Below are 144,179 nucleotides of genomic sequence, written 5' to 3'. Positions count from 1 at the left end.
ATGTTTTTTTTTTTTTTAAAGGCAGTTCAGTTTATTTGATCCATGTATATGTTAAAAAGACTACATCCACTCATCGATCAAACTGCCTATTACTTCACGGAGGCAAGAGGCGATTGCCTCCAATGTTCCTGGTCATTGCCTTGGCAGCCTCGGTTCACTTGCAATGCTCCAATACAAATTTGAAAATTCCTTACAGGTTGCCTTTTTCAAGGAGAAAATGCCTTGGTGCCCTTTCAAACATACGTATATACATTCCTATGTTGTTAAAGGTACTAGACACTATTGGTAAGTACTCAAATAAAAACTTACTTGCTAACGAGCAATGGAGAGCTACTGATAGTGTAAAACATTGTGACAAACGGCTTTCCCTGAAATTACGTAAATTTTGAGAAAGAGGTAAATTCTCACTAAAAATAAAAAAATAATATTAAAGTACATCAGACATGAAGCCCTTATTAGGCATTTGACACACAGTGCAATAAGTTGTTTTTTTTTTTTGTTTTTTTTTTTTGGGGGGGGGCATTATTCTCTTTTTTGTTCGATGACCAGTTGAGTAAAAATGTGTAATTTGTGCAATATTGAAATACGCCAAGTAAAAATACTGGTCTTTGACAAATTAATACCAACGGTGTCCCGTGCCTTTATAAGCAATTTCTTGTTTTCCATATAGAGCATTAATACATGTACTAACACTGTGTTCACAAGTCCAGGTGGAATGCAGATACTGCCGCTGGCCATGATCCGTACACGAAACTGAAAATCATTGTTCATCAACGTCTTGATATGTTTTGCAGGTTTTCACTTATTTTGTGTCTTTGCGTGACAAAAATTTCCGGCATCAGAGAGAAATAAAAAGTGCATTTTGTAGTCACTTGTAATGCGACACCGGTTCGTATTGCTAGCCATTGGCTTTAGAAGAGATCTATGCCACAGTTCAAGTTGACATGGAAAAATCATTTGTCCCCTTTCTTTTCACAATGCGCTGAATATCGCCTTGCTCCAGTCTCTTAAATTTAAAGGGGTTGTTGATTTGTCATTCTTCCTAATACGTTTGCTGTTCACTCTCAAAGGCACTGGACACATTTGGTAATTGTCAAAGACCAGGGCCCAATTTCATGGCTCTGCTTACCGCCGAATTTTGCGCTTACGATCACGATTCCCCGCTTACGTGCAAGCGCCGAATTTCTGCGCTAGTCTTGTAAGCTTATAGAATGCGTATAACGGGGAGTACGCACGCGAAGAAGCAAAAATTCGCCGCTAACCTGTGAAACACGCTTGCCGTAAGCACAGAATTCCCTGCTTCCGTAAGCGCCGATTCTGTGCTTACGGTAAGCAGAGCCATGAAATTGGGCGCTGTATTCTCACTTTGTGTATCCCAACATAATGCATAAAATAACACATCTGTGAAAATTTGAACTCAATAAATGGTCATCGAAGTTACAAAAGAATAGTGACAGAAAAAAAAACTTACACAAATTGATGTGCATTCAGATGCGTAATAAAATGCGTCGGGCCTGAAGGTTTTTATTTTTTATGTGAAAAATTCACTGTTTCTCAAAAACTCCATTACTTCATTCAGGGGGAGCCGTTTCTCACCATGTTTGTTACTATCAACAGCTCTTCACTGCTCGTTACCATGGTTTGAGTAATTACCAATAGTGTCCATTTTCGCCTTTCACATTAATGGCATTAAAACTGGTTAGATGTACGGCAGATTTAGGCAGTTTGAAAATCATTGTAGTGAGTATAGAAAAATAGTGAGTATGGAAAAATATATAAGTTTTTAAAAACGTTTGAATGATAGGAGAAACGTGACTGTCAGATACGTTTCTTTCAATTACGGTTTATTCTTCCCTCGTGAACGTAACCCGTTCCGGATTTCTGGCATTATCTCAAAAACGCTATACCACCTTCTGAAATAAAATCTTCACAGGCTTGATTGTATTTTTACGTTTTACTGGATTAAAACAATCAAACGGTTCCATTAACTAAGGTTTTACGTTTCCTATAATATGAATGGTAAATTTATTATTATTCTTCATATTAATTTGGCAATTATTATTATTATTATTTTTTTTTTTAAATCTGCTGACGAAGTGGAATTCAATTGCCCAGATTCGTTGCCGAGATTTTTTCTTTTAATAAAATCAGACACTCTGAACAGCAAACTTGTGGATTTTTTTTAAAATAATTTCCATTATTATCCCATAGTAGAATTGGGTTAACTAATAGTCTTCACTTTCTGTTGGAGACTGCGGGATTTAATATTGTTCTTCCTTTATATGAAAGTGGTTTTAATATTATTTGGACAAAATGGAATTACCCTGAATCTATGAATTAGGTGTTCCCAATAAAATGGTTTTAATAGTTTAATGCGGTAAAAACATTAATCAAATTGGTTTAGAAAATTCCTGCGCTCAACAACAAGTTTGGGAACCGAGGAGAACTGCTTTGTATATTCTATCCACGAATCTTTACTTTAGAGTTTACTCTCTGACTTAAATTAATAAATGAATTGTCCCTTTAAATATACATTGTATGACGGGCTGTGCTGTTATAATCTGACCTTTGACCCCACTTTATACTAAACTGTGTCATGAATACACAAACTCCAGAGGGATCACCTTGGAACTCACTCAACATGCTCAAGATTGACGTCATCTTAAGGCAAATTTGAGTGAAAGATTTGTGAAGCGTGAATCTGTCGATGAAAGAAGGTATCGAGAGTGCACCTTTAAGGACGCTTAACAATCGCATCCAAGCTGGGAAGGGGAAACTGTGTACTGGAGGAGTGTTTTTTAAGAGCAGTGATATTAAATTACAGCGTTTATTTTTGTTCCCTTCCCCCTGGGCCAGAACAACAAAGTCCGGATTTTTGGTCAACTTCCTTCGAATGACCTGGGGTCACTTTCGCAGTTTATTTGTCGTTAATTGATGACTCTAATGGGCTATTTCTGCTGAAGTGGTCACGTTAAGGTATTTGCTAAAATTGACAAAACTGCGAAAGCAATCATTGATCACGTTTCCCGTCCTCGATCCCACGAGCAGAATATCAGGTTTTTTTAAAAGTATTATTTTCACATACATTGATGTGAGAATCATTTTGACTGATGCAAGGTCTCACCGTGGTTTTGATCAATCGAGTTGATAAACCTGTCAGTGGGTGTCGTGAATTTAAAAGGGAAGGAATATGTTTGGTAAAAATACTCGTCAAACTATTGGCACTTCAAACTCACGTGGTTAGAGCTTCAGCAGGTTTCAATAGTATAACACGTTTGGGAATCACTTCACTTTGAAGAAGTGTGGTTGTGGAAAACATATCAGTTGAAAAATATGAGAAACGTTTCTATCAGAAACGTTTTTCAGACTGTGTATTCCCAGTTGGTTTTGAAAAGCATACTGATTGAAAACTTGAGAACCAACACTACTCAAAATGATGTATTCACTCTTAAATATTTTATATTTTTAATAATAATTAATATATTTTCTGCAGATTCAATATTTTAGAGTCAACACAATTACTTTCGTATTTGCTTATACAATCTTCACGGTTCACTTCCCAATCGTGGACAAACTCGCGTGACGCACAAACACCGCGCCAGATATTTGGAGAGGGAAGTCGACTTCTTCGCCCCGTCTCACTAAATAATCATCAGTCCACAACGCGCTCCGGGTATCATTTCTATTCCTTTTTGTTGAAATATTTTTTCCTTTTTTTTGTCTTACCTCCCTTTCTCCCTTCAACTTCACAATCTCTTGAAATCAATGAGCTGCGTGCGTTGATCTTTATCTGAAGGCTCTATGCAAACATGAACAAAAAGCAATTATAGTTTGGAGAGCGGGGTTTTATTTGATTTTCTAATAACTCCATTTTAAAATAGAAACACCCCCATCATGTTGAATCTATAGAGATAGTGCAGCGACTGGTGGAACCTGGGAAAAAGAATATACTCCTTTTTTAACAACCTTGAATTTAGTTTCGCTTTAGTTTCGTCTATATTTGGAAGAAGAAAATAGAAGGTCATCTATGACAGAAACATTTCAGCCGGAACTACTGAACAGATTTTCATTTTCATTTCCCCTTTTGTACGACACCTTAGATTTGTTCTTTGCTTTAGTTTCGTCCATTTGTAGGACGAAAATACAATGTAATTTATGAAAGAAACATTTCAGTCAGAAGTGCTGAACGGATTTTTAAGAAGTCGGAGAGGAACTGTTAGCATGATGTTGCATGCCTCCTCTAGATTCTTAAACGGAAAATATACATTTGGTATTCAAAACCGTTTTTAAACGGTTTTGAATAAAGTGTTTTCATCACATACAAATATAGCTGTTACACAATTAAAAAACAACCTGTATGTGAAAGTTGTTAAGATGTCAAAAAGCAAGTTTTGTCACGACAACCAGTGTCTTGACTTTCAGCAATATTTAATCACCAGCAATCTTTCATTTATTAATTCTGATTGTGAAGCCAAGGACTCTCAGAAATGTGATCTTTATCACATAGAAAAGTGATCTTAATCACATCAAATGCCAAGAAGCCCATGGAGCGAAGACAAAGAAGGGAGTTTCAGTTTTAGATGTGGGAGGAAAACCCCAGAGAGTTATTGAAAGGAAACCCACGCAGTCGGGTAGGGACTGAAAACCCAATCCATATAGTGCCCTAGTGGGATTTGAACCAGGGTCCTAGAGGTTGAAGGCGAGGAAAGAAACCAACCACTGCGGCAGTTATGTACATTTTCTCCGGTCAAAGAGAGTTGTCCGCAGTGGATAGAAATAAATCCCCCGTACATTATAAACTGTTCAAGGTCAGAAACCGAATGCCTTTTCTGTCCCAAGTGACACTTTAATCTTGTCTGGTTAAAATTGACCGAAACAGCGTCACGTAAAGTGGAAACCTCGCCACATTTTATTTGGATTGGCAGGAGATGTTGTCTTTCCATCGCAGCGCGTTTGACGTCACACCGATGCGTCTTCGCGTATAGCCATAACTCCTTTTCACGTACCGTAACCTTGGACGAATCGAATGAAGCGAGAAATTGCTACTTTTCTTCGATCTTAGAAGATGACTTATAATCACTGAACTTTAAACAGCCCTCCTCTCGACTAACAATACAAAGGACTACCAAATTAGTATTTGGTTTGCGGTAACACCATGTGTGTATATACTTGCCAGGTAGAGTTTGTTCTTTAAAGAACTGTCTTGATTTATATTCTGCTATCGCTGAGTAGTTTTTCGGAATTCGGGAGTACTGAAAAAATTGCACTGCTTTTAACTACGTACTACGGGACTACTACTGAGCTTTTAGTGGATCGTTATTAACTCCAATACTGCGGTGTGTGTTCTCTTAATATTTTGTATCAACGTTTCGACTAGCTTGCTCGTTCGTCAGGAGAAAGCAAGATAAAGAACAAAGGCTATCTGTCAAGTAGATACACACATGATTTTATACTGCGAACCAAATTAAATTATTTTGATGCCTCACAATGCAATCCCTCAAAGCCAATAGACTACTCAATTAAATACTACACAAACGACTGGCGCGTTTTACTGTCAAATTACAAGTCGTTGGTTGTTTTTCAGCATGAAGTCTTTTGTTCCTCTCTGAAAGCACACAAATTCGTCGAAACAAGGGTGTTTTTTCCCTCATCATTTTCTCCAACTATGATGACCAACTTAGCTCAAATTTTCACAAGCTTTTTATTTTATGCTTATGTTGGTATACACCAAGTGAGAAGACTGGTCTTTGACAACTACATACCAAACGTAAACATTCCCTTTAAAGACAGTGTACACTATTGGTATTAAATTGTCAAATATCAGTCTTCTCACTTGGTGTATCTCAACATATGCGTAAAATAACAAAGATGTGAAAATTTGAGCTCGATCGGTCGTCGGAGTTGCAAGATAACTATGAAAGAAAAAAACACCCTTGTCACACAAAGTTGTGTGCGTTTATGGTTGATTTCGAGACCTTAAGTTCTAAACTTGAGGTCTCGAAATCAAATTTGTGGAGAATTACTTCTTTCTCCAAAAACTAGGCCACTTCAGAGGGAGCTGTTTCTCACAATGTTTTATACCATCATCCTCTCCCCATTACTAAGGTTTTATGCCAATAATTATTTTGAGTAATTACCAATAGTGTTCACTGCCTGTAAGTGTTGGAAAATAGCCTCGCTGGAACCACGCAATTGGCGCTGCGTATTTCATAGATTGCAACAATAATCAAAATATTGCACGCAAGAATCCCTGCGAAGCACAGACACAAATATGGCGTTGTCTTCACCCGAACGTATATAATCATCGAATTTAATGGTATCTTCACAGGTTGGTTATTTTGTTATTTTCATTGAAAAAAGTGGGTCAAAATGATTGGTTTTTGTTATCATAAACAATGATGTAGTTCCCCTATACGAAGAAATTATCTGCCCCATTATCTCTCATCAAAAGGCATGAAACCACAATTACATACGCTCCAATATCCGGTTTGTTTGGGTTGCTATGGATACATGCCTAAGCCCCCCCCCCCTCTCGCTCTCTCTCTCTCTCTCTTTGACAGTTGTCGACTATTGATTATGAAGATCTGCCCCCTCTTTTCGTCTCATCACCGCCTTCTGTTTCGATCACATTTATTTTTATTAACATGAGTATGATAGATGGCCTTTCGATCCAAACCAGACCTTCAGAGGCAATACATTTTATTTATTATTTGTATATTGTTTTGCAACTATCTGTTAACACCTTTCTAATTATCCCAATCATGTTCACACTGTTCCCGATATTTGGCAGATGATACCCTCCATACGTAATCTTAACACACTCCTTTCCTCTTGCACAGAACCCATGAAATCTTTTAAAGACACTGGACACTATTGGTAATTGTCACAGACCGTCTTCTCACTTGGTGTGTCTCAACATATGCATGCAAAAACAAGCCTGTTAATATTTGAGCTCAATTAGTCGTCGAACTTGCGAGATAATAATGACAGAAAACAAAACACTTTGTCACACGAAGTTGTGTGCTTGCAGATGCTTGATTTCGAGAACTCAAATTCTTAATCTGAGGTCTCGAAATCAAATTCGTGGGAAAAAAAATACATGAAACCGAGGCCTGAACGAAAAATTGTTCAGTGCCCTCTTGTGTTGGAGGTGAATCAGTAGTCATTCTCGCTATAATTTGTTATTGTAAAACAATTATTTTACTGTTTACCATGAATTTTAGTCAGAAAAAGTGCTTAAAAAACATGACAGAGTCAAAAAGACCATTATTTAATTTTGCACCCCACTTTCTTAAAATGTAGCCCGCCCCTAAAAGGGACAATGTCCGAGATGGGTCCACGTCTGAAAAATTCCATTTAGTGTATATATAACAGTTCTAGGGCCTACGAAGTTTCATGAGTTACTACAAAGCGCACAATATTTCCAGATTATGAACCTTACCAGCTTGCATGCAGGGAGCTGACAAACATGGGGTCTCTAAAGATCAAGACCTTTTTTGCCTATAAGCAAGACTTCTACAATGTTTGAACTCTCCCAATTACATGTAATCAGATTCCACTACACACAGTTCAAGAACACTAGACCCATCTCACTGATAAGCAAAACTCTTTAGACCGTCAACGTTTCTTGATACACCATTCTTAAGAGGTTCACTCGAGATGAAAAGTGGCTTCTCTAGAGACTTGTGACCCATCTTGACAAAAGAAGACCCAAGATACATGCACCATCATCAAGAGCAAAACACTCTACCCAGCGTCTATAAAGAAGACCAGATCTGCTTTAAAGGCACTGGACACTATTGGCAATTACTCAAATAATTGCTAGTACCAACTTTCTTGGTAACGAGCTATGTAGAGCTAATGAAAGTTAACAACATTGTGAGAAACGGCTCCCTCTGAAGTAACGCAGTTTTTGAGAAATAAATAATATCTCTCTCGAATATTATATTTACTTCTGGCCTTAAGCCTTTTATGGTGCACAACTTTGTGCAACAAAAGTGTTGTTACAAGATTTGTTATACTATGCATTATGTTGGATACACCTAGTGAGAAAACTGGTCTTTGACAATTATTACCAAAAGCGTCCAGTGCCTTTAAGTTTCTGCCACAAAAAGAAGACACTTTCCATACCAGACGCAAATCCACGAAATAGTTCACCTGCTTTTAAAAAATACGAAATGAGTTGTATATGAAGTTGTCGACGCTTATTGTATTGTTGTTTCCAAGTCACTGGGGAAATTATGGAGCCACACTGATTAATGATTGTATACTTATTTTTATTTTATTTTCTTGAGATTTTTCATCACTAGGTTTGTATGGCTACGTTTAGTTTGTTTTGTCGTTGCCGCTGTCGTTGTCGCTATTGATATCGTTGTTGTTGACATTGCCTTTGTCATTGTCGTTGTTGATATCGTTGTTGTCGACGTTGCCGTTGTCATTGTCGCTGTTTGATGTCGTTGCCGTTGTCATTGTCGTTGTTGATATCGTTGCCGTTGACGTTGCCGTTGTCATTGCCGTTGTTGATACTTTTGCCGTTGACGTTGCCGTTGTCATTGTCGCTGTTGATGTCGTTGCCGTTGACGTTGCCGTTGTCATTGTCGTTGTTGATGTCGTTGTTGTTGTCGGTGCCGTTGTCGTTGTAGGTGTCTTTGTCGTCGTTGTTGTTGTTGTTGTTGTTGTTGCTGTTGTTGTTGTTCGAATATCTTTTTGCCAGTTCGATGGGAATGACTATTGCTCTTTCCTCAACAAACAGCAATAAACAATAACTATTGTCCAGTTCGTATATATACGACAAAAAGAACACTTTCTCCGTACATTATTCACCGTGTAATATGTGACATCACTTTTGACCAAAGAGTCACAGAGCCTGAACTTCCTGCGGCACAAGTTATACACAGCCTAACACTTAGACAAGAAGGAGGAAGAAAACTTTACAAAATAAATAAAAGTTATTTCCTAATAAAAAAGTATATAAATTTAGAACAAAACCACGTATTAAAGCATACACGAGTGCCGCCCCCTCCCCTACCCTCCCGAATGTCGATGGTCAGTAATAAGTTACAAGCCAATACATTATTTGAAAGTTTTTGAAGCCTTACGCATCTTCAGCAAATGCCGAGATAAAGAGTATGAAAGGAACACAGAAACTACGGTTCTTTTTCCACCGTAGTTGTTTCAAAAGTCGTCCGGCCTTCGAACGAACGAACCAATCGATTCTGAAATTAAGAAACCCTTTTGTAAAGATCCATCGAAGACAAACGCTTTCGCCAAAACATTATATTTTTGGGGAGACAAAATACGTAAATTGATTCAATTTCAACCCCGTAACAAGCCATCAGTGGTGTATACAAGAATTTGGTTTGCTAAAAATGCAATTATATAACTCTGGATCGTTATGGTTATTCCTTAATTGAATCAAACCCGTTCAGGCCGATGGCTGATGAAGTACTGAAGTCAGACCCAACCATGAAAACAAAACAATTTTTGATCGATGATTTAAAAAAAAAAAAATAATAATAATGCATAGAGTGATTTTTTTGTTTCTCTTTCTTTAACAGAAAATCGATGCTTGCTGCTAGATGTTTTCTTTTCGTTTCCTTTCTGTTTCCAATGCAGACAAATATTGTAGACATGTTGTAATCTTGTCGTTGGAATGTCAGTAAGTTGATCTGTGAAAAGGGGTATTTTTTATTTAATTTGATTTACGTCCCCGGTTCATGTGGAAAATCGAGTCAATACTAATAGTCTCATGGGTTGTTAAGTTTTAAACTTATACTCGTAACAAACTTTGACGCGTTTCACGCGTAATATTGATTTGATATGTGTTTTATGTGACGTTTTGCTAGCAGGGGAGGTATTTATGAAAGTATAATGTTACTTATTATCTACGGATTTACTTCCGTCCTGTTAAAACGTCTCGACGTATGTCAGTCATGCTTTCCATACATTTAGCATGTTGGTCTTGAGACGTCTCGGAAAGATAATGCTTTAAAAACATTACCAGCTACAGAACATAGCATTCATTGCTGACCTTTAACAACTGAACCCGTCAAAACACGTCAAATGTTGATGTTGTCGTGAATCAATTGTTAGTAATTCCTAAAAAGATCTTTTCAATCGGACCAAACTCACTTAGTAGAGACTCCCTGCGATTCCACGAGAATGGATCGTGTATTGAGCTTGTATGGAACTCTTTAATCAAACCTCCAGATAAGATTGGCAAACCTGGTCCCATGTAATAGCTGTGTGCTACCGCCACAATTAGGCAAAACTGTCAGCGATGGATTTTGAAGGATAATAGGAAGCAACTTATTTTGGCCTCGGCTTTATTGGTGCTTTATTTATTTGTTTGCTTAGGGTGTGCATTAGAATTGTATTTTAAAATGGATAGTTCTAACCCCATGTTTTTGTCTTTTTAACTGCTAGTTGTTATAACCCAATCAGTGGGTGCGTTCGTTTAGCTTCCCTGGATCGACCCCGGTGTGTGGCGTTTTTTTTTCCAGGACGAACGTGGGTAATTATCTGCACACGTTCGTCCTGGGAAAAAAATACGCCACACAACGGGGTCGACCCAGGGAAGCTAAACGAACGCACACAGTATCATCATTTAACTTGAATCGAGTAAATGTGTTATTTTGCACCCGCAGTTCTTACGACAGAAACTGAACGAACTCAATGGCTATTTTAGTATTATCAGATCCTTTCCAATTCAATAACGATATAGCTTTAACAGAAATATAATAATAATATATCAACACTCTACGCTTATCCCATAAGAGTCAGCGATTACCAGCCAAAATTGTTTGTGATGGGTATCAATTGTAACTGGTTCCCCCGCAATGTAAACGTTGGCGAGCGCTCTTATTCTGCCGATACACGTTTGGTAATTGTCAAAGACCAGTCTTCTCACTTGGTGTATCCCAACAAAAGCATAAAATAACAAACATGTGAAAATTTGAGCTAAATTGGTCACCGAAGTTGCGAGAAAATGATGCGAGAAAAAAACACCATTGTTGGACGAATTTGTGTGCCTTCATCCAGATGGAATAAAATACTTCTAGAAGTCTTTTATTATTTAAATGAGAAATTACCTCTTTCTCAAAATCTATGCTTACTACTTCAGAGGGAGCCGTTTCTTACAATGTTTTATACTATGAACAGCTCTCTAATGCTCGTTACCAAGTCAGTTTTTAAGTTAATGTTTGTTTTGAGTAATTACCAAATGTGTACCTTCCCTTTAAGAAAAAAAACAGAGTCGTTCAATGACCTGGGGTGGATTTCACAAAGGTAGTCCCAACTTAGGACTAGTCCTAAGCAATGCTAAGAGATAGGACTGGTCCTTAGTTAGGACCAGTAACTCATCCTAACTTAGGACTGGTCCTATCTCTTAGCATTGCCTGTGACTAGTCCTAAGTTACGACTACCTTTGTGAAATACACCCCTGGGGCCAATTTCATAGAGCTGCTTAAGCAAAAAAATTGCTTAAGCACGAAAATAGCTCACTTATTTTAAACATGTTACTGGCCAAAATTTCATGCCATATACATTGCATATGACTAGTATTTAGCTGTTGTTTACTTAGCATAACAATTTAGTGGAGTCTTGGCCGGTAATCTGATTTTACTAAGCAATGAATTTTTTGCTTAAGCAAAAGTTTTTGCTTAAGCAGCTCTATGAAAATGGGCCATGTACACAAAACAACTAAGAAATTGCACCATGCAGAATACTACTCAGTCATATCTAAAAGGAGATCTGGGGTCGATTTCACTAACGCGTTTTGGTCTTCGCAAACGCCGAAATCGATCGCTAAATCTAAAATCCATCGCAACTTAGCGATGGATTTTTAGCCGACGATTTCACTCAAACTTAACGATGAATATACTCGTCGCAAAGTTGTATTTAGCGATGACAATCTTGCGATGACATGTTAGTGGTCGCAAAATAAAAGTTCATCGCAAACTTATGATACATTGCGCCATTATGTGCTTATAGTTATAGCGGTGTACGTTTTGACGTATAAATTGCCCGTGATTTAGAGTAAAATGAGTGGCGCTACATTATTTTAGTCGTGTGGTCTTTTACCTGGTAGACTCAGATTGCCGATGACAACTATCAGCGACGCAACTGCAGCAAAGAGCCCCTTAATATCGGTAAAAAGGAGATACTACATGGATTCGATTATTTTAACCATCATTTTTAGAAAAAAATGTGTAATGTATTGGCAAATTGACAGTGTGAAGCTTAGTATTATTAGACAGATATGTCAGAATTTTCATCAATCCCACCGGTACAACAGACTTACGAAAACTGTTTAGTAAAATCTAAAATTATAATAGAGGCCATAGGCCTATAAATGCTTTAACCCTTTGTAAATGAATGCCTAAACATCGTCCACAATAGTTCGTACGTGTGCACCAACATGACAACGATTTACATATAAACTGCACAATGCCATTTCATTTCGAGCGACGACCGACGATTTTGTTGCGGAATGTCAAAGGTCACTACTTTTAGCCTCGTACAAAAACTTTATTTCCCTTTTAACGTCATCGCAATTGCGATGACTTTAGTGAAACGCAGAGTTAGCGACATCGCAATTGCGATGGGTTTTAGGTTAGCGATCTTATCGCAAGTGTGTTCGATGATCGCAAACATAGACGTTAGTGAAATCGACCCCAGGCATAAAGAAGCGCTATTTACATAAAGTTCCCGTGTGTAAACTGTTTGGGTTAGTTTGTTGTATATTGATATTATAGCTCTCTCATCGGAACGACATCGGAGCTGCGCCCCCTTCATCTCGTAACGGCGTATTGACGGTCCAGACAACAGTGCGGTAACTCGAGATACCATAGAGTTCCTTGTGTAGTCTCCTTCTCAAACCGTCGGTCAATATTCAAACCGGGGACTTCAGGGGGCCACAATTCGCATCGAATAACTCCTCATGTTGTCTTAATTCTTTCAAGTGACTGAAATTTTGTACACAAAAATAAGCTTTTTTTTACTCGAATGTTGACTTGTTTACTTAGGGGATTGTAAAGTGACAGGGATATCGGTTTAGCCCAGGGGGGTTAAGGTTTCAGTAAGTGTTTGGGAGAATATTTTTTGCAGAAATGAAGAATAGCCACTCGACATTAAAAATCCATTCTATAGCAAAGCGGCAATCGAAGATGCTGAAGTCGTATATTTTTGGCAGCAGGGATTTATAGTATCACCACTACACTGATTAGTGTGAAACACTGTATACTCTGTATTTTCCCGAGTCGTGTGAGCACAAATTTGAATTAACTTAAAGGAAACATAAACACCTTAGGATTTTGGACCCGTCGATTGTTATGATCCTGTACAAATTTAGACATAAACCTTTTGAACTTGTATTTCAAAAGGTACTGTTTTTAAGATATCGACCAAAATCCTGAACGATTATGTCCGTACAGGAATAATAATCCGTAATTGACATTTACTACACACACTGAGAAACGTTTCCTGACAGCAATGTTACCCATACAATATTTGTGGGATGAATATCGTTTCCATAACCAAATTACCCGGAAGACACTATTTTTTAAACAATTATTATCATAAAACCTTGCTTGAATACAAGTAATGGGGAGAGGTTGGTAGTATAAAACATTGTGAGAAACAGCTCCCTCGGAAGTGACGTAGTTTTCGAGAAAGGAGTCATTTTCAACGAATTCGATTTCGAGACCTCAGATTTAGAATTTGAGGTCTCAAAATCGAGCATCTGAAAGCACACAACTTCGTGTGACCATGGTGCGACAAGGGATCTCGCAACTTCGACGACCGATTGAGCTCAAACTTGCACAGGTTTGTTAATGTATGCATATGTTGAGATACACCAAGTAAGAAGACTGGTCTTTGACAATTACCAATAGTGTCCAAGGTCTTTAAAAAAAGTGTTATACTATCGAATAATGTTGTTCTTCCTCTAACCACGTAAGAGTTGTTGCCATTGGTTCGTAAAGCCAGTGGACACTATTGGTAATTGTCAAAGACCACTCGTCTCACTTGCTGTATCTCAACATGTTATGCATAAAATAACAAACCTGTGAAAATTTGAGCTCGATTGGTCGTCGGAGTTGCGAGATAACTATGAAAGAAAACAACACCCTTGTCAAACGAAGTTGTGTGCTTTCATGCAGATGCTTGATTTCGAGACCTCAAATTCTAAACTTGAAGTCTCGAAATCAAATTCGTTGAACATTACCTAAACTACCCCACATCAGAGGGAGCCGTTTCTCACAATGTTTTATACTATCAACCTCTCCCCATTACTCGTCACCAAGAAAGGTTATATGCTGATAATTATTTTGAGTAATTACCAATAGTGTCCACTGCCTTTAAGAGAGATTTTCTAACGCAGACAAGTCCCTTTAACAGAAAAGGGTGAATATATCAGATATATTGATACAATAATTATTTTTTGCACAAAAGTTGGCGTCCCTTTCATCCAAGTCGTTGTTATTCATTGACGGAACTATAATATAGGGTCCGGAGGGTCGGTGAATTGAAAAGTAATGCTATTTGAAGTCATCGACATTAATGAAACACTCGCCGTGTTTTTTTGACTTGTCTTCGGCCTGGGGTTTTATCCCTTCTTGCCCCCGTGACTTGGTTATGTTGATTTCCGTCGACGAGTAAAGATACTAATAACGTCCGATAAAAAATAATGGCTTGGGCGAAGTCTAGCGATCATGTTTCCATTTATATTTGTCCTTATTTATTGTAAGCCTTAAGTTACATACCTTTTTTTCTCTTCGGGGTATATGAAGACGGTGGAATGTGTTTTATTTTCTCGTTCGTGAAAGGAAAGCGGATGAAAATGAGTGGTATAGTTGCAGCGTGGCATGTGGGGAATTTTGTATCGATTCCCGGTCTCTAATGACACTGGAGAAAAAAAAACAGTTTTAAAGGCACTGGAGACTATTGGTAATTATTCGAAATAATTTGTAGCAGAAATACTTAAAGACAGTGTACACTATTGGTAATTGTCAAAGACCAGTCTTCGCACTTGGTGTATCTCAACATATGCATAAAATAACAAACCTGTGAAAATTTGAGCTCGATCGGTCGTCGGAGTTGCGAGATAACTCTGAAAGAAAAAACACCCTTGTCACACGATGTTGTGTGCTTTCAGATGCTTGATTTCGAGACCTCAAGTTTTAAACTTGAGGTCTCAAAATCTAATTCGTGGAAAATTACTTCTTTCTCCAAAACTACGTCACTTCGGAGGGAGCCGTTTCTCACAATGCTTTATACTATCAACCTCTCCCCATTACTCGTCACCAAGTAAGGTTTTGTGCCAATAATTATTTTGAGTAATAACCAATAGTGTCTATACTGTCTTTAAGCAAAGGAGGGCTGTTAATAGTGTAAACCATTTTGGGAAACGGCTCACTCTGAATTGTAACGTGGTTTTTGAGATTCACTCCATTCAATAAAATACTTCAGCTGAAGCCTTTTCTTGTGCATCTGAAATCACAAAGTAATGCTACAAGGGTGGTTTTTTGTTTCATTTGTCTCTTGCAAATTCGGTGACCCATTTAGTCAAATGTTCACCAATTGTTATTTTATGCATAAGGTTGGGATACACCAAGTGAAAATGCCGGTCTTTGGCAGTTACCAAACTTGTATACAGTGCATTAAAACAATGTGACCGATCCGTGAACGTAAATGATGATTACTACGGCAATAAGTGGAGAGAGGAACGTCGACTGAAATGTCTCTGTGCCAAAGCACGACAAATAATCGAAGCTGTCATCAATTAAATAGCTGCAAAGCTATTAAAGCCATTGGACACTTTCGGTACAGAAAAATAACTAAAAATTCACAGATTTACAAATAACTTACAGGGTTTACAGAAGGTAATGGTGAAAGACTTCTCTTGAAATGTTACTCGATGAAATGTTTTACTTTTTGAGAAAACATTAAAACAATATCAATTCTCGATATCGAGAATTATGGATTTATTTTAAACGCATGTCATTACACGGCGAAACGTGCGGAAACAAGGGTGGGGTTTCCCGTTATTTTCTCCCGACTCCGATGACCGATTTAGCCTAAACTTTCACAGGTTCGTTATTTTATATTTAAGTTGTGATACACGAAGTGTGGGCCTTTGGACAATACTGTTTACCGAAAGTGTCAAATGGCTTTAAAGGGTTTATTTTTATTTTTAAGAATACATTTATTCCAATTTCTATTAACATACACGAGTCCCATTTCCATTTTTTTCCTTGAGCGGGATGCTTCTACCATAATCGATTTGTTTTTTTTGATTGAACATGAAGACGATAGGGCCATGTGCTAGGCTTGGTAGCGCACGTATAAAAGAACATTTTTTCGTGGAAGTAACATAAGGGTTATTCCTGGTGTTTCTGGTTCCCACAGCAAACCACTTTGACACGTTTCCCCAGGCTGGCGAGCTACAGTGACAAAGTTCACTTATGAGGCATGTTTGTTTCACTACACCAGAAATGTCATATATTATAATGACCATTCAATGTTTTCATTGTTAGATTTGGTCGCGGTTTTTTTTTTAATCAGGCAGATCGAAGTGAGAGCCTTTGTCAATTTTCAATCACCTTGTGTTTCTTCAGACATAATTATTTCAAGCAGACTTTCGGGCAACTGGTTTGAAATTTAAAGGCACTGGATACATTCGGCAATGTTGTCAAAGACCGGTATTCTCACTTAGTGCATCCCAACATGTGCATAAAATATCAAATCTGTGCAAGTTTGGGCTAAATTGGTCATCGAATTTGCAAGAGAATAATGAAAGAAGTCTTTTAATATTTTGAGTGAGAAATTACCTCTGTCTCGAAAAAATAAAAAATAAAAAATACTTTACTTAAAGAGGGAGCTGTTTCTCCCAATGATTTGTACTATCAATAGCTTTCCAATGCTCGTTATACCAAGTAATTTGTTATGCTCACAATTAGTTAGACTAATAACGTCCAGGGCCTTTAAGACAAAACATGTATTCATCATTCTGATAACGATCGTTTCACAAAAACCTGATGATAAATCACATTAGTTGTTCACCAGACCGTGTCCCGTAAAATTGATGATAATTTTCATACATGAAGACTTAACAAAGGGAGTTAATTATCTCTCTTCCAATATACAATGAGTCATTGTCTCTTTAATTTGAAGGTATTGAGAGGGGATTTAGCGTTATCACTTGGGTTGAATTCTGCATGTGTTTCTGATGGCCACGGTTTGTAAAGTACAGTGTTAGCTCAAACCTTGGAATATTGGACCAATAATACCCCACGTATGATTGAAGATTTGTGGCTTCGTTTGGGTGGATTATTAATATTTAGTCTTGATATCGGGTTCGTGGGGTGTGTGGTGGGAGCGCGGAACTGACTTTGTGTCACCTAAAACCCGACTGAAGTCGGAGACTAATTCAGAGTGGTTTGTAGGCTATTGAACGCGTCTGCCAGAAGGCTGTGGCGTTAATTGGCGGCTAGGGGTAATGGCTACGGCTAGGTCATTGCGGGTTGAAGTATAGAAAGTATAGAACCTCTTTAGCAGCCGTAACATAACATAACATAACAATTAAAATCTAAAAGGCGCAATTCCATCAAGATCATAGCGCACTAGAAAGAAATTAACTTGGACTTTACGAAAAGCAGAAAGAGTAGTAGATTCCCTAATGTCAGTTGGGAGATTGTTCCAAATCATTGGCCTAGCCACACTGAAAACCTTTTGACCTAGAATTTTGTTTGCTCGGGGAACATTCAAGCGAGTGATGTCAAGTGTGGACCGAAGAAATAGTGGAGGAGTGTAATGTGACAGTAAAGTGGTAATATAATGAGGTGTAGTTTTGTTAAAGCATTTATAAACGAGAAGAGTAATCTTAAAATGGATTCGTTCTCGTATTGGTAGCCAATGAAGTAATCGTAGCCGTAGATGTAGCCTCCAACTCGAATAGGCCTACGCAGGTAAACTTGGGGCAAATGTCAAAGACCAGTGTTTTCACTTTGTGTTTTCACATCATGCATAAACAACAATGCTGTGACAGGTTGTGCCCAATTGGCAATCGACGTGATGCAAGAAAACAATGGAATAAGAACACTCTTGTTGAGATGAATTTGGTGTGTTCAGATTCATGAGAAAGACTTTCTCAGAGTAAAGTCGGAGTATAAGGGCCTTGTCACACGAGGCAACTTTTGCTGCCAACTTGGAGGCAACCAACTGCAGTGCATACTACATGACCACTTTGGTAGCACACGGGTCAATTTTCAAACATTGTCTTACGATCCACAAGAGAAATAGGTGAACATTCAAATGTGAATGCCATTTCTTCATGGAGATTGCCTGGAACTGGTTGCCCGTAAATTGCCTCATGCGACATGGCCCTTAGGTTTAATTTCTCTAAATCTGTATTACTTCAAAGGGGGTCGTTTCAAACAGGTTTTTTTGCAGCTCTCCGGTGCTCTTTACCAAAGTTGTCATATCCTTTGGGGGTAATTACAAAAAGTACACAAAGTACACATTGTTTTTAAAGTGTTTTGGGTTTTTTCACCGTCCATACCCTTTTCAGTCAAAGCCTGAAGTGACCGACTTCGGCTCTGGCTGATTGCTACAGTAATTGAATAGCCACAGCCGGGTGTTTTGGAAATGCCCCCAAGTTCACCAGGAAACAAGACGATGGTGCTCTCCGGACGCCCCATTGTTCGTTTATGATGATCAGTCAGGGTGCTAAACAAGACACCATCGCTACTTACGTATTTTCCGGTTCCTGGCGCTCCATGGGATACGCCAGTAGCGTTTTTCGTTAAACATCGCAAAGAATTGCTCCTTCTGCGTGACATTTCGAGATGTTTATCCTCCACCGTAGTCGGATATGTTTAATTATTTCGATGCAATTCACATCAAAATTCCCCCAAGAAAACTTTGTTCTCACCAGCCAGAGTTTCCTCCATATTAATGACACAAGAACTTGGTGATGTAAGCTTGCACTTTGTTATCATATGATGTGTATCCAAGCAACATCAATATTACCGAAGAAAGAGACACCATTCCTCGTTGCACCTGTATTGCTCCTAACACCTCTTGATTCTTGTTTTATTAATCAAACCAGTGCACCTTCCTGCGAGGTGTTGGAATCGATTCTTGTGCTCATCGATTCCTGATGTTGTTCCGTGGTGTCGAACAATATTGTTGATATCGAAGGGATTGTTAGACGCTAATTGTAAAGAAACAAGGTGACAGAGCTCTATTGTTATCATTGTTTATGAGAGATTGGCATTGGGCACCCCTCCTCCTCTATTACGACGGTGAACGCCCACCCCATCTTGTGTTGGTTGTACAGTAACTATAATTGGACACTGTCTGGTTCACCATGTATTTAGCCATGTGTTGTTAGTATACACCCTTATTTAGGCACCAGACTGTTTGTCATCCAAATGAACGGCTTCTGCAGTGGTCTTAGCCGTGAGCCGAAGTCGCTTGATACTGGTGCGCAGGGACGATAGCCAGAAGGTCAAGTTTTATTCTTCCACTCAGCCAACAGCCGTAGCGATTACAGCCAACAGCCGTAGCGATTACAGCCAACAGCCGTAGCCAAAGTGGCTTGATTCCGCACGTGATCTGATATCAGCTAAGGGAAACAAGATGGCCGCACATGTCTTAAAAACAGAAATATTATTTGATTGTATACATTCTTTTAACCGTGTTTTTTTCTTTATCTGTTCTCTCCAATAGCTCAATGGAGGTGGCATATGCGGCCCGTGGGTCCCGCCGGACGGGGACATCTTTACCCACACGGAATCGCAAGTTGACAGTCTGAACCACACAGAATGGTCTACAGTGGTGGCACTCGTTCCGGCCGGATGGACATCCATCATTGCGCATATCCGGATCGGGAACCTTCAGGCTGCTCTGCACCACAAGCTTAATGTCAAACCGAAGAGTGGTAAGTAGAACACGTAGTAATAGTTTGTAGGTGCCGTTTGGGCTATATACTTGTACCCCGTTTGGAACCCTCATCTTCCAATTGAGGATATTAATGGTTCCCAAATCAGAAAATTGCCATAGTGGCATGATGACATGCCACCCCATGCTACACCGTAGAGCCCAATTGATTACAGTTTTACCTGTGGTACCAGGCATGTGGTGATACCCAAATTGGGGAACCATAGGGCGACACCAACGCTGAGTCTCAACAAGCATCCTTATTGGTTTCCGCTCAGTGTAGTTTAAAATGGCTTTGGAGGCTTCAGATAATGATAGCAATCATAAACTGTAAATATGAAATTTTTGTGTGAATTACCAAACGGTGATTTTAAACGTTGGAACCGATCTCAGCGACAAAGGGGCTCACCCCTGCCTCCTTGTACTATATTTAGAGCCAGTAGGCTTCCCCTTGTAGACTGGCGAACCCCACGTATAAATCATGAACTGAATTCCCAGGTTACTTTTCAGCTCTGGTCTAAACTCGATTCGAGCCTGGAAGGTCAACAGAGAAGTACATCCGAGGGGGGAAAAGTACGACTACGCCAATTGGATCCCTTGGTGGTTTGATTAACGGCGATTTGTGTTTGTCCAACACCAACCCATGTAGACTTGAGGTGCTTTAAGTGACGGAGGCGACGCACTCTGCCCAAATCACTGTCATTGGTAGTGTGCTCTTGGTAGTTGGTTGTCGCGCCAAGCTGGCAATTTGTTTCATTCATCACCAGGCGGGATGGGCGTTGTATTATTGATACCGTCTGCAACGCCTTGCAGCTTGTTCTTATTTTGTTATGTTTAATTAGGGAGCCCTGAAGCTCCTGGCTAAGTTTTCGATGTTGAAGGTGGGAGACTTAACCTGATCTTCGCTTTTACACCAGGCCCTTGCTTGTACTTCACGTGTACATACGAAAGTGCAGTTATTTACAGCATGCCCTTTAAACACCTCGACAACGCTAAAGGAAGAAACCACTCAATCGCATTCGAGCCAAGTGTGAACTGCTTCTTCTGTGTCCAACAAGCTGTGAACTCATCTCGCGGATATCAAACTTCCCTCGAATCTTATTGCCTCGAAAATTGGTAACTTCTTTAGAAACCATTGCCTTGCTGTAAAGGTGATGCTTTGTGATTGGCAGATCATATTTGAGATTGGGTGTTTTGCGCAGACTCTATCGGTCATACCCGTAAACTTGACTCAAGTCCCAATCCCGTGCCATCCCCAGAAAACTACTGTTTTGTGATGCTCTGCATTCCAAAACCTGTTCCGCATCGGGACCACATTTTTGACGGCGAGCGCGCACTGTATACTGTATGCTACGGGGTTGTTTCATAGTAGTAAGTTGAGGTAATAGCTAGGGACCTCTCACACGAGAATGGGACTTGAATCAAGTCTATCCTACCCGTGGCTCTGGTTAAAACTGGTACCCCGTCTTTATCCGCAAGGATAAAGACGGTTTGTTTTTCAGAGCAACCAGTGTTTTAATCACAACCAGTGATTTCATTGGATATAATTATATTTAATTACATAAATGGCAGTGACGTAAGCTTTCTGTAAAATGTGTTTGATTGCTCGAAAGTGACGTTTTGGCAGCAGCAACTTCGGTCTTCTGTATGTGAATGAAGGTGAAAGGTGATGTTTGATGTTCAGGCATAGCTCTGGTTTAACTCTCTCCATCCACATACCAACTGCGCCATAAGCTGGTTTAACCTTTCGAACTTGAAGCACTGCGATGCTTCCACAGCTTGTTTTTTCCTTATGCAAACTTATGAGCCATTTATGTCATGGTTTGTTCCTATATAATTTTTAATCTCATGTTCAATCAACTGCTTTATGGACCTCACTTTGTTTTGTCAACTTTCTTGGTGTTTTCTTAGTTTGTAATGTTGTCTTTTATTAATGTATAACTAGCATAACATACAATCTGATACACTGAGTCCTGGCTAGTTTTGTGTGTCTCTAACATTTTCCATTATTGGAATCCCCCCTGGCAAGAATATGGCTGAAAGTGGGATTTTTGATTAATACTTGCCCGCCTCATTATCGGAAAAGATTTGCCCTTAATCTTCAAACCCAGAGGGCGCTTTCAGAAGCTTATGTGAATCGTAAACCCAGGAGAGAAGGAGCTATTGATATCGAATATCTGAGAAGTTGAATATCGCTCAAACGCATCTTAAAGGCGTTGGACACCTTTTGGTAATTGTCAAAGACCAGTATTCTCACTTGGTGTATCCCAACATGCGCATACAAGAAAAAAATCGGTGAAAATTTTTCTCAATTGGTTATCGAAGTTGCAAGAGAATATTATGAAAGAAAAAAACACCCTTGAAGCAAATTACTTTGTGTGCTTTCAGATGCACAGTCAAAGACTTCAGCCGAAGTCTTTAATTATTTTAGAGAGAAATTGCCTCTTTCTCTAAAACTACGTTACTTCAGAGAGAGCCGTTTCTCACAATATTATTTTATACTATCAACAGCTCTCCATTGGTCGTTACCAAATAAGTGTGTATGCAACAATTATCTGGAGTAATAACCAAAAGTGACCAGTGCCTTTAAAAGTAGCCTCAATGGTGGTTTATTTTTAACTAATGTGCAACAAAAGAAACAACTGCGAGGACAAGCTGAGTCGCAAACTCATTCGCTGTCGTCTTTGCCTAGCCGAGGGCGAGTGGGAACATTCCGACACATTCAGCCGCGTCTCTCTTTACGCGTGCAGCCAAACCGAGGGGGAAACAGTTAAAACTAATAAACTCCAATAACAAAAACAAGAACTGTTTTCAATGACAGGGTTTGGACCTGTGTGTAGCTAGAAACCAAGTTAAGATCGATCGCGTTCAAAACAGCCACACGTAAAGGGTGTGAATTAACTGTCAGCGAGGGTACCAGTTTCCCCTCAAAGGTGTCCCTCATTCCTGTATTGTGACAAGGGAAGATAATAAAAAACGTGCACCCCTTAGGCGCTCCATATCGACTGGTTGGCGTTTAACATGGCTGTACCCTGTGATATTACATTAAGACATCTGCACTCCATCCTTTTTTTTTTTTTTTTTTTTCTTTTTACTTTTTGCAAATTGTCTGGCTGGGGCTTAAGAAGATGCCACAGGCAACGGTGGGGGAGAAGAAGAAGGGAAAAAACGCGAACAAAAGATGTTGCAGGAGTCAGTTTGGGCATGGCCGGCAGGTAGGGTAGCGATTTGAGTGAGATGGTTGAGGGTGACTGGCGGGGACAGGATTGGTGATGGCTAGGGTGACGGGGTTAGCGGCTGCAATTTGAGATTTGCCCCGGGTAGGACATCGCTTGAACCGCCGGGTGTCCTCTCCTCGCACACACGCGGGAGGTGTGTTTTGCTAAACTGCAACGAGGAGACAAAACGGCAGCTTGCGGTACTTTTATTCTCATCAAGTTCTTGTGTTTTCTTTTGCTAAGGAACTATCATCTTTAATTCTGATTGGCATATCTAGTTGTCGACAAGCAGAAGTTGGGACTTTAACCTTTAGAAGCTGCATACTCTAAGAGAGTCAGGGTGTACTGCGTTGTATTTTTAGCACTTGAAAACATTTGTTTATCGTGGCTTCCTAATGGGCGTGTTTTTCTTTTTCGAAAAAAATGATGAACACAAGTGCCCTTTGAACAGCATTCAATATACGATCTAATCAGAGATTTGATCAGTTGTCGGTTTCGTTTGAATTGTGTTACTGTCACCTCAAAAGAAATGGCCGAAACTAAACACAAGAAAGGATTGTATCTACGTTTAATATTAATAAGATTTAGAAGAACAATCAATTCACATTGGTGGATATGGCGAATTATGTAAAGCAATCGGATACGTCATGAAGTCGGGGTCTTAGATTAATTATTTTTGTCAACATAATGTCAATTTGTAGGCCAATTTGTCAAAAATACACAATCTATTAAATTCACATGTGAAAGTTTCATCTTGATGCATTGTCCTTCTTTCACATTGAAAATACCCAAAGTTTCTACAAAAAAAAGATTTTATATTCACTTTTCCTTTAATGACCTGTATCATATATTTTTTTGATCGGCTCATTTATCATTACTTACTTCTGAAATTAATTTAAGTTTCTTACAAAAGAAAGAAACTATGCAACAAGTCTTCATGTTAGTTTGCGATGATAAATCTATGCAATCGTCGACATTTAATCACAACAAGACCCCACCTCTCTAATTACATGACTGTGGCTCTTTAATTCCTGGGTTAACTTTGGGCCGTAGCCGGCCGCCGCTAGAGCCGGCCGCAGACCAACCTTTTGAAATCATAGTAAGCGATCTCCCCCGTGATTGTTTAAGAAGCAATTTGTCGGGATAAGCTCCTCAGGAACTACTACACGAGTTGTCCCTTTTTTTTTTTTTTTTTTTTTGGCTTGTCATAATCTGAGCCAATATCTGTCCGAAACTGACTCGTCCGGTTGTGTTACTGAATACCCGACCCACAAACTAAACTACGGTGTCGAGAATTGTCTAAACAATGGGCAGTATCAGATGTATAAACATCCAGGCAGCTTATGACTGCCAACTAAACATTTCTTTTTGTAGTCTCTCCAGACTCGTGTAAAAAAATATCCACCCCTTTCTCCGCTCTTTAAAAGGTTATTTATATACAAACTGGAAACTTGATCTTCTGGAGGTATTTATATCAATAGTATCCGAATCCAAAGCGCTATAAAAACTCCGGGTCACAAATTAGGTTTTTGTTTTCTTTCTCTCTCTCGTTTTTTTTTTCCACGCGGACCCGAATTCGAGATAAGATCCTAAATGCAAATGGCGGCGCCAATGGGATTTTTAACGGGGTGGAACCGTTTCGGATGTGGGTCGCTTGGTTGCGTTTTTTTTTTAGAGTAGACCTTGTCCATCTTCGGTTTCGACTTCTTGTTTTTTCCTGCCTCGAGCAACTTCCCCCCCCCCCAAAAAAAAAAAAAAAAATAGCCGTATAATTACCCAAGATTGGATATAAGGGCGGTACATGGATTGAGTTAGAACCAATACTGTCTGCGGTGTTGTCTGTGTGTTACGGCAGACGGCTGTTGCAGTTAGTGTTGTTTTAAAGCGCGTTGTTGGTGTGCTTATTTTTAAAGAGCGCCATGCGATGACGACGTATATAACAGTCATCGGTAAGATGTGTCGTTAGTCATTTCCCAATGTACCCTGTACCGAGTTGAACATAAGTTAAAGGGGCGGGGTAGGTAATGTCAGATTTATTGTCAGGTGCGAAACTTACGAATAGTTAACAATGACACCAATTGTTTTTTTTTTCAGGCCATGGTCATTATTGCTGAAAGAAACGGGATTTTGAATAGTCAGAAACGCTTGTGACAGTACCGCTAATAAAAAATGTACGTGCATTTATAAACAATGGAATAAAACCGTCAAAATTACCGCTTTTTTGTTTGAGGTCTCAAAATGAAACTTACACTGTGCTTTAAATTAACTTTTCCTATGTTGTCAAACATTATTTTAATTGTAACATTTAAAACGATTGGTCGTGAACTCTAATAAATTCAGAATGAAAACCAAATTGGCTGAAACCCTTAAAAAGAATTTATGGTCGTGTGAGGGCGCTACAATTATTCGATTCGTCACTAGAGGTACCAATTTCATGCACAAAATGTAGCTATTAAACAAAAAAGCACAATGATATAACGTACCTTTACCAGAATAAGGTTACCAACATAAGTACCGTTTCCCATGTACAATTTGTGACTCGTTTCCTGCTCAGAAAAGTGTTAAGCAATAATTTCTATTTAAGCAGCTCGATGAAATCGAGCCCTGTTATAAACAAGTCCTGTGTCTCGCACATTCATCTCCAATTATACGTGCCTTTAGTTTTGTTTTACGGCGTGTTATGGAATATTGAATTACTAAAAAGGGAAATTGAAGACTGGCAGAAATGTTAGGTCACGGAGAAAGTTTGGAAATAAGATTAAAAACCGCACGGTAGTGTAATGATTGCTGAATGTACTGGTATGATTCAATCATAAAGTAGTTTTACAGTGATTAGAGCAATAAAAAAAGGACCAAAACTGTTTCATTATGTATTAATGTTTAAGTGTTGTTCAACTGATTCTTCTTAATAAGCCATACTTGAGCTTAAAAAACTTACATGATTGATGACGTAACAGGGCTTTTTGCTAATCTTTCTGAAAAGTAACAGAAAGGGGTAATTAAAATTATTGTTTTTCACCCAATTAAATTCTGTTACATCTCATGTGAACTAAATTTCAGTATTCACCTGTTGCCGTTTTCGTTCACTTGCTGTTGTATACACCGATGCCGTGCAATGTTGGGTTCCCTGTACATAAATCACACAATGCTTATCGACATTCCTATAGAGGGATCAGATTGGTTTGTCAACCGCCTGTTTGGGTGCAGTCTTAAAGTGGTTACGTCACTTAAATTGTGAAAACAAGCTGGCGTCACGTTGATAGTGCTCAATTGTGTCGCCGACAGTTACCATTTTCAAACATTTTGACATTTTTATGCTTCCCCTGACAAAGAAGTTACTGGTACATGTAAAAAAGGGTTCGATACTAACTGAATTTGAACCCTTGCTACAGCGAACAAGAAGATGTAAGCAATCTCATACGTATCATTTTACGAGCCTCTGATTGGATTGTCTTTGACCAAATCACGTTGTTTGGTAGTTGGATCCCCTGCACCTGTTAACGCGTCTCAGCCATAAGGCGCGTCAGGGGGGAATCGAACCACTCAGTCCCGAACCATGAAACATCACTCAATTTCTACAAATAAGCTCCATGTGACATACAATGTGCAGTTTTCATAGATTTTGTTCCTGTCCGTGTCATAAAGCGGGAACCGGAACTCAGGGAACTCTTTTTCCCCTCTCCCCGACCATTTACATCATTTCTTGAAGAAATTGATCCTGCCTGGGAGACAGGTGGGCGAAGACAGGACTTGACAAGCGTTTCGAGTTTAACGTCACGTTTTTCTCCCCGTGCTCTGTTGAGCGCAAAATTATCAATTTTTTCAGGCTTGTACGTTTGCACTTTACACAAAAAAAATGAACATTATATACACATATATATTTCCTAGCATCCTGCATGGACCAGTGTTTAGCTGGAGATATTTTTGCAATGGGCTGCTAGAGTTACGTTTTTACACTATACGTGTGTATCCGAAGCTATAGTAGATATCGGTTATCACTTTGACGAGAAGACGGAGTTTTTGTTGAGCGGTAAAGAGGAAAACAATTTCTGAAAATAGGGCAAGACAACAACGCTCTAGCCGCGCAGCTTTTAAAACGACAATGAAAAGAGGGGTCTAGGTATCTGAGGATTTTTTTCTTCTTCTCGATATTTAAGAAAAGTGACACCCTTAATAGCTCTTCATTTTGTATGACGTTGGAGTTTTGATGAAAAATGTAGGCCAAGGTATGTTTTTAATGAAGTTTGTGACAAAGAGGATACAATTCCAAGTACGGTGCGGAATTTGATATTATGCGAGATCAAAATGCAATTTTTCAGAAGATTTTGGAACCTTGAATATGAACAATTTCGATCCAATATGTATTGGTTCCATATTGCTGGTTCTATATGGGTAGAACCCTATACACTTATTTATTCACAGCTCTGAATTCATTTGAATCCAGTAATAATTAATCAATCAGTCAATCATGGTTATTATTGAGATCGATATTCATTGATCGTTAATATACTAAATCGATCACCAGAATAAGGTTACCTGCCAAAGATGTATGTTCTGTAACTGGTGTCCTGCCTATTGCTCAGCGACAATGTGTATAGCTCAGCTCTCTCTTTAATGGCAGTGGACACCATTGGTAATTACTCGACATAACTATAAGCATAAAACCTTACTTGTTAATGAGTAATGGGGAGCTGTTGATTGTATACTACATTGTGACAAACGGCTCCATCTGAAGTGACGTACATTTGGAGAAAGGAGTAAATTTCCACGAATTTTATCTCGAGACCTCAGAATTAGATTTTGAGGTTCCGAAATTAAGCACCTGAAAGCACACACCTTCGTGGTTTTTTTTTTTTTTTTTCATTATTATCTCGCAATTTTAACAACCAATTGTGCTCAAATTTTCACAGATTTGTTATTCGGTGCATAATGTTGAGATAAACCAAGTGAGACGACTGGTCTTTGACAATTACCCAAAAAGAGTGTCCAGTGTCTTTAAGCAGCTCTTTGTCACTTGTACATGTACAATCTTTGACTGGTATCATGCTATTTTTGCACAGCGAAACTTTGTAGTCATGATTCTCTGCTTTAGCAGTTATATTGTACAATTCGTGATTGGTATCCTGCTTTAATACATGTTTTGCTCAGCAGAAATCGGGTAGGCCTACACTGCTTAAACAGCCCTGTGAAATTGGATCCCTGATATGTTACATATAATTTCTGCTCGGCCTGTACAAGTAGCAGGGAGATACTATACACATAGACTCAGTGTGTTTATTATACCGACCAGCATAATGGTGTGTCCACTAATAAATTGAGTGATTAGCATGGACGGGAATTGACGGTGAATACAATTATGCTAATTAGAGATGCAATTAATGCCAAGGCAGGGAATGCAAATTGTTTGTCTTAGGGTTTTTGTTTTGATAAATATTGCGATGAGAGAGAGACGACTTAAGTGATGCGATGAGAAGTGGAAACGACCACCATTGTTTAGCCAGGGCACACTGTGGTCATTTGCGACAATTAAAATGTTAATGAACGTAGTCTATATTCAGATTGAATGCAATTATACATGATCACAATGTAGCTGATGTGTTCTTAATGTGTTAAGCCAAAATATACATTATGCCGAGTCCGTATTGTATCGTCCTGTCCTGCTGGTCCGTTTGTTGTTATCATGCCCTTAAAACGGCAGCTTAAACTCTACCCTCGCGGACAGTCAACATGGTCACACCGTTACAACCATTAGGGGAAGTGTATGGAAGGCATGCCTCTCCAATTGTTGTCTTCGCACACATTGCTTCCTGTGGCTCTTAGAACAGGCGATGATGGAAACGAAAGGGGGAAAGTACCATCGAAGTGTTTTCCGGGAACATTTGTGTGAACATTCATCTTGTTCCAACAAAGATTGTGTTGACATTCAACCTACTGGGGTTTACATGTTCCTTTAGCGTTAATGTTCGTGACATGTAATGAGTATGGGGCATGTATCCGTCATAAAATATATGGGTCGGGGTCCTTCGGTTTGGCTTAAACTTAAAGGCACCGGACGCTATATTGTTAATTACTCAAAACAATTGCCAGCATAAAAACGCATACTTGATAACGAGCAATGGGGAGCTGTTGACTAAATAAAACGTTGTGAGAATCGGCTCCGTCTGAAGTAAAGTAGTTTTTGAGAAAGAGGTAAAAATTAAAATTAACAAAATACTTCATGCATAAGCATTTTGTTTGAAAGCACACGAAATTGTGCCACCGTTTTTTTCTTTTTCTTCTTTCTGTCATTATTTGCCCAATGACCAATTGAGCTCGAATTTTCCATGGTGTGTTATTTTATGCATAATTATGTTGTGATACACCAAGTGAGAAACCTGGTCTTTGACAATTACCAAAAACGTCCAAATCCTTTAACATTAATGTTCGTGACATATTAAAAAGTGGCAACTGAATTATAAATATCAATAAATATTAAATATCCTTCATAACAAAAACAGGGGTCAGGGTAACTGGTTATAAGGCCGAACAACAGAGAGCCAAGTCAACCAATAATGTAATTAATTGTGTCATTATTCATACCTTTGCAATTATAACTGTTACCATTAATCATTATTTTGACTTGCCTCTTGTGTAATGAAGGCCGACTTGATTACAAGGCTTCTCCTTTGGGATCATTTTAAGATATGAGAGGTTTTTTTAATTTCCCAAACAGTCATAATTACACAATCCGGAACCACTTAATGTCCAACCGCGCTATTATTAGCATGTCGTGTCTAGGGGTGCACCGCACTAAAATAAACTCCTTTATTTTATATAATATATTTATTGGTTTATTTCATCAAACAAACAACGTTAAATGCACAGGGGTGGATTTCACAAAGGTATTCCTAACTTTGGACTAGTCCCAGGCAATGCTAAGAGATAGGACTAGTCCTAAGTTATGACCAGTAACTCATCCTAATTTAGGACTGGTCCTATCTCTCATTGCCTAGGACTAGGTAATTGTCAAAGACCAGTATTCTCACTTGGTGTATCTCAACATGTGCATAAAGTAACAAACCTGTACAGAACAAGAAGTCTTTAATTATTTGAGTGAGCAATTACCTCTTTTTAAAAATCTACGTCACTTCAGAGGGAGCCGCTTCTCACAATGTTTAATATTATCAACAGTTCCCCATAACTCGTTACCATGTAAGTTTACGCTAACCAATATTTTCAGTAAATTAGTGTCCAGAATAAATAGGTGCCCAGTGCCCTTAACTGCGGTTATATACGTCAATGATAAAAGTCAGACATCCCATCATTTTTTTTTTTTTTTTTTTTTTTTTTTTTTTTTGGGGGGGGGGGTATATTGAGCTTCCACTGATAATTTCCAACCCATACTTTGTCTATTTACCCACGTCCCCATGCCCTTTGACTAGCTGTCTAAGTACGACCGTCCCATCTCGTATATTTGAACCTCCCCCAATCCATGTGCGAAATGAAGTCCACTCTTCAGATGACAAGTTGACACATTTTTCCTCTCGCTCGGTGGGTTTCTGGCCAGCTCTACAAACAGAGTCGGTGGTAACTTCATCTTGCTCGCCCCCTTATTACAAACGTGTCATCCAATTTCTACGACTCTGGTTAAAGCAGACCAGGGTCATATTGGCCTAAGTCTTATGTGTGTGATTTCTTCTTTAAGCTTTTTTTTCAAATTTCAGGATTTATTTTGCTCGAACTTTCTTTGAACCATGAAGTATTCTTAAAGGCAGTGGACACTATTGGTATTTGTCAAAGACTAGCCTTTACAGTTGGTGTATCTCAACATATGCATAAAATTACAAACCTGTGAAAAATTGAGTTCAATCGGTCATCGAAGTTGCGAGATAATAATGAAAGGAAAAAATACCCTTGTCAAACGAAGTTGTGTGCGTTTAGATGGTTGATTTAGAGACCTCAAGCTCTAAACTTGAGGTCCCGAAATCAAATTCGTGGAAAATTACTTCTTTCTCGAAAACTATGCCACTTCAGAGGGAGATGTTTCTCACAATATTTTATACCATCAACATCTCCCCATTACTCGTCACCAAGAAAGGTTTTAATATGCTAATAATTATTTTGTGTAATTACCAACAGTGTCCACTGCCTTTAACAGAAGTAAAGCAGACTCACCACATGGAGAAATAATCCACGGACATGTATTCTTCGTTTTTGAAAGGGCAAGGGCACCAAGGCATTTTCTCCTTGCTAATACTATAGGAAACTTGTGCTTGCGCATTTCAATGGTACCGAGGCAATGACTAGGGGGCATGGAGGCAATCGCTGCCATTGCCTCCGTGAAGTATCAGGTTGTAATCCATATCGTATATTCAAACATTTGTTGTTTTTCTTGTGATGCACTGAGCCTGTAAACCTCCTGAATTCTAACATCTACGAGGTCCCGGGTCTTGAATTAGAGGAAACCCATGCCCTAAGTCATGATTATAATTTTGTTTCCAGAAATTTCCACATTCGTAAAATCTCATCCCCGGTATCTGTTGCAGGCGTAATTATTTTACTACTTCACGGGCAATGTAGATACTTTAGAATTCCGGGTCTAGAATTAGAGGAAACCCAGGCCCAAAGACATTTTGTTTTCTTCAGAAAATTCCATATTTTGTAAAATCTCATACCTGGCATTTTGTTGACGTGGCAATATAGATAATGTATATGCTTACAAAAGCATGAAATATTTCAGGCTTTAATTTGTATGATGAAGATATTCTTGGTTAATTGACTTTAATTCCATCATTAGATTAATCTCCTTCACAGAAATGAAATATTGAGGTCGGCTTATTCCTAAGGTTTATTTAACCAAAGTCGGAAAAATAATTAAATTATAAGAACATAATTATTACGCAAATACAGAGGGGACCCCCCCCCCTCTCTCACTTGACCCTGCGGTAATAAATAATAATGGAAACTTCCTTAAAGGATCATCCATAATTTACAAGTTCAAGATTAAAGACTATTTAAGTGTCACTTTGACAGCTTGTAAATTTATACTGGTAGCACTCCTCAAGAACAATGGACCTAATTCTTAGGCCTTAAATGGCATTTCAAGAAATCTATAATCAACTATTGCTTAAAATTGCCGCAACTTTAGCCCGGTTTGAAAGTGCACCAATTGTCACCGGGCAAAATATCAACCATTTTCTTTAGTCTTTTTAAAAAGTATCACGGTTAACGGAATCTTCGTGTATGATACGTTAATGAAAACCGCATGATGGACTTAAAAACTCTTTAAAACACCGACTTCACGATAGTATCTTTAATTTATAAATTGCTGATGACAAACTCGGCATTGTTTGCCTTAATTAAACGTAGGCCATTTTAGGCTGAGCAAAATTGCTGATCCACTAATTGCATTCTAGACTGAGGTATGTGCCCTCCTGTGATCTTGTTTCTCTGCGTCTCGTTTTCTATATCTGCTTCCATGCATGGTGTGTCCTCTACCGTTGTCGTCACTTAGCGGCAGTGGACACTATTGGTAGTACCTATAAATAATTATAAGCATAAAATCTTATGAGTAATGGGGAGAGGTTGATAGTAACAAACATTGTGAGAAACGGCTCCCTCTAAAGTGCCATAGTTTTCGAGAAAGAAGTAATTTTCCACGGATTTGATTTCGAGACCTCAGATTTAGAATTTGAGGTCTCGTAATCAAGCATGTGATAGCATACAACTCCGTTTGACAAGGGTGTTTTCTTTCATTATTATCTTGCAACTTCGATGACCGATTGGGCTCAAATTTTCACAGGTTTGTTATTTCATGCATATGTTGAGATACACCAAGTGAAAAGACTGGTCTTTGACAATTACCAATATTGTCCACTGCCTGTAACAGTGCACATTTCAAGCATAAGGCACTGGACACTAATGGTATAATTACTCAAAATAATTGTTCGCATAAAAACGTACTTGATAACAAGCGATGGGTAGCTGTTGATAGTATAAAACACTGTGAGAAAGGGCTCCCTATATGAAGTATGCGTAACGTAGTTTATGAGAAAGAGGTAATTTCTCACTAAAATATTAAAAGACTTCAGGCCTTCGTCTCGTGTTCTCTCTAGTCTTGCTCCCATCCAACCTATAGAGTATGTCTGCCCGATTATACACTCTTCCCTTTAAGATGTGCGTGATGTTTACCTATACGAACTTCCCTCATGATATCTATATTTGTGTACTCTTTGACGGTAAAAGACCTTAGTTGACAGCTTTTCCCCCGGCACTGATTCTCAGTTACCGTCCTGCCCCCGATCGAGTATATCATCTGGGATTATGCAGATGACATACACCGACCTATTTTTAATATCAGACCTTAGTGACATTCCCCGACCTCCACGACAGATAGCGAGCCAAACAGCCAACCCATGTCACTTTCCTCGTTCCCAGAGGGTATAAACATATCTAACAAGTATATTTTTGGAGATCAAAAAACAAACGTCATAAAATGCTCAAGACTTGTAGTCTCAAACCACGAAGAGGGGCCATCTGGAATAGCATGTCTTCGCCGTGTTGCTTTTTTTCTTTATATCTGTATATATTTGTACAAGGCTGGAATTTACTTTAAATAGTAGTGCCACGGTTTTTTGTTGAGTACCGGCTGAGCTGACATGTTGATTGTCGAGATGTTTTGATGTCAATTTTGTTCAAAGCTTTACTTCCGCAGTTGGGAGCCTTCCGTTTGTCGAACTCCGAGTTCAACGTTTGTTGTAGTTTGGACTGGTTCATTATTGTTGATGTTGTCAAAGCACTGTTTTATAACAAACACACTTTGCAACTGCGTTCACTCGAAGACAGGCCTGTGTTAACATTGACTTTTGTCTATATATCCACTAGTTATCGCTCATGTCGAATGACAGTTTTTGTCTTCAGTTATTGGAGCGAGTATATCAACCGAATTGAAGCGGTTTTAACTTTCACGGTGTGTGCGTTGACCTCAGGATGGGTCTTGAATCTTTAAAGGCACTGATGGACACTAATGGTAATTACTCAAAATAATTGTGAGCATAAGAACTGACTTGGCAAAAGAGCGATGGAGAGCTGATGATAGTATAAAACAGTGAAAGAAACGGCTCCCTCTGAAGTAACGTAGTTTTTTAGAAAGAGATCATAATTTCTCACACTTTTATTTGGCGTCTGAAAGCGCACAAATTTGTGCAATAAGGGCGTTTTATTTTCTTTCATTATTCTCTTGCAACTTCGATGAACATTTCACAGCTTTGTTATGTTATACATGTTGAGATACACCAAAGGACTCTGGTCTTTGACACTTACCGAAGGTGTCCGGTGCCTTTAAACCACCAAGACCTGCCAACAATACATTCCGACTTCAGTACCAAACCCTCCACAACTGCATACGTTCTGCGATTTAATTAATCTGCCGCAGATCATATTTCGCGGCTTCCCCTCTTTTTAAATCGCATGGGAATTCGAAGGGTGAAAAAAAAAATGGTTAGAAGGAAGTCTATTTATTTCATTGATTGTCGCTCCGGACGTAGGTGGCTAGCCGTGGTCCTTTTCCGAACCGAACGCCGCGTGACGTGTGAGATTTGACGGTCAGTCAAGGCGCTCGGCCCGCCAGTAGAAAATGACACTGCCCGACGTACACAATCATGTTCTTCTCCCTTGGGAACATTCAACCGAGAAAGCCGTGGATTTGAGAAAGCGATAAGTCACTTGTCGACTTGAATATTAAAAAAAAGGGGAAGAAAAAGGTGGCAATAAAATTCTCGTTCTTGAAGCCGGGTGTAGCTGTCAGATGCGTCTTAAATTTCACACTAAACCGGCGCCATTCCTGGATATACATTGAGGTCGACTATGAGTGCTAGCGTGGATACCATTATTTACCAGTGACACATTGAAATAAGGTAGTGATTTTTCTTCGCCCACTAAATATTTACCAGCAACTGGTAGCCGTTACTTTCAATGTGTGGTGCCCGAATGAGGAGTCAATCCATTGGCTGCAATGACGTGAGAAACTGGCATTCGATTCTTAAGCTCGTTGCTCGTGATTCCGATGCTCGGGGTCCACCTCCGCCCCCAGCCCACTCTTTTGATAATTACTAGCTCTAAATAAATGTTAGCACAAAAGCTTTACTTGTAACGAGCAATGGGGAGTTGTTTATAATAGTATAAAACATTGTGAGAAACGGCTCCCTCTAAAATGTTTGACTTGAATCCTTTTTTTTTTTTTACTACGCACAATATTGTGCATTAAGGGTGTTTTTTCTTTCATTATTCTCTTGCATCTTCGATGACCAATTGAGTAAAGAAAATTCACATCAAAAAAAAGGTTTTGGATACACAAAGTTGGGATACTGTTCTTTGACATTTTAAAAAGGTGTCCATGGCTTTAAAATAGAGCAAAACAGCCGAACAAGGTGGGCTACCTTCCCCCTAATCTGCAAAATAATAGATTGCCTGGATGGGGCACTTGCGTTTCACGCGTACCCGTCCAGGGAAGTAGTGGCTGACGTTCAAGTATGTTTACCCGGCGATATAAAGGGTGGCAGCTGCCCACTTTCCAGTACAGCTAAGATGTTGAGCTTGGGTCTGGAAGGTCCACTCGGTGGCTATTGTGGGTCGCTCGGAGCATGTTCTCATCTACTCCAAACCTGTTGCTCTAATTTTCTCAAGCATTGGAAGGCCAACCCGAAGAAGAAGACATTGGAAAGACCCGACGCAAAAGACCTGGGCCTAGTTTCATATAGCTGCTTCAGCAGAAAATAATGATTGACACTTCTGCTATTAAAGCAGAAATTAACAGGATACTAGTCACAAATTGTACATGTGACATGGTAGTTTGGCTGGTAACCTTATTCTGGTAAGCATGATTTTGTTGTGTGTTGCTGTTTTTTAAGAGAGACCTGTAAAAAGGTGGTTCCGCCATTATTCGTCTTTGATAGGGCAAGGGCACCAATTTATTTTTTTCCTTGGAAAAGGGCACCCTTTGAGGAAACTAAATTTCTACTGGGGCATTTCAATGATACCTAGGCAATGCCCATGGGGCATGGAGGCAATCGCCTTCGTTGCCTCCTTGATTGAAGTATCAGGTCTGGTCTTGTACCCCAAATCCCAAAGCAAAAACAAAGAACCAGACTACTTTGTTTCCCTTCCGGCCTCGGTTGGAGTTTATTTTCTTTATCTTTACAACCAAAATCATGTTGCGTGTTTTTTGGGGATTTCAGAGTTGTCTTGAATATTATTACTTCATTTTAGAGGGAAAATGTTTCACTGAAAAAATTAAAAAGTAAACTTCATAATAAGTAAGCTTTCAGGCTAAAATTAAATACTGTTTTCCCCCATCCCAATCATGTATAATAGATTTAACTTTTGCATCAGCAATTCGTTCAAGTTCTAAGTGAGTGGCAGTTGGTTTCACCCAGTTTCAAAGGTTGCAAAACTCTTTTCTCGTTTCTGAATTTATCAAAAATTGTATTTTTCCCCCTGATGAGTTCCAAAGTCATTTGTCCGGTCATTCGTCCCGACTCGTCAGAGGCGTCCAGAATTCCTGTACCACCAAAGCAACGGCATTTTGCTACGAGCAGCAATGTCAAAATGGTCGGTACTTGAATTAAAAGACACTCTAGAATTGTTTGAAGAGTGACATTACAGGTTGCACCCCGTAAAATGTTTTGTTTATTCAATTTAGAAATGTATAAACATCATGTTTCGCCGTTGAAGAGATGACGCAATTTGGTGGGCATTCAGCTTTTTCCTTTCTTGTCTTGTATTGAGGAAAATGTATTGGTTTTCTGTGTCAGGCCTTCGGTATTTTGGGGGTAGAAATATTTATGTCCGAGCAAATTCTGTAGACGTAACAATTGAACATTAATGTAAACACCGTTGAAACAGTGTTGATGTTAAAGTATATGTACTTGTCCATTTTCAATACATTAGTATAGCAATAATTTATTGGTTTTAACTTTAAGTCTTAAAAAAAATTTGAAGAGGTGAACAACTTCTAATCCTCTTGAGAAATATTTCTTCGGTTAAGTTCAGTTTATTTTCCACACACGCAACACACATGCCAAAGTGTCCCTTAATTCCGGCTTTAAAGCTTACCATAAACGGCTATCTAACATTTTTAGCTCATAAAACACCCAATCCTTCATTCAAATGCATTTTCTTGTGACAAAAACTTGAAAAACTTGACTCTTTGGAAAACGAGAAGTGTCGTGGCTGAGCAGTCTGGTTCACCGGACCCAATCTCTGGTTTTGTCAGCAACCATGGGTTCGAATCCCGGTCATGACACTTGTGCTCTGCGGCGAGGAACTTATTAACCATTATTGATTCATCCTTAGGATTGGACGTAAAACCGTAGGTCCCGTGTGTTGTGTAATGCACTCAAACCAAGTGACTTATCGTACCAAGCAAAAGGGTTCGCCCGGTTTACCTGGTGTGATTGACAGCATATTGTGTCACAGCACCTTGTAAACCATTACATTGTGCTATAAACATGTTTCATACTTCAAAAGCGCAGCCCTGCCTACCTTGCTGGAAAAAATAGTGATTGGATATAAGCGTTACCACCCCCACCCCCTCCCCCCCCCCCCCCCTTCCCCGGTTTGTGATCGCTTTATAAGAAGCCACCACTAGTATTAAGGGTAGCTTTAATGAATATTTCCTTTGATCAGATTTTTTAATTTTTTTTTTTTTTTTTTTTTATATAGGTAACAATGGTGTGAGTTTATTCTTTGCAATTAAATTTTTGCAATCGTCAATGTCAGTCATCTTTTTGAAATCAAAATGGGTTGAATTATTTCTTTTCGTTTTGTATTTCATTGGCCCGTCCCCGTACGGAGGAGGTGCCGATTTTGGGGATACCAAAACAAATGAGATATTAATGAAGGGGGGGGGGGAATGTAATATTGTATTGATATTACTTTAATGTAAACCGAACTCCAAACGAAAACTTCCTCGGAATGCGCAACAACCGAAGGTTATACTTTCCGCCAAAATGTCCTCTTTTCAACCCGACCGTGTGATATTCAATAGGAACGGTTGAATAAGTTACTGTAGCTACGCAACCAACTTCATGCATCTACCACCGAGCTGTCAACTTGAGTCAATCCTCGTATATTATTCACAAATTTATCGCCAGCACATCTTCAAAATAGACTCCTGTTCATAATTGTTCAGCTTTAATATGCTCCCCGCCAGGGCCTTGTGCGACCCGCAAGCAGGAGACTCCGGGTACCCTAATTGGCGCGGATGGGGCGCGACACGGGAGGAATGCGAAAGGCGTGTAACCTCCGTACGGGGAGAACTTCGGCCCGGCTAAATTAATTACGACTTCACGCTTGCTTCCACAAGTGATGGTCTTTTGGTCTTTTGAATAGCTATAAACTCCTCCATTGTGGAGGCTAGCGCCTTGAAATGAGGCTACGCTATCAGGTTTGGGGATACCTGAGCCGGGCTGACTGCGCTTTTCGATCAAATCATGGCAGGGTTGATTAAATTAGACTTGTTGGTAAGGATATGCTCTTTACGTATATGGGGGAAACCAAAAAGGGGGAAGTCGATGAAATTTCACCTGTGGGAGTGACGGTTATTTTAACTAGTTTGAAATACAAGAATTTCAATTACAGGTGATCAAAATAAACCGCAGGGGTTTTTATTACTTAAAGTCGTAAACCCGTACCTCTACAGATGAGATGCCATGATCTGTGTATGGAAAGGCAATCTGAATTATCGTCAGTACCAGACTATCCCTTCCTGTCTCCGTTTTGGGGGTTTGGGTAGCATTTAGGCAGAGTGGGTGTGAACTTGCATAGTCACGTGTTGACTTAGTGATAAGCCCATTTATCTTAATCATGCAGTTATTCTGAGTGTCATGTCTAATACCTGTTAGCAACATTGCTAATAAGCTAACAATACAATGTAGAACCTGACTATTTGTCACTCCTAGCCTCGTTTTTGTCACGTTGATTAACACAGGAGAACAATTAAATAACTTTTTGTGTGCAATACTAGTTTTAATAATTATATCTGTACCATTGGCAGTGGTCTAGGGCTTACTTGTATTTAATATTGACAGCCCCTGTTAAACTTGTAAACCCAATTGTGTAAATGACAAAAGATTTAGAGTAACAATGGAGATAAATAGCAAGGAAACAAATAATTTCAATTTACTGATTGAAGTTTCATCGAATAATTTAATAGTGTGTTATGACTCGAAAACTTTATAAACATACTTGTGATTGTAATATACAGCATGATCATAAAACTAGCAAAACCGTATAGATCAATTCGATTTATGATGGTGTTGGTTTAGGAGGCGGGACCGAATGTAAATAGACTTGTGTTAAGTCTAGTGGGGGAATGGAAAGTAGGACAAATCTGACGTTTCGTCGTGATGGATTCGTCGATATGATTTGAATCCGTAAAGCGGAATGCTATGGGTTCCCACTGGACCCCAGAGGGTGATTGGTAAAATTTCGCACATTCCTCATTGCGCATACCGTGCACTGATAAACGCTTCGTAGGGTTAAAGGCACTGGACACTAGTGGTAATTACTCAAAATGCGTGTTGGCATATAAACCTACTTTGTAAACGAGCATTGGAGAGCTGTTGATAGTATTAAATATCGTGAAAAACGGCTCCTCTGAAGTACCATGTTTTTTAAGAAAGAGGTAAATTATCACTTAAATTATTATTTAAATACTTAAGCCATGAAGCTTTTTTATGCATCTAAAAGCACACACAGTTTTGTAACAAGATTTTCATGCAGGTTTGTTATTTTATGCATTTTATTTTTTTGGGGGGATACACCAAGTGCGAATACTGCAGTATACCGGTCTTCGACAATAACCAAACATGTCCAGTGCCTTTAAGCCAGCCGTGTGTCAAAATAGCCACTTAGGGTCTGATTAATGGGCACGAGGTGGACGGGAGATGACCGATCACGTATTGTGACATCACTGACAGACACGTAGCGGCCATTTTGAATTATAAAGAGAGACTGTGCTACTACTTATTTCAGTTTTAAAGCCATTGGACACTTTCGGTAAACAGTGTTGTCCAAAGGCCCACACTTCGTGTATCACAACTTATATATAAAATAACGACCCTGTTAAAATTTTGGCTCAATCGGTCATCGGAGTCGGGAGAAAAAAACGGGAAAACCCACACTGGTTTCCGCACGTTTCATCGTGTTATGACATGTGTTTAAAATAAATCCGTAATTCTCGACAACGAGAATTGATAATTGTTTTAATGTTTTCTCAAAAAGTAAAGCATTTCATGGAATAATATTTCAAGAGAAGTCTTTCACCATGAACTTATGTAAACCCTGTAAGTTATTTGTAAAATCTGTGATTTTGTTTTGTTTTGTTCCGAAAGTGTATAATGGCTTTAAAGATGTAAATGTATAACAACAAGAAGCATGTTATGAACAACTCGTACAGCACTTCCATGGGGGGAGGGGGGTGATGCAATGGCGTCCGATACTCAAAACGTGTGTTGTTTTACACATTTTGCTTTACAGTGTGTTTGGCACTGGTGGATATTTTTGGAATTGTGCCTTTTTTGTGATACCAGCATGGATTGTTGAAAATTGAGCTCGATTGGTCGTTGGAGTTGCGAGATAACTATGAAAGAAAAAGACACCCTTGTCACACGAAGTTGTGTGCTTTCAGATGCTTGATTTCGAGACCTCAAATTCACAAGTTGAGGTCTTGAAATCAAATTCGTGAAAAATTACTTCGTGATAAATGACGCACTAGCTTTGTAGGTGTCTGATTATTCACCAGAATGCAACCAAGCTTCCTCATTAGATTGATAGATCTTTATTCGACTAAAATTTGTAAAGAGTTGATGAGTCCGACCTTAGCTTTTTATTAATGAGGAATGTTTTAATGAATCTATACTAATTGTTTCAGGCCTTTGCAACAGGCAATATTTGTCAACACGTAATGAGATAGGTATGGGGAATTGTGTTTTAATCTGGTGTTATGTAAGGCCATGTGTTGGGACGGACGTGGTGTGAGGGAAAGTTATCAAGGTGTGGTTTCCAGTATACACAAGTACAATTCGCCTCTTTCAATAGACCTTATGCATTGACGTCATCCAGCCGCCATCTTTGAGGTCAAACGGTGACGAAACAATCGAAATGCACTCAGATTGGCCAATGAACAACCTCCTTTTGACCTCAAGGCGAGGGCGCCGTACTGAAATGACGTCATGTGCATAAGGTCTATAAGCGACCACCAGCCGATTCCACGAAACGCTAGTATTAATCGACAAAACGATGTAAAACAAAGAATGACAACCAAAAATAACCTGGAATGTACAAAAGCAATCTGATTTTTAGGGGTCGGTGTGAAACCTCGAGTCCTATGTATTTGAGGGATTTCTTATGGTCGCATTATTAATGCGTAATTCATAAACTAAAGTTCATACATCCTCAAAATAAATTGTATTTGGCTGACAAACTGGAACAGATTTTGAAGATATTTTTAGTTGAGTCTTAAATATTGTGTAATAAGCTTCCATCAGATAATATTGTACAAAGCTCTTTGCCTTAATTGGTGTCATTTCTTAATGCAACAAACACTAACCGCGTGACATTTTAACGAGTCTTGTTTGGAAAACAGTTTCTCGCACTTTTTTAGTAATTCAGATGGATTACTATACGCAAAACAAAATAAATGGTAAGAGTAGGGATGAATAAAACAAACTCTTTGTTTATCTCCCTTTCGAGACCTGAATGCTTGGTTTTTTTTAACCAGTTATGATATTATACCATAAACATAGCATAACTGGTTAATACGATTATACATGCTAAAACTGAGACCTAAATTATTTATTTCATTTCTCAAAAACTGCAGCACCCCAGCAGGTAAAATTTCAAGGGAAGCTTTTTACTATCTTTATTTTCAAACTGTGTAAGTGTAATGTTAGTCTGTGGACATTATGTTTTGTGTTGGGAAAAGGTACATATAGATCCTTTAAAGGGCATGAGTACCAAGGCATTTTCTCTGCAATCGTCTTCGTTTTCTTCCCTGAAGTATCAGGCCTGCCTATCATTAACAACCTTGTAACCATACCTTTAAGTTCATTATTCCTAATTGAAAATAAATGCACAACCTCGACCACTCACTCAAGTCAAACGAGACCCAGCTACGGTTCTCTGCTGTGTGTCTCTGCAATGCTCAAAGTCAGATTGAAATGAGAGGGTTTAGTGTCAGTGAGGTAACTGCCTTCACGATTGGACGGGGGGATGATGGGGGTAGACGACGGGACAAGGCCGCCTAGTCAATCACAACCCGAGGGGGTGGGGGAATACAGCATATGTATACGGTATAGACGTACATGAATAACAACACCACCCACAGTGCCACTCACCGGAGTGTAATTCGTACCAATGAATTCGATAATTATTTGCAAATTAATGACATATAACTACTTATTGTCAAGGTGTGATACCATTGGGCGCAATGACCGCTGCAGTACGGCTAGGGCAATCCGAGCAGTCTAAATGGCAGAATGATTAGAATCAAATTGATGTGTATTTATTTTTGTCCGCTGTGTAGTTTCGCTTGTATCCATTTGTGAGGTTCAATTGAGGTCGGTGGTATGTTCGGATTATCTTCAAACAAACGGTGGTCGACCAATGATATCAACAAAAGAAACTAACTTCTGATTTATAAATTATATAGATTCGTAACAGTCACTATAAAATGGTGTGGTTTAGAGGTATTACACAGAAATGGTTAGGATAAAAAAAACAGTGTTTAATTTACTCTGAAAACTCACTGATTATGAAGTTAATAATCTAGAAGAAAACTTTTTGTCTTAATACTCGTATTTCATTGTCAGAGTTTTTCAGCTCGTGCTCTAGGTTTTCTCCGATCCCCATATTGCCTCTTATGTTTATTATGCAATCTTCACACGACATTCTAGGTTTTCCCATCATACAGAATGACTTTGTTTATTCTGTATTGTTCTGTCTTCATTCCAGGCTTTCTCGCCAGAATTTCTGTAATCTTCAAAATGTCACTTGATAGGCACTCCAGAATCTCTACACTCTGTATGTTATATTTCGTCAATGCAGACTTAATCCCCAACAGTATATGATACGGTATAACTCTCGAAAAACTCAGATCGGCATTTCGTGCGTCTGTGGAGATTGACTCCTATTCATTTTGGCACGTGGCGTCTTTAATTACCCGATTGTCAAATTGAACATGACGATCTCAAACCCTAAGGGAACTCTTGCTCTGACTCGAGAGAGAAAAAAACTAGAATAAAATAAGAAGAAAATAATAATAACTACATGGTTCTAGGCACTCGTCACTATAAATGCTTACATTTTTAGAAAAATAACCGCGTAAGTTTGTCCTTAATGCAGTCACTCCATGGAAAGATAACAATCATCGTAGATCAAGTATAGCGTCATTTCTCTTTAAGTTCCGTTAGCCTGTTGAAGATCACGACCCCTGCCCCAGAAGCAAAGTTTAAACCTCTTGGTGTGTTTTGAGTTGAATCGGTTGGCTGTTTCTAGAGTGGGAAAAAATGAGATGTGTGTGAAGCTTGGACGAATCTAAAGTGGATGATAAACTGTGGCTTCAACTAGATTCGAAGACCCTAGATCAACTTAAGAACATTGCGAAGTTGCGTGTTAGTTAAAACATTGCGGATTGGTGTGTTGGTTTAAAATATTGCAGAGTTGGTGTGTTAGTTTAAAACATTGCGGATTGGTGTGTTGGTTTAAGACATTGCGGATTGGTGTGTTAGTTTAAAACATTGCGGATTGGTGTGTTGGTTTAAAACATTGCGGATTGGTGTGTGTTAGTTTAAAACATTGCAGAGTTGGTGTGTTGGTTTAAAACATTGCGGATTGGTGTGTTAGTTTAAAACATTGCGGATTGGTGTGTTGGTTTAAAACATTGCGGATTGGTGTGTTGGTTTAAAACATTGCGGATTGGTGTGTTGGTTTAAAACATTGCAGAGTTGGTGTGCTAAGTATAAAACATTGCGGATTGGTGTGTTGGTTTAAAACATTGCAGAGTTGGTTTTAGTTTAGACGTTGAGCCATTGGTGTGAATGTTCAGCACAAAGCACAGTAGGGAACATTTTAGGAGAGTTGTGGTAATGGTGGGTTAGTTCTTTGTCTTTATATAACGTTTGAAAATAATGTTTCTTAGTAGCAGTATAAACTATGACCTTGCTGAGTTTACCTTGTAATTAAGTGATTTAAAGGCAGGTATTTTGGGCATTGCTACTATTAACACAACGAAAGTTCGTTAGTGAGTTTCAACTGAAGTGTTGATAACGGCAATCAAAGACTATAGAAGCTCCAAATATAGCTGCGGATTTAGGAATAATGTCAACAGAGGGCGCTATGTGCAAACGTCCTCGGTCCCCTGTGACCTTCTCGACATCGAATGCACTTGAATGAGTTTGTACTTTACTTGGGGTTTGCTAACTCATGTATTGTTACTAAAGTAAATGCATTCGGAAATTTGGTGCGTTCCCCCTCCCCAAAGAAAAAGGGAAAGAGCAAAATTAAGTGATGGAGAAAAGCTGGCTGCAGAAGTCTTCAAGTCTCTAGAGATCAACGGATCATAATGACAACCGAACTGCAGAGGGGGTCACCCTCAAGCCCTAGCCCCTTCATAGGCGAAAACAAAAGAAGATCCTTTGAATATAGATTTCAAAACCCCGGAAATGTTTCCTTTTTTGATGGGGTTTGTCGAAGTCCGTGTGTAACATGCGCATTAAAACAACCGTTAATAACGTTCCGGACGCTACATTACAGCTACAAATTGCATTTTCTGCACCCCCTGGGGACTCGAGACGCGGTTTTTTTTTCTCCTTCTTTTTGTGGAGGGTCCTCTCTGGAGATTTGACCCTGGGGTAGCAGGGGTAATGTGTCTTAACATCGAGACCATTGCTCGCACCCATTGTGAAAGAACTCCGTCAGTTAAAAATGTTTCCTATTTAAAGTGGCAGCTTTCCTTAAACACAAAATCAAGAATAGGAGAGTTTAGCGTAGCTTGTGAATGACTTAAAAGCTTACAATCGAATCGACTTTTCAAGCGTTGTGGAAAAGTGTGGTTATACAATTTGTACGAGAACATTATTTTGAATACGATTTTGTGGATTGCGATTTTATCAACCCTTCGTCTCAAGATAGGGTGACATTTTCTCAACAAGGGATGCGTTATATCGTAGGTGACTCAAGGTTATCTTAAAACTGTGCTTAGCTGAAATGGTCGACGTATACACACTAAACCAAACTGTTTTTCAGAACCACCCCGACTCAACTAGAGATAATAATTACATAGTGTTACCAAAAATCTTGCTATTTCGTTTGAAATCCTTCAAACTGTTATTTGCTTGTCCGGACTCATTGGTGTCAACTGAATAAGTAGGTTGCGGGGTTCTAACCCTACCAGGCTAACCGCTGATTTCACAATGACTATAGAAAAAGTAGTGTCGTCTAATTACCGAATCACAATTTCTTGGTTTTTGCTAAAATCATAGACGGGGTAAACCAATGTTGGTATGAAAGAAATTGGCTGTTGCCTTCAGTTTGGTGTTTATATCCCCTCGTGAGAGCTTGCCCGAGTTCTTTTGACGGGAAGATCAGACATTTTAAGTTGAGAGACATCGTGGTTTTTCGCCAGGTGTTTTTTTTTTTTTTTTTTTTACTTTTTCCCCTTTCAATAACACCGTGGAACTAAGCCCACAATGTAACATTTCTTATGTCTTTCATTTAAAAAACCAGACAGACAGAGGACATTTTTTATTTATTTAGTTACTGTTTCTCCCAAAAGCAATGTCCTGTGGAGACAAAGTTCTTGATGTCCTAGACTGGACCATTCCACATCTTAAAGAGGGGGAATTGATTCAGGTTATAGTAAGCGGATCGTGTGTTAGACTCTACTTGTTTTGACTAACAAGCAAAATTGATTAATGTACCTGCCATTTGCCCACAAATTCAAAGAAAAGAAAACTTCTAAAGTGTCATAATTTTTGGGACTGTCTTTGGTTATGGTCCGGTTTCTTCTTGCTTTTCAAAATGTGGTTTATATACCAACAAATGACAAGAAAAGAAAACTTTTGAAGTGTCATAAGTTCTAAAAGTGTCTTTGCTTGTATCCCGGTTTCTTAAGAATCTTGTTATTTGAATGACAACATTGATTTATGTACCAACAAATGAAAAGAAAAGAACACTTCCTTAGTGTCATAAAAAGTGTCTCCGGTCCCGTTCTTCTGCTTGTTATTTAAATTACAAGTCCCGACTAAAACCCACTCGATCAGAATGAAGTTCCCTCCATGTGAAATTCAATCTATACATCATAGGAAACCCTACCAGAATGCTCATGCAATCAAAATGTAAAAAAAAACAAAATGTAATTTGACTCGCAACGACCGACCCCGACATTGTTTGCTGTTAGAAAGGATCAGCTCATTCGAAGCTTTTGTACTTTTTGTTTGATCCCGTTGGTTTGTTTCAGACGTCTCTGTTGACTTGATTAGCCACTCTGTCTTTCCCACCGTACCGGATTACTTAATCGCGTGCTGATATTGCCAAAGAAAATCTTTGGGGATGTAAATATTTATTTCGGGGGGGGGGGATAACAAAATAAAGTAAACTGAGCTGAGGGTTCGTGTAGGGCGGCTTATCCTCAAAGGTTCATTTACATCATTTAGTTCAGTGCATTCATGTGTCTTATGGTCTGCAATAAACATGCCATCCAAGCAACTCGTAGTCATCAATGTGTTAATGAGGAGATCTTAGACCGGGTTTAGTTTTATGACGCACTCATTTTCCAGCAAGAGTCATTATTATTGCAAGGGGAAAAGTACAAGTTTCTAAACGCGCGTTATACGCCCAGGGGTGGATTTCACAAAGAGTTAGGACTAGTCTTATCTCGAGTTAGGACCAGTTACTCGTCCTAACTTAGGACTATTCATGCAATTTGTATATCTCCTAAGGACTAGTCGTAAATCTTTGTGAAATCGAACCCAGAGCAGAATTTTGATGTTATGACGTCATTTGATGCTAACAAGGGTCTGTACATTCCAAAGATGAATTTAGAGTCAGTCAAAAGGCTCAGTCCATTATGTGGATTGAGTTTTCAGTCCCTGGAATAATAATCCCTTTGGGTTCTCTTCCCACATCTAACACTAAAACTTCCTTCATTGTCTTCTCTCCATTTTGGGTTTTGTGGTTGTATGCTGATTGCATAGGCTTTTCTGAGAGTTATTGGCTTCATACAAATAGAATTTATAAATGAAATTAATCGAATTGCAAGGGTCGTGGGTTCGATTCCCACTCGAGTTATATGCCTGTGATATTTCTTTTCACAGGACTCGGGAAAGTACCGAGTATACAGTGCTAACACACATCGGTGTATGGGTAAAAACCAAAACTAATATTGTTTATCCCCGATGCAAATATCTATTATATCGTTGTGGTACCCGCTGCCAAAACATAGGATTCGAACTGCCTCTAGCTACCGGGCAACCTCGGTATAGTCTAGTTGGTAAGACACTGCTCTAGAATTGCAAGGGTCGTGGGTTCGAATCCCACCTGAGTTATATGCTGTGATACTTTTTCACAGGACTCGGGAAAGTACTGAGTAAACAGTGCTAACACACATCGGTGTATGGGTAAAAACCAAAGCTAATAAGTGACTCTTCTTCTTTGTCTTGGACTTGGACTTGATATTTTAAACCAGGTTGTTGAAGTTGATTGATTTAGATCAGGTGATCTGACTGAGTCTCCGCCTTTTTTTCTATAACTCAATTCCGTATAGCGGGCCTTTCAGTTGTGTCCTGATGAAACTTGGACTTGATTTAAACCCATGGTTGTTGAAGTTGATTGATTTAGATCAGGTGATGTGACTGAATCTTCCCCTTTTTTCTATAACTCAATTCCGTATAGCGGGCCTTTCAGTTGTGTCCTGATGAAACTTAAACTTGATTTAAACCCATGGTTGTTGAAGTTGATTGATTTAGATCAGGTGATGTGACTGAATCTTCCCCTTTTTTTCTATAACTCAATTCCGTATAGCGGGCCTTTCAGTTGTGTCCTGATGAAACTTAAACTTGATTTAAACCCATGGTTGTTGAAGTTGATTGATTTAGATCAGGTGATTGGGGAAAGGGGCTGAGATTGATTTACCAGAGTGGAGGGGTTTTTTTTTAATCAAGAAATTGAGGAATTTTTAAACATTTTGACAGGTGTGAATTATGCTTTAGTTTACAAACACAAGATAAACTGAATGAGCTAACATACTTTACATGTATCGTTTCAAGTTGCTTTAATTAAATGAATGTTTCTGGTATGAAGCGTTCGTTTGGTTTCATGGTTTTCCCCTGTCTCTTGAGTAAGAGTGGCTTACAACATTGAAACTAAAGCCAGCGATGCTTTTGTTGAGAAAATGTACGTATTTCTTTGTTGCTGATTTTTAAATTTTTTTTTGGGGGGTGGGGTCAGATATAGTTATCTTGAACATGATTTCATTTCAGAGGGAAATATTTCGCAAAATGTTTTTTTTTTTAAGTATAAACTTCATAATGAAAAAGCTTTCAGGCAAAATTAAACACTTATGTTTTAATCCTCACCACAGAAGGACATAAACAAAGTTAGCTGCACTTTTCTCGTTCGGCACTGTTTTTAGGTTTTTCACATTCCTTTGTTGGTGTAATGTAATGGTGTGTGCAGAATGTGTACGATCATAAACTGCAGTTTAACGAAACGATCAGACATTAATGTGTTGATTTTCACGTCAACGATAATTATTCTGTTTCCTTTTTTTTATAAGAAAGAAGCAACATTTAACTTTTGGGAACACATTTCAATGAACTTTTCCAGTGTCTCTCTCTAATCCGTTCCCACCGGCAATCATTACTGGCTTTAAAGGTGTCAACATTATTTCAACTAATTACAACACGGTGTGAGGAAACTGAAATCCATGTCCCCCCAAAACGCACCATGCATTTTTAATTGGCTTTTGGTGATTACTGAATGAAACAAGTACATAGCAGTCGATGTGCTACTTGCATTGTGTTGATTGCTTGGCTGTGCATTAATCGTGCATTAGAGTAATTAGTGCTGGGGAATTATTGTCTGATTGACCAGGTTTATGAACTCCGGTTTGTTTTGGTGTCTCGTTTGGCATGTACTGAAGTCATCAACAGTAGACTACAATGTGTGAAGGCTTGGGTCAAGCGCTGGTAACGAGTAACTTGATTGCACTTCTACTTCTAGCCAAGAAACTGACACAACTGTTGTTGGTATAACACATGCCTACTTTTGGTTAATCAAAATAAAGCACAGACTGGTGTGCTAGTCTACGTTTGAAATCATCGGAGCATTCAACTATTTTAGTATATTCTGTACACTGTTATTTCTCATAAATACGTGTATATTTTTACAACTTCGGGGTCTCCATCCAGCAAGCTTTTAGGATACCTCCTCCACTTAATCTATACAGTTTGTTTTTCCTCCAATGTTATATTTTTGTCACTTTAAATGATGAACAATGAAGTGCCAGGATTCGAACCCACATTCTGTAAATTACAAAACCTGAGTCCACCGCACGGCCAGAAAAACATAATTCGTAATGCTGGGGTCGACTACTATACTTTTTTTTATTATTTTTTATTTTTTTATTATTAACACCTTGAATTTAGCCATAAACTTTTGAAATTGTGTAAAATGTTGTCAAGCAGAAGAATAATTTAGGCTGAGTGGTCTCGAAAACCAACCGAACATGACCAAGGTTTTGAATAATTTCTAGATTTGTACACTCAACCGCATGAGGTGATGACGTTTCCAATGCGATGCAATTGCATTGCGCCGTGTGATGTAAAGTCAGTGATGTGAGATCATTTTTTATTGAGCACACGAAAACATTACACGCAAGAAGCCATCGTAGCAACGCTTTAAAAACCAAGGTGGAATTTGTGATGCATACAAAGTTGCATTTCTAAATATTTCCTTTTGTTTTATTTACGACGCTTCATTTCACCTCCCATCCAGCGCGTGTCTGTTAAAGGGAACTTGTAAACGTTTGTTTGGTCACTCTTAAACTTAATTGCAATACAAACTATAGGTGTTGAAGCCTACATCAGCTTTTGATAGTATTAAGCATTGATAAACATTTCACTTAAAAGTAGTAGCTGTGTAAAAAGATACCAGTGTGTAGGCTATGCCCAATAATTTCAATCTGAGAAGAGTTACTGTAATAACGCTTCTCAGGTTGTGTATTCATATTAGGGAATATTCTTTCTATGTGGACGTATTCGCTTAGTCTTGGCACTGACTCAAAAACGCGACCATCTTTAAAAATTAAATGTTCACATGCTAGTTTAAATTTATACCGTACATCTAAAGGGTTAACATAATAAAAATGTTCCAAGACCAAAGGTATGGTTTGCCTTTAAACCCTGCCTTGAAGAAGTCAGCGTGTTAACTTTGGTTGGCTGGGATACCGCGTGTTCAATGCCAGATGACTCCCTCCGACTACGTCCAATTATTAAGTGAGCGTAGAATCAACGCCAATTATCTGCTTGAAGGTACGTAGGGCTGTCCCAATAATGAGACCTCATTACAACGGTTGGTCGATTTATGCGAGAGTCTATACAGAGTCTAGTGACTCCTGAAACAAAATACTACCCCAGACCCTTGTCTTGTTGAGACTGATCCTTGTCTAGTCGAGACTGATCCTTGTCTAGTCGAGACTGACCTTTGTCTAGTCGAGATTTACCCATGTCTAGTCAAGACTGACCCTTGTCTAGTCGAGACTGACCCTTGTCTAGTCGAGACTGACCCTTATATAGTCGATACTTACCCCTGTCTATTCGATACTGACCCTTTTCTAGTGGAGACTGACCCTTGTCTAGTCGAGACTGACCCATGTTTCATTGATACTGATCCTTGTCTCATCGATACTGACCCTTGTCTAGTCGAGATTACTCCCATGTCTTAATTATGTAAAAGCCAAGTCAAATTATAAAACTTTGTTGTGTAAGTCACCAAAGAAAAACTAGCTCAGTGCAACTCAATAATATTCGTGTTAGGATCTAGTGGACACTATGTTACTTGAAGGTACGTAGGGCTGTCCCAATAATGAGACCTCACTACAACGCTTGGTCGATTAATGCAAGAGTCTATACAGAGTATAGTGACTCCTGAATCAAAAAAATACCCCAGACCCTTGACTTGTTAAGACTGATCCTTGTGTAGTCGATACTGAGCCTTGTCTAGTTGAGACTGACCTTTGTCTAGTCAAGATTTACCCTTCTCTAGTCGATACTGACCTTTGTCTAGTCGAGACTGACCCTTGTCTAGTCGAGACTGACCCTTGTCTAGTCGAGACTGACCCTTGTCTAGTCGGGTCTAAACTTTGTCTAGTCGATACTAACCCCTGTTTATTCGATACTGACCCTTGTCTAGTGGAGACTGACCCTTGTCGCATTCAGACTGACCCTTGTCTCGTGGAAATTGACCCTTGTTTCATCTATACTGATCCTTGTCTCATCGTTACTGACCCTTGTCTAGTCGAGATTACTCCCCTGTCATAATTATGTAAAAGCCAAGTCAAATTATAAAACTTTGTTGTGTAAGTCACCAAAGAAAAACTAGCTCAGTGCAACTCAATAATATTCGTTTTAAGATATGGTGGGGCCAGTTTGTGTGAAATGGGCGTGGCTTACTGTGGACTGACGTCACACTTTCAAACAGGGATTGACAGATAAGATGTTGGCACAAGACAATAAGTAATAAACCACACAAAACGCGGGGAAGCACTGAAAGCATGTTGGGTTCAAGGTAATACTTGAATCGAGTGAAAACATCTCCTGAGGTTTCGTAATTTCTGAATCGAATCGTTGGAGAATTCCAAGCCGCGGAACGGCGCTGGAACTATCCGTATTCACAAAATGACGTGGACTTTCTCTTCGATATTTCCCGTTAAAGGCACTGGACACTGTCGGTAATTACTCAAAATAATTTTAAGCATAAAAACTTACTTGGTAGTGAGCAATGTTGAGTTGTCGATAGTATAAAACCTTGTGACAAACGGCTCCCTTTGAAGTAACGTAGTTTTTGAGAAAGATGTAATTTCTCACTTAAATAATAAAAGACCTCTAGCTAGAAGTCTTTTATTCCATCTGGATGATGGCACACAAATTCGTCAAACAATGGTGTTTTTTTCTCGCATCATTTTCTCGCAACTTCGGTGACCAATTTAGCTCAAATTTTCACATGTTTGTTATTTTATGCTTATGTTGGGATACACCAAGTGAGAAGACTGGTCTTTGACAAATACCAAACGTGTATCGGCAGAATAAGAGCACTCGCCATTCATTCGAGCACAAAACTTGTGCGACAAGTAAGTTTTATTCTTCCATTATTCTCCTGCAACTTCGACAACCAATATTGAGTTCATATTTTCACAGGTTTGTTATTTTATGCAAATACACCAAGTGATAAGACTGGTCTTTGACAATTACCAATAGTGTTTAGTTCCTTTATTATAAGCTACATTAGCTGATGATGTGTTTAATGGATCGTTAAAAATTTGTGTGAAGTCCTTCGATCTCGTGTGTCGGAAAAGTCGAGGACGTCGTCATCAGGAGACTGGAAATATTGTTGAAAACATTATGAAAATGATTCATTAAATATCGAAGTACAAAAACACGCCACCTGGTACCTTGACTGTGAATATTATGTTTCAAAATCTAAAAAGACAAGTTTAATGTTAAAGCACCTTTTCTTACTTTCGGGTTGCGATGATGTTAATACCAGTTTCAAAAAAGCGTTGTAGTTTGTTTAGACAGCACACTTTACAACAACAACAACAACAACAACAACGACGACGACGACGACGACGACGACGACAACAACAACAACAACAACAACAACAACAGTAACAACAACAACAACAACAACAACAGTAACAACAACAACAACAACAACAGTAACAACAACAACAACAACATAAATAACAACAGTAACAATAACAACAACATCAACACCAGCTACAACAACAACAACAACAGCAACAACAACAAACAACAACAGTACAACAGCAACATTAACACCACCACTACCAGCCTCATAGTCAGCAGTAACTTGATCATCATCACCAGTAGCAACAAAATAGTAGCAGCAACAAAACAAAAACAGCAGCAACAGAAAAACAACAACAGATGCATCACCAAAAACAAGAGCATTAACAACACCAACAACAACAGTCTACCACCACCAACAACAACAACACTTACACCAAAAACAAAACAAACAACACACTACCACCACCACCACCAACAACAACAACAACACTACTGCCGCCAACAACAAAATAATCAACATCACAAACAGCATGCAATAAACAACATGGCGTTGTGATTATACGTGATTTTGAAGTTGACAATGTTTTGAAGCGGTCGTCCCTGGCCTCTTGGTAGTTGTTTAAGACCAGTCTTCGCACTTGGTGTATCTCAACATATGCATAAAATAACAAACCTGTGAAAATTTGAGCTCAGTCGGTCATCAAAGTTGCGAGATAATAATGAAAGAAAAAACACCATTGTGTGCTTTCAGATGCTTGATTTCGAGACCTCAAGTTCGAATCAAATTCGTGGAAAATTACTTCTTTCTCGAAAACTACTCATTTCAGAGGGAGCCGTTTCTCACAATGATTTACACCATCAATCTCTCCTCACTACTCGTTACCAAGTAAGTTTTTATGCTAATAATTATTTTGAGTAAATACCAATAGTGTCCACTGCCTTTAATCCTAGCGTTGTGATACATACAAAAGATCAGCTTGCAAACAGATTCAAGCCTGCCATGGCAACACATCCAGCCTTTCCATATAGTTGCACATGTTGCATAGTTGCGTGAGAAGTTGTGATATATTTTCTCATATTAAAGTCTGCAGTTTCCACAGCTTTAATATTTAATATCATATAGCATTGCGGCGGATGGGCCCTTCCAGCGGATGCACTTTTACTTCAAACTAAACTTTTATTTTATTCGAGAAAGCCCCCTACAGACTTGAAACCAGAAAAATAAATAAACATAACGTGACAAGTAATGTTGATAATACTATGTCCCTTCGAGATCATGTAGGCCTACGTACGCGCTGTTTCATGCTTAATTGCAACCGTCTGACTCTTTGGGGATTTAACGGTCTTCTGTATACACACCATGGCCTCTATCAGACTCCGTACCATAAATGAATGTTAGTGTTAGGCTACGTAGCGTGTAATCGAGTTTTATACACAACATGTCCCGATTTCATTATTTCAATTTTGTATGATTGGAAAGCGGCGGGGTGTGCATTAAAGCTACACGAGAGACGAGGCTTCCCTTATGCCGTAAGTTATGGGAGTATGTTATTGGTTCATATCGTTGAGTCGGGTGCCAGATACCTTTATATAAAGTGTAGCCCCGATAACCACATGTACCTTTAAAGTGTAGCCCTGATACTCAAATGGTACCTATAAAGTGTAGCCCTAATACTCAAATGGTACCAATAATGTGTAGCCCTGCTGCTATAGTCAGGCTCTGGCTTCTTCAGCAAAAGTCAAATCCAAATGCACTTCAATTTGGAAACGACCTTCTTGCCCAGTAAAGCAGATGCATTCGGATGTTTTGATGTTGTTAACCTCAGTTTGGTGAATGCTTCGCGCCAATATACGCTTGCATGAACTTGTCCAGTCATCCCTGCGTTTACTCCTTTTGACGTCACGATTCGATTTCCCATTTAAATCGTGTGTGAAGCCTGACCTGGCCTCCATACCATGCCTCAATCGAAGCATGAGTGTTTCTATCTAAAAAAATATCATTCAAAATAATTAAAGAACGACTGGGGCAAAGACTATTAATTATGGAATACAACCATAGGGGGCTGATGGGGAGGTATAAAAAAACTGTTGTCATATCCATACTTCTTTTGTAACGATCGAGCGCGGCACTGTGTGGTTAAATGACGCGGCGAGATCGTTCACCAATATTGGGAACGAGGCTGGTGCAACACCAGAAGCCGAAAAAGTCTGGTTCCTCCTGTCGTTTTTTAGGCCTTTTGACACTGAAAATTCCTGCTTCCCAGCGTTGTTGTCAAAGTTGAGCAGGGTATGCGACAAACATGGCCGTGAGCACACGTCACTATGTGAACGCTTATTACTGTACAATGTAGGTGTGTAAGGACAGCTCGGCAAGTGTGTTAATGCAACCATTCTATAGCTCCAACATCAAGAGAAGATACTGCGCCTAACTTAAACACGTCGGGGCTTAAAAGTACTAATTGTTTGGCTTTCAAATTAGAAACCTTTGGCGAGATTTTGCGCATTGGACCGTTAATCGATTTAGAAAGAGCGGGCAAAGAGCAGGGAGAGGTTGCCAAGGGGTTTTTTTGTATGTAAAATGATCATCTGTAGTTGAAGAGGAGAAGGCGAGGAGAGAAGATGGGAACTTCTGGTTGTTTACCAGAGTGACCTATTCCTGGGAGGTGACACGTAGATATAACTTCCACAGTAAACAAAATGGGATTTCTAAAAGAACCCTGGTTTTTGTTCGCCTGCTGTATTTAGTTTAATGTGACCATCGTGCGGTGCGTGCCTAAATCAGGCCTGAGCACACTCCGGCCGTGTCCCCAACCGTAAGGAGGCGTTATTGATCGGCCTAACGTTCTTGAGTGCTTCGCTTCAATTTTTTTTCTCTTGTACTTTTTTTTCGTATTTGGCACTAATTCTTGAGTCCATGTCTCGACTACCAAACCGTATCTATATTTTCTGTATTTCGAAAACGAGGGCACCACATTGTGGGGCCGGCAAGGCTGAATGGACATCCCATCCCCCTTTACTGCAGTGTCTCATCCGGAATCATAATGCATTTCCCTCCCGGATCCTTTTTTTAAGTGGACTTTTGTCTCTATATCGCTATTTGATATCACCTAAGATTGGGGGAGATGAGTGGGGGCGATGTAGTCACGGCAACGGCCCCCGGTCAAGGCGCCTTTAGCCGCGTCTTCGCTTCACCTCTTCTCCATTAAAACGGGTTAATTCACGGGGATACGGCGTGACATTAGCTGACCGAGTTTCAGGCAGCAGTCTTGATGGTAAATATGTATCTTTTCCCCCGTTTAATGAAGGACTCTTTATTCGCTTCTCCTTTTTTTTATCACGGTGATTCGCAACCCTTGGATTGTGTGAGATCATGATATCGTTCCTCCTCGGTAACCTAATAACAATGTTGTGATCTATATATAGGAGAGAGAAGCTAAAGCTTCAGTAGTGCACCAAGGGGGAAGTGCAGGAAAAGACGAAGTGAGGTAGTCTCCAATTTGTACATCAGCACCTGTCGATGGTGCTCCTGCGTAGTAATAAAAACAGCTTTACTTCCCGTGTATTAAAAGAGGCCCAAGTATTTTTGTCCATTGATTGGATACGCGATGATGTATTTACAAGTAGACTGGATGCAGCGAGTTGCTCTGGATAATGTTTAGGGGGAGTATTAATGGCAGAGAAAAGTAATTGAGATGAGTCAAGAGAAAGATCAACCCGTAACGGGAGAAGTGTCGTCAACCTGAGCTTAGTTGGTATTCAAGATAGTTTCTGAACTTGTTTCACAATGTTTACTGTTGTAGTCATTATTGCACGTGTTCAGTGGTGCAACGAGCAGGCGGGGGGGGGGGGGGGGGTTGGGCGGGATCGCCTCCCCTCCGAACGATTGGCCTCCTTTTGCCACCACCCGGTAAAATAAGATCCAAACACGCAGAACCCGAAAGACCACGGGCCCTAAATATTATGTCTTTGCATCCGCTTGCACCTTCCTTCAAAATACTGTAGTTAATACGCCACCGTTGTTGTTACTTTGTGTTTTTGTTTTGGTTGCGTTATTTTCTACTCAATTTATTTTAATTTTTTTGTAAAGATACATTTTGTTTGTAATATTTTATTGTGTCATTTTAAAGTTATTTTGTTATTTGTTTTACATTTATTTTATGTTTTTCATTTATTTATTCCTTTATAAATAAATATAGCAGTTTTGTGTATACCTATTTACTTACTCTATTCGTGTCGTCAACCAAATTTTCGTTTTAATAATGTCTAGTATTTATTCGACGGTTTTAATAAAATATTTAACATTATTTAATAAATTTAATATGATATGGAGTTCATGTTCTAAGTAATTGAAGGTAAAGTTTTGTGTCTTCTCAGTTTACGATTGTTTGTTTTTTGTACAGCTGTGTTGTCCGACACCTGTATTTGATTTCTCTATATCGCTATGTGATATCCTTGTAACCAGCGAGATTCTTGGACATTGATCTGCTCCTCTTGTCTTTAATTCTCTGCGGTGATTGTAGTTGACACCTCTTTTAATTAAAGCATTTGTGAAGTTATTATGGGCCCAAGGTCCTCCCGAACCAAGAACAAACACGAACTTCCGTATTGGATCGATGGAGAATAATACGAACATGTGCTGAGTATCAAGTCAGGCTAGTCCTGAAAAATACAGTCTGGAAAGAGATAGGCCATGTTATAAAAGGTCTTTTATAGATTAAAACATGCAGATTTGATATACTTATTTCCATAAAGGATAAAAACTAACCCCTTATTTTGGCAAGTCTATGGTGCGGGTACGTTCACACGACTGGCTAACTTCGCCGCTAGCTTATTAGCAGTGAAATGTGATATGTAGACGTCGAATTAAATACAAAACCATCATGTTGTGATAACTAAGTGAGAGAGTGTTTGTAGGTGATGACAGAGGCTTTGCGATGTGGCAGCTTAACTCGTCCAGTACAAACAAATGTACATCTTGAAGACAAATACACAAGATCAACTTTTAAATGCGATCCGGGCGTAACTTCCAGGCGCCGTCCTGGTGTTGTTGGTTTATTATTACAGATTTATCCCTCTCTTTTTTTTCTTCGAAATTTCTTCGTCTCTTGTACATAAGGCGTCAGTGCGGCCCGGCAGGGATAATTCGGTCATGTATATTGTATCTCTGGGTAATTAAACTTCACGTGACAACACTATTTATCTATCCTCCATCGTTGGCTGTTGCTCCGGATGAGAAGTTGTGTGTTTTAATACTGCGACTTGGTTGATGAGTGACGATTACAAAGTTATCGTCGCTGACTGAAAACATGGCGGGACGGTATACACTATAATGTACGCAAGATTGTTACATCGTGAACAGTGAGGCTATGTTTAAAGGGTTAAGGTGCTTTTGTATGACCCGAAACAAAATCTACACAGATTTACATTAAACTTACACGATTTAAAGATGGTGATGGTAGAAGGCTTCTCTTAAAGGCAGTGGACACTATTGGTAATTGTCAAAGACTAGCCTTCACTGTTGGTGTGTTTCACCACATGCATAAAATACCAAACCTGTGAAAATTTGAGCTCAATTGGTCATCAAACTTGCGAGATAATAATGAAAGAAAAAACACCCTTGTCACACGAAGTTGTGTGCATGTTTTAGATGGTTGATTTCGAGACCTCAAGTTCTAAATCTGGGTCTCGAAATCAAATTCGTGGAAAATTACTTATTTCTCGAAAACTATGGCACTTCAGAGAGAGAGCCGTTTCTCACAATGTTTTATACCAGTAACTTCTCCTCATTACTCGTCACCAAGTAAGGTTTTATGCTAATAATTATTTTGAGTAATTACCAATAGTGTCCGTTGCCTTTAAAATTATTACTTACTGTCGAGGTTACTAGTTTTTGAGAAATGAGTAAAACAATTTCACACACATAAATTTAACTTTACGACTGACACACATAATAATATAACATACATCTTCATTCATGTGACTAGGATTATAAATGTCATGGCCAAACAACTTGATCTACACAAGGTATCGAAACCCTTATTCTTACGCCAAGTAAGCAGGTGTGAATGGGATATGTAGGACTCCAATATTGAAACTACTTCCCGGTCAGCCTGACCCACGATGGTAAGGAATCCGGGTCAATATGAAACCGGTGAGGTTTTAGAGTGAAGTCGTAGTAGAGCTGACAATACAAGGTTTCAACCAGTTAGTTTCGTGACAATATTTTCAAACTAAAGTTCAAATAACGACAATCAGACCGGGAAGGAATTAAATATAGCCATGCATCATTAGGCTGATTGTCAAAGACATTACATTCTCATTTATATTGATAATTATTTTGTGTTACTAATTATGTTTCCATGGCGACCCAGAATGGAATAACTATATTTATGAGCTTAGTGAATCCGTTAAATTGTTTAGTGAGTTCGGGTTTGCTGTGATGACTTATAGCTATCTCTGTCCATCCGCCAAACGTTGTCTCTGATGTAGGTTTTGATTTGAGACGGCGGCTTCGTTTTACAAAAGCAAAAACGTTGTTAGAATCGTTTCAAATATTATAGTCAAAACCGTCGATTTTACAAAACTCTTCATAACGTAAGACTTATCTTAGGACTTAGGACGAGTCCCAACCCTGCACTAGCATGCATACCTTAAGATTAATCCTAAGTTAGGACGAGACTCCTCCTAACTCCAGATAAGACGAGTGAAATCGACCCCGGAGAATTGTATCCATTTTTATTAATTCAGATATTTAGTTGAGTCAAATTGGGTATCAGGTTGGTTCAGTGAGCTGCGAGATAATAATGAAAGAAAAAAAACCTTGTCACGCGAAGTTGTATGCTCTCAGATGCTTGGTTTTGAGACCTCAAAATCTAATTCCGAGGTATCGAAATCAAATTCGTGGAAAATTACTTCTTTCTCGAAAACTACGTTACTTCAGAGGGAGCCGTTTCTCACAACGTTTTATACTATCAACAGCTCCCCATTACTCATTACCAAGTAAGGTTTTATGTTAATAGTTATTTTGAGTAATTACCAAAAGTGTCCACTGCCTTTGTTGCGCACTACACTGTATAAGACACGGGGACATTGACTGCCAAACTGGCACAAATAAGATGATTGTGATAATGTCACCATTAATCGAGTCAGTACATCGGGACGAGATCTTATCAGAACTATAAAAGTACAGCCCCCCGAATGTTCCTAATCTACTACGCGGGGCAATGTAGACCAACATTTAATCAGACAGCTTTTCCAAGAATAATCTACACAGGGGTTATAATTACATGGTGTTACGGCAAACTAAGTGACGTATACCAGACGTTAGTATTTTGGGGAAGAGGTTGACAAGCGGTGCGCATACGTAATTGGAAGGTGTGGGCTTAATTAATGGAACCTCCCATTTTAAACTTTACGCCCCCACCCTCCCACGCCCCGACTAAATGTTGTTGTCTGCACTACGAATATGCCACTGACATAGTGCTATTCAGTGGGAATCATTTAAAACAAAAGCAGGCAAGATTGCGCCCGACTGCTCACCTCTCTTGTTGCGCCCACTGCGCAAAACAAGTAAGAATATAGCGCACCCGAAATCCATCGCGTTTTTGAAAGGGCAAGGGCACCAAGGCATTTTCTTCCTAAAGGGAAATTCTAAATTTCTACTGGTAGCATTTAAATGGCACCCAGGCAATGACCAGAGGGCATGGAGGCAATCTCCCTCGTTGAATCCGTGAAGTATCAGGCATGTCATTCAACATCCTGATATGATATTAATTTCATATTCTGAGTGTTATTATTATTATTGTGAAGCCAAGGACTCTCAGAAAAGTGAAATTAAAGTTATTGTTTATGTATTTGTTTTCTCTGTTATCTCTTTCAGTTTGTGGCAATGGTGTTTGCGAGACCAAAGAGAACGAAACTTGTTCGACATGCCCCGCGGATTGCGACCGATGTCCGTTGCCCAAGGGAGCTGTTGCCGCCATTGCTTGCTCGTGCGTCCTTGTAATGGCGGTCTTCTGCGTGGTGATTGGGGTAAGATTTGCAAACTTTCTTGTTGTTGTTACCAGGAGAGGTACCAGGACGGACGAACAAGTTTACCAATCAGTTCTGTGTCCAGAGGTTTTAATAAAAAACTACGTGTTGTACTGCAGCCGATTTCACGAAACGCTAGGATTAATCTTATCTCGAGTTAGGACAAGTAACTCGTCCTAACTTAGGACTGATCTTAAGGTTTGCATGCTACAGTGCAGGGTTGGGACTCGTTCTAAGTCCTAAGATTAATCTAAAGTTAGGAAGAGTTTGGTGAGATCGACGGCTGGAGTTTCAAAATGTAATAATGGAAGGAAGGTGTAGGAATTTTGGACGGCATCACGCCAGAAAGCTAGTTTATTATAGCGAATTTGGTACGTAACCCGTTAACTAGTTAACAGCTGGAGGAATTTGTCATCTTACTGCACGTATAATCCAACACAATATTTCAATGACGACAAAATAAATGTAGGTGCTGAGCTGGGGCGGGGGCTCAAATCAGACACAGAGATTGGGCTACATTAACAGCTGGGCTTAAGCTACGTATTGGGTCTACGTTTAGAACCGAGAAATATGTAGGTAGATAGTGACAGGGATATACATTGAGGGCTGGAGGGGAAGTTTAAGGTACACAATTTGGGGCTTCATTTAGAACCGGGGCTAAATTTAGGTCATCATACAGAGATGGGGCTAGGACCGGGCTAAAGTTTAGGTACGTAGTTTGGGCTGCATCGGGAGCAGGGGCTAAATGTTGCAGATTTGGGCTACATTTAGGGTTTGGCTTAATTTGGGTCTGGGTTCTAATTAAGAAGCCACCTATTAATTAAATCAGGGAAAAGTATTTCGAAGGTAATATACTTGTTGAGTTGAATTGGTTTCTTGGAATCGAAGGACGTTTTAGTTATCTTGCCTTTAACCCCAAGGGCCTGCAACACAGGACAACTTGTATATGCAGTATCGGGGCAATAAACTACAGTGCTATAGCATGGGAAAATAACTCTTGTGTTAGCACAGGAAGCTTTGGGTTTTGTTCCCTGATTTTCTTCCTGGAATAGTAAATCTCGTCCTCGCAGAACTCTCTAGTTGGTTGATCTGTCAATCTATTTGAAAGCCTGCGGCCAAACACTAGTTGTCAAAGACCAGAATCCGCACTTTGGGTGACCCAACAAAGACATGGAATAACAAACTTGTACAAGTTTTAGCTCATCGGTATCTGGGTCACCAGCAATTTGGCTGAAAAACAGCACTGTCTCCAGATTTCACTCACTTCTCCAAAACTAGAGCGTTTAGGCAATGCTTATTTCAATGGATGTGTTCTACCTAATTACTATCTTTATACCAACTAGCGCGATGCCGCGCTTCGCGCGGTACCCCGCTATATGAGGATCTAGTATACACATGTTGCGAATCGTAATGTGGGGTGAGGCTGGTATTCGGAGGATCAGAACGGGGGTGATAATCATATTGTAGAAGTTGTATTTGAAATCGGTATGGAATATTATTAATGGTTGTCCTTTGATAATGTTTAGCGTGCACAAGATTATGTTGCAAAACGTCACATGCCCTCCTCATTCTCTCTCTGTCTCTCTCTCTCTCTTTCTTTTCTGCTGGGCAAATACTGACTGGTTTTGTATCTGCGCACCATTTTCGGCAAATGGTGGAAAACCTTTAGTAGGCCGAAATTAGTTGTGTAGCGGTGCACCTTTTTGACAAGATGGTATAGAAAACCTTTTCTGGGCCAATACGGGTTTTGTAGCTGCACACCATTTTCACAAAATTGCATAGAAAACCTTTTCTGGGCCAATCATGCCAATACTGGTTTTGTATAGCTGCACACCATTTTGACAAATTAATGATATAGAAAACGTTTTCTGGACCAATACTGGTTTTGTAGCTGCCCACCATTGTCACAAAATGGTATCTCATATTGGGACAATAGAGATCAATTATATAAAAATAAATGCCTGAAAATAAATAAGTGGGGAGAAAAGAAGAAAATTAGTTACTAAAACAACTTGATAAGGGAATTACATGCATTGGGTGTTTGAACATGATGGTACCGGCATGCCGCGGCATTTCGAGAAAATAATATTTTTTATTTATTTAATTGTTTTGCTAAAATGTATACCTCCCTTTTTTTCTTTTGTTTTTACATAGCATTTTTTGAATTTTCATTAAAAATTCTAATTTTAATTAGCTTCAATTAATTTATTAATTACTGCTGTATTCTTCATTTATTTCATTTGCTTGTTTTTATGTACAACTGTACTTTATTGTAATATACTTGTTTATTGCAATGTACTTTTTTATTGCAAAGTAATTTCAGTTAGATTTAATTTGTATGATTTTTTTTTGCATTTTTATTGTCTTTGTCAAAATGACGAGTTAAAATGCTGGTTGAATTTTGTGTCTGATAATGAAAGTTTCACTTTCTGACATCTGTCTACTGTACTTTGGCAAAATGGTATAGAACCTTTTCATGGGCAAAACTGGTTTTGTTACGGTGCACCATCAGCATCATCCTTCGGCTTCGGAGCTGGCGACTAAGCTTCTTCCAACTCCGACGATCTTTGGAAAGTGTAGAGACTTTCATGCCATCATTATACCCAGGACGCCAGGATTTTACCGGGATGACCTACCACTGGACCTTCTAATTACAATCCAAGATGGCGCGGGTTAATAGGGCTTTAATTGTATAGAAGTTATGTACAAATCTGGGAACCTTATATGTTCAATCTTTCAGATGTTATACATGCCCTTTAACGTTATCTTTTATTGTTGCTACTTTCTTTAAAGTGAACCATTCAATCATTTAGGTTTCAACAGACGCATCTCCCAAAATCCCGACTGACAGTTTTTTTAAAAGCTTTGAAAAATATCTTTCCGGGATTTTGTGGAATTTTTCACACGTGTTTTCGGTTTGAGATGGCTTGCACAATCCCGTAGAGATTCTACAAAAATTGGTCCATGCAATACTTGACCATGGAGCCTCTATAAATAACGTGGCACTAAAATCAGCATAATTTATGATTGATCTGAATCTCTATTGATGTAAAAACGTCATTTTTCGCTCATTGCGCAGAGCTACAGCGACCGTAATCGGTGCCTTCGCATCGATGCTCGACGCGAGTGGAAGATTAAGTGTGTCACGGACAAAACAAAAATATAAAGCGATGAAAGTGTGAATGACTGAAACACGACAGGATGTTTAATTTCGAGAGTTCAAATGGCTTCCTCTTGTCTCTGTCGTCAGCCTTAAAGACATTGGACATTATTGATAAATGTCAAAGACCACACTTCTCACTTTGTGTAACTCAACATATGTATAAAATAACAAACGTGTGAAAATTTGAGCTTGATTGGTTGTCGAAGTTGCGAGATAACTATGAAAGAAAATACACCCTTGTCACACGAAGTTGTGTGATTTCAGATGCTTGATTTCGAGACCTCAAATTAATTCTAAACTTGAGGTCTTGAGATAAAACTCGTGGAAAATTCACTTCAGAGGGAGCCTTTTCTCACATGCGTTTTTGTTCCTTTTTGTGTGTGCTGGTGTGGTGTGTGTCTTGCCAAAGGTGTGTGGTTGCTGTTTAATTTTATTCCCCTTTTTGCTTGTGTATTTTATATAAAAAAAAATTGTATATTAATTGTTGTTCTCTTAATGATGTCCTTTTAATCTTTTTAAAATATTGTATCATAGTTGCAATTCAGTTTTTATGCTGTGATGGCTATTGTCAATAAACCTTTTATCTATCTATCTATCTATCTATCTACAATGTTTTATACTATCATCCTCTCCCCATTACTCGTTATCAAGTGAGGTTTTATGCTGATAACTATTTTGAGTAATTACCAATAGTGTCCACTGCCTTTATTGGGCTTTAGTTGAGGGAGTCATTACATAATGTATACAGAGCCTTTCAATAATATATTAAATCAAATAGTAAAAGGGTCAAAATATATTATTTAAAATGCTTCTAACATTCAAGTATATAAGTATAATATTTATATAACATTTAAAGATTTATAATGTTTACATATTCATGATATTGAAACTCAAAACAATTCTTTATCATATTTGTATACATAAAAAAAAACATAACAGTGATGGGAATATGTCTGCGAGAACAATAACCTCGTGGATAAATAAATTAATGGATGCGTCTGTGCCAATGGCGTTCCACTTTAAACACAAATGAAAGAGGCGACCGACCAAGGCTCTTATAATACTGGATGTAGTCTCAGCGAGCAGGTGATGTGTAGCATCTTATATAAGGAGATTACCCTGTCTTGTTAGTATTCGTCGGTGACCGTGGACGGACCAGCGGCCATGGTAGGTGTTATACCCCCGATGGGGGCTCGAGCGGCCTGCCTGTGAGGGGGTTGACGTCCCGCTAGAGTCCCGCTAGCTTTGGGACATGGCCCTGACGGGGTCGAGAGATCACAACCAGCCTGTCAACATTAATCATTGGGAGCTCGTCTTCAATTGATTTTTAGTATTTCGGGTGATATATAGCGTTGGTATTTTATAAGCCTGGGGCTCTGATGGTTTAAAGGGGAAAAATCAATCAGCTCATTGTTTCATTTATGTATTTATTTTATTTGTTGTAAATCTTTAGACATTTACACAAGGAATACAAGTTGCAAATAGTGGATGTCAAGGTCCTTTATACAAAAGTATAAAAACTGTCGTTTTAAGATGTGTACAACCAGACCTCTGCCAGCGATAAAAATGGAATTAATATGATTATGAAATACTTACAACACAATTTATTATGGAGGGTTTTTATTTCTTTCAGGGGGGCGGTTTTGGCGGGGCGGGGGAACTTTCTTTTCAGTTATGTTGTCGATTATTCTTGATTGTTTCTTCAAGCTCAATGCATTCACAAAACCGTCTTGTACTTGTCAGTCTTTCTGTTTCCTTTTGTTTTTCAAAGAAATTAAATACATGTACTTGGGTTTTTTCAAAGGAACGATGAATAAAGCTATAGTTTGAACTATTGTTTAAAACCAACTTCATATTTATACATAAAGAGGAGCTCCAATGTCAAATTCGGTTTTTGATTTGCTCATTTCTCATGAAAGACTTCTTTCTTGTGGAAGTGGTAGGAATTGCAAACCTGGCTTTAAAATTGTGTAAAATGCCATTGTTATTTTGATACATTTCTCGTGCGAAGTCTTGATGTCGACCTGCCAGGATAACAAAAATAGGGAAGCCGGCATATCCTTCTATAGGGTGTCGTCATTCTAAGACAAAATATCTCAGGGTGTCGTCATCCCAAAGATAAATCATGTGATGATATTGACATCATACGTTTATGATGCCATCATCCTGCAGTAATTTATCTGTTGGATGGCGCTTCCAGAGCTCAAAGATTTATATGGATGAAGTCTGCAGCGCGTAGGCCTACCTCGACAAAGGCACCCTATAGAAATACTCCTGACAAACAATTATGATTTTGCTCATTGAACGTGAATAATCTATGCTCAGTTCGCCAACGGGCCTGTCATATGAAGAGGGAATTCTCGCCCTCAAACGTTGGCATTTCTACTTTGCCCACGGATGCTTAAAGGTACACAACCCCGGTAACACCTGCGAAGTTCAATTTTGCTTGATAACAATAACATCGCTGAGGGCGTTTGAACGCAAGTTTGCATATTCATGAGAACATTTTTTGTGACGACAGAAGCAAAGCAGCTGTAACATTATTGACAGATTGACGATTATGTCCAATGATTAGATTTACAATAATTACCTGTCTGGCCAGTGACAATTTTACCAAATCCAAAATTCTGGAGTATTGGGTAATTGTTTAACTTGACGCACACACAATTTGTCACTGAATTTGTAGACTGTTAACTTTATTTTGGGGTCACAAATGGCTTAACCTAATACTCTTTTCCATGAGAGGTTTTGACTGAGGTTTTTTTGTTATGTGCCACATTAATTTCGACGGAGCAGTAGCGTCGTTGCCTTTTATCAAAAATAATTTGGGGAAAACAAATAAGTGTTGATATTCCTAAACTATAGCGATTTGGGAAATATTTCTTCAGTCTGTAAGTTAACTACACAAAGATGTAAAATCCAGCCTGCCAATATTTATTGAATACCATCACACGTGCCAAAAGTAACACGCATAAATTATTTGCGACCGTTTGAATTGTTTTCGGCGACTTCTTCTTGTGATGTAACAGGACAGCGCCCTCGCTGTTTTTAAGCAGAACCATTTTGATTTTGCATTGCAAATCGTCACTTTCAGCCCCGGCTTAGGCTGCGTAAGTTTTTAAACGTTGGCATACGGTTGAGGGGCTTAAAACCCGGCGAACGGAGCCTTAGCTGTTGCCTAAGCTTGGGCCTGAACTGGAGCTAAAGCTAACGCCGTGATTTCGAAAAGATCCCATCAAATTTGAACAGAATATAAACATGTATCCTCATCCAACCTGTTTTTCACACGCTGTTCTTTCTCTTCTTGATTGATTTTAGTATTTCTACTGGAGGCAGGAGAAGATGCTCTGGGACGAGAGTTGGATCGTCAACTATGACGACATTAAACCAGGTCAGAGGTCAAACGATGCCTTGGGAAAAGCTCACAAAAATGTTCTGCCGAAGAGTGATGAAAACAAGAGAAAAGAAAACAGCATGCTTGACAGGGCTGTTTGTAATCAGTCAATACTTCATGACATGGATTAACATTCCTCACTTATGGTGTTGTCTTTCATGTCTGTGAATCGGGCAGAGATTGCAATGAATGTTCACGCCTTGAGATTTAAAAAAAAAATGACAGTCTGGAAAAACTCATACAGAAAAGGGATAGTTGGAAAGTAATTATTGTAATGGTGGACCGGAAGTGATTAACATGAGTTTAATTCACTGGAGTCCATAGAAATGAAGCCCTTTACATTGTGTTGAAACTTAGTATTAACACGTTTAAAACTTTTCATTGTAGATATACAATTATGGTTTGCAGTAACACCATGTGCATGATTAAGATTCGAAATATTGCTTTGTGGAGATACAATCTAGTAATGTTTGTGAAACACCATGTGCAAGAGTTGGATTTCAAAACTTACATGGTGGAGATGCAATCTAGTAGGGTTTGCAGTAACACCATGTACATGCGTAGGATTTGAAATCTTGCTTGATGGAGGGTGTTTGTGGTAACACCATGTTTTATGAGTGGGATTTGAAACCTTACATGGTGGAGATACAATCTAGCAAGGTTTGCTGAAACACATGGGTAGGATTTGAAACATTATACATGGTGGAGATACAAATCTTAGTAATGTTTGTGGTAACACAATGTACGATAGTAAGCTTTGATACAGCATGGTGGTCGAAATTTCACACAAAGACAATCAGAGCACATTGTTCGAAACGTCGAGTTCTTTTCAGAACCACCATAACTCATAAGAGAGAATGTTTAAGTTTACACAAAACTTACTACAGAGGATTGCTTTGCTGTTTGGTAATAGCTTTGCTGTTTTGGTAATTGGCTAGTTGCCTTGTTTGGAATCGAACCAAAGACCTTCCCCCTTTTCACAATCTTCTCATGCTGTGCTCCTTAAATGTATTGGCATACAGGTGGAATATTTTTTATATTATCTTATAGCTTAGAAACCAAAGTCAAGATTCGAAGAACTGGCTGTGATTTGATACGGAAAAAGATTACTAAATTAACTGGTGCTTGCGCCATATAGGCTAGAGTAAGTCGGCATAGAACCGGCATCGTGTTTTGTATGAGAATATTGAACATTTGGACGGCCTCATGTTATGACTCTAATTGACGGTGACTGTCATTCTCTTGTTTCAGATACTGGATTACGCGGGTACACTGGCAGCGTGATAAGCGTCAGGACAGACAATGAAGCGTCAAGTATTGGTGGGTTGGCGTCTGTGGCCCACCAGAAGCAGCTATTCGCCCAGACTGGAATACTGTACGTCATGATATATTCATAGTCAAATTAGCATGTGACCTTTGACCCAACATCCAATCATAGCCGTACAGAGAATCTTCCTCTCGCAAAACATTCATATTCTATAAGCAATACTTTGATAGAATACTATAGCACTTTAAAACAAAATATGATTACTGTAGATGATTCGTGACTTCCTCGAGTCTTATATAAGTACTGTTTCAGACATAATTCGGAATTAAGTACATGAAAAGTTCGACATCTTAAACAGTTAGGATCGACTGGACACGCTGGAAGTCGAAAGATCGACTGTTGCAGTCGTTGGAAACTACTCTGGAGCGTCTTGGTTTTAGACGTCAAACTTGGCATGAGCCGAGCCAATGTAAAGGATATGTTAAAGGAACACGTTGCCTTGGGTCGGTCGAGTTGGTCTTTGAAAAGCGTTTGTAACGGTTTGTTATAAAATGCATATGGTTAGAAAGATGTTGTAAAAGTAGAACACAATGATCCACACAGACATGCCTCTAAATTGCACGGTTTTCCTTTACCTCGTCGACCAACACGGTCGGCCACTTATGTGAGTCAAATTTTTGACTCACATAAATGGCCGACCGTGTTAGTTCGCACTGTAAAAGGAAAACCACGCAATTTCGAGGCAAATTTGTGTGGATCATTGTATTCTAATTTTAAAACATCTTTCCAAACATATGCATTTTATATTTAAAAAAAAAAAACAGTTACAAACGCTTCTTATAGATCAACTCGTCCGATCCAAGCCAACGTGTTCCTTTAAGTTCGCCTGTCTAAAACCAAAATTAATGTGGGTCAACATAGAGTCGCTCCTAATCTATTTGGGTAGACGCGCCAGTGTCACGCCTATCTGAAACGGGTGAAAGATTAAACACAGCGTTATGGGGACACAGATAATACCAAAATATGGAAATTCGAACAAGATCCTTCACCTCTTTGTTGATTCAACACCAGTTTACTTGACCCGTACATGACCTCATGTAAACTATGACACCCGTCACAATTTGTGTTTGACCCCATCAATTCGACCGGCACTACTGTCTCTTTCTTCCGGATGGTCAGCCAGCACACATGGATCCCATTCGTTGAAACTTGCGAGCAAATAGAGATGAATCTGAACAATTTAATAATCAATCAAATGAATCGGTGTGTGTCCTCCCCCCCCCCCCCCCCCTTCAAGATTTTCGAAATATTTTCACTTGGATATTTACACACAGCTCATCCAAAAATATATTAAAACGTCAAAAGGTGCATCTTATTAATGATGTACAATTTTATTTTCCCCTCTTTTTTCTTCTACAGAAACGGACAGACAATTGCTATCAAAATAATCAATAAAATATCTTTCGCCTTGGATAAAAGAATCCGCAAAGAAGTCAAACAAGTCAGGTAAGGTCTTTTTGCACCCTTTGTTGCTTTGCAATAACAACAATTTATAAAACCCAACTTGATTTATACATTATTCAGAGCGGACTCTCTTGTTGTCACCTCCGGGCTATTTCAATTAAGTTTTCACGTTTTATCGTCCACTTCGGTGCTTTTCAAATTTCCACTTTCAACCCAACCGATATTTGAGAGAGAGAACTACGCGATCAATTATTCAAAGGTACCATACGTCCGGGACATGAGTAGGCCTACTCCCCGTGCAATACTCGTGTCGAGTTGTCTCGGTCCACGGGGGACATTCTGCTTCGAGGTGATTTACGAACAGATGTTCTCCCCTCGCTTGAAAAATCAGACAAAATTCTGATTTGTTTTCCCTGATTTTTTTTCAAGAAAGCAACAGTTCAGCTGCTATTCCGACTTGCTTGTCTGCTATTTCGAATCAATACCTCACTTCTTGTGCGTCGAAATTGAAGCAATTCCCTCCGCGTGTTGAGTGCAACAAGGAGAGGTCAACTTCGGCGTTTGCCGGTCGTTGACTTCTTGACAAGCAGTGGTTTCTAGACGGCTTCCACCATGCGTTTAGGTTGTGATCGTTCTTCACGCATGACTCATGTTACATATTCATGAGAAGAGATTCCTTTTTTTTTAATACGAAATTATTAGCAAAGAAATACATAGTCTAATGATATTGAAAAAAGCAAATGGGATCACGCCTGAAAACGTCCGTAGATGTTTCCGGATGTTTCTGTTTAAAAACAACATGATTTACATGATAAGAAGCGGGAATTTTCTTAGTTAAACCAATATGGCAAAGTTGTCTTGCCGAAAAAGAGTGCTTTTTCGCTTTATTTCACTGATTTAATACGACTCTACAGACAGCAAGTCGCAGACGTCACGAACACAAGTCAAAAATCAGTGTGATTAAAAAAGGGTGATAGTAACCTGCGGTCAATGTCCGTCGGGGAGGTGTGTTTTTTCTTCACTTTTTCTTTAATTTTTTTCTTCTTATTTGTTTGTTAATCTGACCAAGCAATCAGAACTGCTTCCCGCCAAAGTATCTCTGACAATCTCCCGCAGCATACAACGTATATGACGATGCATGAAATCACGGTGCGCTACTTGTGAAATCAATTCCGATTCGCAACACGTGGCTGCATCAATAAAGACACCATAAAGATCCTGACTGCTAGATTTTCTTTTCCCGCGCGTTTTATTTCTTCCCGCCTTTTCGTTTATTTATTCTCCCCCGCTGCTGAGCGAGTGATCGTCTACTTAAATCCGCCCGCGCACTCAACGCTGGAGCAAATTGTATTACCGCCCGATCTGTATCGCTACATGCTGTATCGCCAAGGAATGGGGGACTTGCATGAATTTACTCGAAAGTCCACCCTAGATCACTCCAATCCTAGGGCATTTATTTCTAAATTTAACTGATCAAGAAATCTAGATTCGGACTTTACATGCAGAGTAGGATGGAGCCTGAACGCATGAGTGATCCGTAGGCCGTTTGTCTTGCCTCCTGGGAGTGACAAATTCACCCCCTTTCGCGTCAGAAACACCCCTGTCCCAAAATAAGATCGTAAGTCTATGGTTTGTCTTCGGACGTAATCTTAGACGGTCTTACGGGCAAATCGACTGAACGGGATGTCAGGGGATTTGAGAAAAAACACAGTTGCTACTCAAGAGTGCCGATCAACCATAAGGGGGAATGGAAATAGGTCCACTGGAAACTGTTGCTGCCCTTAAAATAAAATTTCAGTTTGTGTTTTGTGTGTGTGCAATACCTTGTTGCCACGCTATGACAAGTGTCCACATACTCACACTTGAGAGAGATATGGTGTACGACAAGCTTTTTTTGTATAGGAACTTAGTAAAAGTCTATGAAATTTGCAAATTTATCAATATTATTTTGTTGATAATGAGTAGGAGAACAAGTTCACATCAATGTAGAGAGACATGTACATAATTCACACACTGAGACTGTCTGACCATGGTCTATGGCATATAATACACACAGGCACAAGGATTGGTCAGACAGTAGGAGGGTTGACTTTGTACTGTGTATAATGAATTCACCACATTATGTCGCAGTCTGACATGGTCGATCTATCGTACAAAACCACACTGGATATTAAGTGGTCAGATAGTAGGAGGGTTGAGCGTGAACTGTGTATAATGTAATTGCAACATGATATAAAATTGCAGGCTGTCGAAGTGCATACATCATTCAAAACAGCACGGTGGATGACATTGAATGGTCAGACAGTATAGGAGTGTTGACTGTGAACACTGCATTCACCACATGATATCATAAGGTCGCCATAGTGTATATTTTGTGCTAAACCATAGCGGATGATATTAAATTGTCAGACAGTAGGAGGGTTGACCGTGTACTGTGTACATAATATTGAAAGGGCTTAAAATTTATCAGAGTATCGTCAATTCGTGATCTGCTCTTCTGATTGTTATTTTACAATTTCCTTGACTTTTCTTTGACTTTTTCAGACAAAAATTAAACGTAGGTTTATTCGTTTTCAGTTCAACAATAACATTTCCAACTTCTCTGACAAAACATTGCCGGGTTCTCGAAATTAAATACCCACAACTTAAACGCGAGTGAATGCAAACTAACGAAGTACGCCTAAACACACACGCGCATAGTGCAGTGATTTTGAGTTCACAAAAACATGTCGAGACGAACTAATTCAAAAAACAGACCCTTATTATATTTCAATTTTTTAATAACATTCCAGCTCATTATATTCATAGGAGATGTAGCAATTTTGTCCCATGGATCGCTCTTGTTCAGAAGCAATATTAATGTCCCTTTTTTTCTCCCTAAACCGGTGCAGTTACAAGTTGCAAAACAGACGATTCAATTACGTTTTGGAGTGTTGTTTCAGCCGCCCCCTGAACACTGCAAAGTGCCCGTGCCACTTGGGGTTTTCCGGGCGAGGTTGAAGTCCGTTGCAATCTTCATATTTGTTTCAATTGCTTTAAAGGCACAGGACACTATTGGTAATTGTCAAAGACCAGTATTTTTACTTGGTGTATCCTAACATTATACATTCAATAACAAACCCGCGAAAATGTGAGCTCAATTGGTCGTCAGAGTTGTAAGAGATCACAAGGAAAGGGGGGAAAACTTCACTTGTTGAACAAATGTGTGTGCTTTCAGATGCATAATAAAAAATTGCTTCAGCTGAAGCTTGTTAGTGAGAACTTACCTCTTTCTCAAAAATATGTTACTTCAGAGAGAGCCGTTTCTCACAATGTTATATACTATCAACAGCACTCCATTGCTCGTTACAAACTAAGTTTGTATGCTACCAATTGTTTTGACTAATTACCAATAGTGTCGGGTGCCTTTAAAAAAAGATTAGGTAGAACATTGGTTAGGACCTGTTTTGACAAAACTGCTGCACCCCGGCAGGCTTGTTTTAATACCTTCGATTCAAGATAAACTACAGCCAGCTTGATGCTGGCATTTTGGCAATCTATCTGTTTTCCTTGATACTTAATTGTCCCAAAAACATGTGGACATTATTTACATCAATGTTTATAAATGTTTGAAGAGCCGATACTGGTAAATTGACCAAGGGAATCAATGTGTGGTGAAGAGGTTTTCAACTAGTGGTTTCCCAACGACGCCTGGTTCTTGAGGTAAATTATCGAGGTAAATTATCAAGAACCAGGCCTTGGCGGGTTTAAACCTCTAGTTGAAAACCGATTCAACACACTTTGATTCCCATTCATAAATATCTTTTCGGTCAAAAAAAATCAAAACTTTTTGTCAAAAAGTAAAATAAATGCATACATTATAAGTGTTAAATGATTTCTTTCAACACAACACCCCTCCAGCTATGCAATGGTGAGGCCCTCGGTTAAACAACTCCTTATTGTGCGCGTCACGCGTATCGCGTGATGTTGCACAACTGTCCCGTGCGTTGCTCTCGACCAATAGGAATGAAAAAACTGTCTTATAAACACAGGTGCACGCTCGCGTGTCACGCCCATGTTTCAACACTTGTTACTGGTCATTATCATAGAGCTATATACATAGCTCTATGGTCATTATCAAAAGTTTAAACACCCCCACGTGACACTTTCTCCACCAATAGGAAAAGCGAAACTGTCTTAGGTATTTATTAATATATTTTAATCTAAATTGAGCATGGCGAAGTTTTAGGAAATTTTAGGCAAACATGATCCTGGTTTGTTCCCTTGTCTGGGATCAAGAGAGGGTACAATATATAGTACTTACCTTGGAAAAACCTGGGGTGGTATATTCTAAAAAGTTGATATCCGTTATATTACAACCAAAATAAAGGACAATGTGATTAGATACTGAAAATTCTGCCAACTTTATCACTATTTTCTACTGACGGATTGAACCTATAATTTTCACTAAGTTTTCTTAAAACACAATTTTGCACAACAATATTGCTTATTTATTAATTTCTACAGTAACTTTTCACAGCTTCCATCTGAGGGGATACCTCATGCATATGGTTGATTACACAAAACTTGATTACTGTCTGCAACTATTTAAGTTATCTCTAACAATCCTGTATTATACTTTTAGGTTGTAACTTTTTGACTATTGGTTGACCACACAAAACATGAACACTCTGCAGCTATTCTATGTCAGCTCTACCAATCCTTTACTTTTAATTATTGTTTGTAAAACTGTTATTCTCTTTTATACAGGGATATCCACCACGCAAATCTCTGCAAGTTCATGGGCGGATGTGTAGATGTTCCAAACGTTGCCATAGCAACGGAGTATTGTCCAAAAGGTAGTCTCACTGATGTGCTTCTAAACGATGACGTTCCTCTCAACTGGAGCTTCAGGTAAGGCGCCCTCAATGTTAACAATTATTGCTTCTCTTATTCTGGATATACCTTAAAGACAGTGGACACTATTGGTAATTGTCTAAGACCAGTCTTCTTATGTGGTGTATCTCAACATATGCATAAAATAACAAACCTGTGAAATGTTGAGCCTCAATTCGTCGTCGAAGTTGCGAGATAATAATGAAAGAAAAAACACCCTGGTCACACGAAGTTGTGTGCTTTCAGATGCTTGATTTCGTGACCTCTAAGTCTGAGGTCTCGAAATCAAATTCGTGGAAAATTACTTCTTTCTCGAAAACTATACGTCACTTCAGAGGGAGCCATTTCTCACAATGTTTTATACTATCAACCTCTCCCCCATTACTCGTGAAAAAATGAGGTTTTATGCTAATAATTATTGTGAGTAAATTACCAATAGTGGCCACTGCCTTTAAAGTTGTTCTCTCGTTGCGTTTGGGGGAAACGTGTGATCTTTGACCCATTACTTATTTAAGTAAACTTAACTTCTGTGCACTCAGTTTTCGTTTGTTTATTTACTAGAGGGCGTTTGTTTTGTTTGTCTTTCTTTTTGGGGTTCGGGGTTTTTATTCGTAACTAATTCATATACTCTAGAACTGGTTTCGTATAATGGAATATCATTGAGAAATTATTGTGATTTAGACAACAAAAGTCAGTCATATTTGAAAACAAAGTATAGGACAACTATTATTCCACTGAACATTGATCCCAATTTGGGCAATGAATCCTATTTTGACAATGACTCCCAATTTGAGTAATAATTCAAATAATATGTCAATATGGGCAATGATTCCTACTCGGACAATGGTTCTAAATTGGGCATCCAGTTGCTTAACTGGTCTCCATTTTATTATAATGGGGACCCAATGGTTTCAAGATTTCGGACAGCAAATGGATCAGGGTGGGAATTGGACCGAGCGATTCCAGGCACGTATAATATGGATATGTAAGAATGGGCAGTATCCAAAGTTTTAATTTAAAAATTGTTGAAATTACAGACGGTAGGCTTTCAGTTTGTAAACGGAAATACTTTAAGTTATAGCTCGAGGTCGTTACAAACGCAAAGCCCAACTGCATAACAATAAACTTTTACCGCGTTTTCCTGTATAGCGGAAATCAATGTATATTTGGTTGGCGGATAACATCATGTGTATATCTACTTGCCATGTGATATTTGTTGGTAACTTTTATATCATTGTAGTACTGTTAGTAACAATGTGGGAAATCATTGTGTAATTCAAGTAACGAATAACGTTTATGTCTATTGTCCATCAAAGAACCTATCAGAAATTTGCGTTCCTGTTCCCAAACTTCACTGTTTCACATTCAAAGAACTAAACACAGTTTTTTTTTTGGGGGGGGGGGCGGGCTCGTGCCTTTTATATCGCAGCACCAAGAATGTGGAATTATCTTCCTCAGAACATCAGGCGATCTAAACTTATTTGCAAATTTCAAATCTTTGCTTAAATCTCACCTTTTTTTCAAAAGCCTTCTGTTCGGCGCTATATTATGAGCAACGACTGTTCGATTAGCGCCTTATAAATTTAACGAATGATTGATATTAAGCGTCGCTCCAAGTGCTCAAAGTGCTTCGCTTTCGCCAAATAATATGATTGTGTCTAATAGTGTATGATTTATGTGCATGTTTACTAGGATTGAGACCTTATCGTTGAGAATTGCTTAATTTGTTTCATACTTTATGACCACTGGATTTCAATCGTGCTACACTTTCGACTTACCTCTCATTAGAGCATTCCACCGGAAGATAATTACGAACAAATATTACATTAAAGACACTGGACACTATTGGTAATTGTAAAAGCCCAGGCTTCTCACTTGGTGTATCTCAACATATGCATAGACCTAAAATAACAAACCTGATGTGAAAATTTGAGCTCACTTGGTCGTCGAAGTGGCGAGATAACAATGAATGGAAAAAAACATCCTTTTCACAACGAGTTGGTTGCTTTCAGATGCTTCATTTCGAGACCTCGAAGTCTAATTCTAAGGTCTCGAAATCAAATTTGTGGGAAATCACTTTTTTTTAAATACGTTACTTCAGAGAGCCGTCCACAGCTCTCCATTGCTTGTTACCAAGTAAGTTTTTATGATAATTTTTTTTTTAAGAAATGGTGTACCTTTGCGAATTACTCCATGATATTAATTACCATAAAAGTGAAGAGCACTGCAGCTGGTGATAATTTTGGGAAATGATTCCCTTCAAGGAATGTGGTTATAGAGAAAGGGATTCAAAACAAAGTTCTATCTGAGAAACCTTCCATGCATGATTTTGAATTCCAATTACGGATTATTCTTCCTGCGTGAACATACCGCTCGAGGATTTCGATGATATCTCAAAAATGCTAAGTCCTTTGGAAATTAAATTTTCACAAGTTATTTTTATTGTATATTTCTACATGTATATCTAACAGGATAAAAACAATTGCACTGAACCTCAAACCAAAGGTCGTCTACCGAAACGTTACTGGAGATCGGGCTTAAGCGATTGGACGGGCTAAAAGTTTGTTATTTTTCTATTTTGTTGTCACTTTTTTTCTGCCATTCAGAGGAAAAAAAGTATGCTTGGTAGTAAGCAAAATGTAACACTGATAAATACCATTTATCAACAGAGCAACCGTATTATTGCTGACGGACTTTTGTTAATGAAAAGGGGTATGTTCTGTGCCCGGGAAAATGCGTTAGAATTGTGGTTAGCAACTGGCCAATTTAGCGTTTGTTGAATTACTCTGCATAATTATGATAAATAATGTTTTCATTTTCCCCGACTTCTATAAGAGGATACGCTTGAAAAACATAATTTGAATTTCGAGGGCATGGTCGTCTATCCGCTGGATGTTTTACAACATAGACTGGTCCGCTACCTCAAGGGAATTCCCCCATTGACTCGTACTCAAACACACTTTAGTCTGTCGTGTAGTTTTCATATTGTATGGCACCCCTGACCACTTCCTTGCAAATTATCATTAGGTCCACCCAGGGAAATGTGAAATACACCTCTCTAGACATACTGGAAGAATATGAAATTGCTATCATCAGCTAATTTGTCCTCGGTATATCTGACTATTATATAATTGAGATAAGCATTCCTATTGTCAAGTAATGGCAGGGTTTTATTAAGACGTACTAAATGGACTCTAGCGCACTTGATGGGTGGTTACATGACGACGTATTTTTGCCTTGAAATGAAAACCATGTCGCAAAAGAGCCCAATGGCAATCAATAAACCCATGGTGCTGAAGATCAGTGGGCCAAAAGGGATAACAGCTCTGACGGGGATGTAAGAAATGAACGTTTTAGACGCATTTGTCTCTTTATCGTTTGAGGAAATTACCTTCATTTGTACGTGTTATAAGCCTGCCTTGACATACGGTATCGTTATTTGTATCAAGTGCCAAGGGAACGGGGGGTATTTGCTGAGTTCCTTTTGGCGACTACCTCAAGAATTTAAAGCTCGAAAGACAAAAAGGGGAAGAAAATAGACTCATTCTATAATTGCTTGCTGTTTAGTATGTACCATCAGCCGCGTATTTGGGTGAGATATTAAGTTATCTTGGCTAACAAGGATTGGGAATGTCAGGGCACGAAGCAAGAGCATCACCATCTCCGGGCTTTTTTTTTTTCTTTTCTTTTTTTCTTCTTCCTCCCCGAAGCTCTCTTTGATTCCTAATTGCAGACGGGTTTTTTTCCTTCTTTTTGAAGGCGATATCATGTTATCTTAAGAGAAGGAGAGTCAGAGAAAATATTACCGGGGCCCAGAAGGGACATTTATTTCATGTCACACACAATGGCCAAGACGGCTTTGAATTCACATGGCGACTTTTTTTCTTTTCTTCATCTTCTTCTTTGACTATACTTTCTTTTCATTGATTTTGGCCTGGCGTGCTTATGTAGCAAAGATTTCTGTTGAGAGAGGGGTGACATAGAGAGAGGGGGCCGATGGAAGTGCGGTGGATGCATGCACGACACGCCCCTAAGGTGGTCAGGTGTACCTCATAGTGCCCGGCCTGCAGGTGGTCAGGTGCAAACTACTAATGCCCCCCTGGCACTAACAATGTCCGTAGTTTTTAAAGGGCATTTAACTTAAAACTTTGTCTGCAGCTATAAATAAATATTATGGGGTTTTTTAATTGGTGTTTAGTTTTAAAGAATTTGATGAAAACAAAATTGAATTTGGATTTTGATGATGGTATCATTTATGCCATTAGGAATCCTGACAAAATAACACCTGAATTAAATAAATTAGTATAAATAAACAGCATTTATGTAGCGCCAGAATCAGCCTAAAAAGACGCTTTGGGCACTGTAAATACGAAATGTTAAACAAGAAGCCATATGAAAAAACATGCTGAGTTTCATTAAACCCTTAAATTTGACGTTTTTAGTTTACAAATTACAAAGCAAATTCAGTGGAATATTTCAGACTAACTGTTTTTATTTGGTATATCATCATATTTTTATTCTGAAGTAATTAATATTTTTGTCTTATTCTATTATTCTTTTTTTTTTTCTTGGATTATATTTTTTTCCCCGTCACCCGGAAAAACCAAACACTTTCGATCTCTAGCTGTGCTCCGTGTTCGTGGGTTGATGTGGCTGTCTGCCCTAGGCAACCTCGCATGCCATCAGCTCGAACACATTTTAGCCCCACAGTCCTTCTCATTTCAGCTTATCAGCTGCAAGTTAAAGGGGTAATAATTAGCCTTTCAAATCTTTCTTATTATTGTATTATTAGTTTCAATTCAATTCAATTCAACTCAATTCAATTAAAAAAACTTTAATCATCCTTTGCAGGCAATTACAATAGCAGACCAGCTCCATATAAAAATAAGAGAAATATACAATTATACAATAATTGCCTGCTCATAACTGCTTAATATTAACAGTTATGAAGAAACTGTAAACAAATGGTAAACTTGCGGGTTAACTTGTGTGTACATTTTTTTGGGGGGGGATGCTGGCTCTAAAAAGAGCCGGTGTGGTCTCGACGTTTCGAACAGTATACTCTGCTCATCTTCAGGAGAAACGAGCAGAAACGAGCAGAGTATACGCGCAGTATACAAATCTCGTTTTTCTTGAAGACGAGCAGAGTATACTGTTCGAAACGTCGAAACCACAACGGCTCTTTAAATCCTTATTGGGGATTTGTTTCCCTGCATGACCGTATTCGCTCCGGATTTTCGCGACCACTGCGACCCCCTATTGAAGTAAGATTTGTGTTCACATTGTAGTTTTATACATGTACATTGCTTATATAGTATGGTTAAAGACACTGGACACTAATGGTAATTGTCAAAGACCAGTCGTTTCACTAAGTGTATCTCGACATTGCATACGCCTAAAATAACAAACCTGTGAAAATTTGAGCTCAATTGGTGGTCAAAGTTGCGAGAAAATAATGAAAGAAAAAACACCCTTGTCACACGAAGTTGTGTGCTTTTAGATGCTTGATTTCGAGACCTCAAATTCTAAATCTGAGGTCTCGAAATCAAATTCGTGGAAACTTACTTCTTTCTAGAAAACTACGTCACTTCAGAGGGAGCCGTTTCTCACAATGTTTTATACTAGCAACCTCTCCCCCATTGCTTGATACCAAGTAAATTTTTATGCTACATATTTTTTTGAGTAATAACCAATAGTGTCCACCGCCTTTAAAACAAACAAAGTTATGCTTGATCTAAACCCAATGTTTTCCAGCAGTTGACTGCATCTGTCACCATTACTTATCGTCACAACTGCCTATAGAGAAATGCAACTCTGATCTTGATATGCATGTGACGCATTATCAACACGAAATGACAGCGTTAAAACTGACGTAGATGTAGTTCATCCGGTGCTATTTTTTAACTTCCTATTTGCTATGCTTTTGACATGTATTGTTAAGAAAAACTTGTAGGCGAAGTATAGGCCTTCCTTTGTATTTGGAAGCGTGTTGTTGTTTTAATGTTATAAGTGAAGATTTTTTTTAAATAAAAATACCCTGTGAACATTTCGTATAGAGGATAGCGTTTTTGAGATATTGCCGAAAACTGTAGCGGTTATGTCCAGGCATTAAAAATAATCACTTATAATATTGAAATACTCAGTCTGAGAAGCGTTTCTGATAGTAACGTTTCTATCAGATTCAAATGTTTGCGGATAAAAAACCACCTTTGAAGTGAAATGATTCTCAAAATGCTTTATACTATCGAAAGATGCCGTACTTTTAATAACAATTACAAGTTAAGTTTGTATTACCATTCATTTGTACGTATACCGTGCCTTTATTTCTGCCCAAAATGTTCGTTGTTGTTGTTGTTTAAATTCCTTATGACTAATTTGATTCGATAAGTGGACAAAAAAAGTACATCGTGGACTGTTCGTCAAGCGAGTATAAAGAATGTTAATTGCGGGAGGGGTGGTTTACCAACTACCCAATTATTATACGTTTCACGGCCAGGTTGGTTTAAAATAAGTTACTCACATTGACACGTGGTATCCATGTGACACTCGTGACCACATCATTATTTTTTAATAGCCTGGATTTGCCAGCCTTGTTTTAAAGGCATCGTGTATTAATAAGTGTGTAATAATAAGTATTGGCAATTACAATATTTAATTCCACATTCCATTTCGTGCGTGTCGTGGCCGACCGGTTAAGATCACCGAACTCGCGCTCTGATGGGCCAATTTCAAAGAGCTGCTAACTAAACAGCCGGTTTTGTGCTTACTGTGCCATTTCCATTTCATAGTACTGCTATCCGTAAGCACACGAAAGGCATGCTAACCTTCCGATGTGATTATACTGTATGAAAATGAATGACGTTACGATGTAGATTCATGGTGAATGCGCAAGCTGTCCGCCTAATTGGCTTTCCAACCCGTGAAATAATTATGCTTACGAACAGTTGCTTACCGGTATAAGCAGCGCTATGACACTGGCCCCTGGTGTTTCTGATCAGCAGAGTGTGGCTTTGAGCCTCGGTCAAGGCACTTGTGCCCTTTGAGTCTGGTACTTTGCACTCTCTGATTTTGTATCAACTGTTGATATGAAGAAAGGGGGTACAATCCAAGCATGATCAGCTATTTCTTTGAATTTCTTTGAAATTATGGCAGAAAAAATAGAAATTTCCCAAATGACCACGTAGTATATTGCCTGCCAGAAAGGCCCTGGAATATGTACAAAGTCGTTCTTTTTGTGAACATAAGTCACTTTGTCTATTATACATGTCTTATATAGGTGGCCTTAGGTATATCACATGTTGCTGTATACATACTGTTTTATGAAATGTGTGCGTTTGCTCGGTCCGAATTGGCGGCTATACGGCTACGGCTGAATCGTGACGTCATCAAACGTTGTAGTATAGGACGTCATTGGCAACACCCTAATAGCTGTAGCCGCCAATTCGGCCTATCTTTTCGTTTTGGGTAGCCTTCATCACGGTACGGTCATCTTGATTTTACTCCCTTTCAACTAATTGTAACCAAACTCAGGCTGGACGAAATAATAGTCCGGTGCCATGCGAAATGAATTTGAGCATTCATTACTGTTGTTGGAAACGGGGAACACGACCAAGATGGTGACAGCTTGATAAAGGTCTATATTTTATTAACATTTTGACACTTGGCCCCGTTTTTTGTTTTACTTTCTTCCCGCCAGATTTTCATTCTGTAGCGACATAGCGAGGGGTATGAATCAATTACACAGTAATAGAATCTGCCACGGGCGTCTCAAGTCATCCAACTGCGTGGTAGACGATAGATGGGTGGTGAAAATAACCGGTAAGAACTAAATATATATCATCTCCAAGATGTTTTAAAGCCTTTGTACAGAAAAAAAAGTTCACAGATTTACAAAGACTTCTCTTAAAATATTATTCAATGAAACGCTTTATTTTTCTGAGAAATATTAAAACAATTATCAATTTTCGATGTCGAGAATTGGGGATTTATTGTAAACACATGTCGTGACACGGCGAAACGTGCGGAAACAAGGGAGGGTTTTCCCGTAATTTTCTCCCGATTCCGCGGACCGATTAAGCCTAAATTTTAACAGGTTTGTTATTTTATATGCAAGTTATGATACAAAAATCACTCAAAAATATGCAAAGTTCAATATAAAAGAGTGGAAGACCACTCGAAAAAGAGTTGTCCCTCTTGTTTAGAGAGTACTGACGTGCAATGACGTACTCGATTACAAGTTACCTCATGAACTGGAATTCCTCAGACTGAAGGTTACAGTTGCTACGTCACAAGAGACGATATTCACACATACATATTTCTAAATGAGGGGTTACTATGCATAAGTCTGAGGAAATCAAACGTAAGCGGTAAATTGTGACTTTAAGCAAGTCATTGCAAGACTTTATGCAAATCTAACCGTAGAGTTAAAACCTACAGTTCCTTCCAGAACCACTGCAACTCATTGAGAGATTATCCTTTGGTGTTACTGCAAACCTTACTACATGTATACAAAATTTAACTTTGGTTAATTTTTGATTATCGCGAAATAGTGAGTATTCAGATTAAATTAATCACTCACAATATAACCAGCCAGGTACTTTGTCTTTAAAGAAAGAAGAAAATAGAAACTAGATGTGAGAGTAATTGATGAGCACACGTGAGTTATTTGATGTCGGGCTCTAAACACGGCTTAATACCGTCGAGTTAGGTATGCCATCTATTTCTACACTAAGACATTCGACCAGTGTGTGTACACCGCGCGGTTTCTTTATAGCACTTCTTTTCACATCTAAAAAAAGGTCGAGATAATTAATGGGTGTTTCGCGACGAGCGATGGGCCGGTTCATCGGAGACCAGGGCCGCCGTGATTTGGAGATGAATCACCGACGATTGGAGCTGTCAAGTCGCGGTTCATCCGCCTGCCCGTTTAGATATAGTTCCACCCTCAATGTCTGGAGAAAACAAATCAATATCTCGAATGACTTGATCCCTCGTCGCTGTAGGCGTGGTCTAATCCTCAAAACGGAGGGGATTAAAGCCTTGATCTGGACTAATCGCAAGATGTCATGATCAAGGGGGTAGGGACTTCTATGTCTTGTTCAGAGGACAACACGAGGATTATGTATTTATTTGTCTTCACGATTCAAAGATTTTGAGTGATGATGTTTTCATGCCTTGGATTTGAAATAAACCCCACGCTTGGTCGCTTGATGAATGACCACAAAATCTTTCAACCAGGCAGCCATCTGCATCAAGATGACCAGTGCCAATTTTTTAAATAGCTGCTAAAGAAAACACGCTCAATAACTTTCTGCTGTGTAGGAATCAGGTTAAATGCAGTGGACACTATTGGTTATTACTCAAAATATGTTTTAGCATAAAAACTTACTTGGTAACCAAGTAAAGGATAGCTGTTAATAGTATAAATCATTGTGAGAAATGGCTCCCTCTGAATAACGTAGTTTTCGAGAAAGAAATAATGTCCATGAATTTGACCTCAGATTTAGATTTCGTGTGACAAGGGTGTTTTTTTTATTTTATTATTAACTTCGACGACCATTTGAGCTCAAATTTTCACAGGTTTGTTATTTCATTCATATGTTGAGAAGACTGGTCTTTGTGAGAAGACTGGTCTTTGACAATTACCATTAGTGTCCAGTGTCTTTAAGGACTTGTAATTTCCCCACACTTTCACGAGGACTATATCTATTGAAAAAAAAAAATGAGTGCATCACAAAATCTCCACTGATTTATGACACCCAACACCATTGGAGTTGTTTTGTTTGTCTGGAAAAGGGATTGAAATGTTTGAATTTTTAATTAAAGGGAAGATACACGTTTGGTAATTACTCAAAAACAGTGATTAACTTAAAAACTGACTTTGGTATAACGGGCATTGTAGAGCTGTTGATTGTGGGAAACGACTCCCTCTAAAGTAACGTAGTCTTTGAGAAAGTGTTAATTTCTCACTAAAATATTAAAATACTTCAAGCTATATAGAAGTCTTTTATTTCTATCTGAAAGCACACAAATTCGTCCAACAATGCTGTTTTTTCTTTCATCATTTTCTCACAACTTCGACGACCAATTGAGCTCAAATTTTCACAGGTTTGTTATTTTATGCATATGTTGAGATACACCAAGTGAGAAGACTACTAATAGTGTCCATTGTCTTTAAGATTAATCTCACATTGATAGATTCCCCATGGACAGCGACATTGGTACCTCAACATTCAGGAAACTGTTTTCTGATATCCCTTTCGACCCATGCTTGAAGAGTATTATGATAGGTGATTGTGAACAGTAAATAGTACCAGTTGCCAAATCCATCAAACTCAAGAAGACTTAGCAACATTTGGGGAGTTTTGTTTGGCTGGAAAGTCACACACTTTGAACAACTGTGATATTTTCAACTTAGACTCGAATCATCATTATCATCATCATATATTTATTTCATTGCTGTCTTTACATTTCACATTTCAAAGCAAAGTTTGTCAATGCATTAGTTTCAATAAGTAATACGCTGTAAAACATAGTACATTTTGATAATTCACAATAATTGTTATTGACCAGTACAACACGAATCTTGCCGTTAAATTATCTTTACTTTGGGTGAGAACAACTTTAGATTATTTCTTCTTTCATTCAGATTACGGTTTATCGACGTTCAGAAGACCTGACGGGAACCAGAACGTTGAAGATGAAACATATAATTCAAGAGTGGCGCGAGTCTACCTCCCTCCTGAGATCCTGGAGTGTCCTAGTCTAACGCTCACACCACCTGTAGATGTTTATAGGTAATGTTGACAGCGTTCCTGGTTGAGTTATGCCTAAGAAATATCTGGTGTGCAGGTTATGCGTCCAGACTTGCTTATCAGTCCCTTCAGTGAAAGGGATATTAGCACATGCTCTGAAACAAATGTCGAACCAGTGATTCTCCTGTCGAAGACCTTTAAGAAGTGGATACTCTCGGTAATTACTCAAAATAATTGTTAGCATAGAAACTTACTTGGTAACGAGAAATGGGGAGGTGTTGGTAGTATAAACCATCGTGCGAAACGACTCCCTGTGAAGTAATGTAGTTTTCGAGAAAGGTGTAATTTCCCACTCAAATAAATAAAAGACTTCAGGCCATTAGGCCTTTTTAGTGAGAAAACTGGTCTTTGACACTTACCTAAGGTGGCAAGTACCTTTAAAACAATATGGCTGAGCGGTGAAGTGCACCGATCTCAAACTCCAATGTTTCCGATCAGCAGAGCCCAATTTAATAGAGCTGCTAAGCACAAAAATTTGCTTAGCATGAAATTTCTTCCTTGATAAAAACAGGATTACTAACCAATTTTCTATTTGCTGCAAATTGTTTTTGTTATAATGGTATTCAGTAGTTGTTTGCTTATCCTGAAATTCACGGGGATATTAGTTGGTAATCCTGTTTTTGTCAAGGCAAACATTTCATGCTCAGTTTTTTTTTTGTGCTAAGCAGCTCTATGAAATTGGACCCAGAGCAAGGGTTCTGCTCCCGGCCTTGACACAAGTGTCATTAAATGAGGCTCAACCATTTGTGTTGCGTCCTTGGGTGGGTCGTAACGCTGTGTGCCCCATGTGCCGTGTAATGCACGTAGATTAACACATTTTACACTTATTTAATATTAAGAGAAAGGGTCTGCATTGTAAACCCTTACCAAGCGCTTCATCAAATTAATGGACCTCGTTTAAAAAATAAAAAATAAAGGGGGAAAAAAGGGCACACTTCTTAAACAAACAATTTAATATACTCGTAGATAAAACGCTTTTGGTAACTACTCAAAATAATTATTAGCATAAAACCTTTCTTGGTGACGAGTAATAGGGAGAGGTTGATGGTATAAAACATTGTGAGAAACGGCTCCCTCTGAAGTGCCAGTTTTCGAGAAAGAAGTAATTTTCCACGAATTTGATTTCGAGACCTTAGATTTAGAACTTGAAGTCTCGAAATCAACCATCTAAACGCACACAACTTCGTGTGACAAGGGTATTTTATTTTTTTCATTATTATCTCGCAAGTTCGATGACCGATTGAGCTCAATAGTGTCTACTGCCTTTAATGAGAGCTGATGATAGCCTGGTTCATGTAAATACAAATATAAAAAATACTTTTAAGCTACACTTGTATTTTTTTAGCTACGAAATTAGCTAAAGAACATCAGAAACGTGGATGGTCTTTTTAAGCTACCGTAATTCCTACCTTAGCTGATCACTCGCGCCGCAAATAGCTCATCTTCAATATCAATGAAATAAACACTTTCGGTCTGAGATGTTCATTTTCGTTTCTGCTGCTGTTAAAAATTGTTGTGATCCTTTTGCTTTGTAGATGTGAAGAAAATGTTCATGAAAAGGTCGAAGTCATTTCAGCTTCATGCTGATGACTATAATTTGATACTAAATCGTGCATTCGCATCACTAAAAAGCTGAAGTTGTTGTACGCGTTGTTGACAAGCAATCTGGCATAATGTGACGGTGCAATTGGCCATGTGATCGGCCGTCGTTAAAGCCATTCAAGACCACACTCGAAATGAATAACTTATAGTGTTCATTTGTCTGCTTCGCGCGTCTGACACTATTATGTATTAAAAAAAGAAGAAAAAAAAGAAAACTCTATCTCTCTCTCTCTCTTTTTTTTTCTCCATGTTTAATTTGCCTTTTAAACTTCTAAGACATTTTGACATCTGCTTGTCGTACATCAATCGATTCGAGCTATGTGGTATTTGATTCCCAATGAAGAAAAAAAAAACAGGCGCGCACGAATTACTGGATTACACGGCCGCTCATTCCCCGAACTGAATAAACGGAATTACTCAAACAGTTCCCATTACTGGGTGAACAGAGATACTGCCTTTCGTTGTTTGGTGTTAGTTGAGGCTGCATTCGCCTTATGTTGTTGTTAGTGAAACAGATACTTGTCGAGTGAATTTTTGGCACAGTCTTTGTACCTTTCCATCCAAACCAATGTCATCAGACTGGGTTTTAAATAGGGAAAACAGTCTGGTTCCGTTTTATAAAATGCACGTTAACATGTATTTGTTTTATTCCAAAAAGGGAATTCCCTATTGGGAATGTGACCGTTCATATTTTAAACATTGAAGCTTTAACCTCTTTATTTTTTACATTTGACGTGTTTTTTTTATTTCCTAGCACTAATTTACCTTTTGATTGTCTACCAATTTTCCCCTCTTGTACAGTTTTGCAGTCATTTTAGTAGAAATTGCCACGAGAAACGAACCTTGCGACTCGCAAGATCTCGATAATGTAGACGGTAGGTGGCGCCCTTCTCTTCCCGATCTCACTTCTTCAGACGCCTTACCCGACGACGAGAGATGCCCGTGTCCCGAGGAATACAAAAAGGTATGAAGAAAACAAAAGTTTTAGTGTAATGAAATAAAAAATTAGAAATCAATTAATCAAATGAAAAGAAAAATTGTTTTGCTTTACCATACTGTGCCCAATTTCATAAAGCCTGTAAGCACAAAACAATGCTTAGCATGAAATGTCTTCCTTGATAAAAACAGGATTACCAACCAATTACCAATTGCCACGTGATTTTTAGGATTACAGCAAACAACAGCTAAATACCAGGATCAAGCAGTATGCAACAAATGGAAATTTGGTTGGTAATCCTGTTTTTTATCAAGGAATAAATTTCATGCGCAGCAATTTTTTGTGCTTACAGGCTTTATGAAATTGGGCCCTGATACCAATAAGGTCTGTGCTTTACAAGATAGTCGATGTGTGGTGATTTTTAAATAGAAACTAAATTACCCCACAATGTTTTTAACTGGAGAGATTACAGAAAAGGGATAATAGACAAGACCTAAAGAAAGCCCATAATGTAGCCCTTCTAAAGTAGTCACACTGCCCTTAGGTAGGAACTGTATTTTACGGAGGTTTTTTCACTGAAGCGTTAACCCCACAAGGATTTTAACAAGAAGAATAAAGAAACGGGTGATAGAAAAGAAATGGGAAAAGTCAACAATGTCGTTCTATTAAAATAAGACAGACGTTGTGGGGTGGTTTGTAGGTATAGGAACTGTACGTGTAGAGTGTTTTGACAGAATGTGGGATTCACCCCACAATGTTTTTAACAAGAAAGTAAAAAAAAAACAGGAATAAAAAAAGGAACAGAAACTCGAACAGCCCATAGTGTGTTGGCCCAATTTCATAAGAATGTCCGTCCCCCGTCTGTCTGTCTGTCGGTCTGTCTGTCTGTCTGTCTCTCTGTCTGTCTCTCTGTCTGTCTGTCTTCTCTTTAATTGGCTACATGCTTGATCAACAATGCGTCTTCCGTGATAAACAATTTTAAACAGGAGTGTTATAGAAAACAATTATTCACTGTTTTTTGTTGACAATAAATGACAATATATTGTCATTATTATTTAGATAAGTTACTTTGCTCTATTCCAACGATGTTTTTTGTTATAACCACCAAATACAATAATTTCTTGAGACTATTCTAATTAATCCATCTATCTCCAATTTCCTTTCTCTTTAAGTAGCTCATCGAAAGATGCTGGCAGACCAACCCGACCCTGCGGCCAACCTTCTCCCAGATCAAGACGACGATACACAGTATCAACCCCAACAAGCTCAGCCCCGTCGACATGATGATGCAACTCATGGAGAAGTACTCCAGACATCTGGAAGCGCTCGTGAATGAGAGGACACAAGATCTGGAGTTGGAGAAACAAAAAACGGATCGTCTTCTCTACAGTAAGTAATACACAAAAGTGGCTTCTGTATACCCCCATCACCTCGAACTCGTTCTCACTACGTCCTGAAACATGTAGTCTTGTTGCCAGACGATAGTAATGTGCACGGCAAGTAGGGAGCGAGCGGGGGATCGCGATAGATGAGTGATAGTGTGAACCACTTCTTGCACCAAGACTACATTTTTCAGAACGCAGTGAGAACGGGTTTAGTGTGATGGGGATTTTATGCGCATATCCGTCACTCAGTGACGCTTCTGGACATGTTTGGTAGTACGTCAACTGGTCTTTGACAATATTATTATGTAATGGTTTACAAGGTGCTATGGCGCAATATTCAGCCAGTCAAACCAGGAACACAGGGGCGAACCCCTTCTCTGTTCGTTATTAGTGCACTGGGTTACGTGCGTTACACAACACACGGGACCAACGACTTTACGTCCCATTGGAGGATGAGTTAGGGCTTTGTGTTCTTTGCACAAGTTCACTGTTCGCACGCCCGAACGATGAGAACGCTACCCGAGAACAATAAACTCAGAACAAGATCAAACACCATCATTCATCTGGGTTTCGAGATAACACTTTAGAAAATGGCGGCAATATCTCAAGAGAATGAGTAAATTACATGCCAAATTACTCTAATATTGATTGTTATAGTTCAAGATAAAAGTTAACATTAGACTTTATACTGTCATCCCTTAAGAATAAGGTCGAACGTTAGTTCACTTTCTTACGTCAGGTTTCCTACTGTACAAAATTAAAATCTATTTTGGCCAGTACCGAATCGCTTTTCGTTGTGCTGTATCACATCGTCGTTTGAGCGGATGAAACAAGAACGGCGATACTACTTGTTCTCGACTATTCAAAAAATAAACCGCCCGAACTCGGCCCGAAAGTCTCCCTATGTTGTGTTTCTATGCAGAGCCCCCATCCAGTCTTACATGTCTTCAAAATTTGCAATCATTAATTGACTTGCTCTGATTCCCCAGTCCCAACATCTCAATATCTTGACAGTATTTGCAACGACAGACTCAACGGTGAGCGTGTCACGTTCCAAAGCCCACCGGTCTTCTAAAATGTCCCCATTGGAAACAACCACGATGAAAAGGGCATTGTGCCCGAACGTTGTTATACAGTGCCTTGAATTCAAGCGAAGATTTCTGTCGTTTCGATTCTCCTTTCCCTTTTACTCGTTTGCTTTTAAAGATTACTGCTCAGAAAAAGAAGAAGTTGTAGTTGATAATTCAATCATATAACCCTTGCAGTTTGGTCGGGGCTATTACCGTGTGGCACACACACACAAAGATAGACTGAGTGACAAATCCCAGAGGGAGGTGATGCAACTGTCGGAAGGGCCGAGTTAGGGAGGACATTTTTAGCTCGTATCGATCGAAGTGCAGCTCGAATGGACTACACTTTTTTTCACATGTAGTTGTCCGCTCGAGAACATTTATTTATATCCTTATTTTGGGGAAGTTCTGGTTAGGGTAAAAGTAAACTAATTGGGATGGAATTGGGGTGGAAGGATGACCCTGTGTGCCCTTCTCAAAGGTGCTGTCACATTGTGGCACTTAATGTCGATACCATCTGCCAAAAATAGCGATACCAAATCGGGAGAAGGGCGTAGCGTGCTTAATAGTGTGAACCTTTTGGGGACACATTGGGCCAACTTCACTCAATGACATCTTTTGTCGACCTCGTTCCCCGGGGTGATCGATCCCGTATAGCACCACTTTTTTCCTCAACATGCCTTGCTAGTTCTTCACCCAGAGCTGTATATATATTGAGAGAGTTGCGACAGAGGGATAAGTTTTCGTCGTTCACGTGGTTTCTGGACGTTATTTTAGGTCCAAAAGAAGCACAACCCAAGTCTTGTATCCTGTATTCCCCAATGCGTTTTTTTTTAACAGCGAGAGGTAGTGATACGGTGCGCTGCCCTCGTAGCGAGGCTTGTGTTTTTGTCGACTGAGGCCGATATAGACTGTGTAAGTCTCGCCCGGCCCGTTCCCAAACATTGCGACCGTTTAGGTTGTGTGCAAGTTTGTTTCATTCATCACAAGTTTAAAGGCAGTTGACAATTACTTAAAATAATTATTTTACTTGGTAAAGAGTAATGGGTAGAGGTTGATAGTATAAAACATTGTTAGAAACGCCTCCCTCTTAAGTGACGTAGTTTTCGAGAAAGAAGTAATTTTCCACGAATTTGATTTCGAGACCTCAGATTTAGAATTTGAGGTCCTGAAATCAAGCACCTTAAAGCACATAACTTCGTGTGACAAAGTTGTTGTTTTTTCTTTCATAGTTATCTCACAACTTCGACTACCAACTGAGCTCAAATTTTCACAGGTTTGTTATTTTATGCATATGTTGAGATACACCAAGTGAGAAGACTGGTCTTTGACAATTACCAATAGTGTCCAGTGTCTTTAAGCAATGTTCACCGGGACCAAGTGGTCTAAAAACATTGAAATAATGCGCGAAAGACTTGCACGGTCTATTGCCTGGTACCCAGCTCATGTTTTTGAACATGGCGTGTTTGTGGTCCAGCGGTCTAGTTTACCGGACCCGAGCTCAGGTGTTGAGCAAGGCACTTATTCAAAAAACATAATTGCGTCGAAAACTGTTGGGAAATTAGAAGTGCATTCCGCTCTTTCAGCCCTTCTTCAAGTGGATGAAACCCATGCAAACATCCTTATGGACAGTTAAGATGGTAACCCTGGTTCAGGTAGGATTAGTTGGCAACGTGCTCCTGGCCTGGTGGGTCTTGACTGGGTCGATAACCCAAATCGGTTAAGTGTAGTAGCCCTCACCTTGAATCAACCGTCCGGCCTTTGTAATTTAAGGCGAAAACAAATTCAAGAAACAAATTCACTACCGACCAACATGGTCAAAAAGGGTCACACTTTCTCGGTTGAACTATTTCCCCAACACTTCTCTGTTAAAATAAAGCTGGGAATAGCACGGCACGGTAACTATACTTGAAATCACGTTTTCGGGACAACATCGTTGGTGAAAACGCAACCTGATAGCTCATTAAAAGGCACAGTTACACCCAGTCTTCTCATTTGTTGTATCTCAATATATGCACAAAATAACAAACCTGTGAAATATTGGACTCAAATGGTGGTCGAAGTTGTAAGAGAATAATAGAAGAAAAAACACCCTTGTTGCACAAGTTGTGTGCTTTCAGACGCCTTGAATTCGATACCTCATCTGAGGTCTCCAATTTAATTCAGATATTTTATTGAGAAATTACCTCTTTCTCAAAAACTACATTTTACATCCGAGGGAACCGTTTCTCACAATGTTTTATACTGTCAACAGCTCTCCATTGCTCGTTACCAAGTAAGTTGTTTTGTGCTGACAATTATTTTGAGTAATTACGAATAGTGTCCGGTGCCTTTAAAGCAAGTGGGCGGGTTGGATCAGACTGGCCTATAAAAGTAGAATTATAGGTTAAGTGAGACAAATATCGTTACTTGTCTCCGAGTTACAATTCCCCTGATGTGTGGCTGTACAAACAAATTAAACATTTAGTAAGAACGGCACATTAAAGCGTTGCTGGGAATACCACATGATCTAGTTGTTGTTTTAATAGCTGGAATGTTGTCTGCAGGAGACAATCCTCTGAATTTGAAAAGGTTCCTGTGTAAATAACTATTAATTTTGTCAAAATAATTGACATTTGTGATTAATGTGGTTTCGTTGAAGGGTAGTTCACAAGGTTTTAGTGATACAGGTTTGTGGAAGGTAAGATATGTGATTGTTTGTGTTGAATTAACATGTTTATACCCAATGCTCGCCAAAAAGCACCATATAAATATCGATGATGAAGTTGTGTAGATAATAATATTCAGATAAATGAGATAAGATAAGATAACAACTTTGTTATCACACACTTGAGAAATTAAAACTGGCCTCGATTCAAACACAACGGACAAAAACACTAACATTCATATAGAACAATATTGAGGAAGATAAAACTAAGCCCCTTTCACACTAGAAACTCCCTTTCGCAATTGATTTGTACTAACTCTGACAAACCTCCTGGTGACAAGATGTTACAAGACTTGGTTCCTAACCGACTTGTTTTTAAAGGCAGTGAAATTAAAAGGAAAGTCATGCTATTTTGGCACACCCCTAAAACCCGCTTTTCTGTTCTAGGTTTTATTTTGCACTTAACTGGAGACACAATTTTAGTTAGAGAAATTTGTCCAGCCCACTCCGTACATATTTTCATGTAACATACAATAATTGTTTAAAGCTATCTAAGGTTGGTTTTCTATTCCATATTTCTGATTTTTATGTTTTACATTTGAAAAACATGAGGGCTGCATGACAAATATATTGTTTTCCCCAATGAACGCCAACATTTCATTATTGGCTACGAGCTGCATCAAACATTCCAATCTGTCTACTCGGCCAAGTGGTTCACCGACCAAATCATGCAAGAAATTTGATAAAAGTTCCACTTGCCACACATGCGTATTAACGCATAACGTTGCGTTCAGAAAATGGCTTATCGTTGCCAGTTACAGATGGCCGACTTAACCCTGTGTGACGCCAAGTGTGAACTACATACAGCCTCACCGGCATTTTACAAAGACTAGAGACCTGCAGCCTAATTGCATGGCTCTGCTTACAGTAAGCAAGGAATAGGCGCTTGCGGAAGCAGGGAATCCCGCGCTTACGTCAAGGCGTCAAGCGTACTTCACGGGTTAACAGGGATGGCTTCTGCGCTTGCGCATTCCACATTACTAGGCATTCTGTGCTCAATACACAGCTAGCGCAGAAATTCGGCACTTACCCTGTAAGCGGAGAATGGTGATCGTAAGCGCGGAATTCGGCGGTAAGCAGAGCCATGAAATCGCACCCTGCTTGACCGCATGCGTCTTGTACGGTGATATTTACACTCTTCGTAACGGCCTTGGCGAGTGTTTTAATCACCGTTTCACGCTAGCATGACCTTTAAACTAGAAGCTGTGGTAAACACGAATTAAACGCAGTGACGGGCAAATACAGAAGATGTACCCCCAACCGTAGTCGTGGCCCACTTTCTTTCACAACAGTGAGCTCCAATTATTTGCAGACGTCTGAAATAAACAAAAAATGGCTAATGTTTCAACTCACCGTGTCTTTTTTCTGCCTAGGTATGCTGCCCAAACCCGTTGCAGACAACTTACGGCAGGGGATCCCATCCAAAGCCGAGTCTTTTGAAAGTTGCACAATATTCTTCAGGTACGTTCAAAGCTCAATTATTCCATTTTTGATCAGGTTCCCTGGACCTGTAAAGACAAGACCTACATAACGAGGGCCTATACGTGTTTTCAGCCTCCTTGGTTTTGGTCAATATCAAATATTGAAAGAATTTAAAATGTGCACGTGTCCACCCTTATATAGGGCATGTCGGTGCATGCCGTATATGACAACCAAAACCAACTGCAGTGCACATGAACAATTTGGTAGCATAATGAGTAATTTAAAAAAAAATTGTTCCAGTCGGTCCCCGAGAAAAATTTGTGAACACTGGAATGTGAATGGCTGTTCTTCTTGTAGATTGCCTAGAACTGGTTGCCTGTACATTGCCTATTGTGAGAGCACTGAAAGCGTCTAACAGATTACAATACAAAAACGTGATATTAATACTTTCACATATAAATAACTTGAAAGTGACCAGTTACAATTGGCGAGAGAAGACTAAATACATATAATGCGTTTTAGTTGAGATTTAAAATTACTTAAAGGAACTACACGTTTAGCAGTATGTGCAGTGTTAACTAATTCTACAAACGAGAAGCAGCTGTGGCAAACTATTCTCTGTATCCCACATAAATTACCCTGTGTCTCCCCCCCCCCCCCCAAGATAATGTAAGGTCTTGTTGGACCTCTCAATGAGGGCGCTGTCTGAGCTTCAGACATGTTATTTTGCTCATTTGGAGTATAAACACATCAACCAGTGCCTGCAGTGTTAGGCCATTACCATTCATCAGTGAAGTTACCCCATGGTGCACTTTGTCCGTGTCCCTGTACAGATTCCATTGCTGTATTGATCATTCCGTTTCTCTTGGTGGCGCCCTTTATTATTTGTAGAAATTGTTCGTTTGGCTAAGTCTATTTGAACTTAAGATATTGTTGACCCCAAATCGCCTACTTTATTTAGCAGATACACAATGTCGCTTGTGGTAATCATTCAATCGACACCATAAGTATCATCATTGTGTGGTACCCCAGAAAAGAACGCCTGTCATTTCCTCTGGTTACAAACACGCGAGCTCCGTTTCACGTAGGTTTGTATAGCAATCTCCAATGTCCAATTGAAAAGTAGACATTCACTGTAGCAACCGCAAATGAATGTCCAACATTGAAATATAAAAGCAGAAATTCGCTGTACAAATTTATGCGAGTGTCCAATGAGTCCAATACCAAACCAATTTTAATGTCCAAAGTATCGGTCAAGTTATTATTGAAACTTCCTCCTACGTGACGGTGCAATAATACTGTTAAAAAAAGATACTGTTTTGTACTTCCAGTCCATAAATAAAATGATTCCAGCCTCTTGAGAAAAGATTGATTCAAGTTTAAGAATCCATATTCACTCTTCATTCTCGGTCCCTTTCCTTGAGCTCTCCTGGAAAGTGCAGGGTTTAAACTTATAGAGCATTCAAGTCACGTATTGATTAGTCCAACGTGGTTTCAGCTCCGAGAACACAAGGCTGCCACCGTGCAGAGAATACAGTGTGTGATTGTCGTCCAATGCATTTTAAAACACTCCCCGATGCAAAGAAAAGTGTGAGTCTGGTAATCGTCTGGCTCCCTATGCATTATTCTGCTACTGTCGTAGATTAACGTGTCATACTTTTAAAAAGTAGATATACGGGGATGAGTCACTCGAGATGTTAACACTTTACGGTGTTTTTGTTTGCCTTATTTTATTTTTGATCCGCCGTGAATCCCACTGCTCAGCGGTGTTTGTGTGAAATGCAAAACAAAAAACTAGGTTTATTGTACCGTTTACAAAATGAAAATTTGCAGCTTTATTCTCGGTATGGAATTTCGAGGATGGAATCTCTACACCCCCAGTCAGAACGCCCATCGGCACTGTTATACTTGTAAATTGTAAGTGCAAAGGTGGCCAATAACGAAATCCCTTTATTCCGAATATACAATTAGGCTTACAAGCATATTAGTAGGTCTACAGTACGTTTCGAAATACAGAGATTGAATTTGGATGGTAGTTCGCAAGGAGGAGCGTCCATGAACCGTCATTGATCAGAATCTTTCGAGTCCTGTAATGCTGCGATCCGTTATCTGTTGATTTAACCGCATTGAACACAGTGGTCAGCATGCTATGATATCCTACCTAAGCTTGAAGCATGCCACGTGTAATGGCAGCATTTTGTGTGTACAAAATCAGTATGTCATGTGTCAATATTATGAAACCAAACTATAAAACATCATTAATTAAGTAAACAGATAAGCAAACTTTTCTATAAACAGATAAGCTTAGGTTATCCCAGGTATACTTGATCATGTAAACTACACCTGTTCAAAGAAAAATAATGCAAAGCAAGCCCTCTTAACAACATGAACAAAGCTTGTGAGAAAATGTACAACAACATGGGTACGTTGCAAACCAATTATATCCCGTGCTCTGCTGGGACTCATTGTCACTCAGGGTCATGCATAGTGAAAAAATTAATTACTATTTTACAGGGCATGGATGCATTAGATAACAACCAAGAGACTGTGTGTTTAATCCCCAGCCGTGACACTTGATTGACTTTATTGCATCGTCCTTCGGATGGGACGTAAAGCCGTTGGCCCCATGTGTTGTGTAGCGCATGTAAAAGAACCCAGTGCACTTATCGAAAAGAGAAGGGCCGTTTCGCCCTGGTGTTCCTGGTTGTGGCTGCTTATGCGCCGTAGCACCTTGTAAACCCTTATAAGTGCTACATAATTGGGTCTCAGAATCCATCACTGCAATAACCTATCTTTCTGAAAGTTTGTATATACTCAGCGCCTTGAGTACCCTGTTTGGTAGATACGTGCGCTGTATTAGACTTCGATATTATTACGCAACACAATGTAGCCTACAAGGGTTAGTGTTACCAGCCAATATACCACGTTACGTTTACTTAGTTGTGATTCCCAGCGCACTTTTCATTTGCAGAAGTTTTATCTTTTGTATAATAAAGCAGCTTTACGTAAACGTAAGAATTTCTATTAAAAAGTCCGTGCGGATTTCGCTACAGGACTTGGTTGCGCAGTGTCACGAAATACTGTTAAACAACGGGGCAGGAATTGCGCAAGCACGTAATGTCAAATCAGATTTCAGAAAACATTCATTCCAGCGTGGCATTGAAATGGCACGAAGCACGATCACACCATTCAACCTGGTTTTCCCGCCAAACGTGAATGTTGGCCCCGCCAAAACGGCCGCGAATGTACACGCCAAAATTAACCATTCTTCACACGCTCTGTCTATAACGGAAGTTCAAACACACGGAAGTGCTTTGTTAATGGTTTCGAACTGCCACCAACAAAGCAAGCAAAGGTCTCTTTACAGCATGGTGACACCCCCCCCCCCCCCCCTCCGCAGCCCCCCCCCCCCCATTCATTGATTTCGAACACCAAATTAAAAAGCTTTTAACGCCGTATAAAGCGTCGCAATGATGTTCAAGCAATCCACAGAACGTGGCCCTCGTTAGTACAAAAACGTAGACTCTTTCCCAGGTGCTATTTTCTAAATCTTGTCCCATTACATCAAGCCGGTCTTTCCTGCCCCCTAGGGTAGCGATGAGTAAACCCATTACGGAAGGGTTGTTTGTCGAATTACAGGTCGTTGAAAACGAGCAGGCGAGACCTTTTTAGGCGGGACAACTCATCTGCCATTACCCACACGCGCGCCCCTCGTGAGCTCCTTTTAAAGGACAAAGTCCACTCTTTCGTTTGCGTTTGATGAAAAATTTCTACGCCTCCCGGTTTACAAATACTAGACCTGTCCCCTCAGAATATGGATTAAAGATTGCATTTTGCCAAAGTGATTTGAGGCAATACCTGGATTCTTTATGGGAAAACAGCTTTTCACGTGATTTATCTATTGAAAAACAACCACATTATGATTTGTATTCGAATTTATTAACGGTTGTCTTCACCTTGTACGATACTAGCCTGTGTAGGAGTGCATTGTTTGGTTGGGTGTATCGTACATTATTAATTGTATCCAAACCTAATAATTTGGCACAACATCGTGTCCACCATGCCTCAAAAAAGCTCATTGGAAATGTTCAATTCCTTGTTAGGTGCAGTTTTTAGTAGAAGTATACATAATTCAAAATTAAAGATTCGGCTATCCTGTGTAGGGATCCGAATAATACTAAGGACACATTGCTCTGGATGGGGCGATTTTGGATTTAAAGGCTGCTTTTTTTGGTTGAAAGATGTCCAAAAAAATAAATAAATAAAACGCACATATGCCTCGAAACTTTTTGGGGTCATTTTATTTCGCCGTGAACCAACAAAGTCCGCCAGTTGGTTAGACCAACTTCAGTTTTAACTTAAAAAAACTTAACGTGTATATAAAGTCAAAATTTGCAGTATGTACAATATTCTGAATTAGGAAACTACTATTGCTTTCTCTCAATTCAGTTTTGACTCCAAACAAAAGTTGAATTCAATTTGCACTCTGTGTAAAATATTCTGAATAGGTAACCATGCCCATTGCTCTCCGCTCTTTGCTCTTTTTAACCCCAATTTTCGATGAAACGCAAATCTGTGAAAACGGAAGTTGCAGTGTGTACAATATTCCGAATAAACCACCATTACTCTGCTCTGAAACCAGTTTTTGACCTTTTAAAATAAACCTATCATGGCCGAAAGTTTCACTTTCTGAATAAGTAAACCACAATTAATAACTCCCAAAACCCACACCTGAATATAAAGTTAAAAATTTGCAGTGTCACAAGTTTCCAATAGATAACCACCATGAGGCTACTTTTTTTAACTCCACATTTCGATGAATAGCAAATCTGCGAAAACGTAAATCTCGGTTTGCGACTTCCCGTGTCCACTGGGGGCCCGGTTACACATGGGGGTAATTTTCACACGCTCCGCACCAAAATGTCTGATGGGCACTGCTATTTTTGCATTTGCGAACGAAAGGTTTTCAAGATTGAAACAACATGGATGCGGTTTTAGGTTGCCCATTTGCAAGCCACGATCATATGAAGAATTGTTTTCTTGTTCACAAGGGGCTCTGCCACATGACTGTGACGTCACTAGGTCTTCGCATTATGATCACCTATATTGGTGCGATTTTGTCATGTCAGTGTACAAAATATTGATTGTATTTTTGTCCAGCCATCTTGCTTGATTGTTTGAGGTTTAAACCTGTTTTCTGTCAGAATTTAGCGGTATTCAAACCATAATTTGATGTTTGGTATGGGTGTGCTTAAAATCTCGTGAATTCTTTGAAAGATTTTATGGGGTACTTCTGTGTATGATGAAAACAGTGTGTTAAAGTACATGAACATGTTGGGGGTAAACCCTCTGGTCCATACCAGGCATGTTGTACAATCAAGGTGGGGGTAAATAGTCTGTCCACCCATCCTTCTTTGGAACCCGCACCACATTACTCTTCAAGAATACAGGGAATCCCGCGAGATGATCACAGTAGCACGACAAATGAAATTGGAGCTGATACCGATACCGCACTATAGGTGACCAATACGCTATTTTCAGGAAACCAAGAATAAACATTGATCTTTCCCGTTTTTTCTTGCAGCGATATTGTTGGGTTTACAAGTCTATCCAGCGGCAGTTCGCCTTACGAGGTCGTCGCACTTCTGAACAAACTCTACGTGACCTTTGACTCCATAATCGACGCGTATGACGTGTATAAAGTGGAGACAATCGGAGATGCGTGTAAGTTGACTCATCAAGCTCATTATTTGTCTGATAAATAAAACAAAAAGGGATAATATTTCCAGCCAAAATTGCTTAATGACTGGCGGTAAGGAAGGTTAACAACATGCATTTATTCATTCCTTGTGAGAATACAAATTTGTCTTCAATGGGGCGTGAATATTATTATAGGCCCTGGACACTTTTGGTAATTACTCAAAATAATGCACTGTTTTGTCTGTAAAACATGTAGTTTATCTTTTTGTTTGGTTGCTTTGCGTAAAAGCGCTTTGTACCGCTTTTGTAAAAAGCGCTATATAAGTAAGGTTATTATTATTATGATAATAATTAGCATACAAAATTGGTATCGAACAATGGAGAGCTGTTGATAGTATAAGACATTGTGAGAAACGGCTCCCTCTGAAGTATGAAGTAATGTTGTTTTGAGAAAGAGGTACTTTCGTACTCAAAATTTAAAAGACTTCACGCCTGAAGCCTTTTATAGGCATTAAAAAGCACACAAATTTGCAACTTCGATGAACGATTGAGTCGAGATTTTCACAAAGTTGTTATTGTATGCATTTAATGTTGGGATACACCAAGTGAGAATACTGGTTGTTGACAGTTACCAAAGGTGTCCAGTGGCTTTAAACATTCTGATTCGAATGACGATGTATGCATAACACTTCTTGAATAAGATGACACAATTTTTCCCGCCTATTTTGTCTCCTCAGATATGGTCGTCTCTGGCATTCCAAAACGCAATGGTTTACTACACGCTGGAGAGATCGCCAGTATGGCAATAGACTTGGTACAAGTCTGCGAAACGTTTATAATTCCCCACAGGCAAGACATGAAACTGAGAATACGAGCCGGCATCCATTCGGGTAATTATAAACGAGGGAGGAGTGTTTTTCCTTCTTAGGTCTAGGGATATCGTGTCACACTTGTGTTATGTGTATCAATTGCGCTAAACATGGGAATCACGCTATCGTTTGCTTTAGTCATAAAGAAGTGCTGTTGGAAAATGGCGCAGTGAGAACACACACACATACAAGTGTCGCCTGCAACACTGGACATCCTTATTGTCCCTCTTTTGTTTATACTCATTGCAACAGCTCCCTTTGTTTGGTACACGTTTTGCAACCGTGGACCTTTCCCAAACCGTGGACCCTATTGGCCTCTTTTGTTATAAGTCCCCGGTTTGAATGTATTTACCTATCATAGGAACGAGGTTGACTTATCACATGCATCCCTACCACCACTCACGTCATATGTAAGTCAAGCAGTGAGTATAATGAACGTCTCAGCCCCTGTCATCAAGTTAAACAATCAATCAACCAATTGTCACTGAAAGCTCAACAAATCACAGTTGTGATATCATTCTGTACATCATGTTCAACCAATCACAGGCTCCGTTGTAGCGGGTGTTGTCGGCCTCAAGATGCCAAGATATTGTCTCTTCGGCGATACAGTCAACACAGCGTCTCGAATGGAGTCTACAGGCGAAGGTTTGTAAACAAGTTTTTTTCAGCTGGGGTTTTTGGTTTACCTGTTTTCTACCTGTGCTTTTTTTCTAGGAAGAGTATTTGTCGAGTCTTCTTTTTTATTGTAAAGTACGGCCCAACACCCAGTTATTTGTTTAGCCAATTTAACGCTCAGGTATAACGCATGGCTGAAAGGCTTTTCATGACCGTGTGGAAGGGTAAAAGGTACAGCCACGGAGCAAGGACCTGCATGAATGCTGCAGCTTGCCCTCTTTCCTTGGACCCCATGTCCCTTAACTCCTTGTAGATTTTAAAGACGGACTTCACCAAGTTTAACCCGAACTGAAGAAACCGTTAAAACATTTTAGGGATTGGTTTTTCATGTATTATGGTTTGCCACTCAAAATACAAAGATTGTCGGTGACCATGTTATTTTAGCCATGCTAATTGTATAGCAAACTACTCCTATATTATTTATAACTACATACAACACTCACAGCATTGTAATCGTGAATTCGGAAGTGTTTATTGTGAGCTGAACTACATTCCGTGTCATTGACATGTAAACATGAGTTAAACATGGCGGCGCCCAAGGCGGACTTCGTGACGTCACTAAAAAACCAAAAAATAGACGTGTGCAGTCCTAACATCAATACTTTACACTAATCCTGTGTAAGTATTTTTAGCGTTGCCCTAGCTGAGGGTCGTTTAAAACCGTTTATTATTTTCAGGGACAGGTTTGCCTTTAAAATATTCAGTGCTGTCTGAATTATGAAACTGATTTCAGATAGCAGTAATGGTCTGTAAGGTGACAATCTGCAACCGACCATGGCAGAAACACCAGCGCTATTTCCCTTCTCTTACTGAAAGTGGATTTGTTACGTGCGTTGCACAAGCTGTACGTCCCATCCGAAGAACGAATCAATACATTATTAAGTGACTTGCCTTAAAGGGAAGGTATACTTTTGGTATCACTCTTAATACATAAGAAGACATAAGAAAACTTATTGAACATATTGATCTCCAAAAGAAGAAATTGCTTTGCTCACACAAGTTTTTAAAAAACAAATATATATATATATATCCCGCTCTAGTCAATTTTCCCGCTCTAGTCAATTTTCTTTGTTCAATCCAAAATCATTTAAAACAAATGTTCCCAGTCAGTTTCCCTTGTGGTTTATTATTTGATATCTGATATAAAAAAGTCGCATCCCCTTAAGGTGATCCCCTGTCTGCCGCTTCCCAGGTTGTATCGTTACCCGGGTGTGATCCCTGGCTACACGGCAGTTTGCGGTTTAATGGCTTCTGACAGGCACCCCCGAACAAAGATATTGACAAAATTGGGAGACCACCAACATAGGGCTAGATAGCTCAGTTGGTAGAGCGCCGGCACGTTAAACCGGAGGTCGTTGGTTCAAATCCCGCTCTAGTCAATTTTCTTTGTTCAATCCAAAATCATTTAAAACAAATGTTCCCAGTCAGTTTCCCTTGTGGTTTATTATTTGATATCTGATATAAAAAAGTCGCATCCCCTTAAGGTGATCCCCTGTCTGCCGCTTCCCAGGTTGTATCGTTACCCGGGTGTGATCCCTGGCTACACGGCAGTTTGCGGTTTAATGGCTTCTGACAGGCACCCCCGAACAAAGATATTGACAAAATTGGGAGACCACCAACATAGGGCTAGATAGCTCAGTTGGTAGAGCGCCGGCACGTTAAACCGGAGGTCGTTGGTTCAAATCCCGCTCTAGTCAATTTTCTTTGTTCAATCCAAAATCATTTAAAACAAATGTTCCCAGTCAGTTTCCCTTGTGGTTTATTATTTGATATATATATATATATATATATATATATATATAAATGTAACAACAGGCAGATAAAAAAGATAGCAACAAACATAAAAAATTATATACCCCGACCGGCCATGTATACAACGTGTGGTGCGCAAGCTGTACGTACAGAAAATAGCATTAGAGGACACTAGAGAAAGTGCGCCTTAGAAATGCTGTGAGGCCTTGGCGCAACAACATACAAAATACCGAGAATAATTTACGTGAAAAAATATGCAAAACATTGAGTTAAAAAAGGTTATACCCATGTACAAAGGAGCAAAGATGACGGTTAGTATTCAAATAGTGGGCTGTGTTAGTTCACGAAGTGACAGGAAACCACACAACTTTGAGGCATAGTTGTGGAGATCATTATGTTATACTTTGAAAACATCTTTCAACCGTTATTCATCTTCACACAAAAAACGATGTTTGTTTATGCAGTGTCCGTTGAGGAAATGATTACGGTTGGTAATCACTCTTGAACCAAATGGCAATACAAACTTACTTGGTCAGAACTATATCAGCTTTCGATAGTATAAAGCATTTTGAGAATCATTTCACTTCAAAGTAATGTGGTTCTGGAGAGAAAAAAAATCAGTTCTATCCCCGATTTAAATGTGTGAAATGTTATGTAAGAAATGTCTGATAATAATACCACAGCATTTGTAAGCTGCACTTTCTCTATGTTAGTGTTTTCTAATGCTATTGTCTGGACCTCGAAAGAACCGTTTCAGATTGAAATATTTCTCTTGTGGTTTGTGTAGCACTGACCTGAACTTTGTATACAATCAATTGAGACTAAATACTGTAACTTGTCAAGTATAATTTGAATCACCAGCAATAATGTCAAATTGTGTACTCTTTAAATCGTCCGTGTTTCTATGGGGTCGTTCGGAGCTTTACGTGTATCTGTGTTGGACCATGATCAACGTCTCCCTCCTTCCTGATTTATGGAACAGCCGATGCGATAAACCAGAGTATATGTTGTTGTCACAGTTGGACATCCGAAAACAAACATTTCATCTTTACTCCAAACAAAAAATACCTGCGTTAGGAACTAGGGAAGCCATTCATCACAAAATGCAGTGTTTAAATCATGACACTTTTATAAGAGTTATTACTCCGTACATAATTTAACCTACAAATGCAACTCAAAATAAAATTTCCCCATGCACTTTAAAAATTGTGAATAAAATATTGCAGCTACCGGTTCGATGTGTTTTTCAAGCAACTTTCAGACTTGGTAAAGGCAGACCGATCTTTGAACGTACGTCACGGGTAACATGTGGACCCAATTACCCGTTGTGTTTTCACCTTTTTCTCTCGGACATGAGCAAACATTCGGTAATTATTGGAAAGACAGTCATGGCACGGAGCAGGCAGCGGGAACCTAAATAATCGGATCGGGGGAAATGGTGTGGGGCCATTAATTTTATTAGATTATTGGTACAAGTTTGCGGCCGTTGTACGAAGGTTTCATTGCAATTGAAGTTTTTTCGTGATTTATCATCAATTATCCACGCTAGAATTTGCTTAACTCACTCGAAAATGACGTACTTTGCTGGATGGTATATGCTTAAGCTGTAAACAATGTGCTATTCCATGGGCACACGTCCATTAGCTGGTTTTTCATTTGATATGCAGAAGCCTTGTTTGTTCGACCTTTCTGTTCTGGAGTGCTTGCTTATTCCTTCCTCCGTGCTTATCCAAAGTGACATGGCGGCTGCTGATCTTATGGCGCGTATCTTCTGCTTCATCTGGAACACGTCCTTCAAATAATAAAAATGGCGGTGTATATGAGAACTTAAGAAACGTTGTAGATAACATATACGTGCTGTATGTACACTGGTGAGCCATAACCCAAGAGAGATAGGCCTAGGTCTATGTGGCTGCCGTGTATTGTGACTCTTGCTTATCGCATGTCCTTGTCCTTCGTGGTCGGCTTTTTGGTGCATATCGGTGCGTCCCTGTGTCTAAGCTTTTAAAATGTGGCTCGAAACACTCAGTAAGGCGAGTAATGGAATATATGGGGAAATGTGCTTTTGTTGATACAAGCATGGAATCTGACACACGGTTAGAGCATAAGGCAAGGCTAGAGTGAGTCATGAGAAAGATATTTGGCTTTCTTTCAAGATACCCGCCTATCCTGTAGCCTTGCTCAAGGCAGTCGCATTATTCGCTCCGAAAAGACGCCGCTGTAAACCCACCCGTATGCCCTGTGCGTGGTGCGTGCGATCACACCGCATGGCCAACCCGTATACACACTGTCACATCGTACGACTACTGTGCACACAAGTCATCCGCACTCGTACCACTGACCGCATGCGGGGGCCGTTAGGCCGACGGCCTTGTCGGGTCTGTAACTTCCGGGTTTAATGTGTTGTATTGACAAATTTCCACTTGTGGACACAATTGGGGGGGGGCTCTCGGATATGCTAGTATGCAGCCCATGAATATGTATATCTTTTGTCAGACCTATCAGACAACACAGGATGTGAGGCAAATGAATTATTCATTTTGACGTCCAATCAGTTCACGCACGCCTATCATGCTCGCTGAGCGTCCGTGGTGGTGGTGTGTGATGTAAACCTGACTCGTCTTTCGCGGGCATTATGGTAATGAGCTGACCGTGGGAACTCTTCGCTAATTATAGTAATGAGGTCAGTGGCTTCAACACAGACCCTACAAGGCTGTCGGCCTGACGGCCTCCGCATGCGGATAGTGTACGGGGCATCGTGTCGTGCGATGTTACGCACAGTGAATACGGTTGGGTTTTTATACAGCGGTGGTCTTTTTTCGGAGTGAATAATTCGACTGCCTTCAGCAAGGCTACCTATCCTGTCTACCATTTTGGAGGAATTTTCTCTCAAAATGGTGGACATGTTTGACGGGCATTGTGCGGAGGTACATTCCGTGTTGTGCAAAGGATCAAGAGGGACATCGCAGATTTGTCCTTTGAACAAAGGTTTTAACACCAAAATTGGTAGAAAAACAAGCAATAGGCCCTTATGGCTGGCAATGTTACCTTTATTTGTTCACAGACTTTCTGCGATGGCCATAATAGGCAAATGTTTTTCTCGTAAGATTATGACTTGGTGCCAACCCATCAAAGCCTCAGTCCAATCACCTATACGTGCCGTACTTAAAACTGTGTTTTGGCCACATATAATCCTCCAGACACAAACTATCAACCCTTTTTTTCGTTGGGGGTTTTGTTCTGAAATGTGATCTTCTGATTTAAATGTAATTTGACTGGTTGGCTTCATAATGTGTTCATTGATATAATTATTGATGTTTTTTTTGTTAATTATAGTTAATCATTTACTAATACATTTGTTTATAAATTTAATTGTTTTATTTTGTATGTGTGTACTCCTCCAGACATTAAAAATTTACTGTGCAATTACTACCACGTGTTCATGCTATTCGCGACATTCATTTCCTGTGTGTACCGTTTGTGACTTGATCAAGATTTGGTTACTAAAATATCTTTAATTTCTTCATCATTCATCCCTACAGCCCTCAAGATCCAAGCGAGCGAGGCATGCGTGAAGATCCTGGAAGTTCTTGGTGGATACCATACCGCCATACGAGGCGAAATGCCCGTTAAGGTAACTGGGTTATTTTAGACCACACTAGGGTAGATTTCATGGTGTCTTGTTGGAGTTTTTCCCTATACACTTAAAATGAGAAGAAAGTTTCAAAAAATGTTTTTGTGTTAAGCAGCACCACAATCTATTACTTTTTACCTCAAGTATAATAAGTTTTCAGAGAGCCAAATTAGTTTCGTGTTTGATAAGGAATGCTCTTTTCCATTGTCAGAGCTCACTGATTTTATAATCAGTGAGCAAAATCAGTGAGCCATGATGATTTCAGATTCTTTAGTTCGCAAAAATCGTAAAAGCCATACAGTAAGAGGGTGGTCAAACACCCAATTTCATCAGTATTGTATAAAAATTTAACTGAAGAATTGTGAAAATGAAGTTCTTACGCCTATTAATATGAAATAGAGTGAATTAAACGCACAGTGGTAGGGGTTTGAATGTATATCGAATCATTCATTTGAGCATATTCTTCATTTTGTTCTTTCATCAAAACAGAAGGAGTGGCATATAAAATTGACGCGCGTCTCAAAAAAACCAATTTTAATCCCATCCGTCCATCAAACTGCCCTGTATATTAATATGCCAATAAGATCTCGGACTCGTTGTCTCCTCATCTTTACATCTGACCGGATGATTGTGGGACAGCTCTGGTGAACTCGTGACCTTTAATTTCCGCCATTGGTGTGTGAGGGGGAGGATGCGAGGGGACTGTGGGGAGTTATTTGCCCTCGGGTATAGAGCCGTGGATCTCTCAAACAAAATAATTTATGTATTAGATTTTTTTTATGTTTTTAGACTTGATTTCCAGTTTGAGATCGCAGTCGGTTGTTGTCGTCATCGGCCATTCAGATAGCAATTTGGCCTCAATTCGGCTGTCACATTCCCTATCTTGCGATCACATGAAGCTTTGATGGCGCTATTGCATACAAAAAAACATGAGCGAAGGTTTTGAACCATGTCTATATTGTTTCAACACAAAATGCAAAATATATTTAAATGAATGAACTAAAAGGTAACAAAATAAATCAAAATTTACAGGAAAGATTTATTATTTAAAAAAAGGGGGGAAGGGACTTTGGCATGTCTTAAGAGAGAATATAACAATCACATAGTTGTATGAACCATTAATAATTATTATCAATATGAATTGTCAACCTCTCTCAGGGCAAAGGAATAATGATAACGTACTGGGTGGAAGGGAAAGACCAACCTGCAACTGACTCCACGCAGACTCTACTCACAGCGACCAACGTGGTACTAAACGGCGACCCTGACAAGCCCGCCAGTTCGCCACGGGAACAACTCTCCGTCAGCGACATCAACGAAGAGGTCAACCGAAAGGTGTCTTTACCAGGTAGGTTGCTTTGCTGTGGAACTAACTGTGTCCTATTGGCTAGGCATTGGATTGAGGGACTCGTTGGCGAAGCCACGAGGGCACTTTCCAACTTGTTTGCGGTTGTTTGTATGAATTATTCATGAAACGTTCGGGAACCGGGGTCCACATAGGTAAAATGCACTGGACATAAACCACCTGAGCCAACAACAGCAACAACAACAAACAAACAAACATTTCCCTCTCTCCCCAATCTGGTTACGTATCTGTATCTGGTATTACCTGGGCAATAGCCGTACTTTCCTTTCTCACTCTAGATGTAGTAAGGCCGTGTCATATTATTTAGTGGCTACGACTGTGCCCGATACGTTCATCGGTGTAGCGCCCTCATGCGTCAATTTTGAGAGTAAATCATGCACCATAGACGGCGTTTGCGTGTACTTTCGTGTTCTTTTCTTTTCACATGTTTTCTAGAAAAGTCGGTAGTCCTGAAAGACAATTAATATTTATCAACGAAAATAAAATTGTGAACATGTCGAGAAAACATTGATTCTTAAATTTCCCCCAAACTGTCTGCAACAGCCCCTGAATACGATCCTATCCGCTTTGGTCATGTTCCCTCCTTAAAGAACACCGTATCTTACTTCATATGAAAAGGACCCAGACTATTGTTGGGAAACAAAATACACAGTCGGTTATGTCCGAGCACTATTGGTGTACACCTGCTTTTTACTATGGAAACTATTTATAAAGCATAGCTTGAAATTACTGTCTTTAACAATAATACAATTTTGTGTGTTTTTATTCCGCTCTAACATTACTTGCTGATAGTTACTCTGCATCCCAAAGGTAAATAACTAAATTATTTAATATTCTCTTAGCACTTGGTGAGATTGTATTCTGATAACGAAGAAGTGGTACGTACAGAGTTCAATAACAACAAGTTTGGTTTGGCGGGCTTTTGAGCTTCATTAACATTTTCTTCTTGCTCTTTTTAAAGATTGCACTCTGGTAGCAAGTTTATAACTCTTTCTATTCTAGAAACTAATAAAGAATTATAGAATTAACACAATGAAAAAGCTTCTGACCTCAAATATATTAGCACATGATTAACTATGATGATCAATAACCTTTTCAATGCTGTATGGGTTGCATTTACATAAAAAACGACACTAACAACTTGCTTCTATAAATTTGTTAAGATTAGAAATGTAGACCAAAAGCGACGTGACCCGAAGTAACACTTAATCATGGCACATGCTAATTATTTCACTGTTTTCTCCCCAGTGCAATGCCCTGGGGAGTCGTCAAGGTCCTCAATATCCCAGACTGGACTATACCACATTATCTATAGGGGGATCAGGTCCCACAGTTGTGCGGCTTTGTTTTTGTCGTGTTTTGTTTTGCTTTTTTAAGGATCTAAAACATATTTTCACTGATGTACTTCGTGCACAACACTCTGCGCACATACAACAGACCTGCCCCCAAAAAGTGGAGCCATTTATTAGTTGAATGAGGCTTCAATAATATGTCTTGCTGACACCCTGTGCTATGTTCTGGGGTCTCCAACACCCCTCGCTCTGCCAATCAAACTTTTGGGGCTAACTGAGAGCCGGTATTAACTGATGGAACTTTTCTGCATACTGTGTATTTCTTGTGGTTGCTGCATGCAAATCAGCACAATGTTTTCCGTGAGTGAATGTGTCAACCCTTAACGATTTAGTAGTAGACAACATTTTTAAAAAAAATCAATCGCATATGCAGACATTCCATCGTGGTGTCACTGGGTGCTGTGTTTTCCCCCAAGGAGTAATATCGAAACCAAGAAGTATTTTCTGAAGTTTTTGTTGATATCAACAAAATTCTTTGTACTTTCACAGAACGCAAGCTCCATCAATGTCCGACTGCACTTTTAGCCATTATGCTTTGCCAAATGCGCGTGTGTGTTTTCTTGTTTCGTCATTAGAACATCGGGCACAATATTGCGTGGAAGAATCCCAACACAAACATGAATATTCATGATTTTGTTGCCTCCCACGTGGTCTCATATCACTCGAGCTAGCTAGTCTTTCAATGCCATTGGTTTTAGGTTTGGACTAGTATTTGAAACTTGTATTTCATCTATTAATACCACATGCATGGAGATTGTGCCTTTGTTGATGTGGATAGTGTAGTAATATTAATAATAAACTGCACTTTATAAAAGTGCCTCACACAATGTCCTGAGGCGCTTTGGACAAATGACTTCAGTGTGACCATAGGCTCACCGTTTGACTTGCTCTGCCCTTTGTGTATCATAAGTGAGAAACAACATCGGGATGCATAATTTGGTGCTATTATTGTCAATAATATGCCTTTACAGTGTATTCAAAATGTTTATGCCATTGTGGTTTTAAACCATTGAAACGAACATGTTGTATACATTTTGGAAAACATGGAAATGTAAGTCATTTACGGCATGATAACCATTACATGTGCTTGCAGTTACATGACCCTCTTGAGCATGTCAACACTTCTCACAGCAAACACCACCACAGCGCCCTCTGTCGAATATCAATGACCAACGTGGAGTGTTTACACATTGAGCGGTAAACTTTGATTAGACCGCCATAAGAGGTCTAAACTGCATGTGCGCCTCAGCTGCCAGGAAAAAACACGTATTTGATCCATACTTGCCGCTTGAAATCTTGAATTAACACCATTTGGAATAACACCATTTGGTCCCCTAGGAAAACACAAGTCCTACCGAGGAAATAAGAAATTGCCATGTAGAAGTGTGTGTTCCCCACTTAAAATCTACAGGTGAGACTGTTTTATACATCGTAAAAATATTGTGAGTAAACATCATCGACCCTCTGGCCACCCCAACCAGTTGGCAAACAAGATTTATCCCAATGGGTTCAATGATCTCTTTTCCCATGTTCGGCACACCCATAAGATTTCTTTTTATTTATTTCATAGTTCTCTTGTTTTCTCTTTTTGTATCTTCTCTTCGAAAGGTTCAATTGATGACAGAGATGTTACCGAGAAATCTTGCCTGATCAACGAGAGTCAAGTATGATGATCGTCAAGACTAAACACATTTCCCATGGCCCTGATCCCTGCTCGCGTCACGTCTTGCCCGGACAACTCTCTCCCCGGTTCCCGAGCCCGTTACCAATGCACCGAGAACACGTATTGTCTTAACCTAGGTATACGAAACCTAAAAGGAAAGCATTAAGTGGAAATACTCATTGTAAAAGTTCATGTGTCGTGACGTTATTTTATTTTTATTTTGTCAGTCTTGAAAAAAAATTAACGATATTTGTCACGCTCAAACTATGCGAGGTGGTGCTTCATGCGGTACAGTATAATATGGATATGTGGGAAAATACAAACTGTGAGCCATTTATAATCCACGGCTTTGGTTTGGATTCGGCTTCAGACTCCGTTCTCTACGTACGCAAAGCACGCACAGCTGTCAACACAACCGCGGGACCAAGCTAGCCTGATTAGCCGAATCTGGAGCCGAAGCCGTTTAGCGTCTTTGGCTGAGTCGATAGTCGTTGGCTTCGTAGTCGTGGCAGGGTTCAGTCCACTGATCTCTAATAGAGACCAGTGGTTCAGGATCAGCCGAAGCCGAAGAGGACAGTCAGGCGAAACATACCAGTGCCAAATTTCATAGCGCTGCTTAACGGTGAGCAAATTTGCGTGTTTACTGTAGCAGAAAAATGTGCTTAAGCCTCAGCGTATTTCACAGGTTAGCAGAAAAATTGGGCGACCATAATTATTGCGTGTTAACCGTAGATTTGCATTGTGACGTCATTTGTTTTCGTGCGGTAAGCACCGGAAGGTGACGGTTAGCAGTGCTATGAAATATAAATTGCACAGTCTGCACAAAATCGGCTGCTAAGCAGCGCTATGAAATTGGACCCAGGCGTTAAGTTGACCAGTGATGTGCAGTGCTGCCCTCTGTTGAAAAAAATTAAAAAATAAATAAACCGCATACAGCGCTGGGTATAACGTGAGTGGTCGCAATCGATGTTGTTCAAGCTTCTTGTATTATTAGTATCGATGGGGTAACCAAACTGAAAGGGTAACCAAAATATGAAGTGACATTATTAGTGATTATTAACCAACGCACACAGCTGAATAATGTTGTATCAAGCCCCTTGCCAATAGGAACTATACCACGCACACAAAACTGCCTTCGTGACGTCATTCAAAATATTGTTGTGGTTGGTAGGACGTAGAATGAAAGATTAGATTACTAACTAGCTTTTCGATGTCATAGAAATGCCGAAATAATTTTATTGGTAAAAAAGGGGATTTTGAAATGGAGGCATTTTGAAAATGATGCACTTTTTATTAAAAAAAATGAGGTAAATCTATAAATAATAGATACCGACAACGCTTAGACTCAAGACATGTTGACGCCAACTTGTTTTCATCGGTAAACCGAGCTGAATTATGAGCCTTGAAATAGTCTGTCCCCTGTTTTGTATCATAATAATCTGTGTTCCAATTAACCGGTGAACAAGACAAAGATGGTAGCATGGATGGGCATGAGCTTTTGACTGTTGTAGTTGCCTATCAGGGGGACAATACAGACGCGACGGAGACTAAATAAAAAAAACTGGACTCGACGTGACACTGACAGACTCGTACTCGTGATAATGACGGCATTAGACGATGACTTGCCCCGACATCTGACGTGAAACCATTTAGAAATGTTCGCTCAAATTTTAGACGCTCAACAAACGGACACTAAAAATGCAATAATGCTTGTTTATTTATTATTTATTGTCAAAAACAAATGGGGGGGGGGGCTCGGAGTGAAGGAGGAGGTTTTTTTTATAAGGGTAAATAAGTATGTGTCTTGTGTTTTGTTTTTATGTTTCTTGTTTTATGTTATTTTTTTATTTTATTGTGGCCAGTTGTTGTTTTAAAACTTATTTTGTCAAAAATATATACGAATATCACCCCGTAATGCGGAGTAACTTTATGCATAATATTAATGTGCACCACCAATGTTGTGGAGTGAATTTTGCAGTTATAAATGAATTGAATTGCCAAGAAACACTTTTGCGTTGTGTGTAAAGATAAGTAACAAATAATATCACTTATCACTTATTAAAATAATATGTTGGCGATATGCCCGTCTTCCCATAATGTGTTACATAAGAAAGTATTATACGGAATGCTACCATGTGTTTTCATCATATACCTGTATAAAGATATTACACACCATGAGTTCATTAAGTTTAATTCAATGGGAGACTTTGGAAAGTTAAGTGGCAGCAGACTTAAGGTACGGTCACTCAGGCCCCGATAACGAGAACGAAAACAAGAACGACAACGAGAACGAAAACGAGAACGATATAAAAATGCACGCCCTCGATTGGTTGAATGAGCATGGACGTATTCTGCGTGGAGCATTTCAACCAATAGAATGCGTTCTCTCTGCGTCGTTGTCGTTGTCGTTTTCGTTATCACTGCAGTGTGACTTGGCCTTAATCAGGTAAATTTCCATAGACCTTATTATGCGTGGAATGGGGTGCATGCTGGTGTAGCTAGAGATCAAGTTTGATCCCTTTCTAGACCAGCATGCATCTCATTTAATAGTTAGCACTTGCGCAATGGGTATTTGCGAAAGGGTCTTTTATTGTTCTGAGCATGCGCATATAATCCTGAGCAATCGATTTATAAGTCTGCTGCCACCTAGCGTCCCCACAAGTAACCAGCTTTTACCACTTTCACTGCTAATTATTAATAATCATTAAAAGTGGAGATCATACGTCACAGTGTACTATGGTGGCTCGGAGGGGACATCTTCTCACTGTTATTAATGATGTATGCACGGGGACACCATACCGTATTTTTATTATTAAGTTGAAGGAAATGTAAATAATAGCAAACATTGGAATTGTCTTTCCTTGCTCAGTTGTTGTCGCACAGATAAACGGCAACTTATTGTAAAAAGCTTAGTGTACATAAAAGGTGTACGGTGACTTATTGGTTAAATTTGCTGGTAGCACAGTAACTTTCGTTAATAGCAAAGTAGAGTGTGGTTACCAGCCAAAATATCGTATAGCTTGTGTTCAGTATAGCCTGTGCTCAACCCTAATTCCGCAGAGATGTATTTTTTGTCTTGAACCTTGACGTCATCATGCTGAGGTCAAACGATTATGAAACAATTACGTACGCGCGGCGCATTGGATGGGCCAATGAGCAACCTTCATTGACCTCCAGCAGAGGGCGCCCTATTTATGGTGCGTAAAGGTCTAGAGGTAGATTGATCTCTTCTGTAATTACCGTGGTTAGTTTTACCAACGATTAGCATTATCACTCCGAAAGTTCATGACCACGGTGCCTAACATTTGTGTCAATTTATTGTGGACAAAAACAAACACTTTTCAAAATAAGTTTATTTTTAAGGAAAATGCAAGTTTTACTCATTGTCATGAAAAGCAAAAAGGGTTGACTGTACGTAGTAGTTTGTCAAAAGGTCGAGGGTAGAAAATGAAACAATTTATTTGTACACAGTTTATTGTATTCAAAATTTGATGTGTTGAAAACATAATTATTATTATTATTATTATTATTATTATTATTATTATTATTATTATTATTATTATTATTATTATTATTATTATTATTATTATTATTATTATTATTATTATTATTATTATTATTATTATTATTATTATTATTATTATTATTATTATTATTATTATTATTATTATTATTATTATTATTATTATTATTATTATTATTATTATTATTATTATTATTATTATTATTATTATTATTATTATTATTATTATTATTATTATTATTATTATTATTATTATTATTATTATTATTATTATTATAATTATAATTATAATTATTATTATTATTATTATTATTATTATTATTATTATTATTATTATTATTATTATTATTATTATTATTATTATTATTATTATTATTATTATTATTATTATTATTATTATTATTATTATTATTATTATTATTATTATTATTATTATTATTATTATACCAAACAAAGTAGCAGCGTTTTCGTATGAAATTAATTTATGGGTTTTTTAAAGTGTGTGCTGTTTTCAATGTAAAATTCCAGCAATGTCACAGAATTTTCCAATTCGTTGCCAACCTTGCAAAATGGCTCTGAATTGTTTGTAATCGAGTATTGGGTAAACTTTTTGGAAGGTGACCCACCACCACTACAAACAGTTAATGTGAAGCAATGAGTCTTTGGGGAACTTATTTACAAGATAAATTAGTAGTAGGCTTACTGTAGTTAACAGTTTCGTTCTCTAGAGTGGTTTACGTCGAACATGAAATGACAGTCGGGTTGGCCAGTGGTTCGAATCCCGTCGGGCTATGTGTATAGATTGAGTTTTCAGTCCCCACATGATTGCATGTGGGTTCCCCCCGCCCCCCCCCCCCCCCTCTCCCCACACCAAAAACTGAAAATCCATTCTTGTCTTCTCTCTAGTGTATACTTACACGAGTTTAATGAAACAGTGCGTTAATAGTTTTGCTGTTGCCCTCAAGGGTGTGGTAACTTCCCCTATTTTGGGTGTTCGTGATGAAACCTATACATCAAGTATCGATCCAATTTGCCCGATGATATCATGAATATAAAAGTAACTTGCAAGGACAATAATTATAGCCTTCTGTTTGGTATTATGGTTATCGGTATAGTTTTTAATTAGGAATAATAACAATACCATGTGATGTGTTTTAAAATTAGAACACTTATTAATGTGAACTGGCATCACTTGTCACAATGGTATTGTCAAAACTGCAACTCACTTAAAAACTCAGCGGTAGGTGGCAGCAAACAATACTCAAGGGTGCACCTAGACTGGTCCCCTGTCTTATTATCACGAACCTCGAAGTGTGGCGTCAGATAATCGGGCTATAGTGCACCACAATTTAACAGCTATAGGCTCCCCATTGTGTTATGTCATTATTTAAACAAACTCGAATCATGAATTTGTAAAAAAGAAAAAAAAAAAAGAAAAAAAAAATCACAACCTTTTGAAATCAAACCAGTTGTAATTGTTGACATCTTAACTTTATTTTAATCTTCAATTTGTAGTAGTTAGTGGTTGAATGTTTGAGGACTAAATGAGTACACAGGCCAGACTCCATCTTGGGAAAAGGGCCTTATAATAATGTGGCGATTTTCTCGTTTACCCAGAATGCTCCTGGCTAAAAATTTACACCCTGGAACGCAATAGGCGCATCCGCTCCATATCTTTCAACACAAAATTTAAAAAACGCCACGGCTTTCAAATCTTTTATTTACAAAAAAGTTATGAGTTTACAATAAGTTAACAAGTCATTCATGAGGCTTTGGTGCATGGTTTTTCGTACTTAGTGGATAGAGCGCCATCAAGTAGTGTTGGGAACACAGTCAGACTGCCAGTTAGCCCTAGTAATCAATCGCCTTGAATTAGTTGCGACTCGCACAGAAGACAAAATAAGGGGGAAAAGCGACTGTGTCTTAAACTACACAGCACTAACGGTGTATTATATACTTTTGGTCGGACCATTGTAAAACTTTATGGAACACTTCAATATTATTGTCATGCAGGGGTTACGTATTATATTTATATTATCTTTGCATTTAGGTTTTACAGAGAGATTTATGTAAATATGAAATGTAAATCTGATTTCACTTGTCATGCTACAAACCGAGTAGACAGTAGAGAATAATTGTATATTATTTAGGAGGCGAGCGTTTTACTTGAAACAGTTTTAGCATCCATGATATCCATTAGGTTTGAATGAAATAGTAATAATTTATAAAGTTATGGGAGTGTCATGGTTTCACTCGTGGTGAATAACGAGATAACGTCAACATAAAAGTCCTTAAAAACAAAAATGGGAGTTCAACATCTATTGATTGAAACAGAATTCGGAACTCAAAAACAGATCTTCGTTCTGGGGTGAATTAACAAAGTAATAATGTCAGAGTACCAATTTGGCTGTTTTGAATTGATGTTATAATCTCGCGTCTTTGGGGGAAAATAAGCAAGTTTCAAATACGTTACGTTTTGCAAATAATCCTTGGTGTTTTTGTCGTGGATTTATGAGAGAAAAATAAAATAAATGCGGTGATAATTATTAGTGCACTGTTATAGCAAAATAAATTATCTATTTATTGTACATTCTGAATAATGTATCATTATTTTCAAATAGGCCTGTTATGATTTATTTAATCGCGTGGTGTGCGTTCATGTATGATACAATGAGAACATATTTTGGTGTACATTTGATACTTGTTAATTTATGTGGTTCATACAAAGATTCAATGAATTAGATTTAGATTTTAATTTAAAAGTTGTAAGATTACCCCCCACCTGTCATGATAAAGCACAGATACTTCAACTTTTTTTGGAGTCGGTTGTAATTTTTGCTTCTGACTGTTAGCATGGTTTGTTTTCTTCTAAACTCTTGACACTGGACACTATTGGTAATTACTCAAAATAAATATTAGCATAAAACCTTACTTGGTAACATGTAATGGAGAGCTGTTGGTTGTATAACACATTGTTAAAAACGGCCCCCTCTGAAGTAACGTAGTTTTTGAGAAAGAAGTAATTTTCCACGAATTTCATTTCGAGACCTCAGAAGTAGAATTATTTTGAGGTCTCGAATTCAAGCATCATTCTGAAAGCACACAACTTTATTTGACAAGGGTGTTTCTTTCATTTTTATCTCGCAACTTCGACGACCAACTTCATAGGTTGGTTAAAGTTGCGATACACCAAGTGAGAAGACTGGTTTTTGACAATACAGTGTCCAGTGTATTTAATTAAACGCTGTGTTACCATCTTTTGGTGAGTAGGAGCCCCCTATTAGTATTTGTAGTCTGTTTTTGTTATTATTATTGTATTTGCCATAACAGTACAAAACAAAATACAATACAATATACCCCGAGATGGGCAAGGGACAACGAAAGCAAATACATACTATGATCCATAGATATGTTGTGTTGCTATTGTAGTCCTAGTCTGTTTTGCCATCAGTCTGATGTTTTTGTTTAACTCACGAGGCCTAATGCCGATGTCCGACTGTCCCCCTGAGATTCTGTCCCCCATGATAACAAAGGGAAATAATAACCATGGGCTGAACGAGGTTAATTCAAAAGAGGGCGCTTTCGGAATAAAGTATGAACCCAGCATTTTTATCATTCTATAGACCCTTGGCATTGTGCAAAGAGTGATAAGAATAATTAAAACGATTGTTTTAATCGTATGAGTTTAAAACTACTTGTCGAAAACACACAAGCGTCTTCTGCGTCTTGTCACTGCAGCGACTATAGACGCTGAAAAAAGGGGGGAAACTTTCATTCAATTAGATTCATTTCCGAGCTGGAATGTAAATTTCCCAGGTAAAATTAATTCTTGTTTTTGTTGTAAGAACAAACATCGTGTGTGATTTCCTGGAACGAAATCGCACTACAACGATTACAATACCCGAAGTCCTGATTTCACAATCGACAACCGATGAAAGTCGGACACCTTGGGTGCGTTCGATTAGCTTTTCCCTGGGTCTACCCCGTGGTGCTCACTCGAGCGAGTCCGGGTGAGCCCCTAGAATGGCGTCAAAGCTATTCGAACGCACCGGGGGCAGACCGGAGTCGACCCAGGGAAGCTAAACGAACGCACCCTAACTTGTGTTGCTCGAAGACGGGGCATTGTTACACCGAGCCTCACCCCGCCCCTATTGCGTCTTCATTGTGTCCTTGGACTCTCAGGAATTCTTAAGGAGGGTTTCAGGCAGGGATATAGGCACTATAACACTGCACAGGATGAAACCACAGTGTAGTCTACTGGTAACATTGAGGGGACCCTCTCTGCCCTAAAATGATAAGTTTGGACTGGCCTCTGTTGCACCATGGTGGCACTGACGCCCCTATCTACAGTGCCTGCCCCAATTTGGGCATGAAATAATAATATGAGGACTAAGCCGAGTTAGACGGGTCACCAGACAGGCACTGGTCTTACCCGCTGATAGTGACCTTGCACACCATTTTGATAGCTGTCAAGCCAGTTAAATGCCAGTATCGGGAGCTTTTATCCATGAGCTGCGAGTGACGTCTGATCATCGTGCGGCCTATTAAGGTAAGCAAAACGTAATAACTCAATTGCATAATATTTTAATGTATCGGCCTATAGTCGGTTTCAACTTCAGCTCTAAATTTGGCTTCATCTGTGATTTTGTAATAATACGGCTTTCGATAACTCAAAAGGCCGTGACGCAAACGACACTGGGTTTCGAAAGGGCTCTTTTGTAGAGAATTAGGCCGGAATAGAGGGCGCTATCCTCCAAGTGCTTTAGTTTGCGGGGTCACACAGCGATGGTCCACGAAGGCGGCTCCTGGCGAAGGGCAACCCAAACTACCACCCGACAAGGTTCTTACTTACGATTGATGGGAGAAATTGTTTAGGCACTCCACTAGCGTCTTCATTGGCCTTGGGATTCAGATCGATGAGATGGCCTTACGTATCGATCAGTAGGCTACGCCCAAACATTATAGCACACTGCAAAACCTCAGTGCGCAACATTAAAGATACAAAATGCAAACTTAGCAATAATTAGTAAAACGGTTAGATTCAAAACAAAATCTGAAGAATATTAAAGGTTCCATCCAACAGAGGTGCAATAGGAAGAGGACATGTTTTACCACAGCGCCACAGTCTGGACATTAATTTGGTTTTCCCCGTTTTCTGTTCATGTTTATAGTTTACTTTTTTGCCGGAGTGCTGGAGGCGAGTGACCGGGGAGGTGAACAAAATTAACCCAAGAGAAGATAACCTTGTGTTTGCGATACTTTTTGGGTGCCATTCAGAAACCTTACAACAACGTTAGCTGCATTATGGTGTGCAGAACATATAAATAGGCTATACCAAACGGGCAGACTGTGTGGTAAACAGTTTCAAACCGGAACATTGATGAAGCTTATTCACTTTTATTATTTTGATAAAATATGTTCATAAAAAAGGAAATAATTTGTATATTCTATGCGAGTCGAGAATCTTCACTCTAGGCCCAAATTGGAGATATTATCGCGCCGGGCAAAGAAGAGTAGATAGTGACCACATGAACCTGAGCCCCCCCCCCCCCCCCCCAGGCTCTAAAACGGGTAGGCCTGCTATATTGATGTGTCAGCTTTGTTGTTGATGGTGGAGTTGTTGATTTTTTCTCAGAGGAACTACCATTACCAATTTTTGTGTAGTAGGGGCCCAGTCTTCTCTCCTTTCCCCCTTTTTTTTTTTTTTTTTTATTAAACCGAGAGCAACAAGCAACGTTTAAAACAAACATTCTTTAAAGAATGCATCAGCAAAACAACCAAAAGGAGCAAACAAAATTGCCGTTTATTGACATCATCAAATCAATTGTGGCCAACTTTATATCACTTAGAACTCGCTGTAGATATTGAACAGCAACAATAAGCAATTCGTCCATCATCATCACATTCTGGTGAATCGCCTCCCATCTTTCTACTTGCACCTTGAAGTCAGTTTGTAGCACATTTTTTGATATTCCCGTGACCAATATACTCCTATACTATACTCATCTTATTGGAAGATAGATAGATAGATAATATTAATAGATAGATAGAACTGTAATTTCACATAGCAACTAATTTTGACCCACAGCCAAATAGTTAACAAGCGGTCAAAGTTGAACTTTAAAATTCTCCCATCCCAACTGTCCATCGATTACACACAATAATTATTGACGCCACCACCGCCACAACACTTCTTCATTTTTTTTGTCACTTTCTCTGGCTTCCTCTCTCCGCCGGGGATGTAACGTACGACCTCTATGGGGCAGCCAGTCCAGCAGGGTTTTCTTTCTTTTTTGAGAAAAATGGGTGTGCGTGGAGAGCACGCGCACAGATTCCACTGGTACCCCGCCTGTCAATGAACAGTGATTGCACAATAGTGTACTACGTGAATGATGTTGGGGTGTGGAACCCACGCGGATATCTGTGGTGCGCATATTACGTGCTGAGAATCGGTGTTGTAAGAAAAGGAAAAGGCAAAATGGAAGATCACCCGTACAGTGGAAAAGAAATGGGAAGAATTTACACATAAAACGGAAGCCAAACATCATTTCATGAGGTATGTACTCGAATAAGACTTGGTAGAGTGAGGTTGAGTGAAGTAGGGATGAGTTTTTCTCCCGTGCTTGTCGAGAGGAGGGTGTATTTGGTCGGCAGTGTCTCCCTAGTTATTTGTTAACGGTCTTTTATTTATTTGTTGTTTAGTGTGTGTTGCCTACGTTGTTGTATGCTTATAAGTTATATGCATGCATAGATTACGCGGTATTGGAGTGATGGTGAATTGTTGATAAATGACTAACTATGGAGGTAATTCTATGGAGGTAGAATTACCTCCATGGACTAACCACGATAACGTGTAAATCTTACCTTGGTTTGAAGGAGATGACGTCTGTGTAAATTCATTGATAAACAACAAAACAACACAAGTAGCAGTAGTGCAGTGCATCGGCGTTGTACATAAATTTGTGTTCCTGCTAAATCAATATAAAAAATAAATTTATTCTTTAGTAGCTAGCCGACCGGGGGGGGGGGGGGGGGGGGGGGTTAGTTAGATTAGAATTTTAAAAAAATGTTCCTTTTTTCACATTGGAAAGTAAAATGATAATAATGAAGAGATATGATTCGGCAGTGCACCACAACCAGAACCACTGTCGTTTATTTTCAGTTCATAAAGTAGTATTTTGATTAGTTACAATAGTTGTATCGTAGGAGGTCCTGTTTTCGAGGTGTCCCTAAAATCGTGGCAAATCTTTTACCTCTCTGTGCGCGATGTAAACAGTCCCTAGATCAAAAAATTTTGGTTTTATTTGCCAAGCAAAGAGTATCCTCTCCCTTGACCAAAACTTAGAAAAAAGTAAGGCTCCACTGGTTATTTGCACTTGTAAATGCAAAAAGTTTGGTATTTTAGGCATTTCTACAAGGTACAAAAATATGTCATAATGTTAAGGCCATATAAAAATATTTGCCCACCGAAAAAGTTTCATCAAACACTGTTTCAATTCACAATTCATGGTGATCAAATCATGTGACTGAATATTTTGCTGAGCATTCTGAAAAAAAACAAATACAAAGGCTTAAAGAAGCCATGTGCCTTATATCATTTTCTAATAATTTTGGAGATTTTTATTTTTTAACCCTCATATCAATATTGTTATTAATATTAAAATTTAAACATCAGCTTGTTGATTCAATTATCACTAATTTATACGCTTTATTATAAATTTTAAGAAAAAAGGGGACAAAACTAAATAAAAATCAGATTTGCAAGCCAATAATTATTCACACTTTTTATAAAATTATTTTTTTTTGTTATTTTTTGTCAATAACCATGGTAATTTTTAAAATTTCATTAAAAATATTTTGAATAAAACGAAGACAACTGCTGGCTATAGAGTCATACACAGAGTCTCAAAGAACACTTGTAGTCACTGTAGATGTTTCTTCCATGTATGGCTTCACCGGGGAACCATACTTTCTTGTTTGCCGTGAAAACAGGAAAAACTAAAAACAAATGGGGCCAGTTGAAGTCATCGAAGATCGGTGTGTAGTGTGAACATTTCAATGTCCATCAAGTTTTAATATATGTTTGCGTACTTCATATTAACAAATAAAGATAATTAGGGCATCGGTTGATATATGGCATCATTATTTTTTTCCCAATTCAAAGAAAAAGGCATAATAGCGTGAAATTGTAAGAGGAGGATATAATTTATAAATGCTCCGGTGAGGGTCGATTGAAGCTTTCACTTTCAATAACTACATGTATATACTTTGTAAAAGTAATAATGTTGTCTACATGTCTATCTACTCCTTGCACTACACTATCATGTATGTGATGTTCATTCCACTATCGACTATAGCGGAATCATACTCTCTAGGAGTATACTCTATCTATTTAGGTTTATCGCCATTAAGAAACGCAATGCACTGTGGGAAGGAATATGGGGCGGTTTCTATGCAGTTTCTGCGACTCGCGCACGCAACGCCTATACCTTTGTGTGGATTCAACAGCGCCCTCTCTTGATATTTTGCTATTCGCAATAAACCTTATCAATCAGTATCACAGTAGTCACAGTTATCAGGCGTGGAATTCCATCTTTGAGAGGATATGACCATTTTCATTTTGCAAAGTCGCGAAAGGGGACTTTCTTTCACTTTCATTATTAGAGAATCTGAAACTATTTTTGGTCTGTGGGAAAGTTTTGTATGGCACTCTAAAAGCCAAGAAGATCAGGGGCAACATACATTACGTTTACATACACTGTAGGCCATGGCATCTCTGAAAGGAAAAAGATTTCAAGTCCTTCACAAAAAATAGTGGGGGGGGGGGATTCGGCTTCAGATTGTTTACTAAAAGATACATTGGAAGTCAAAGCGTCAATATTGGCGCGGAACAAGATCAACATTTTTCACGGTACCGTCAGTGGGCATGCCCGCTCAGTGCCATGCAAACTTTTTAATGTTTACTAAAAGAACGACCTGTGCAGGTCCCAATAAACATAAACATGAGGTTCATTGTACACGTATTGTAACATTACCAGCATGACCAGTATGTATCTGAATCATGAATGCGTTTCTACAGTGTAATGTAAGGAGCCCTGTGTGACAGTTACAGTGACTTGGATCAGATCATACATTGCTGATCATGTAACTATATGTATTACTTTGTAAAATATTCTGTTCTGTGAAAACATTTCCTCTGCAGAAATATACTTTTAAGTCAGTCTGTTTCTGAATTTAACGGAAATTAAACTTAATTTAATTTTGCTTGAATCCCACAAAAATGATCAACCAAGGGAAAAAGTTGTTACAACAAAGTTTCGGTGATTTTAAAAATTCTCAACTACCTTTTGAAATGAAAATTTGACAGGTTTAAAAGTTGATTGTATACAGAATTAAAACATAGAATGTTCCAAAAACCAAAGGTTCACATGTTTGTTATTTCACAAACTGCCTGGGACTATAAGAATTTTCTCGTAAGCCTTTTTCGCACGGGCCATTGAGTCTAGACTGTTCGTACCATAATTATTATGTCTATGAGCAGCGGGCCTGTATACTTTGGTTTTTTTTAAATGGCGAGGGCACCCTCAGCACTTTCTCCTTTCTCCGGTACCCTATGTACCGTATGAGGAATTTGTAAGTTTCCAGAGCATATTCAAGGGCAGCGAGGCAATGACCAATCGCCTTTGTTGCCTCCGTGTGAAGTATCAGGCCTGTATGAGACAGATTTGTTTTGCACTCAATAGTAAATCAATAGACTGTAACCTGTCGAAATGAAACACAAATCTTTCATATTGGCATTTTTTGGTTAGTATTTTTCGTGCAAAGGTTTTAAAGGACACAAAAAAATTCATTGTTTGATTCTGAAACTAAGCTTGTAAACGGATAGAGGTTCAATACACAGTACTATTGGATGTTGTTATCTATAATCGATAAAAACGGCGCAGCATTTCTGTTTTCTCCAAAATCTTAACATATTTAAAGTACTTTTCCAACATATTTTGGGACCTGTTTGAAAATAAGTTTCCTCGGGTTATGTATGGCCATCGCATAATTTAGGAAGTCATTCAAGATGGTGCGATCAAAATTCAACCCGTTGAAAATTTTCAACCCGTTGACAAGACTCTAGGTAAACTATTGGAAATGCTCAGCCCAGAGAGAAAGGATTAAAAATGCTGGCGTTTTGGGAAGGGATACGTACAATTTCCTGCATAATTTTTCCTTCTCAATTGAGAGTGATGGAAAGTAAGAGTACTTTCTTTCGTTCTCGAGGGAAATGAAGTGGAGACTAAAAAATGTGGGGGTTGCATTTAATATTAAAAGACACAGGGAAAGATTTTGCACCACGCCCTTGAATTATTCAAAAAGCATACTGCAATAATTTTTTTAAGATGACCCATCCCACGGTGGTATGGTACTGCATGCAAGCTCATGCTTCAAAGTATACAACCTCGGCAGAAAAGGTTTGTGGCCAATATTTTGGCGATATAAAAAAAAAAGCTAGCCATATTTTGAAATGAAATTTTCACAGGTTGGTTTAATTTTAAATTGGATTACAAAAAGCGAACAAAAGACTGTGTACTGTACTAAGAACATTAGGCGTACTCTATAATGGACACTGTCATGATGATACAACATTGAGTGTTTTTCCATTATTGTATTTTTCACGTATTGTAATTAGTCATCCCTTGACAGGCATGTATTGTATGACAGTGAGTGCAGATAAACACAACTAATCTGATCTGTTGTATTCGTTTGTTTGTTTGTTTTGAAGCATACTTCGTTGACTTAGTGACAAGCATATGTAGATTTTGTATTTCCGGCTAGGGAAGTGATACTGTAGTATAGGGACAATAGGCCTACATTATACAATTGTATAATTGTATAACCACCACCACCAGTTCCTGTTGTGAAATTTTCATTCAAGAAAAACACTGGAGGATTTTACATTTCCTGTTGGTTTTGAGTCATGTTTCCTACTAACCTTGTGGGAATAATTTGTGCTCATCAAATAAGAGTTCATAATAATTGTTATGCTTCACAAATAAACAAAGGATGGGGTCAGAATTTGCCAACTTTCTCTGATTGGCAGAAAGTCCTAAAAATAAACCAATCTTCCTTGTAATAATCTTTGAAGTTACATTACATGTATACCTCCCTGATTTGTTGACAATTTCTCCCTGGCAGACCTGATGTTTTGTATGTGTAGGGGCTAGGCAGTTTTCACTCGGTAAAGGGCACCGCTTTGACAATTTTCACTTAGGGGTTTCAAGGGCAACCAAGGCAATGACCAGTAAGGCAATTGCTTATTGCCCCTATTCTTTCGTACTGTGATGTACTGCTTGTGAAATGCAGTACCGGTACTGAAGTGAGGGTCTGTTACACATTGGTTTGTGTCAAAGTCATTCAGATTTACTGACCAGTTTATCAATAAATAATGAAAATTTCAGCCGTCTACAGCTGTGTTTACTTGTTGAGAAAACGGCAAAAGAACTGTCAATCCATGCACGTATAGCAAGGTGACAGCGGGCACGAACTACATCTCTGGCTGCAGACTGATTACCACAGAAATTTGATTTTTCAAAATAGGCATACACAATGTGTATAAGGCCTATCATCGAAAAGAGATGTTCTCTTTACACCCATTCAAGTGCAATTGTTCAAATAAAAATAGTTCAAAGTCACTATTGGGGGAAGTGGGAGGTTTTTCTCATTTTGATTCTGGTGTTGTTCAAAATTGTCACCCAAATTCAAGCCCTCTCCCATTACCATCTAACATCACCATTTAACCATCGAGAAGGCTTTCCGCTAACAAATACTGTGAAGGCTTTCAGGGACGGTGCCAAAATAACCATACCAAAGTTTGTCTACTATAAAACAAAAACTAAATCTTTTGTCTTCTTCTTCTGTTGGGTTGAAAGTCATCTATTATCAGATCATTTTATCAGGACTCGTTAAAGCCAAACCCAAAACCTCAAGTCCATATGCTTTGGGAAATACAGAAACCATGGTTTCCTATTGTGGTTTATAGCCATGGTTTCCGATTGTGGTTTATATTCCCCTTTGTTTGTCTGAATTTGACCCACAAAGAAAACCAATGAAAAAGTAGAGTTCATTCCTTACAACAGCTGTCCGTATTCGATAAAGTCATTCACGTTGAGTGCATTTCAAATAACTTGAACAAAAAGTACTCACTCAAGTTCGACGTGTACTACATGAAGATTGTACGTGTTGTGCATTGTACTACAAAACCATTGCCATTATTTGAACAGATCAAATGAAAATTATATTTGAATTGTGCATGTGTTGAGCTCCCAATCGGAGACTTTCCAACGCTAGGCGGCAGCAGACATACCGGGTAAATTTCCATTGTTTACGTAGTTCTGAACATGCGCATAATTCTGAGAACAATGGATTTACCCGGTAAGTCTGCTGCCCTCTATCGTCCCAGAAAGTCTCCCATTGTGGATGTAATGTAACTTGTACAATGGAGTAAATCCAAAGAGATGATGTCACGTTTCACCAATAAATATTTTCTTTTCAAAAATTTCAAGGTTCTTGTTATATTGTACAGTGAAGGCACGCACGGTTGGTTGCATACTGACCAAGTTTCTATTTTAATTTGACGTAACAAAACTAGAAGACCAGGTACACATGTACATGTGTACCAGCATGGTTGTACAACTGAGCAAGGTGCACTTTGTATTGTGTACAGTAGGGTTGATTCACCACACACCAAAATGGCAGGTCAGCATAGTTAATACCAATGTATTAAAGAATTTAGTATTATCAAGCAGTTTGACTGCCCTCACCTGGTTGATGCTTTAGTATTTTGTTATACTCAACAGCAAATTTTACACTTTAATTTCAAAAAAATAAGTGTAATTCTCAATCTTTGACAATCTACGATATATCGCAAACACAAAAGTGAAGATAATTTTTATAGCTTCCTGAAATCTTTCATTCGATGTTTGATAAATGACCTTCATTCAGTCAGACATTAGCAACGGCTGCACAAACAAACACAAGGGGATTTTTGTTTATTTGATTGGCTAGTGCAGCAAGTTCTGGTCATTTACACCAGCCGGCAAAGCTCTAACTGGTAAACTTGATACATGTAGTTTATGGCGTTAAGTTAAACACGGTTTAACTTGACCTATTATTTTACAAACACCGGTTTTGAACACTAAATACATACTTAAAATGTTGACCTTCACCTAGAAGGCAGTTTGGTTTTTTTCTTCTCCTTGGTTTATTTTACGGAAGCCCTCGCTGACACGGAAGTTAAAGCCACATTCACACTAGAATCACAATTTAGCAAGGTAGTTTATCTTGTAGTAGACAATAATTCAGGGGAAGAAGAAGCAGTAGAATAATATTTTTGTCCATCCAGGGCATCCTTAATCAAGTGTGATTTTTGTAAAATGAAGCCCTACAATCATTGACAATCATGTGATATGTTAATATGGGTAGTTTTTCGTAAACACAGTTTCCAAAGGACTTTGCTCAGCAGACTATGTGCGTGTGGACCAGCAATGACAAGGCTGCATTATAAGCTTGCACTACGGACTACGGGTTTGTAAGCTACATATGTACATGTATCACAAATGGAGGTGCCCATTACTTTTCCATAAATTACCAGTATTCAACCACAAAGAGTAATGAAGAGAGGTTCATTTTAAAAGTTATTAAATGCACTACCAGCTTCGGACAACTCAGACCGTAAATGCGACCCTCGCCCTGGTATACAGACGGCCAGGAGGAGTCCAATCTGGGCTGTAGCCACCCAGTCTGTTGCCTGTAATTTCGATCTTGTAGAGCATTGGAAAGGTGAGCATAATATTAGCATGGTAGAATTTAAAATAGACAAGGAATCAAACAGTTTGGGAAAGCCTTTTCTTTTCAATGATTTCAGCTTCAAAGTTGTGACAATCTTGCTTTGGATAGTGCACTCAGTCGTCCATTTAAATTGTGAACATAAAATGCTTAGAATTTCCAAGACTTGATGAAACCTGTCCTTCATCAACTCTGGAATGTAATGGACAGTGTGTTCGGGCCTGGAATTTCATCTTTGAGAGGGCAAAGGCATTTTCATTTTAAAAAGGGAGCTAAGCTTACTTTGGAAAATGTTAAAGTCTAAGCCTTTGTTTTATTCTTCACATATTTTGTATGTACACTGTACATGTAGCTGTATTTCAAGACCAAAGAGTCTTGAATCAAATGAATAAATGTCACAGCAACCGTCATGATGTACTTTTCAACAACAGCACTTTACCTGTGGAGGACGCCTTGTTTGTTAATGTTTCACACCGACCACTAAAGGTCATGGGATTTTTCGTCGCGCAATCATTCTATTTCAGTGAGGCGTCAATATTGGCAAAAAAAAAGCAAGGCGGCTGTGAAAAGCATCGAGGCGGGCCAGTGAACATCTGAATATGCAGGGAGGGGAAACATATGTATTGACCTTCATGTAGGTTTTGCAGCTGGAAATCATTTTCATTTTACTGGAAAGAAGCAAATAAAGAAATCACCCTTTAGGCCAATCGCAAAAAAATACTTCTGTTTGCTAAACCCCAAGCAACCCCCCAAAAATCTCACGCACTACCCATTTTAATTTTGTCAACAAAAGTATAATAATACTAATTAATGTTATTAGTTAATAAAAAAACATGAATAATGTAATTGACATAATAGAGAGACAACTAACATTAGAAGCTGGATAGAATTAAGTTGGTAGAGCTTCGACGAGTTAATCCAGTAAGTTTAAAATCTCGCTCTCCTCAACATTTTTATTATGTAACATGTACAATGCATGTTATACGGACATACAAAGAAAATAAAAACTTAAGTTTCCGACATTGTCAGAAATGCTAGAAAAGAGTGTGCCAAAAAGTCATTAAAATAATTTGTATTTATATTTTAGTGATGCAACCTTAATTTGGATGTGGTTGTTTCATAAAAATACAAATAACTTTATTCCCAGGGGGTGGGGGGGGGGGGATCCCAGGCAGTGAATATGGACACTACTTCTCTGACATAATTAACAGCTCGGGAAAAACAAAATTGCTTCCATAGCAAAACATCCATAACGCAACCATGTCCCAATATCATAGAGGCCATTTGAAATACATTATTGCAAAAAAATACCAAACAAAATGACCTGCAGACTGTGGTATTATTCACAAAAAAGTGTTAATGGTCTGACATTTAAACCCTGGGAGAGTGCTTTATAGCCGCCGAGAAGGACTCCTAGCATTATTACTTTTTCGGCATTCATAGTGAATTAACCTCGCAAAAGTCTGCTGGGAAATGATTGCACTAGACAAGTAGGCTGGAGAGTGGAGACCATACACTTTATTCATCGTGCGGCTCCAATACATAGACCCAAGCTGTCTTCAACTATTTGTACAGTAGATGCACCCATCCTTTCTGGTTTATTGCGGATTTGAGTTGGCCAGTAACAATATATACACGGTGCTCTTGTCACCCAACCCCCTCCTCCTTCCTCCTCCCCACGTCTGCTACGTTCCCTCCACCTGAATTATTGAATAACATTGAAGGTAAACGTACTTAGTACTTGTTGGAGAGTATACAGTGCCAGGAACGAGAAACAAGATCCAGCCTTTCTCCCCCCACTAAAATACTTAATGTAATATTCATCAGCAATAAAATATAAACTTGATGACTCCATTCCGGTGTTACATGCGTCTTTCAGTTTCACGGTCTGGGCAACAACAGAGTTGCTAACGTGCGTAAAATTACCATTCCTCCCTTCGGGCCACGGCCTAGGCCAACGAAAGCAATCGATCCCAATATTCAATTTAAATAATACACACTCTCTTAATATGAAATACTTCAGGAGGGTTTCGCCCGAGCTACTTTTTTTGTGTTTTGGCACAATGTGACCGATTCCCACGAAGTTCGATATAAATGATTTAATTAGCACCCACCTGAGGCAAAGAGGCGACGACCGGGTTGTACTGCAGAGAGCAAACCCAAGCCCAGGCCATTCAGTTCAGACTCTGTTATATTTACTGCCATTGTCATAACTTGACCAATTTGTTGGACTGATGTGTACCCATACAATAAACATATACGTACAGTCAACATCTCAAGTGGACTTTTGAGAATCTTTACAGCCAGAATAAAGATCACCAATACTCCCAAAAGAGGCCTGATTCGGAATTGTCAATATTAAAAAATCAAAGAGGAAACAAGTGGGTGGCGGGTCAAAACAGTTTCAATAAAAAACTTATTTCTTTTCAGCATTGACTATTTTGAATGGCCATTAGATTTGCTAGGAAGGACAGGTTTTTCTGTGTGACTGCTGTGATTAAAAGTGGGATCAGAGCTGGATCAAACACTGCCACTCTGTGCCAGTGTAAACTCAACATAAAATCTTGATCTGTGGTCCTGATACAAATGCCGGATCGCAATCAACATTTCTGGATTAAGTGCAATCGCAGTGATAGGCTTCTTTCGAAACAGCGGCCATGGCTTGTGCTCAAGGTTAAGGCTCAATCTGTAAGCCGGAGCCCAAGCCAGAGCCTACATTTACGTAAGATGTCTGTAGACATGGTTTTTTAAAGGGCCATTATTTCTCATGACAACTTTTGTTTTATTCATCTCTGACACAACATGCACCAATGATTATCAAGTCAACCATGATGGTGGCAAATAATATCCTCACATCTCTCCTCATCTCTTTTGGGCCCTGCTCCATCTCCATGCTCTTGGTGCTCGCTACTCAGGATAACTCAGGACCAGCGGCCACAGTCCCAAGAGTTACTGTGTCAACTTGGACTGATTTTCATTCCATAAAGCATACAATTTAGCCCACCCTTAAATGCACTCAAGCCCCTCCCCACGGAGTTTAATGCATCAGCCACTGTTTGAATTTGTAATGCATGCACCTCTGTTCAATTTGTTCAGAAGCTACATGTAGGAAAAGCGTTTCACTACTTAAATCTAAATCAATAGAATTTTGACTGGGCCTGGCACAAGTCTCTCAGGGGAAGTTTTGTAAGTGTTTTAATGCCCACCACTGGTAAACGAAGATGAATAGAAATCACTGAGCATATCTGGGTCTAGAAATCACGAGGGATGACTGACGTATTTTTAGTATTATTATTATAGATTTTTTACATTTTAAAAATGTTATCTCTACCATAGTACTGTCTTGTAGTATATGTTTATGGAGCCGATGTTTTTCTGCGATCGCCATGTACACGTACAAGACCAAACAAATCCCAAGGTGCTGGAAAAAAAATAATATGGAAAGCACAAAAAACATGTATTGAGTTCCAACTTTCGCCCTCAGTACTCTATAATCTTTGCCTGAGCTGAAACCCAGGCCTGATACTTCACGGAGGCAACGAAGGCAATTGCCTCTATTGCCCCTGGTCATTGCCTTGGTGCCCTTGAAATGCTCCAGTAGAAATTTACAATTTCCTCATAGGGTGCCCTTTACCAAGGAGGAAATGCCTTGGTGCCCTTGCCCTTTTAAAAATGAAGCATACAGGCCTGGAAACCCATAGAACATCAGTTTACTGACTCAGTCAAAACCACAGCAGTACAAGATGTTACAAGGTCCACTTCTCTCACACTGTATACTGTACGTTTAGTACATACTATCATTCACTAAAACACCTTTATTACATACTATCAATCACTAAAACAGTTTTGAGTGATGGATTACATGTAGGCCCATCCATTTTATTGAATATTTTAGCTCAGAATTTAGCTGCAAGCTGAACTCAGAACCATTTGTACATTGTCGCCTATCCAATCAGTGAATCAGCTCCGCTTCGAGTCTTGACCAGGAAAACATATCCATCATGTCGGAAACACACCACAAGTGCCCATCTTCCAGACAAGTCCTCACCCCCTGTCAAACACCTTATCCGCCTGCGCATGCCTGTCGCATCAAAGATCGAGGACCAATTTTAATCACTGACTACGCTAGAACTGAGCTCTATTCTCATCACATTCACACAGCGCCTTGGGAGCTTTCATGTCTTGAATGCATTCTGATGATCAGCTGCATCATGCACAACGGAGGAAGTAGAAGCGTGACTTTCTTACCGATGCAGATCTTAAACTTCCTCTTTTTATTTTTGTTATTATTATTATTATTGTATTCGCCATAACAGTACAAAACAAAATACATTGACAACATTATACCCCAAGATGGGCAAGGGACAACAAAAGCAAATACATACTATGATCCGTAGATCTGTTGCCCCACACCTGGGGTACACAATAAAATTAATATAGATTTAACATAATATAGTACACAAAGCAATAATAAAAGCAGAAAATTAAAAATCAATAGAAAATGCTAAATATATATTAAGAATAAAAAATAAATTAAATTAAAAATAAAAATAAAAAATAAATAAATAAGTAAAAATAACAGATGGGGTAAGGATAAACAATAAAGGGAAATAAATAAATAAATAAAACCTAAACTTGTAGATAAATTAAAACGACTTAAAATATTGCACAAGTGATAGGGCTAAAGCTACTATTCAGTAGATTCATGAGGTTGACAGACAGAAAATCTAGGTGGTATCTAAAACTTTTTATTAACAAACATCTTGAAAATCGTCTTCAGTTACACTGTAAACCCTTGTTCTAGAGTGCACTCAGTATCCAATTATGGTTGGCTTCTTATTTTTCCACAGTTAACAGCCATAGGAGTAGAATTTGATAAGATTGACGTGCCGGTCAATGCGTGCTGTTGATTTTCAGTACGCAGAATTGAGTCCATCAAAAAGAGGCCTCGGATATTTGATGATTTAGGGGTTGCTGAATGTTTAGATCAAGGAAGTTGAATCCTGCACAGGTTTGACTTTGAGTTTCCATGCTTCGAGCAAATCACTCAACTTGACACCCTGAGCATGATGATGTACACATGTCTTGTATCCTACAGGACTGTACATGGACAGCTCAGGACTAGTACCTAGGTTGTGTAGTTTGTATGGCTGAAAAAATCCTGCCCTTTTAAAAAACAAATGGGCCAATCAGACCTGCCATAGTACACACATGTACTAACATACATACACATCTATGTATTAGGTCCTAAACAATCGGAAACAATTCTGATGTTGTTCTAGAGGAATAGTATACCAATTTATGTACTATATGTAGTGTAGTTTTTATATGAAATATAATGCACATCATGTACTGTACACCCCGGATGCAGGATGCAGAATTGTGTCACCTAGCCGTTTAATCAAGCTCGATAGAGCAAAGTGAAATGGCAAAGCAAAATGCTACACACTGTGTAACATATGCTCCTCAGAACAAACTCAATTTGCAACCCAAGTTCAGCATTTTTAGGCACAAAATGAGTTCAGTCTTACTATATTGCGCAAAGCGAAAACTGCTAAACAAAGTCAGTCCCTGCCTGGAGAAAAAGATAGACAGTTGTTTGCCCTTTGATGAACAATATTTTAGCTTCAGCTGTTCTGTCTGTTGTCGTACAGTAGATGTGTCAGGTTAATGTGTGCTGAGAGTCTACATGTAGATGTCACTGTCTTCTAGCCACTTGATGATATTTCACAGGATAGTGTTGTTGCACCAATCAGTCACTCTGTAGGAATACTCTTTAAGCTGGTGTGAGCTACACACAGGTTAATTTGGTTTATTCTTAAACAACAGGAATCGCTCCTTTCCATTTTGCTGTTTGGCCCCAGCAAAATCCTTTCCATTTATTCCAATCAGGTCGCCAGGATTTCCCTGGCAAAGCCGAAACGTGATCCAGGACTTGGTGCTGCTGACATACAGGCCTCAGTGTTTTGTATTGTACCTATGTAAATGAGCAACCTAGAAATGTCCCTTGTCTCTTGTTATAAGGCGTTCTTTGCAGAAAAAGAAACTGTATACAGGTGGAAGAACTCTAGAAGCTTCTGCCCTCATTGTAGATGGCATAGTGGGCTTGGTATGTGAGGTAAACTGACACTGGCTCAATGTGCCAGATCAGATTCGGAACTGCTCCATTTTAAAGGTAATGTGTACTGTTGGTTTTTTGAACTGATAGATTGTTTTAATCGTCTAAATGTACCTGCCTAGTAAAATTTGATTGCAGTCTGGGAAATTTAATGTAGGCCTACAGTATAAATGTACACTGTAACCATGGTTTCACCTTCAAAAGGAAGAGGAATTTTAGGCAGGCCTGGAAGTTCGTTGTTGAATATGTCGAAAGGGCAAGGCCATTTTCATTTTGTAAAGGGCACCTCCATTGCAAAGTGTAGTTCAAGACCCGGATTCGAAGAAAAAGAACTTTGTAAATAAAATCAAGTTAAATCATTCATAGACCAACTGATCAACATTAGTTAAAAATCTGAACAGCCAGGCTCCTAACCACAGGTAAACAAATGGTTGCCATGGCTAGAGAAAATGCAGGTGGTATAAATAAACACACAGATGTGCATGCTGGGATCAATAAAAATACACAAAGACTATTATTTTAGTCATGGTTTATGAATATAAATTATTTATGCATGATTGGTAGTTTCAGTGAATGAATTTGATTTTCAGCATGAAAATGAAACCATTCAAACGTGTCGAATGGTTTCACCATCACAACATATGCCTAGTCACCATGTGGCCATTCACTGACGAACAATTGACTTTGGTTTAGTATTAATCACAAATGCTATTTAAGTATGTGCAATTGTATTTTATACAAGTACAAAGTACCCTGGGTTGAATGACTTCTTCGGATGTTTGTTTCTGTTAGACCATGGTTAGACGTCACTCCATGGATCTGTCATCCTTAGTTCATTTAAAGTGCAGTTTTTTTTACTCGGGCTGTTGGTTGATTATTTCTGAAATCATTCTTGAGTAACCTCTAATGGGTTTCAGTTGTCTTGTCTCAATTTATAAACTTGTGTTTTTTTCGAGAGTTTTTTTCTCTTAAAAACAAAGTGATATCTCAATCTACCCCTGCCCTTACTCTAGTGCTCTGCATCATCTGCTTCCCCAAGTCTTCAGAGCGCGACATGTTTCCTCACACTCCTGCCTTGCCAGGGAATAGGGAATAACAATTTCTTCTTCGCGCAAAGCAAGCCCCTCCAGTTAGATTACACACCCGCCAGGCCTTACATTGTTAATGTCGATTGCTGTGAAATAATCGCAGCGCTTTGGCACAACAAGCCACAGCGACGACGCCATGTAACGCGATGTTTACTCGCTGGCTCGTCTCGGTTTATAATTCCAACATTGGGGACTTAGTTCGGAGTCGGTCTGATGTCGATTTCCGCGGGATACAAGATTACAACAAGATGTTCTAAATTGTAGGTTTCACTGAGGGTAAGGACATGAAGGATGATGATGTTTTATTCAAACAAAAAAAATGAATAAATATATGTGGGTTAAAGGGAGGGTTACAGTATACCTTTGGTAATTACTCAAAGAAATACTGAGACATGAAAACTTCCTTGGTAAGAAGTATTGCAGCTGTTGATGACAGTGTGTACATGTACATGTTCATACATGTACCGTTTTGAGAAACGCTACTCGTCAAAGACATTTCGTTTTAGAAAAAAGGATTCACAAACAATCAATCTGAAAAATCTGAGGAATGTTTCTACATACATGTAGATGAATTGTTTCTCAGGTTGTGTTTTTCAATAATATGGATTATTCGTCCTCTGGGAAATAACCGCCTCCAGATTTTTGTGGCGATATCTAAAAAAAAAAGTATGTTTTGTAATGAAATTTTCACAGGTTACACAATTTTAGGAATAAAACAATTGAACGATGCTAAAAAACAAAGGTATACTTTGCCCTTTAACTTATTAATTAATATTCCTTCCATACATGTACATTTAGAATTGTAAACAAACAATGGGGAGTTAGCGCACCATTGTGTTTACATTCCTTTCAAACTGAGATTAATGAACGAAACAAGATCGTGTATAAAATGTATACATCCGAGTAAGGAATGTTAAGAGCACATCGTTGATAAGTTCTGTACTGCCGTCACAAGCCCTTTATTGTCTGTCGAGGCATACTGTATCCATCACGAGATAAAAACAAAGATGATGAATATGTAATGAAACAGGTTGGGTAGAAGCAGGGCTCAAAATTGACTAGAGGCCGGAGGCGAGCAAGCAATTCTAGCATCAGGCCTGTAAACCCATGACCAGCAATAGTCCTAACCAGCAAGTCTAGTAGTCTTGTGTTTTTATACACGTATTTGAGTAGCATCAACCACTTACATGTAGCAGAGCTGCCAAGTTTCCCAAGTCTACAGAAAGATTGCTGAAAATGAAGCAATCTTGTCACAAATTTTGAAAATCTCCTTGATTATGGAAACATGATGAATGTAATTCTAAATACAACATCTTGCTGAATGCAAGATGCAAATGTTGGCAGCTTTGCTGGCTGTGTATCTTTATTAAAAACATTGCAGTAAGTTTAAATTTGGTTATATTTAAGTACAAAAAATAAATATTTTTTGTTCTATGATTAGGGGCCACAAACGACCGTTTTATCAGGCAAGTGATTTGTCAAAATTTTCCAGATTTCCAAGCACCATCAAATTGTCTGGTTGGGCAAATTTGGCATCATAAGAGATAATACAAAGTAAATAATTAATATCATTTATAAAGCGCCAAATTAATCTAAACAGATGTTCAATGCGCATACAAGCAGACAATTTAAACAAACAATACAAGTTGTGTATCCAGTGAAACGAAAGCAAAATATCAATTACAGAAAAAAGTATACAATGATTACAAATTTAATGTATTAAACTAGGTATTAAAGAAACATCACTTGACAAGATGAGTTTTGATTGTTTTTAAAGTCTGGGTATCAGAAATTATTACAGATATCTTGAGGAAGTTAATTCCAGAGAAGAGATCCAGCTATGTGTGAATGAACATCTCAAAAGGTGTGCATTTTAGGAACAAGTGGAGAGACTTGGCCCTTGTTTCGTACAGTGTATGAGACATTAAGATCTATTTGAAATGGAGAGTCTTTAAACCTCTACGTACATGTACATGTATGTGTAACATTCTGTTACATGTATTCTGGTAGCTTCATTTCTATCATAAAGAGATTGATATCAAATTTCCAGGATTTTTAAATTTTCATACAATTGTCATATTTATTTATTCTACATTTTGCCTGCGCGTATTACACTGTGTAATGCGCTAACATTAACCAGGTTATCTTGGGGAGAAATTCTACATTGGGTGTTGAAATCATTTTACTCTAGTTTGTTGTTACATCTTGTTCTTAAATCAAGACCCACCCTGTCTCTCTTAATTATCTTAGCCTTTCACAGCCTGGGTCTTGTAAAAGCATTTCAGTGTTTCCAAAACCCTTGATCAAAATTAATTTGACTGTTTTGGAAACTGAGGCAAGTGTTGCACCTCCACAGGTGCAAAATGTGACGAGTGCAGATCCTCGACGGGTGCGAAATGTGTCAAGTATGTAAAGTTGGCAAGTGGGCATCCCGATGCAGCTCCGCTTGCTCCTGAGCTGTTTGTAGGGTGTTCCAAGTAAATGTGTTTTCACAGACACAGGCTGCAAGGTCTTCGTTTAGGCGTGTCATCAAGGCCTTGCTGTACATATAAGTAAATTGTCTTGTGATATTCAGGGACAGCCGAAGAACATTCTTCTAGATGCTTTTTGTATCCTCCATTTGTAGTAAAGTGCTTTTGCATTGTTTTGAACATTGGGATTTCTTTTTAGAGCTGAAAGAAAATTGTTGTCAATGTCTGGTATTTTATTTTTTACTCTTGTTAGAAGAACCTGCAAGAATGTCATTTTCTTTTTATACTGAAACTTTTTTTACAAGAAGGGTTCAAAATACAAATAGTTTAACCCACTGCACCACAGTCTCACTACTTTTATCACTGGGTCAGTAAATCAACAGTGCAGGTCTTGAATTGAACTGGAAGCAGCCCATGTCATCTGTTGCCCCATGGTTATGGCCTTGGTGCCCCCTGAAAATTAATTCCTACAGACTTCAAGATTTGCCAATGGCCTTTGCTAAATAAAAATGGCCTTGCTGTCTCAAAAATGAAATTCCTGGCCATTACATTTCTACAGTCAAGAGCAGCCAGTCTAGCATTCTTTACAGACTGAGCACATAACAATGTACATGCACAACGTACATGTATCTGATAAACTTTGGCATTAAATTTGAAGAAAAAACCAAAACAAATTTCCACGTAAGTGGTTTGCCATCATTTTCTACAAATAGAAACAGCGAGAGAAGGACACTAAAAGCTTGGTACGCACACTAAAGATGTTTAATGCATGCGTGTCAATCGACTGGCGTCAATCAAAACAAGACACAATGAACCACAATGACATTTTCTGACAGTGGAATGGCCATCAAAGGTCTACTCTAAAAGTCGTCAATCCGTAAAATTCTGGCCTGCTTTTTTTTCCTTTCTATTTTTTTCTTTTTTAAAACACCTGTAAACATGATGCAAATTTAACATCTATGTAGGCCTAATTAATTTTTGTTTCACAACCAAAATTATATATTTGTCTACATGAATTTTTTTGTGAGCATTTCAATGTACACTGTACATGTATGATACCACATCTACAGAGGGGAGGCCATTTCTACATGTACTTTGCAATGTTACTCTCATTAGAAAATATTACTGTAGATTATATGCAAGTCTTTTGAAGATGCACTGAGACAAGACCATTGCGCAGGGGTGTCACAGTCCATGACCTCTCTGTGTAATTTCAGGCTTGGCACCATTCGCTTTACATCTGTACTTATAATATAAATATTTTGTACAGAGAGATGTGTACAAAATTTTCTTTGAAAACACAAGGTCTGCTATAAACTCGGATTTTTTATTATTTTTTTTGGGGGGGGGGGGGTTGAAACCTTTTGACATTTCATACATTCAAAATAAATCAAGTGTACGTAGAGTACTCTGCCTCTGCCTGACATGAATATTTTTGGGGTAGAGACAAAACCATTCAGCAAAAAAAGAAAAGGGGGAGACAAGCATCCAATTGATTCGTTCTCCTTCAATTGTCCAAGCTTTCCGCCAGTGCTGATTGAATGAGTTCCTGGGCCTAATGGGAGCGATTGCTGCCCGCTTTCATGTGCATCGTTTTGTTGATGAGTAAGTACAGCCGCTTGATCAACTCTATACCTTCCTGTCATGGACAGCAGCTAAAAGAATCTACATCTAGTTCGACGGAATCCACGGGGGCGGCATTCATCATTGCTTTTTTTTTGGCGAAATTCTGACATTTGGAAAGAATCCAGAATTTTTTCCAAAATCAGGGCATACATGTACATGTAATGCCTGCCTTGGGTGGGGGGGGGGGGGACCCCTGCGACTTTCCCAGTGAAAGTCTCACTTAATTAAAGGTTGCAGGACAACAAGCAGATTAGTCTTCCCAGGGAAGTGAATATTTTCTTCACTGCCCCGGACAAAAGCGGCAACTTTAGTGTAATTTTCTCGGCCTATAGGAACTGATCAGCTCAAGGCCTAGACGGAGGTAACAAACTCTTGCGCTGAGATTCATCGTCATCGGCAGCAATAAAGAACGCATTTTTGGTAAGATTTAGGAGGAGGTTGTTAGTGGATGTAAGGAAATGGAAGAGGGGAGAGGTGAAATAAATTACATGAAAAACAAAAGTCTTCAAGAGCATCCGGTTTGTAGCTTTTGACCGGTAACCATTTGAATCAAATTAGGTGCCGACACAGATGCGGTCTACCTGTGGAACATCCTGATACCCTCCAGGCGCAGTTCCTGAAAAGCATCCAGGTGTGCTGTGGCATGAAGTGCCCCTGGGACAACAAAAACGAATGGCAGGGGCTGATCACTGTTGAATGATACACGTATTTGAGCTCTTTATCTGGATGTTCTGATGCGCTGCGTAGAAAGGCTTTGGTCTCTGCGTTCGTAACAAAAAGATACTCATCAGAGATTTGTGCATCAAACTCTGACGATGCTTAAAAGCACTGGACACCTATGGTAATGCTCACTTTTTGTATCCCAACAGTTGTATTAAATAATAAACATGTGAAAATTTTGGCTCAGTTAGTAATTGAATTTGCAAGAGAATTATGAAAGAAAAAAACCTTGCATAACATGAGGCTTCAGCTGTAGCCTTTTATTATTTGAGTGAGAAATTAGGCCTATATGTACACTGTACCTCTTTCTCAAAAACTGTGTTACTTCAGAGGGAGCCGTTTCTCACAATTGTTTTGACTATCAACAGCTACTCCATTGCTCATTACCAAGTGAGGTTTTATGCTAACTACATGTACATTATGTTTAAAGTAATTACCAATAGTGTCCAGTGCCTTTAAATCTGCAATGTACATGTACATGTACCTGAACACTTTGGTTATCCCCCCTCGGGTACTAATCAAACATTCAGTGTTGCCTGAAAAATTGATCCCTGTGGTGACAAGGATCTTCCTGTGTTTTTTAATTGCAACACTTTTCTACAGCTAGTTAGACACTTGCTATTAATCGTTTTATCTCTCAACTCAATTTTTCTTGATGAAGGCAACCCTGTACATGTATGCTACGTTTTTTTGAAAGAGCAAGGGCACCCATGCTCTTTCTCCTTGGGTAAAGGGCATTCTATACATGATGTACATGTACAAGTACATTGTAAATTTCTTTTGTAACATTTCAAGGGCACCAAGGCAATGACCAGGGGGCATAGAGGCAATTGCCTTTGTTGGCTTCGTGAAGTAATGTTTCAGGCCTGTGAAGGAGTTCCCAACACTGTGTTTGTTGATCTGGTCTTTGACAATTACCAAAGGTGTCCAGCCGTCGATTTCACCCAACTCTTCCTAACTTAGGATTAATCTTAGGACTTAGGACGGGTTCAGTCCCGTATCCAAATACGTAGGACGAATTGAACCCATCCTAGCGTTTCTAGAAATCGGTCACAGTGCCTTTAAATGTACCTGAATTTGTTTGTGATTCCCCTCGGGTACTAATCAAACATTCACTGTGGCCAGAAGAATTGATCCCTGGTGACAAGGAATTTCCCCTTGTTTTCTAATTGCAACACTTTTCTTCTGCTAGTTACATGTACATGTACATGTAGACACTTGGTTAACACCATTTTCCAGTAGTCGTTAATCTCACAATTAAATTTTTCTTGAGGGAGGAGTTCACACTATTTGGAGACTTGTTTTGAAGGCAATTTCAAAGCGGTTATTTTAGGCAAGTCTTGATCCACGTAGATTGTCATGTGTGCTTTATCATCCTGCATGATCCATACGCGTAGAGGCCTTAATTTCACTACAAAGATCAACATATTTGATTAATCTTTAAATGGGTGTTATCAGTCTTTTGGGTTTACCTATATGTACATGTACATGCAAGTAAGCTTGGGCGATATCGATTTATTTTATTCACGATATATCACCGACAATACGTATATCGCGATATTCGATATAATCGCGATTAATTAAATTTGACATTATCAGTCTTCAAACTCCAAGTGAAAGTTGTAGAAGAGACAGTCATAGCATAAGAGAGGTGTTCTAATGACCTATTCTTTTGGTTTTACTCCAAACCTATGGGGTGCAAGATGTCTCAGCTAGGAAATACATCGTGATATTGCGATATTTAATCGATATCGCGATATATCGATATTTCGATTAAAACCAAATCGATCCGATATCGAAATCGTTTCCAAATTAATATCGCGATATTCGATAATATCCTGATATCGCCCAAGCTTACATGCAAGTTAGGATTTTCTTAAACACGGTGGGGGATTCTGGACTAAAATTTGGGAAGTTTGGCTGAAGATTGCTGAGTCAATTGAGGTCATCACTAAGTTTTCTACTTGATGTTTATCTGGAATAGTATGTTTGTTTTTAACTTGTTGCTTTGTGTGAAGTAAAAGAATTATTAAGTACTCGTACTTAGCGTATCAACTCCAAACTTGGTGTGTGGACACTGCATAATCAGAAACACCAGAAGCATTGTAGATTTCAGTGCGCTCGACCGCTCAGCTACACTTAGTGATCTCTATTACGTATTGCAGTGGCCCCTTACTGCAGGTTCCTTTATTACGTGGGCAGGTAGTACAAGCAGGCAATACAGGAAATTAAATCATCACTACACAGTAATTTATTACAAATTTCATTTTACCCGGTCACCTATCAATTAGGCTTGTTGGTTAAAAATTCCCTGTACTTCAACTGTGGTCACATCAAAGGACCTAGTATTACATTAGTGGTCTATATCAGGATTCACTTTCTGCATGCCAAAGTTTCCATATAAAAATCACTGCCGTCCATGTTATTTGAGACAACGCTTGCCATTCCCTCTGGGAGTGAGGTGGTATTCTTGACTAGCTAGACCCCTTGTTGAATTTATTACATTCAGGTTACATAGTGTCAAGGTTTCCATGGTGAGCTTGGCTGATCTGAACAAGACGTTTCTAGAAAGAAAGCTTGGATTATATTTTTTAAAGGGAGAGTGCAATGTTGTTTGTTTGTGGAAGTACATGTGGGCGATTCCATGAAA

General features: G+C 38.9%; 1 protein-coding gene across 1 annotated transcript; it reads left to right on the top strand.

The window, feature by feature from the left end:
• The first annotated feature begins 60,856 nt into the window (after positions 1–60,856).
• Positions 60,857–113,910, top strand: LOC117297701 (atrial natriuretic peptide receptor 1-like). Its single transcript, XM_033780848.1, has 17 exons — positions 60,857–61,039; positions 67,521–67,593; positions 68,848–68,971; positions 70,283–70,369; positions 75,077–75,220; positions 82,899–83,020; positions 85,851–85,998; positions 88,420–88,582; positions 89,731–89,944; positions 95,091–95,178; positions 100,724–100,863; positions 101,577–101,729; positions 102,255–102,353; positions 107,678–107,769; positions 108,928–109,117; positions 109,928–109,945; positions 112,096–113,910. The coding sequence occupies exons 1-17, from the start codon at positions 60,857–60,859 to the stop codon at positions 112,155–112,157; spliced, it is 2,100 nt and encodes a 699-aa protein (XP_033636739.1). The 3' UTR covers positions 112,158–113,910.
• The last annotated feature ends 30,269 nt before the right edge of the window (positions 113,911–144,179 follow it).

The sequence above is a fragment of the Asterias rubens genome, chromosome 12 (assembly GCF_902459465.1).
Source record: "Asterias rubens chromosome 12, eAstRub1.3, whole genome shotgun sequence".
NCBI classification, from domain to species: Eukaryota; Metazoa; Echinodermata; class Asteroidea; order Forcipulatida; family Asteriidae; genus Asterias; species Asterias rubens.
This window is presented reverse-complemented; position numbering and strand designations above follow the sequence as displayed.

Bases quoted from the DNA above. Each gene is read 5' to 3' on its own strand.
- LOC117297701 (XM_033780848.1), top strand. From the start codon at position 60,857: ATGTATTTGTTTTCTCTGTTATCTCTTTCAGTTTGTGGCAATGGTGTT. The intron at 68,972-70,282 runs GTACGTCATGAT...TTTCTTCTACAG, and splicing joins TTCGCCCAGACTGGAATACT to AAACGGACAGACAATTGCTA. The intron at 95,179-100,723 runs GTACGTTCAAAG...TTTTTCTTGCAG, and splicing joins AGTTGCACAATATTCTTCAG to CGATATTGTTGGGTTTACAA.